The sequence below is a fragment of the Dysidea avara genome, chromosome 2 (genome assembly GCF_963678975.1).
Source record: "Dysidea avara chromosome 2, odDysAvar1.4, whole genome shotgun sequence".
NCBI classification, from domain to species: domain Eukaryota; kingdom Metazoa; phylum Porifera; class Demospongiae; order Dictyoceratida; family Dysideidae; genus Dysidea; species Dysidea avara.
This window is the reverse complement of record NC_089273.1, coordinates 33,721,602-33,865,780: the sequence shown is the minus strand read 5'-3', so window position 1 is coordinate 33,865,780 and position 144,179 is coordinate 33,721,602. Positions and strand designations below refer to the sequence as shown.

General features: G+C 38.3%; 6 protein-coding genes and 6 long non-coding RNA genes across 12 annotated transcripts; 4 read left to right on the top strand and 8 right to left on the bottom strand.

Moving 5' to 3' along the window:
• Positions 1-1,865: 1,865 nt before the first annotated feature.
• Positions 1,866-9,203, bottom strand: LOC136248032 (uncharacterized). Its single transcript, XM_066039849.1, has 7 exons — positions 9,036-9,203; positions 8,795-8,823; positions 8,393-8,583; positions 7,997-8,143; positions 5,571-6,041; positions 2,815-3,290; positions 1,866-2,102 (listed from the first exon to the last, which is right to left on the bottom strand). Exons 1-7 carry the CDS (start codon positions 9,201-9,203, stop codon positions 1,866-1,868), a joined length of 1,719 nt encoding a protein of 572 aa, XP_065895921.1.
• An 18,232-nt stretch (positions 9,204-27,435) lies between these two features.
• LOC136247127 (uncharacterized) lies at positions 27,436-28,672 on the top strand. Its single transcript, XR_010697101.1, has 3 exons — positions 27,436-27,539; positions 27,598-28,378; positions 28,439-28,672. It is a non-coding gene; the product is annotated as an uncharacterized lncRNA (long non-coding RNA).
• A 5,739-nt stretch (positions 28,673-34,411) lies between these two features.
• On the bottom strand, positions 34,412-35,767 carry LOC136247125 (uncharacterized). The gene has a single exon (XM_066038750.1). The coding sequence runs from the start codon at positions 35,717-35,719 to the stop codon at positions 34,715-34,717; it is 1,005 nt and encodes a 334-aa protein (XP_065894822.1). The 5' UTR covers positions 35,720-35,767; the 3' UTR covers positions 34,412-34,714.
• A 5,027-nt stretch (positions 35,768-40,794) lies between these two features.
• Positions 40,795-41,343, top strand: LOC136248031 (uncharacterized). Its single transcript, XM_066039848.1, has one exon. It carries the CDS (start codon positions 40,795-40,797, stop codon positions 41,341-41,343), a length of 549 nt encoding a protein of 182 aa, XP_065895920.1.
• Positions 41,344-48,511: 7,168 nt separating this feature from the next.
• On the bottom strand, positions 48,512-49,339 carry LOC136248030 (uncharacterized). The gene has a single exon (XM_066039847.1). It carries the CDS (start codon positions 49,337-49,339, stop codon positions 48,512-48,514), a length of 828 nt encoding a protein of 275 aa, XP_065895919.1.
• Positions 49,340-62,815: 13,476 nt separating this feature from the next.
• Positions 62,816-75,440, bottom strand: LOC136247124 (NACHT, LRR and PYD domains-containing protein 3-like). The gene is made up of 2 exons (XM_066038749.1): positions 75,155-75,440; positions 62,816-65,316 (listed from the first exon to the last, which is right to left on the bottom strand). The coding sequence occupies exons 1-2, from the start codon at positions 75,238-75,240 to the stop codon at positions 62,934-62,936; spliced, it is 2,469 nt and encodes an 822-aa protein (XP_065894821.1). The 5' UTR covers positions 75,241-75,440; the 3' UTR covers positions 62,816-62,933.
• Positions 75,441-95,429: 19,989 nt separating this feature from the next.
• On the top strand, positions 95,430-99,550 carry LOC136247121 (uncharacterized). The gene is made up of 3 exons (XR_010697097.1): positions 95,430-95,613; positions 97,443-97,514; positions 98,029-99,550. It is a non-coding gene; the product is annotated as an uncharacterized lncRNA (long non-coding RNA).
• Positions 98,886-99,556, bottom strand: LOC136247119 (uncharacterized). The gene is made up of 5 exons (XR_010697095.1): positions 99,458-99,556; positions 99,345-99,397; positions 99,146-99,295; positions 99,054-99,101; positions 98,886-98,999 (listed from the first exon to the last, which is right to left on the bottom strand). It is a non-coding gene; the product is annotated as an uncharacterized lncRNA (long non-coding RNA).
• Positions 99,557-99,770: 214 nt separating this feature from the next.
• On the bottom strand, positions 99,771-101,589 carry LOC136248029 (zinc finger protein 862-like). Its single transcript, XM_066039846.1, has 2 exons — positions 101,562-101,589; positions 99,771-101,508 (listed from the first exon to the last, which is right to left on the bottom strand). The coding sequence occupies exons 1-2, from the start codon at positions 101,587-101,589 to the stop codon at positions 100,109-100,111; spliced, it is 1,428 nt and encodes a 475-aa protein (XP_065895918.1). The 3' UTR covers positions 99,771-100,108.
• A 118-nt stretch (positions 101,590-101,707) lies between these two features.
• Positions 101,708-103,991, bottom strand: LOC136247122 (uncharacterized). Its single transcript, XR_010697098.1, has 2 exons — positions 102,369-103,991; positions 101,708-102,313 (listed from the first exon to the last, which is right to left on the bottom strand). It is a non-coding gene; the product is annotated as an uncharacterized lncRNA (long non-coding RNA).
• Positions 103,992-104,358: 367 nt separating this feature from the next.
• LOC136247123 (uncharacterized) lies at positions 104,359-104,934 on the bottom strand. The gene is made up of 3 exons (XR_010697099.1): positions 104,787-104,934; positions 104,517-104,733; positions 104,359-104,472 (listed from the first exon to the last, which is right to left on the bottom strand). It is a non-coding gene; the product is annotated as an uncharacterized lncRNA (long non-coding RNA).
• Positions 104,935-107,787: 2,853 nt separating this feature from the next.
• On the top strand, positions 107,788-110,391 carry LOC136247120 (uncharacterized). The gene is made up of 3 exons (XR_010697096.1): positions 107,788-108,026; positions 110,102-110,141; positions 110,199-110,391. It is a non-coding gene; the product is annotated as an uncharacterized lncRNA (long non-coding RNA).
• Positions 110,392-144,179: the final 33,788 nt, after the last annotated feature.

The window sequence follows — 144,179 nt, the reverse complement described above, 5'->3', positions numbered from 1 at the left end:
ATGAAATGAAATCTAATCCAAAACAGCCAAGCTGTAAAAAAAGTGTGTGGCCCTCAAAAAAGGCTATAGTGAAAAAAGATGTGAAATCCAAGGTGGCGGCCAAGAAATGGCTTTGATGGTAGGTTAATGGTAAAAGTTATAATAATGACAATTCAGGTGAATTTTGTGCCAAGACCAAGTGGCACAAAAATTCACCTGAATTGTCGTTATTAAAATTTTTACCATTAACCTACCATTACAGCCATTTCTTGGCCACTACCTTGGATTTCACATCTTTTTTCACCATAGCTTTTTGAGGGCCGCACACTTTTTTACAGTTTAGCTGTTTTGGATTAGATCAAGACACACGGTAGTGTGTCGTGCGGCCCAAGAATCCGGCGCGTAACACCCGTGAGTATATTGACAGGAAGGAAGAAAACGCAATTTTCGCACCTCCGTAGCTCTGTGCTTCCTTGATGAAACAAGAAGATTTTTGCTGTGGACATGCCCTCCAACTTCAGTACTCCACATTCCAAATTTGAGCGAAATCGCTTCACGCATTCCCGAGATATGCGACTTCGAAAATTTGCTGTTCTTGTAACCAGCAAATTACTGATTTGTGTTGTAATTTGATTTGTTATGTCCTGCTCTCCTGGTAGCGATTCCAGAAGAATTTTAAAATTGATGGAAACAATTTCTATTAAGCACAGGCGTGTGCAGCGCTCCCCAAGGATATCACGAACACTTAATTTTTAAAAATCCATCAATGGATGATGGAGTTATAAGCAATTTTATCCTTTAAAAATGGTAAAATTTTCTCCACTTCTTTCCATTGAAAAAGTCCCCCAAAATGGCACAATTGAATAAATCTTTATAACACAGGTTTGCAAAAATATTTTCAACTTCTGTTTCCTGATATAAATACCTTAGTAGATGGACTATAATGCAACCATCATTATAAGACCCTCTCAGTAAAGGTCACCTCTGTAGAAGGCCACTTAACAGTTGCATGAACTTAGCATATTACAAATGGCATAACAACTTGCACTTGGTCTGAATGCAAACGCTCTGCACTAGTCACCTTCACCCAAAATACATTGTGCGTGCAAAACAAGGACTTGTACTGTTCATTTATAGCTGCTTATACAGTCATTTTTACTGTTACTTTTTAGCTCCTTGATAGCTACCGAAGTGATGCACCAGACAACTTGGTTATTTATGTAGCAAATTTGCTGACTTCCTGCATACTAATAATGAAAACTACATGGACAAAAATGTTGCACTTGGTGTAACTAACATGTGCTGGGTCGTTTCTTGCAAAGACAACATTACATTGTGGTAAATATATTGAAAAACAATCTTAGAATGGGCATAAAACACCACACAAACACATTTATAGAAGGAAACTAACAGCACCATCGTGTTCCTCGTCCCCAGAAACCCTAGAAACGATCTAATTGTTTGATAAAACACTTGTACGGCAGCGAATCGATTGTACCATCTTCCCAATGGAGGATTCACGGAGAAAATTTTATGCAGAATTTACGGAATTCCGGAATCGCTACTCCTGGTAAATCCGCTGTATTGGACATCGTCTGTGGTTCGTCAAACGCTAGTTTGTGTGTTAAAGACTTGTACAATGGCTCTAGCCGCTGTGTGCTTCTCGGTTCTGTGGTGCTAACGCCTTGTGAATTCGAGCGTCGCGCTGGAAGAGGGAGTACCAAGAATTGGAAGAAATCTATTCGCTATTGTGGGATACCATTAGGAGAACTTTTGGAGTCGTATACTAGTTCGGAAGGAAGAAACTGTTTTAAGTTTGTTTCGTCACCTTTTGATTATTCAACAACCAAGACATCCGGGGATACAGATTTGTCCGCTTCATCCAATTACGCGTTGTCTGTTATACAGCCTAGTGTTGCTTTAGCTAGTCTTAGTACATCGTCTTGCTTAGTGGATACTTTGGATACTGGTAAGGTTTTGGCTCCTGTGGTTGCTTGTACTGAGTCAGCTGCTTCTGTCAGCAATGTTTCAATTAACACTTCACCAGTGCCAGTCAACAAGTCCTTAGTTAGTGCTCCACCATCTTTAGTCAGCAAATCCTCAATTGTTATTTCACCACCTAGCTACAGTCAGCAAGTCCTCAGTTAATACTTCACCATCTACAGTCAGCAAGTCCTCAGTTAGTACTTCACCATCTACCGTCAGCAAGTCCTCAGTTATTACTTCACCATCTACAGTCAGCAAGTCCTCAGTTAGTACTTCACCATCTACCGTCAGCAAGTCCTCAGTTATTACTTCACCATCTACCGTCAGCAAGTCCTCAGTTATTACTTCACCATCTACAGTCAGCAAGTCCTCAGTTAGTACTTCACCATCTATAGTCAGCAAGTCCTCAGTTAGTACTTCACCATCTACCGTCAGCAAGTCCTCAGTTATTACTTCACCATCTACAGTCAGCAAGTCCTCAGTTAGTACTTCACCATCTACCGTCAGCAAGTCCTCAGTTATTACTTCACCATCTACCGTCAGCAAGTCCTCAGTTATTACTTCACCATCTACAGTCAGCAAGTCCTCAGTTAGTACTTCACCATCTACAGTCAGCAAGTCCTCAGTTAGTACTTCACCATCTACCGTCAGCAAGTCCTCAGTTATTACTTCACCATCTACCGTCAGCAAGTCCTCAGTTAGTACTTCACCATCTACCGTCAGAAAGTCCTCAGTTAGTACTTCACCATCTACAGTCAGCAAGTCCTCAGTTAGTACTTCACCATCTACCATCAGCAAGTCCTCAGTTATTACTTCACCATCTACCGTCAGCAAGTCCTCAGTTAGTACTTCACCATCTATAGTCAGCAAGTCCTCAGTTAGTACTTCACCATCTACAGTCAGCAAGTCTTCAGTTAATACTACACCATCTACCGTCAGCAAGTCTTCAGTTAATATTTCACCATCTACAGTCAGCAAGTCCTCAGTTAGTACTTCACCATCTACCGTCAGCAAGTCTTCAGTTAATACTTCACCATCTACCGTCAGAAAGTCCTCAGTTAGTACTTCACCATCTACCGTCAGCAAGTCTTCAGTTAATACTACACCATCTACCGTCAGCAAGTCTTCAGTTAATATTTCACCATCTACAGTCAGCAAGTCCTCAGTTAGTACTTCACCATCTACCGTCAGAAAGTCCTCAGTTAGTACTTCACCATCTACCGTCAGCAAGTCTTCAGTTAATACTACACCATCTACCGTCAGCAAGTCCTCAGTTATTACTTCACCATCTACAGTCAGCAAGTCCTCAGTTAGTACTTCACCATCTACAGTCAGCAAGTCCTCAGTTAGTACTTCACCATCTACCGTCAGCAAGTCCTCAGTTATTACTTCACCATCTACAGTCAGCAAGTCCTCAGTTAGTACTTCACCATCTACAGTCAGCAAGTCCTCAGTTAGTACTTCACCATCTATCGTCAGCAAGTCCTCAGTTATTACTTCACCATCTACAGTCAGCAAGTCCTCAGTTAGTACTTCACCATCTACAGTCAGCAAGTCCTCAGTTAGTACTTCACCATCTACAGTCAGCAAGTCCTCAGTTAGTACTTCACCACCTACCGTCAGCAAGTCCTCAGTTATTACTTCACCATCTACAGTCAGCAAGTCCTCAGTTAGTACTTCACCATCTACAGTCAGCAAGTCCTCAGTTAGTACTTCACCATCTACCGTCAGCAAGTCCTCAGTTAGTACTTCACCATCTACCGTCAGCAAGTCCTCAGTTATTACTTCACCATCTACAGTCAGCAAGTCCTCAGTTAGTACTTCACCATCTACAGTCAGCAAGTCCTCAGTTATTACTTCACCATCTACAGTCAGCAAGTCCTCAGTTAGTACTTCACCATCTACAGTCAGCAAGTCCTCAGTTAGTACTTCACCATCTACCGTCAGCAAGTCCTCAGTTATTACTTCACCATCTACAGTCAGCAAGTCCTCAGTTAGTACTTCACCATCTACAGTCAGCAAGTCCTCAGTTAGTACTTCACCATCTATCGTCAGCAAGTCCTCAGTTATTACTTCACCATCTACAGTCAGCAAGTCCTCAGTTAGTACTTCACCATCTACAGTCAGCAAGTCCTCAGTTAGTACTTCACCATCTACAGTCAGCAAGTCCTCAGTTAGTACTTCACCACCTACCGTCAGCAAGTCCTCAGTTATTACTTCACCATCTACAGTCAGCAAGTCCTCAGTTAGTACTTCACCATCTACAGTCAGCAAGTCCTCAGTTAGTACTTCACCATCTACCGTCAGCAAGTCCTCAGTTAGTACTTCACCATCTACCGTCAGCAAGTCCTCAGTTATTACTTCACCATCTACAGTCAGCAAGTCCTCAGTTAGTACTTCACCATCTACAGTCAGCAAGTCCTCAGTTAGTACTTCACCATCTACCGTCAGCAAGCAGTGTTGGGCAAGTTACTTTTTAAATTATAGTTAGACGTCAAGAACCAGGGTTCTACGGGTTTTCTAAATCCCGTAGAACCCAGTGGTTCTTGACGTCTAACTTATTTAGACTACAACTCGCTATTGTACCTTGAGTTGACAGCTGCTTGTAAATGGGAAATGTATGGCTAATTACTAGAAACAAGCCCTCTACACCTCCCTGCATGGCAGGACCTCAGCGTGGCTGTTGCTACCCGTTTAAACGCCCATGCGTTGCCAATGTTACAGGCGCGTGCTATGTATCGAAGTACTGGACTCAGCGACTGGACTACAACTCATTGTTGCTGTTGTTGTGCCCCGACAGCTGCTTGTAAGCAAGTAATGTAGTGTTGATTAGTACAAACAAGCCCATTGCACCTCCCTCTAATTCAGTACGGCTGTTACTAGCCATTTAAACGCCCATGCGTTGCCAATGCTACAGGCGCGTAATTATCGTGTTTCGTATCGCCTCAGAGCGTGGTCTCTATTGGACATGGCCGTGGCTCTACGAGATTTAGAGACCACGTTTTCAGCCAATCAAATTTCAGTATCAAACTTGTTGTAGTCTAAAAGTAACTAGTTACATATTACATATTACTTGCAGCTGAACTATTTAGTTACAGTTACATATTACCCATAAAATAAAGTAACTATAATTATATTACATATTATATTACTTTGTGTCCATAGCCTTAAGCTGTCACGTGTGAAACTACCACCTTATCACGTGACACGATTGCGTTGTTGGACAATGTGCAAGTCTTGATATAAGTAAGTAGCTGGTGAATAAGCCTCACTTAGTAGGCTTCATTACTTCGTTGTGGCTAGGCGTTACTCAGTGGGTTACTAACGAGTTTAGTAACTTCGTTACTTTTAGTAATAATATTACGTAATATTAGATTCGTTACAGTAACTATATTACTTAGGTAACGCGTTACATTTGCAAGTAAAGTATCTTGAGTTATATTACCTGTTTTTATAGCGTATTTCGTTATATTACTTCGTTACCACAAAAGTAATAATATTACGTAACGCGTTACATAAGTAGCGCGTTACTCCCAACACTGTCAGCAAGTCCTCAGTTAGTACTTCACCATCTACCATCAGCAAGTCCTCAGTTATTACTTCACCATCTACCATCAGAAAGTCCTCAGTTAGTACTTCACCATCTACCGTCAGCAAGTCTTCAGTTAATACTACACCATCTACCGTCAGCAAGTCTTCAGTTAATATTTCACCATCTACAGTCAGCAAGTCCTCAGTTAGTATTTCACCATCTACCGTCAGCAAGTCTTCAGTTAATACTTCACCATCTACCGTCAGAAAGTCCTCAGTTAGTACTTCACCATCTACCGTCAGCAAGTCTTCAGTTAATACTACACCATCTACCGTCAGCAAGTCTTCAGTTAATATTTCACCATCTACAGTCAGCAAGTCCTCAGTTAGTACTTCACCATCTACCGTCAGAAAGTCCTCAGTTAGTACTTCACCATCTACCGTCAGCAAGTCTTCAGTTAATACTACACCATCTACCGTCAGCAAGTCCTCAGTTATTACTTCACCATCTACAGTCAGCAAGTCCTCAGTTAGTACTTCACCATCTACCGTCAGCAAGTCCTCAGTTATTACTTCACCATCTACAGTCAGCAAGTCCTCAGTTAGTACTTCACCATCTACAGTCAGCAAGTCCTCAGTTAGTACTTCACCATCTACCGTCAGCAAGTCCTCAGTTATTACTTCACCATCTACCGTCAGCAAGTCCTCAGTTATTACTTCACCATCTACCGTCAGCAAGTCCTCAGTTATTACTTCACCACCTACAGTCAGCAAGTCCTCAGTTAGTACTTCACCATCTACAGTCAGCAAGTCCTCAGTTAGTACTTCACCATCTACAGTCAGCAAGTCCTCAGTTAGTACTTCACCATCTACAGTCAGCAAGTCCTCAGTTATTACTTCACCATCTACCGTCAGCAAGTCCTCAGTTATTACTTCACCATCTACAGTCAGCAAGTCCTCAGTTAGTACTTCACCATCTACAGTCAGCAAGTCCTCAGTTAGTACTTCACCATCTACCGTCAGCAAGCAGTGTTGGGCAAGTTACTTTTTAAATTATAGTTAGACGTCAAGAACCAGGGTTCTACGGGTTTTCTAAATCCCGTAGAACCCAGTGGTTCTTGACGTCTAACTTATTTAGACTACAACTCGCTATTGTACCTTGAGTTGACAGCTGCTTGTAAATGGGAAATGTATGGCTAATTACTAGAAACAAGCCCTCTACACCTCCCTGCATGGCGGGACCTCAGCGTGGCTGTTGCTACCCGTTTAAACGCCCATGCGTTGCCAATGTTACAGGCGCGTGCTATGTATCGAAGTACTGGACTCAGCGACTGGACTACAACTCATTGTTGCTGTTGTTGTGCCCCGACAGCTGCTTGTAAGCAAGTAATGTAGTGTTGATTAGTACAAACAAGCCCATTGCACCTCCCTCTAATTCAGTACGGCTGTTACTAGCCATTTAAACGCCCATGCGTTGCCAATGCTACAGGCGCGTAATTATCGTGTTTCGTATCGCCTCAGAGCGTGGTCTCTATTGGACATGACCGTGGCTCTACGAGATTTAGAGACCACGTTTTCAGCCAATCAAATTTCAGTATCAAACTTGTTGTAGTCTAAAAGTAACTAGTTACATATTACATATTACTTGCAGCTGAACTATTTAGTTACAGTTACATATTACCCATAAAATAAAGTAACTATAATTATATTACATATTATATTACTTTGTGTCCATAGCCTTAAGCTGTCACGTGTGAAACTACCACCTTATCACGTGACACGATTGCGTTGTTGGACAATGTGCAAGTCTTGATATAAGTAAGTAGCTGGTGAATAAGCCTCACTTAGTAGGCTTCATTACTTCGTTGTGGCTAGGCGTTACTCAGTGGGTTACTAACGAGTTTAGTAACTTCGTTACTTTTAGTAATAATATTACGTAATATTAGATTCGTTACAGTAACTATATTACTTAGGTAACGCGTTACATTTGCAAGTAAAGTATCTTGATTATATTACCTGTTTTTATAGCGTATTTCGTTATATTACTTTGTTACCACAAAAGTAATAATATTACGTAACGCGTTACATAAGTAGCGCGTTACTCCCAACACTGTCAGCAAGTCCTCAGTTATTACTTCACCATCTACCATCAGCAAGTCCTCAGTTATTACTTCACCGTCTACCGTCAGCAAGTCCTCAGTTATTACTTCACCATCTACCATCAGCAAGTCCTCAGTTAATACTTCACTATCTACCGTCAGCAAGTCCTCAGTTATTACTTTACCATCTACCGTCAGCAAGTCCTCAGTTAATACTTCACCATCCACAGTCAGCAAGTCCTCAGTTAATACTTCACCATCTACAGTCAGCAAGTCCTCAGTTAGTACTTCACCATCTACCGTCAGCAAGTCCTCAGTTAATACTTCACCATCTACAGTCAGCAAGTCCTCAGTTAGTACTTCACCATCTACAGTCAGCAGGTCCTCAGTTAATACTTCACCATCTACAGTCAGCAAGTCCTCAGTTATTACTTCACCATCTACCGTCAGCAAGTCCTCAGTTATTACTTCACCGTCTACTGTCAGCAAGTCCTCAGTTATTACTTCACCATCTACCATCAGCAAGTCCTCAGTTAATACTTCACTATCTACCGTCAGCAAGTCCTCAGTTATTACTTTACCATCTACCGTCAGCAAGTCCTCAGTTAGTACTTCACCATCCACAGTCAGCAAGTCCTCAGTTAATACTTCACCATCTACAGTCAGCAAGTCCTCAGTTAGTACTTCACCATCTACCGTCAGCAAGTCCTCAGTTAATACTTCACCATCTACAGTCAGCAAGTCCTCAGTTAGTACTTCACCATCTACAGTCAGCAGGTCCTCAGTTAATACTTCACCATCTACAGTCAGCAAGTCCTCAGTTATTACTTCACCATCTACAGTCAGCAAGTCCTCAGTTAATACTTCACCATCTTCAGTTAGTGAGTCATCAGTTGATAATTTAGTCAGCAAATCTTCAGTTAATACTTTATCATCTCCAGTTACTACAGCTGTTGCAGCTGATGATCCAGATTTTTTGCTATCTTCCCTTGAAGCCAGCCCCAGTCACACCCCGTCACCTGATTCAGATCTAAATAACTGTCCTTTGTGTAATAAGTATTTCTCCTCCTGTTCATATCTCTGGCAGCACATTAATTCTGTTCATATTTCAAGGTTTACCTTTCCACCTGCTGACTTTATTGATTCTTGTAATCGTTTGATTTGCTCACAACCTTCCTGCAGTTGGGATTCTCACTTACGTTTTCGTAATTCTGGATGTAGGGGTCTTCTGAGTACAGGAAAACATTGTGGTGCACCACTTGTAAATGCTAATACTGTGTCAAGCATTCCCTTATCTCAGTTGTCCATCCCATGTGCCTCCACTCCCCCTGTCATTGATGAACCTTCCTCCACTTTATCTGATCCATTACAAATTGGTTTAAACTCTGTTGGATGTGTCTCTTTTCAAGGTCCTGCGGCTATGGAATCTGCGGTACTTACCTTTATGATGGACCATGTTATGGTTTGTCCTGTTAATACTATTGTCCATGTTCCTCGTAGTGTCCACCTTCTTTTAGCCAGGGTCTTAAGTGTTGAACTACGTAAAGCTTGCTCATCTGTTTGGGCTTTTGTTCGTTTGACTATGTTTGCAAAAGCTGTTCTACGCATTTCAGCTACTAATATAGTCAACGTCGTCGCTTTGTCATGTCTTCTGTTTTACTTGACCGTTTACATATTTGGAATCAGTCTGGGGGCATTCATAGCCTTTGGAATTCTTTGCTAGACGATCTCAAAGTTTCTAAGCCTCATGGAGGGGTTTCTCATGGTTTGTATTGTAAGGCTCGTGCTTTGTTTTGGGCTAGGGAGGGAAGATATAGTAATGCTCTTCAGGCCCTTTCATCTCAGGGTGTTGCTGGTCATGATGATTATTCTGCATACGAGGATTTGCTCCATCGTCACCCTTCTTCGCCATGTCCAGATGTAAGTGTGTTGCCTTCTAAACCGGTGGGGTCTATTCTATGGAACGGAACGGAACAGAATGATGGACTAAACTACGGAACGGAACGCTTTCCCAAATTGAAGCCTGCAGCTTACCATTGCTGAAACTGGCCTTACAAGTTATCAACGGACTTGTAGTTGGTGATCAAACATACCTCCAAGAAAGATATAGAGATGATTAAAGGATTGATTGTGGGTTCGTGTTAGTCGTTATTAGCACCGAATTTGTAATTGTGGTATTAGCTGTCTCAGTGACTGTTCTCCTCCTTGATATACCAAGCAGCGCTCTTTAATTCATTTATTGATGACTGAGGCGAGTTTGTTGCAGTGGCTCGGATGCCGGATTGGAAGTCAGTTAATTGTTTCTGCTGGTATTGACAAGCTATTCAGAAGGCTAAGGCTACTCCACTTGGTAATTATGTTTCTGGTCCACCGCCCGCATCCTTTTTTGGAGAATGTGAAATTTCAGAAATACATGGGTAAAATGCCCGCATGAGCTTTTAAAAAACCTAATTTTCAGAAACAAATATTGGGCTGCAACAAGTATGCTAAATCTAACTATCTAAGTGTTATAATTTGTATTTTATCAGTGAAAACCTGCAAGAAATAGGCAAAGTGCATAGTACGGATCGATATATTCTAATAGAACAGTCAGTAAATCACAAAAAATACTCTAATTGAGCAGTCACTTCATTGTTGCTGAATTCCGCCCGCCCGCACCTAAAACTAATTTTCAAAGGACCAGAAACATAATTATCAATTGGAGTGGCCTAATCAATTTCATCAGTTTCAGAGCGCAGTCACAATAAACTGGCTACATCTTCCAGAAACCAGAAAGGCACTGGTGACAGGAAAAGGTTAGTTGATCACAACTTAATTCAGTCTAACTTTAGCATAATAGCTATGTGGCTGAGTGAGTGAAGTATCACTTTCAGAGTTTCAGACCACATGTGAAGATTTATGAGATTGGATTCATCAAATTTTAGTTGCAATGGACTATAATGGTGATGTTTCTGTTTGTACTCTTTTATACACAATACAGATGACTGTGTTGCCTTACAACAAGATCTGGACTTGCTAGTCCAATGGTCTCACACTTGGATGATGTCAGTCAATCCTCAAAAATGTGAGTTTTTAAGAGTGACAAATGAGAAGTCCCATCGTACATACTTTCTACTTTGAGAACACACTAATCAAGGAAGTTTTGTCTGCTACCTATCTAGGGGTTTTGATAGCAAGCTGACTTTGAATATCATATTCAGAAGAGCAACCAAATCAACACCTTCTATATACACAGAATTTTACATCACTGCGTTCCCAAGTTGTGTAAGTGCAATTGTTACAGAAGCATGGTTAGACCTATTGTGGAATATGCATCACCTATTTGGGATCCCCACAAAAACAAAGCTGAAGCCATCCAGAAGAGACCTACCAGACTCTGTCTAAATGACTTTTTCAAGATACTCCAGTGTTCTAATATGCTGATCTACCTACACTACAACAGGGAAGAGTCAAAGCTAAACTCACAATGATGTACAAGATTATTAATGACCACATTGATATCACTAAAGATTTCTTTATCCATTGTGACCCTCGGTTAAAGGAATGGAAATTTTCAACTAATGACAAACAGAACATTGATTCATATAAATTTTTTTCTTCAGTAATTAAGCTTTGGAACCCACTCCCCCTTATGTAATTAATTCTCCCTCCTTCATTCAGTTTTGTAATAACTTAAGTACATGTGAGTTATAATCTTGTGTGACTTCTGCACAGTAAACAAATAAATCCAGTTTTACTGACGAGCTGAATTTTTCTCTAAGTAAAATGAAATCTTACTACATCTTTAATTGCAAAAATTCTGGCCTCACATACAAGTAGCTATGTACTAAATATAATTATATGTGCTATCATAAAGTATGCACTAATTACAAATACACTTGAAGTTGGTGTTTCTGACATATTATAGCTAAAACCAAGGACCTTTTAGACAGCACTGTCAAAGATTATTCATTAACTATCCAAAACCATACAGACTGTGTCATAATAATCCACTCTATCTTCTCTTGAATGGGAGTGTAACAAATCAAATATTAAATCAATTTCATCATGTTGTGTGCAACATACTGTAGCTACATAATTTTTTAATTTGTGTACATATTTTCGAGTGATTCCCAGTCCAGCTGGTCCAATGGGTTCATAAATTCATGTATTTGTCCTGCTCTGTATGCATGTTAGCTTCTTTGTACATGTGCAGAGAAATATGTGAAATGTTACACTACAGAAATCCCTGTGGTGGCTATCAACATAGTATACATACGAGTCTTGATCTGGTTGGTCTCAAGTACTGATTAAAGGCTAGCAGTTGAAAACAGAAACTTTTCAACTCACTACTGACTTTAGTCCACTGCAGTAGTTAATGGATTCAGGCATGCCACTTTATTGATGCTCACAGAATATAGCCTCCTTATGGCACACGGCCCAGTCTGTAAGTATCATTTCTCCACACACTGCATGAAATTCATTAACTTTTTGAGTTAATCCCACTGACTCTTTCTTGTCTCCTTGCTTTCTATGTAGTGTACCTCCAGTGTACAGATGCATAATTGAAACACCGGCCCATGCCCCAGAGTGTATAAGTAAGCATAAACAACTCACATACTATTAGCCTTGATGAAACAAGCAATGAATTAAATACCCTTTGTGATAAATTCATCACTGAGACAGTTAATCCCACAATAAGTACTTTGTTACTAATGACAACCAACAAGAACCCACAATCAGTCCTTTAATTGTTTCTATCTTTCTGGAGAGCATGTTTAATCACCCTCTGAAGGTCCGTCGATAACATGTAAGAGCACTTTCAGCAACGGTAAACTGCAGGCTTCCATTTGAGAAAGCGTTCGTTCCGTTCCGTAGAATAGACCCCACCTTCCAAGCCTGCATTAAAAGTTGATGACTCAATGGTTTTGTCTTGCTTACGAGCATTTCCAAAGGGCACCAGCCCTGGAGCTTCCAAACTCCGTGCTCAACATGTTGGATGTATTGCTGGCCACGCTCCAGCCTCATGATTGCTTCTTTCTCTAACCTGTCTGATGAACCATTTGCTTTCTGCAAAAGCTTTCTCCTTGGTTGTGTGGGGCTCCTTTGACTGCTTTGCTAAAGAAAGGTGGAGGGGTCCACCCAATTGCTGTGGGTGAAGTAATTAGGCACCTAGCAAGTTGATTATGCTGTCTTGTTGTTCGTCCTTCTCTCCCTGGTGTTTTATCCCCTACGGTCAAGTGGGGGTTGGAATTCCTGGGGGGTTGGAGACTGCTATCCATGTTACTCGTCATTACATTTACCAACATGCTTCTGACTCTTCCTTAGCTCTGTTAAAAATAGACATGAAGAACGCTTTCAATGAATGTAGTCGTACTGCTTTTTTCGAATGAGTTGTTGAAGATTTTCCAGAGATTTCTGCTTGGGTTAAGTGGTGCTACTCACAACCTGCTGAGCTTCGTTTTGGTTCTAGATGTATCATGGCCTCATCTGGTGTACAACAAGGTGATCCTTTGGGCCCTTTGCTTTTTTCTTTAGTTTTATTGCAGTTTATTGATTTTGTCAAGCTTCATGATTTAGTCAAATTACATCTGTGGTGTTTAGATGATGGGACATTTATTGGTTCGAAATCTTCCTTACTGAAGCTTTTAGATTCTTTCTCAACTCATGGTCCCCAATTTAGTCTTCATTTAAATCCGTCCAAGTGCGAACTATTCTGGTCTTCTGGAGACTCTTTCCCTGAATTTCCCACCAGTATCAACCGAGCTGGTGAAGGTTTGGAGCTTTTGGGATCTCCTATTTGGGGAACTGACAACTTTTTCGATCAGTTCTTGTCCTCTCGTTTAGCCAAGGTTATAGCTGCTCAAGATAGCAATGCAATTTTAGAAGACCCTCAAGTCGAGCTTCATTTACTACGCAGCTGCCTTGGAAGCTGCAAGATCATTCATCTTTTGCGCACAGTGTCATTCTGTATATTGTGCTGCTTTTTAGAACAGTTTGATTCTAATCTTAAAACTTGCTTAAGTCGCATAATACAATGTAGTCTTCCTAATGATTCTTGGTGCCAAGCCATTTTACCATTTCGCTTGGGGGGTCTGGGCTTGCGCTCATCCTTTTCTTCTGCTGCTGCGGCCTTTTTGGGTTCATGTAATAGTGTTCGTCTCTTGGCTTCTCATCTTCTATCCCAGGACTTTCATGATCTAGTGTTTCCAAATGAAGAACATGTTGTTACTACCTTTGAAAGGTTTACATCTGATATCTTTATTCCCTCTGCTACCCAGCAGGACTTACAAGCTCTGTTAGATCAAACTCAGTATGACCAACTATTTGCTTCTTCCAACATCCGAAACCGTGCTCGACTTACTGCTCTCTTTCACTCATCTGGTACTAGCAGTGGATGGCTCAAAGCTATTCCTCAAGTCTCCCTTGCTCTGGCTATTCCTGGTCCTGAGTTTGTTGTTGGTATTCGTTTATGGCTCGGAATTCCACTATTTCCACTTTCCCCATTATGTGTGTGTCTTGCTTCCATTTACCAATTTGGTGAACATCTTCTGGAACGTTCCCATGATCCTATGAGAATTCGTCATCATGATGCTCTAGTTGACATTGTTTGTCATGCTTTGTCCAAGAGTCACTCAGGAGTTTTGAAGGAACAACATGTTTCTTATGAAGATAATTCTCACCCAGATGATGTGTACCACCCTGATTTTCAGCATGGTCATCCAGCTTATTTTGATGTGTCTGTTCGTAGCACTACCTAGCCTTCTCACATTTCTTTTCCTTCTTCTTGTGCTGGGGTAGCTGCTGCAGCTGGTGAGTTAGCCAAGGACCAGAGACACCAAGATGCTGTAGAAGAGGCGGGGTGTGACTTTGTCCCACTTGTTGTAGAAACTTTTGGTGTTTGGTCACCATTTGCGCTTCAAACCCTTCGTACCATCGCTGAACGTACCACAGCCAGAAGTGGTGCATCAACCAAACAGGCTTGTAAACATTTGTTACAACAACTTTCAGTTTCTTTATGGATGAACAATGCCCGTATGATTTTACGGTACTGGGCTTTGCAGTGTGAGGACTCTGATTTTCCTTTCCCTAAACCGCTGTTGTAATTAATTGTGTTTGTAGTTTAGTTGTAGAGTAGTTTGTATTGTAGCTGTATTTTGTGGTTTTTCCCTTTATATAAAACCAGTTACTAAAAAAAAAATTGACTTAGTTTCTTCGTATTTTTTTTTCTTATTTTCGTCCTATTGTCGCACACTTACAAAAACTGCTATAAAACGCGAACGCAATATCCGATTGCCTGGAAATGTGGCACACAGAACGGGGATATAAAGGCGCATCTCTGTACCAACTTTGGCTGGAATACCATAAACAGGCAAAGAGTTATGAGCGATTATTCACGAAAAATAGCACCAATATGTTGTCACGCCTACAGGGTAAACCGCGTATGGGAAGAAGCTGAAAATCGGTGGGTGAATAGGTTAACTATTGAACCTCAAACCTTTTGTGGTTTGAAAGAAATCGAGTTAAAAACCAGGAAGATACAACGAACAAACCAACAGTGTGTAACAAATACGCAATCGAGATTAGTTAATAAAAAACGACTACTTGCCACGCTTACCAGATAAACCTGTTGGGGTAATGCTTTGAAAATCGTTGTATAGAAGGAGTAATCATCTTAGAAAGTCTCATCAATGGTGTAGAAGAATCAGACTTAAAACCACGGAGTTATAACACGAAATCCAACTTGGTGCAGCAAGTGCGAGATCGAGATACTCTAATAGAGCAGTCATCCTAATAGAGCAGTCACCCTTAAGAGAATGCAAGAGATCAGCTAGAAACAAGAAACCTGTTTAGAGATCAGCTACACACAAATCACCCTGTAGAGAGATCAGCTAGAAGAAGTTACCTTGTAGGGAGTTCATGCAACTATGGAAAGAGATAGTTTAGCTAGAAGAAATCAACTTGTAGAATTCAGCTACAAAGAAACCACCACGTAGAGAGTTCAGCTGCAAACAAATCACCTGTAGAGAGTTTAGCTACAAACAAATCTCCCTGTAGAGGGATCACCTAGAAGAAGTTTCCTTGTAGAGAGTTCAGCTTCAAACAAATCACCCTGTAGAAAGATTAGTTAGAAGAAGTCACCTTGTAGAGTTCAGTTGCAAAGAAACCACCATGTAGAGAGCTCAGCTACAAACTAGTGACCTTGTAGAGACATCAGCTAGAAGAAGTTACCTTGTAGAGAGTTCAGCTATAAAGAAACCATTCTTTTAAGAGCTCAGCTGCAAACAAATCACCTGTACAGAATTCAACTACAAACAAATCACTCTGTAGAAAGATCAGCTAGAATAAGTTAACTTGTAGAGAGTTCAGTTACAAAGAAACCACCATGCAGAGAATTCAGCTACAAACTAGTGACCCTGTAGAGACATCAGTTAGAAGAAGTAACCTTGTAGACAGTTCAGCTACAAAGAAACCATTCTGTAAAGAGCTCAGCTGCAAACAAATCACCTATACAGAATTCAGCCACAAACAAATCACCCTGTAGAGAGATCAGCTAGAAGAAGTTATCTTGTAGATAGTTCAGCTACAAACTAATCACCCTGTAGATAGATCAGCTAGAAGAAGTAGAGTTCAGTTACAAAGAAACCACCATGTAGAGAGTTCAGCTACAAACTAGTGACCTTGTAGAGACATCAGCTAGAAAAGTTACCTTGTAGAGAATTCAGCTACAAAGAAACCATTCTGTAAAGAGTTCAGCTGCAAACAAATCACCTGTGCAGAATTCAGCTACAAACATATCACCCTGTAGAGAGATCAGCTACCTTGTAGATAATTCAGCTACAAACAAATCACCCTGTAGAAAGATCAGTTAGAAGAAGTTACCTTGTAGAGAGTTCAGCTACAAAGAAATCATTCTGTAAAGAGCTCAGCTGCACCTGTACAGAATTCAGCTACAAACAAATCACCCTGTAGAGAGATCAGCTAGAAGAAGTTACCTTGTAGATAGTTCAGTTACAAACAAATCTCCCTGTAGAGAGATCAGCTAGAAGAAAGTACCTTGTAGAGAGTTCAGCTACAAAGAAACCACCATGTACAGAGTTCAGCTGCAAAGAAATCACCCTGTAGAAAATTCAGCCACAAACAAATTGCCCTGTAGAAAGATCGGTTAGAAGAAGTTACCTTGTAGATCGTTCAGCTACAAACAATTCACCCTGTAGAGAGAGCATATAGAAGAAGTCACCTTGTAGAGTGTTCAGTTACAAAGAATACAAAGAAACCACCATGGAGATTTCTGTAATCAATATATGTATTATATATAGAATTTGTACATTTACTGATAAAATATTAAAAGTACATCTACTTCATCTTTTCTTCTTCCTGTGGTAAAGAAAAAATGATAGGTTAAAAAGACCAAAGCCGGCCATAGGCCGCCTTTGGGGTATACAAATACAAAAAGAAATGATATCTAATCCAAAACAGCCAAGCTGTAAAAAAAGTGCGGCCTTCAAAAAGGCTATGGTGAAAAAAGATGTGAAATCCAAGGTGGCGGCCAAGAAATGGCTGTGATGGTAGGTTAATGGTAAAAGTTTTAATAACAACAATTCAGGTGAATTTTGGTGCCGCTTGGCCTTGGCACAAAATTCACCTGAATTGTTGTTATTATTATTATTATTATTTTTATTATTTAATTTTGCTGTGAAAACTTCACAAACAGAAGAATATACACAGGGGCGTAGGCAGGATTTCCAAAAGGGGGGTTCTGCCCTACACGTGTACACGTGTAAACATGTGTATTCTTATAAATTCATTCGCAATAGCGAGTAGAGGTACTTGAATTCCTCTGCCTGAAGACCTGTAGCTACCCATTTCAGTGGATTTGTGTAAGTTAATTCAGTTCTAGTTAACCAGTATCACGATTTAAAAAACTTAACTCTGAAAAGGGGGTTCGTCCGAACCCTTTGAACCCCCCCCTGGCTACGCCCCTGATACACAGATAATAATAAATAATGTTAGCTATTGATTGCAAAATAATAGTTACGTAGCAGAGATTTGAATATGTCAGTGTTTTCCGCTTCAAAGATGTAGCGAGGTAGTACGTTCCATTGCCTTGATGTTGATGGTATAAAGGAGTATTTGTAGGTGTCAGTGTTACAAAATGGTTCGATGAGTCTGAACATATGGCATGATCTGGTCTGTAGCCGGTACTGTGATGTCTGTAGATGAAACTCAGGTATGTATTCAGGTGGTAAATAGACATTTTGTTTAAGAATGTTGTATAGCATAGTTAAGGAGAGCTGTTCTCTTCGAGACTCTAGTGATTCCCACTTAAGTTCGTTAACCATCTGTGTTACACTAGCATGATAGGAGTATATACCTTTGACATATCGTGCAGCACGCTTCTGAACTTTTTCTAAAGCGATCTTGTCAGTTGTTAAATGAGGGTTCCAGACTGTAGTTGCATATTCAAGTTTAGGGCGTACTAGGCTAAGGTAGGCTCTCTCTCTAAGGTGAATAGATGATGTCCTCAAGTTATGCTTTAGCAGACCAAGCATCTGATTTGCTTTGGAGGTGATAGATTGGATATGTAGGTGCCACTTCAAATCACTCTGAATAATGATGCCTAAATATTTGTAATGTTCAACAGGTGAGAGGAGATGATTGTGTAGTCTGTAGGGAGTAATGATTTTATTTCTTCTAGGATGTAAAACAGTCATGGTAAAGCACTTTGATACATTTAGTCTCATCAGCCATCTCTGCTGCCATTCTTGTAACGCACATAAATCTTCTTGTAACCTCTCAGCATCTTCAGGGGTACGGATAGCCCTATATGTTATACAGTCATCAGCAAAAAGTTTAATAGAACTATGTAAAATGGATTCTGGTAGATCATTGATATAGATGGAGAAAAGAGTAGGGCCAAGGACTGTGCCTTGAGGGACACCAGACAGTACTGGGAATCTGGGAGATGAAATACCATCTAGCACAACACACTGCGTTCGATGATTCAAAAATGAGGAGATCCAATTTTTCAAATTTCCTCTAATGCCATACCAGTCTAATTTGTACAGCAGACGTTGGTGTGGTACTGTGTCGAAAGCCTTTGCAAAGTCAGTGAAGATAATATCTGTCTGTATTCCAGTATCATAGCAACAGGATAGATCATGTAATAGTGTGATAAGTAATGTTTCACAAGAACGAGAATGACGAAAGCCGTACTGATGATCACTTATGATGTTGTTGGTTTCTAAATGTTTCATGATGTTTGAGTTTACAATTTGTTCAAATAGTTTAGAGACAATGGAAGTTGGTGAAATTGGTCGATAATTGGAAGGTTGTTGTCAGTTACCCTGCTTAAAGATTGGTGTAATATTTGCAGATCGCCACTCATCAGGAATGACTCCAGAGTCTAAGGAGCACTGAAACAATGTTCTTAAGAAGGGGGATATAACACCAGCTGTTTCTTTAAGTACTCTTCCATGTATTTGATCAGGTCCACAAGCTTTATTGAGGTTGATGTTAAGCAAGAGATTGTAAACGCCTTCTACAGATGTGTTCACATCAGACATTGTTGGATGGGGGCTGGGATCCTTGTCTGGTAGTGAGGAGCTTGGTTCCTTAGTGAACACAGACTGGAACTGTTGGTTTAGTACTTTAGCCTTATCCAAACTAGTTTCATAACTAGTGCCATCGCATTTCAGCACAGGTATATTGGTATTTTCCTTCCTTAGAGCTTTGATGTAAGACCAAAACCTTTTCTGGTTTGAGTGAGGATGCCCTTCTGGAGAAATAAGGTTATTTGTATAAGACCAGTATGCAGATCTTAGTTCCTTCTGGACAAGATGTTTCAAAGATTTACATTCAGCATAGTTGGCTTCTGAAAACGAATTTTTACATAGTTTATACAGCCTATCCCGTTTTCTCATCAGTCTTTTGATGTTTTGATTCATCCATGGCAATCCCCGTCATGCTTTTGTATGTTTATGCGGGATATATTTGTCTACAACCTGGGCAATGGAGTGCTTAAATTTGACCACAACTCTTCTACATTTGTCTCTTCAAAAGGGCCAACGTGGTCGGATGTGAGAAGGGTGTAAAGTTCCTCTTTGAGTGCATTCCAGTTTGCCCTGTTGTACATGTAGATGGATGTGGGATTTGTTTGGTACTACTTTAGCATTTACTTCAAAGCAAACGATATCATGGTCACTAATTCCAGCTATGCTTTGAATGTTGAGTATGGTGGAAGGTTTATTTGAAGATACTAAATCTAGTGTGTTGAAATCGCATGTAGGAAAAGTGATCATGACAAGCTGTTGAAGTCCATGATCTTGCAGGATTTCTAATGAATATTCATGTATTTCTCTGAACGATGAGCTATGTTTTACAAGGCTTTCTGACCAGTCGATACCTGGTAGGTTGAAATCACCAGTTAATAGGATAGTGGGGTTGTTCATAGTTTCATTTAATTGGTGTAATCATAAGTCTAGTTGGGTGAGAGAGTATTCGTCATTGATATGTGGTCTATAGTATGCTGCTATGTACAATAGGGAGGCAGAATTTATTAGTTTTGCCCATATGATCTCGCAGTCCATGCTGAGAGAAGGTAGATCAACAGATGAGAGCTTATTAGAAACTGCCAGGAGCACTCCTCCATACCCATCAGGCCTGTCTTTGCGATAGATACTATAACCAAGTTCAGGTGGGATTATTTCATTATTCATGACATCTGGGGTTCACCACGTTTCTGTTCCAGCAAGAATGTCTGGTTTCTCTTATCAATCAAAGCTATCAGATCAGGTTTTTTATTCCGGATTGATTGAAAATTTATAAGTAGAATTTTTAAATGATTAGAAGTCTTATTACATGTTGCAGGTAGTCAATTAGAAGCTTGGTCAGGAAGTGGCGTTTTTGTAGCAGTTGCAGATAATCTGTATTAAAATTTTTACCATTAACCTACCATCACAGCCATTTCTTGGCCGCCACCTTGGATTTCACATCTTTTTTCACCATAGCCTTTTTGAGGGCCGCACACTTTTTTTACAGCTTGGCTGTTTTGGATTAGATCAAGACACACGGTAGTGGTCGTGCGCCTAAAAGCCGGCAGCAACACCTGTGGGGTATATTGACAGGAAGAAAGAAAAGGCAATTTTCGCACCTCCGTAGCTCTGTGCTGCCTTGATGAAACAAGACGATTTTTGCTGTGGACACTCCCTCCAACTTCAGTACTCCACATTCCAAATTTGAGCGAAATTGCTTCATACGTTCCCGAGATATGTGACTTCAAAAATTGGCTTAGTTTCTTGGGTTTTTTTTCTTATTATTTTTCTTCCTCTTTCGCACACATACAAAAACTGCTATAAAACGCGAACGCCTCATCCGATTGCCTTGAGAGTTGGCACACTGAAGGGGGGTATATAGGCGCATCTCGGTACCAACTTTAGCTGGAATACCATAAACAGGCAAAGAGTTATGAGCGATTATTCACGAAGAATAACACCAATATGTTGTCACGCCTACCGGTTAAACCGCGTATGGGAAGAAGCTGAAAATCGGTGGGTGAATAGGTTAACTATTGAACCTCAAACCTTTTGTGAAATCGAGCTAAAAAGCAGGAAGATACAACGAAAAAACCAACAGTGTGTAACTATTACGAAACCTAGATTAGCTAATAAAAAACGTAGTGGCTATTTGTCCGTTCCGGACGCCGATTTCACCAGGCTATTCGTCCGGTTCGGATCTCGTGGTCCTGTTCGTCCGGTACTATTCGTCCGACAGTGTCACCCATAACTCGAGCATCAAACACACTAGTTGTATGAAGGTAAGTTTTTGGGTGAGTTCGAGGAGAGCTAGGGTTGGCCCGGCTTTGCCGGGACGCTCGCTTCGCTCGCTCCAACCCTAGCTCGCCTCGAACTCACCCAAAAACTTACCTTCATACAGAAAGTGAAAGTCATCATTGTGCTTAACAGGCAAACGTCACGTTAGCGTTAGGGCTAGGGTCGGGTTCAGCTTTGGTTTCTTCTTCACTGGGTATTCTTCTTATATAGGTTTCTTCTTGAATGTCGTATATAAGGTAGAAACTAAGAGAAGTGGGTAGCTGGGAGCCACGTAGCACAGTGGTTACGATCCTTGCCTCACGCACTGGAGGACTCGGGTTCGATTCCAGCATCCATCTAATCATTTCAATATCAGTAACTATGTCAACTTTTGCCGCAATCCTACCAGATCCTCCACCAGTAACAAGCTTCAACACAATTTTACATCATCCAACAAACAAAGTAACTTCTACTTTAACAGATTACCAAGAACCTACAACAGTCTACCAGTACTTGACTTAAATCAACCTTTTTCCACCATTAAATCACAGTTACTCAAGATCTTTTGGCAGCATTTTACAAACAATTTTAACTCTGACAATCATCACAGTATGCACTTTGTTTGCCCTTGTAGTACCTGCTCCAAGTCTCCTCGTCCACCAAACTTCAGCAGTAATTAATTTTTTTTCTTCTCGCTCTCTCTTAAAATAAGTACTTAGCTATATAAGTAAGTTTATTATTAAATACACATGTAAGTTTTAAAATTATAGGATAGTTCAACTATATACCAAATGTTAATGTATGTAATAACCTTAGCCAGCTAACTTAATTTCATTGTAATTTTATACATTCAATTGTAAATGTAAGTTGTACGTATACTTTTTCTGGCTGTGGGCACCAGTTGCCCACAGACCATTAATGCAGGCCTTGCCTGCATTAAAAAGCAGTTAAAATAAAATAAATAAAATTCCCGGATAGGTCATAACCTGTTCTTTCGCTTGAGGACTCTTTTTTGTCTTAGTTTTTATTCATGTGAACCGAGCCGGACGAATAGCTTCGTGAAATCGGCGTCCGGAACCGGACGAATAGCCTCTACCAATAAAAAAACGACTATTTGCCACGCCTACCAGATAAACCGCTTGGGGTAATGCTTTGAAATTCGCTGTACAGATGGAGTAATCATCTTAGAAAGGCTCTGCAATGGTGTAGAAGAATCAGACTTAAAACCACGGAGTTATAACACGAACTCCAACTTGGTGTAGCAAGTGCGAGATCGAGATACTCTAATAGAACAGTCATCCTAATAGAGCATTCACCCTGAAGAGAATTCAAGAAATCAGCTAGAAACAAGTAACTTGTATAGAGATCAGCTACAAACAAATCACTCTGTAGAGAGTTCAGCTACAAACAATTCACCCTGTAGAGAGATCAGCTAGAAGAAGTTACCTTGTAGGGAGTTCAACTACAAAGAAACTATCATGTAGAGAGTTCAGCTACAAACAAATCACCCTGTAAAAAGATCAGCTATAGAAGAAATCACAGAGTTCAGCTACAAAGAAACCATCATGTACTGAGTTCAGCTACAAACAAATCGTCCTGTAGAGAGATCAGCTAGAAGAAGTTACCTTGTAGAGAGTTCAGCTACAAAGAAACCATCCTGTAGAGAGTTCAGCTGCAAACAAATCACCTGTAGAGAGTTCAGCTACAAACAAATCTCCCTGTAGAGAGATCAGCTAGAAGAATTCACCTTGTAGTGAGTTCAGTTACAAAGAAGCCACCATGTAAAGAGTTCAGCTAAAAACTAGTGACCTTTAGAGACATTAGCTGGAAGAAGTCACCTTGTAGACAGTTCAGCTACAAACAATTCACCTTGTTCAAACATCAGTTAGAAGAAGTTCTCTTGTAGAGAGATCAGTTACAAACAAATCTCCCTGTAGAGAGATCAGCTAGAAGAAGTCACCTTGTACATAGTTCAGTTACAAAGAAATCACAATGTAGAGAATACAGCTACAAACTAGTCACCCTGTAGATACATCAGCTAGAAGAAGTTACCTTGTAGAGAGTTCATCTACAAAGAAACTATTCTGTAAAGAGCTCAGCTGCAAACAAATCACCTATACAGAATTCAGCTACAAACAAATCACCCTGTAGAGAGATCAGCTAGAAGAAGTTACCTTGTAGATAGTTCAGCTACAAACAATTCACCCTGTACAGAGCTCAGTTAGAAGAGGTTTCCTTATAGGGTGTTCAGCTACAAACAAATCACCCTGTAGAGAGATCAGCTAGAAGAAGTTACCTTGTAGATCGTTCAGCTACAAACAATTCACCTTGTAGAGAGATCAGCTAGAAGAAGTTACCTTGTAGTGTTCAGTTACAAAGAAATCACCACAGAAAATTCTGTAATAAATATATGTATTACATATATAAAATGTACATTTACTGATAAAATCAGAAATATTTAAAGTATTCAACATTTGTTTCATCTTTTTCTTCTTCCTGTGGTAAAGAAAACAAGATAGGTTAAAAGAATCTCAAAGCCGGCCATAGGCCGGCTTTGGGGTATACAAATACAAAAAGAAGTGAAATCTAATCCAAAACAGCCAAGCTGTAAAAAAAGAGTGCGGCCCCCAAAAAGGCTATGGTGAAAAAGATGTGAAATCCAAGGTGGTGGCCAAGAAATGGCTGTGATGGTAGGTTAATGGTAAAAATTTTTAATAACGAAAATTCAGGTGAATTTTGTGCCAATACCAAGCGGCACCAAATTCACCTGAATTGTTGTTATTAAAATTTTTACCATTAACCTACCATCACAGCCATTTCTTGGCCACCACCTTAGATTTCACATCTTTTTTCACCATAGCCTTTTTGGGCACACTCTTTTTTTACAGCTGCGTTTTGGATTAGATATCTTTTATCATCTCAGTAATATTGTTTATATTGCAAACACACATGTACAACTAGCTGGATGTGATAATGTGAAACATATAGAAAATGATTGTGCAAAAGTGTCTATACTGTAAATGCTTTCTTGACCAGATTTTGATATCATGTCGTTTGGTTGTAGTTACTCCATGAACATGTACTTGTGCATACTTGGCCTCGCCTTTTTTACAACTGGGCTGTTATTGGCACAGGTTTATATGTACAAGCATGAGTGCTCAAATAATCGAAGATAGCATCCTAATGTGCTATTTTTAAACGACACACCTGAATACTGTTGTACGGACACCAAGAGGGATTTCAATCTATAGAACCCTAACGGGTCTGTAGAAACCTTTATAACTAAGAGAAATTGAAATGCTATGCCACACCTGATAATTATAAAGTGCTGGTGGTGCACCTTTAGAGTGCTGTAGGTACGTACACTATTACAGTGCTATAGATATGCCCCTGGTTTTGCATTAACACTGCTAATGGTGTTGTACAACACCTGATAGAGTGCTGTAAAAGCACCTTTGCAGCACTCTTAGGGAGTTATATTTAAACATTCAACTGAACATCCCTTTTTGGTGCTGCTTCACAGTGGCATATCTACACCCGGGCCTACCCGGGCCTGGCCAATTTTTTTTTTGGGCCCACTTCTGACTTCGAAAATTTTTCTCATTTGGTGAACTTACCGTTTTTGTTTGTTTTACGTAAAGTCACATTACTCAGGGGGTTGGTGAATCTCGGGGACAAAACCCTCAAATCAACCCAGCTGGGTTCCTTGGGGTTCTTCTTCTCAAGTGATGTAGCGAAGTTAAGGAGCGAATTATACAAGCAGCTAGTCTTACTCGGTGAAAATTTCCTTTGCCATCTCACAACACACGAGATGACTGAAACAGATTTGCCATGGGCTGAACTTGCTGGGAGTGGAGGAAATGCCGAAGGCTATAAGAACATGAAATAGTGAACACTGAGTATATCTATATGGTATGATAGTGTAAACTGCAATTGTTGGTTAGTTGGATTTCCTGAGACTACATGAGTAGCTATCTCATGTATCTTCATTTGAAATGTCAGTCATTCAGTGTCCAGTTCAGCCGAGGGTTCAGCTTGGTGACCCCACAAAAAGCACAGCTAAGTTTGCGTCATTTACTCAGGTGAATTGGCAGGGAAGCACTCATTTTGGTGGGCCCACTTCTGAGTTAGAAAATTTTTACATTTTGTTACTTTACCGTTTTTTGTTTGTTTTATGGAAGTCACATTGTTCAGGCATAGATTATGTATTCCCCACCTATAGCTAGGGAATATATAATCTATGGCTTGCCATTTTCTAATCCTTTTAGTGTGCACATGCAGTACTAGTTTCAGTAGTAGGTGTTCTAGAAGCAGTTCCTTGGGAGCTATAACATATACCACTATTCTATTGTAATCCAATTCTATAGTGCTACTGTGGTGAAGCTTTATGTTTACTAAAGGAGATTACGGAACCCACTATGACAATTACCGTCATGTCACTAGGCCAAGAGTTGTAAGATTACTTCAATATAGTGACCTTGTCAAGTATATAGGTCCCAAACACAACTGAAATGTACTTAATAACCTCATTTATAAGACCACCTCAATATACAGTAGTGACCGTGTCAAGTATATAGGTCCCAATTGGTGTCTAATTTGGTCTGTTGTTGGGACATGAAAACTCATGTACTGTATTAATGACCACTCCTATGATATGTTTATTGTGGCAACAGTTGGTTTGTTAGTAGTGCTATTTGGGAAGGCTATGATAAAATATTTTTTTGTGGGTGTTTTCAACTATACTATAAGCTAACAAAGCCATTGTCTAGCAAATCGTTTTGTGCAGCATATCGATACTGTTGCAACTGCTGTGACAAATCGTATGGTACAAAATAAAGGTGATATGTGGGAACCGTTACTTGTGTATTATCTTGTGAGGTCATGTGATCTTGTCACAGGTGTTGACTGTGGTACTTCATAATGAGATGAATTGTATAGCACTATCACCATGATGACAACTTCAGAGACACTGGTATGATAAGTTGTGTGATTTTTTCACACAATCAGTTGTGCCACTCCATTATTAAAATTACTGTGGACACCTCAACTAGTCCAACACGAAATGTAGCTACCCTGATTTATGTGACATGTTGCCATGGTGATAGCTGTTCAACAGCATACTACTGTATCACATTTCCGCCATCGTAACAGGCCTATCAAATAAGCATAATTGAAGCCTTACTACAGAGCCCAGTTGGAGTGGTAGCATGGACCATAAAGGTGGGTGTGGTGATGTGTTGTTACCATCTTGGTGTGTGTTGTGAGGGCCATGTACTTCTCCAGCCTCAGAATGGCTGTGTTGTCAAGGGGATAAGGGAAGCATTTATTGACTATAACAAAGTGTCCACCCACATGATCAAAGCTGCTGAGCACCAACCACATTCACACAACTATTATTGTTGCCATGGTTACAGAAAGGAGCATCATCACACAAACTACAATTGTGACCCTATTTTGGAAAACCATACATTTGGGCACATAGGCCAATTTTCTTTTTTATAGCTACAATGAAGCACTGAGTGGTTATCTACCTTGTGTGAAAATTTTGTGATGATACATTGAAGCATTCCAAAGATATGGCCAATTTACTGTTTAATACATTACAAACTAACTTTTCATTATCAGTTTATAGAACTGTATAGTGATCAGATGTGACAAATTGATGATAAATCACTTTGTTGACAAAGATCACCATTCTTACAATCTAAAATTAATGAAAAGAGATCCTTAAGAGTTTAATCTCGTGATCTTTGTGCTTTTTCTCAATTAAATCACTTGTATTATTGTCTAAAGACAAGAAAATGTTTGGTTTTGGGAATGAACAAATCACCCAATTTGTAAGTTAATTGTTGTCTCACGCATTGTGAAACTACTCCATGGTCTGATATAATTCAGTATATCTCCTAGATAAAAGAAGCTATGGGTGTGAAATTTCCCAGCAAGAAGGCTTAATAGTTGCTTTATCAGAATATGCAAAAAAATTAATTTAAAAGATCGCTGAAATTTTCAATTGAGAATTCCCACAAATTTTGCATGTGCCCAAATGTATGGTTTTCCAAAATAGGGCCACAATTGTGATGTTACCATCTTAAAGAGTTCCTACTTCATCAGTGAAGAAAACTAATGACGCCATGGCAACTGGTGGCATGTACAAGTGAGCATATGCTACAGTATGTAACCAGTAATGTCCATTTAACTGTCTGTCATCACAGGACTAATCTACTGACATTCAAGAAACACACTACACAAGTCTTAGTTATATACATATACTAGTCTATCTATGAGAACACTCACCAGATAAGATCCTCAAGTGGATAGTAAGAGTATTTGTATTAATACACCATCATAAATACCTCTATAGGCATCATTAGAAAGTACTGGTTCCAGAACAAATAGGTTGCTGTTGTGTATTTTTGCTTACTGTATTTGTAAAAAGTACATCGTCTGACTGTGGGGAATGTTCTTGTAATACAACTGTGTGGCGGTCATTTGACAATGTTCATTAAGTGTGATAACATACAACATGTATGTGGCTTTTACATATCCATATCTAGTATGACATAGCTGTAGTTGTTCTCATGACACCTATAGTTGTCACTGCTAATGTGTGCATGCCATTGCTGTAGAGCAGGATTTTACAAGGGGGGGAGGGTCCACAAAATTTAATTTCACAGATTGGCAGTTCTCCGTGCAAATTTCCCCATTCAAAATTTGCAGTTTAATCAAAGTGGCATTCCCGTTTATGTGAAGTCAACAATTGATTAAACTACCACACTGTCACTTTATAATGAATCCGAAGAACAAATTTTTAGAGAAATGGCCTATATATATACTACCATATCAGATTGGTTTGTTAATCGGCTTAATGGTGCACCCTCCTTGCAATTGCTATCTAAGCCAAAATTTTCTATTTACTAACACTTGTATCCAACAGAGAATTGAAATTCCCGGCTATGAAATTCTGTTACAGACAGGTGGATTAATGAGCTTAAGGTGACTGATATGTTTATAAGGATGATGGATAGATAGTGAACCTCTATGCATCTTGTACAGGACGGATTATTTAATCCCAATGATGACATGCACAAGTAATCCATGTGTTTGTGTTGCATGTTTTGTTATACTTACAAGGATGACATTTCTTACAATATAATATTATGTATTGTACACTGACTCAAATTTAAATATTGTGTTAAATAATGATCTGAGGTGTTTCTTGAATGTCAGTAGACTCAGTATAGGTTTGTCCTGTGATGGACGGAAAGACAGACAGTTAAATGGACATGACTGGTTACATACTTTAGCACGTGCTCACTTGTACATGCCACCGGTTGCCATGGAGTCATTAGTTTTCTTCACTGATGAAGTAGAACTCTTTAAGACGGTAACATCACAATTGTAGTTTGTGTGATGATGCTCCTTTCTGTAACCATGGCAACAATAATAGTTGTGTGAATGTGGTTGGTGCTCACCTGTCCTGCAGCAGTTTTGATCATGTGGGTGGACACTTTGTTATAGTCAATAAATGCTTCCCTTATCCCCTTGACAACACAGCCATTCTGAGGCTGGAGAAATACATGGCCCTCACAACACATACCAAGATGGTAACAACACATCACCACACCCACCTTTATGGTCCGTGCTACCACTCCAACTGGGCTCTGTAGCAAGGCTTCAATTATGCTTATTTGGTAGTCCTGTTACAATGGCGGAAATGTGATACAGTAGTATGCTGTTGTCATGCAAACCTTGTGTTGCAACATCTATCACCATGGCAACATGTCACATAAATCAGGGTTGCTACATTTCATGTTGGACTAGTTGAGGTGTCCACAGTAATGTTAACCTTGCCTAACAACGGAGTGGCACAACTGATTGTGTGAAAAAATCACACAACTTATCATACCAGTGTCTCTGAAGTTGTCATAATGGTGATAGTGCCGTACAATTCATCTCATTATGAAATACCACAGTCAACACCTGTGACAAGATCACATGACCTCACAAGATACTACACAAGTAATGGTTCCCAATATCACCTTTATTTTGTACCATGCGATTTATCACAGCAGTTGCAACAGTATCGATATGCTGCACAAAACGATTTGCTAGACAATGGCTTTGTTAGCTTATAGTATAGTTGAAAACACCCACAAAAAATTATTTTATCATAGCCTTCCTAAATAGCACTACTAACAAACCAACTGCTGCCACAATAAACATATCATAGGAGTGGTCATTAATACAGTACATGAGTTTTCATGTCCCAACAACGGACTAAGTTAGACACCAATTGGGACCTATATACTTGACACGGTCACTACTGTATATTGAGGTGGTCTTATAAATGAAGTCATGAAGTACATCTCAGTTGTGTTTGGGACCTATATACTTGACAAGGTCACTATATTGAAGTGGTCTTACAACTCTTCATGACCGTAATTGTCATAGTGGGTTCACTCATTATATTACAGCCACACAACACCCAAAATACTACAGCAGAACCCCTCTATACAAGATATGTGTGAGAATAATTGTGACTGGGTCTGCGAAAACAGGGCATGTGGGCACAAACTACACCACGTCACTCTACAGGTCATATCTCAGTGCTGGAACAGCTTATTTGTATTTAGTTAGTTGCATCATAAAGCCAATTAAATTCTTACTAGATGCTCAAAATTGCATTGCCATAGCATACTGATACAAAAAGTTACAAATGATGAAAGTTTTAAAAAGTAGGCAAAAATCATGTGCCCACATGCCCTATTTTCGCAGGCCCGGTCACAATTATATTTATAGTTTACACCAGCACAAAGGAAGAGAAGTTCCACTGTATCACACAGAAATGATAAGATCACGTACCTCTCTTTGCTGTCTAATTCAAGTCATCATCTGTTGTACCTGACTAGCTCTCTCTTCCTAAGAACCAATCAGAATAGCTCAAAGTTTAAAGACGTCAATGCTAATTAAAACTTTCTTTTGAGCTTCTTCCAGTTATTGTAGCAGATTGATCTTGTCTTCTAGTTCCTGTGATGATGTCATATAAGCTCATGCGATGTCACATGACAACAGAGTACGCACCTTCTTACCTGTGTCCCCTTGTGTGATGACCACTTTTACTGCTGTCCATTGTTAGTGCACCTCTCCCTCCTCATGTACAGTGTAGCCTTGTGGTAAACAAAGTGTGACTTGCATAACGTAACCACCCACTTAAAAAGTCCACAAATTTTGACCCAAAATCAAGGTCCGTTTGCCATACACTACACTGTAGTGAGACCAGCCAAGTTAAGTTACAATAACAGATTATATACTCACTGGCTTCTAACTTGCTACTTCTAGTTGTTCCTTCAGTGACACATTCCCCTGTACAACAACAACAACAAAGACAATTTCACACCGCTACAAGTATCAAGAAATGTTCCACCAACTAGTAACAGCTTTACTACTCTCCCCCTAATGACTATTTACACATTAGGGTTACTGGTAGCAGGATGCTCTGGGAGCAACAATGTTTTTGAGATTAGCAAGTTGTCCTGCAACATTGTAGAAAACCACTAAACACTATCTCTGTCTCACATGACTATCATCAGTCTAGCCCCACCCCCTTACACTGCAAGGTTAAGCTCGGATATTTGGTGATACCCGTTTCGTTCCTTAGCTCCTCTTTCAGCTGTGTCATCAGATGCCTGCCTTGAAGCATGTCTTTGCCAGTGTCTCCTAAGTCATCTGCTGTATACCAGTGCATCCCTATGACAATTTGAAACAATCAGCAATATTAACACTCATTGTGTCATCAAATATGCCAACCACATAACAATTATTCGAATACGTGATTAGCAGCACTACTTCTAGCATACAGTAATACAAGCATAGACATGCCCGGGGTTATGATGCATGACCAATCTCCTTTAGTAAACATAAAGCTTCACCACAGCAGCACTATAGTATTGGATTATAATAGAATGATGGTATATGTTATAGCTCCCAACGGAACTGCTTCTAGAACACCTACTACTGAAACTAGTACTGCATGTGCACGCTAAAAGGATTAGAAAAAGGCAAGCCATAGATTATTATATTCCCTAGGTGGGGAATACATAATCTATGCCTGAACAATGTGACTTCCATAAAACAAACAAAAACAGTAAATTCACAAAAATAATGTAAAAATTTTCTAACTCAAAAGTGGGCCCACAAAAATGAGTGCTTCCCTGCCAATTCACCTGAGTAAATGATGCAAACTTAGCTGTGCTATTTGTGGGTAGTCTCGCATAGCCAGGTCCTTTCCTTTCTTTTGTGTGGGGGCAGGGAAAGAAAAGGGTCTGGTGAACATAGTATAGCATCATCGTTGGCCTATCCCGAAATAGTGGGGATTCTACTGTGCAGCTTCCAGATTGTTTGTGGGTGCGAATGACGTGTTTTGCTAACCATTGCACCATTTGAATCTTGTTGCCACAGATATAAAAGCAGTAGCTATGGTAATAGAACACAAATGATGCAGATCAAGCTTTATATCTGTGGCAACAGGATGCAAATGATGCAACGGTTAACAAAACATGTCATTCGCACCCACAAACAATGCGGAAGCTGTGCAATAGAATCCCCACAATCTCGGGATAGGCCCGCCCCCACACAAAAGAAAGGGTCTGGCTACACGAGACTAACTTGTGGGGTCACCAAGCTGAGCTGAACTGGACACTGAATGACTGACATACTGGCATATCAAATGAAGATAGATACTCATGTAGTCTCAGGAAATCCAACTAACCAACAATTGCAGTTTACACTATCATACCATATAGATATACTCAATGTTCACTATTTCATGTTCTTATAGCCTTCATTTCCTCCACTCCCAGCAAGTTCAGCCCATGGCGAATCTGTTTCAGTCATCTCGTGTGTTGTGAGATGGCAAAGGAAATTTTCACCTAGTAAGACTAGCTGCCTGTATAATCATAGATATTAGAGAGAAGGGATAGGCAACCGAGCGCGCCATGTATATCTACCATTGATTGTGGTTGAAGCACTCCTCGGTATTGATTAAATCCATGCGGATAGGATGGCAGTTTGTGGTTTAGTCGTCTTACAGTTGATTTCAACCACCTTGTGGTATTGTAGTTGATGTACAAGACTTTTAATGCTTCTGGCTTCTGTTGTTTAATCGTCTTGGGTGGTTTTCATCGCCATTTACGATTTTGATCATCAATGGGTACCTCCGTTTTTTGTCTACCTGTTACGAAGAACAGAAGTCTATTTCCACTGGGGAAATAGTGCTGAAGTCTTCGCAATACTTTGAAGTTTTGCACAGTACCACTGAAAGATGTTTCTCGCATAACAGCGCTTGTGTTGAAGTTGATAAATCATGGAGTAGTATTTTAAAGAACCGAGATGAGACTGCCAAAGGGCATTAATCAAGCGGAATAATAAAATGAAGTACACCATGCAAAACTATGTTACTTTAGGGCTACTGTGGCATTGTTTGCCAGTCGAAAGTTAACTTACCATGAACACAACAGGTACACAAAAATATTGTGTCAACTGAGATTAAAATGATTGATGGCGGCAAAAACTCACAACAAGACTTACAATAAGAGTTTGCCTAGTACTTAAAGAGATTGTCATGAAATACTCCACGCCCGTAGAAAGTAGTCCAGAGCAGAAGACACTATTTTGGCCTCATGAATTCACCAACGGCGGAGTGTTTCAGGGCACGCGCTAGTTTCTAATCCGTGTACTCTAATATCTATAGTATAATTTGCTCCTTGACTTCGCTACATCACTTGAGAAGAAGAACCCCGAGGAACCCAGCTGGGTTGATTCGAGGGTTTTGTCCCCGAGATTCACCAACCCCCTGAGTAATGTGACTTTACGTAAAACAAACAAAAACGTTAAGTTCACCAAATGAGAAAAATTTTCTAAGTCAGAAGTGGGCCCCCCAAAAAAATTGGCCGGGGCCTGGGCCCTGGTTAATTTGACTTGTGCCCTGGTAAAGGCTTTTCACTATCAGTGTTGAATAACCACGAAACATTAATGATTGTAAAGAATACTTACGAAACGCTGATCCACGTCAATCAAGCTTTTCTTTCCAGAAGGGAAATGGCGATCTTGAATTGGTTTCGATTGTGGTATTTCCAATGTAAGGCACTTAATAGAAAGACGATCACGTGACTACGAACTGCAACATCGTGACAAGGACTGGGTGTTTCCTGGTGTGGTGAATAGCGTCCATTCAAGATTAAGTCAATTTCAAAATTCAGATGCAAGTTTTGAGACATACACCCCATATGGCTGTGTGATGCCTTGGTAGATGATAGCTAGCTACTGACTAGTCCAAAGGTATGAGTACTTGTTTAGTCATTGTTTTCATTTATTCTATTTGTAGGTTGACTACTTTAGTCCACAGTTGTCACGTGATCGTATAAGCGCCTGGTACTTTAAATCCAAGTCTCGAGTATTATGCATTGCTGCATTGTACGTGTGAAGAAGACGATAGTAGTCAACGTTTGTGTCTAGTGATATTAGCTATTTTTCATGCAGTTAGTGTAGGTATAGCACAATGTGATGCACAACACATTTTAGATGTTATATTGATGTCCATATGAAGATGGGCGTGTGTATGTGGCTGAGTGGCTTGCCCACCCAGTGCCCGGGTGAAGTAAGAAGTCTAGATACGCCACTGCTGTTTCAACACCCAAATTTAAACAGTGCATACAATGGCTGCAATCATTATAATTTCAGTCATAACTGCCACCTAAATCCATCTCACAATGTTAAATTTGTCAAACTTTCCTTAGGGAGAAGCCTACTTAAATCCAGTTGCTATACTACAGTATTATACTTCCAGTGTCGAACTACATATCAACAAATTTTAGTCAAAATTGCCACTAAATTCAATCTCAGAACATTAATGCTTCGCATTTCAAAGCACACTGGATTGACGTCTACCTGTATGTCCCCTTAGCAAAATCCTGGATCTGCCCCTATATCCAAAAATCACAATAAGATAGTAAATCATAAAAATGGAACACTATAAAGCAGTTAGTAATATATGTAGGCAGGTGATTTTATAACTTTTGCAAGTTTATAATTCTACCTTGTTGTATAATGATTTTACATGGTTGTACACATTTTTGTGGTACACATTTTATATGGCTATGAATTGAAATCATATCTTAACAAGCTAGGAAATTTTTGTATGTTTTTCATTACATTTGTAATCTGATAGTCTTTCCACTGAATCCTGTAACGTGTTCGAGACACTTCACTGAACATTTTGTTGCTACACTGTTCAATATAATCATCAGAACAACGTATTCCCAAAAATTCACATTAGGTGACAATAGTTTTTCTTGGATGCATCACAAGATCCTTGTTATGTATCTTAATTGTATCTAAGTTGAACATCTTGGTTGCTTCTTCTGCAGCCTGGTAGCGATGAAAGTAATCTTCAATGTCATCATCAATTTTTTTTAGATCAATTGCTACTGTTTGATTTCCCAGTTTTGTTTTTGTAGTTGCAGTATCATTGTGCCGGTTTAACTTATATAAAAGAAAAGTTGCAATATTATCAAATGGATTTCGGATTGGATGAATTACTTTAATAGGAATATTAACAGCTGCCTGTAACTTACTAAGCATAGTTTGAAATTGATCTGGATCTTTCATAAATATTCCACTTATTTTTCCTGCTTCTTTGTCACCAATCACATCAATGTAATTGCTGTATTTACCTTGATACAGTCCGTCAAAAAAGAGAGTATAATTCTTCTTGCTATCCTTATATGTTTCTTTCCTTCCTGTCGTCACAGTCATGTAGCATGATGTTTTCCAAATTTTGTTGAATATAAATGATTTGGTAGGAACCTCTGGATTCTTGAGGATGTCTTGTAAAATGTGCGACTGATAAGCTATGATCATGTGCGGATGACTATCTAGCATACTACCAATGATGCTAGATCCACTACGACCGTGTCCAACAAAAAACACAAAAGTTTTAGCGTTTTCAATGACAGACGAAGGAAGCTGCGATTTCCTATAATTACTCGTACAAGACACGGTGGTCTCACCGGTACTGTCGTTACCGCCAGGATGAAGCTGACTTGAAGCTGACTTCACAAAATAAAAAAGTGGGCTTTGTGAGCTACTGCCACTATTTGGCATCCATTTCAAATCTTTGTCTTGTTTAGGCATCTTCAGTGGTGGTGTGGCTAATCGGGTTCCATACTGCAGTTCTTCTGGATTTAGGAAATGATACCACGCTAGTAAGCTTACTGTTGCGATAAAGATCACGAATAAACCGGGAATTGATTGAGCCATTGATAAGACCTGCCTCATGACTTCACTCTTAAAATATCAGCATTATAGATTTAAAAAAATATATATAGATATTAAACACCATATTTTATGTTATATAGCTAGCTAGTTATAACTTCGCAACGAGTAGGAGTTTGTGAAATTCATATGTGAGGCTGCATGCAGCCAATGCACCGTTCAATTTGATCATCCTTCTCAGTCTCCTGCATTCTTTAGGAGTCACAACATCCGTACAGGAAAGATTCTGTGTTGCTGGAATCCTATTTATGACTTGGAATGGAATGCTACATGCGGTATTCATTCTTCGTAGAGGTTTACTAACGCTTTCGTTATGTACTGACTCCAACGGGATCACGTGATTATATTGTAACTACAAAATTACGTAACTCCGGAAACCTCACTAATGCGTACTTGTGCCACGTGAAAAATAGTCTCCTTCTTGTTTGGCGGTAATTGCAGGGACTCAGACTGGTACATGGTGATTAACGACGAAAATGATGAAGGTGAGATTTCACACACACTCACACACCGTATCAGTGCCTGAATCAAGTTACTTTAATACGTTCTTCACACCTGGAAGTCTAGCTGCCAGTTGGATACTGGAGGGTTTGCACAGAAAGCAGAACCTGTACTAGGGGCGGATCCAGAGGGGGTTCCAAGGGTTCCATGGAACCCCTCTTTTGAAAGAGCCTCTCTTACTCGAGATACTCTAATAGAGCAGTCAAATCGATATACTCTAATAGAGCAGTCACAGTAGTCTTTTGAGGAGCAGTGTAGCAAGTTATGTATCTAGATATAAATAAGGAAATGTAGTTAGTAAAGGTATCTATGGTGAGGGGCAGCTGTTGTCAGTAGGTGATGACCTTTTTTTTCTTTTTTGGTCTTCAACTTACAGCTAGGCTGAAGTTGCAATTCCAAAAATGAAACCCCCCTTTTTAATAGTCTGGATCCGCCCCTGTATACGATGTACTTACCACTAGCCCAGGGAACCTAAGATACATTAAATCTCTCCTTGAGCTCACCATTTTTCTTTTAAATTATCAACTATGTTTATGAATGTACTACTTGAATCTTGATACTTATGCACCTATCAATGTTAGGTTCTACCGCCCGTACGGGCCATGTGGGAACAAGGTGGAGATTTGACACCCTGCAAGAGCAATAACCCCACTATGGGGACTAAGTGTTTGTCTAATCCCCTACCTACCCCTATATTCCCTGAGGTATATCCCCACTCCATGATCACATTAAGGTTAAGGTTTGAAATCACATTAAGGTTTGGCTCCAGGTCAACGTCACGTGATTTATCTAAATATAGCTACACAATTTGATTGCTACAAAAAATGCTTGTGTCAAAAGCTCCACTACTGAAGGTAACTTTGTAGGTGAACCCCCATATAACCCTCTACAACCCCCTATGGATCCCGTACTGGGGGTTAGGAATATTATCATGTTGTATGTCCTTGAGACAAGTATAGTTCCACCTCAATTATTCCTTTGTTTAATTAGTTGTAATTTTTAGTGGCTATCCCATGTAATTATGGATAATTAAGTATTTCATCCGGTTATGAGCTATTTTCAAGTGAGATTAGGATCTTTTAGAACTCTTACTGTAAAGACAACCCAACCCTTAGAAACTTTGACAATAACGATTTCAATAGCCAGTTTTGTTCCGGTAGGCTGCTGTATTTTGATTAGTGCATAAACGAATGTTGATTGGTTTGAGTGCACCATTCAAAGCTTTAATTTGGTGAGCATTGTATATAGCTATAGCTACAGTTAGCTAGATATTATGCAGGTGGCATAATTTTGAGTGTATTGTACTAGCTTAATTCATTAAACAATAGCCGTTGTTGTGGCTCCCTTTGGCAAATGGAGTTTTTCACGTCGACACTATTGTGTGTCTTTTTAACAAGATATGGCAGCACACAACAAGATGTAGCTGCTGTTTATAAACCTTACAGCAGTACACAACTCACGAATGTCCTTCCTCTACAGCTTGTCCCAACTGTACTTCGTGATTATCAGTAGGTGTGGTCACTCGTGGGACATGAGCTAATTGGCTTGTCAGACACCTAATGGCTTCGCGGACAACCTCCTTCCATTACTTTCTAGTGTTTCATGTGTAACTGCCCACGGCGAAAACTGTTCATAAGGTGATGAGCAGTCAGATTCTTGTCTTCTGCTTGCTAATATAAGCAAGTTGTGCATGTGCAAAATTCTAACTTTGCTTGTCATTTGCATAATGCACCCTTTGAACTGTTGAATGAATGCAGTACGTTCGCTTATGCACTAATTTTGATTGTGACACTTTTAGCAGGATTTAAATGCTGTGTTTAAAAGAATTTAAAATTGTCACAGGTGCATCCTTGTGTTCTTCAAACCTCTACTGCACTCTATTCTGTTGACATAGCCATCAAACTGTATTTGTCCGTCCGCAGACATCTAGCTATACATATATCACTCCTCTATTGTGTCTTGAAGTGTTTGCCATTAGTACATATGTGGTTGTTTCTTCATGTAAAACTCACGAAGTATGAATTACGTACATATTTATATACTGTATTTATAATTACAAGTGTACTGATGCAAATCTGTACAGCATGTAGTAATAGTAGAGGTTATAGTAGTTGTGTGCTTGCAGTGATTGTACTGGTTGTAGTGGTTTTGTAGTAGTTACAGTGGTTGCAGTAGTTGTAGTAGTTGTAGCAGTTGTAATAGTTGTAGTGGTTGTACTGGTTGTAGTATAGCTGTAGTAGTTGCACTGGTTGTAGTGGTTACAGTGGTTGTAGAAGTTGTAGTGGTTGCAGTGGTTGTAGTGGTTGCAGTGGATGTACTGGTTGTAGTGGTTGCAGTGGTTGTACTGGTTGTAGTAGTGATAGTGTTGTAGTAGTTGTAGTGGTTGCAGTGGTTGTAATAGCTGTACTGGTTAAAGTGGCTGTAGCAGTTGCAGTGGTTGTAGTAGTTGTGGTGGTTGTAGTGGTTGTGGTATAGTTGTAGCGGTTGCAGTGGTTGTACTGGTTGTAGTAGTTGTATGCAGTGGTTGTACTGGTTGTAGTAGTTGTATGTAGTGGTTGTAGTATAGTTGTAGTGGTTGTACTGCTTGTAGTGATTATAGTAGTTGTAGTGGTTGCAGTGGTTGTAGTGGTTGTAGTAGTTGTACTGGTTGTACTGGTTTTGTAGTAGTGGTTGTAGTAGTTATAGCAGTTGTAGTAGTTGTAGTGGTTGCACTGGTTGTAGTGGTGGTTGTACTGGTTGTAGTAACTGTACTGGTTGTAGTTTTTCGACTGGTTGTAGTTTTTCGACTGGTTGTAGTATAGTTGTAGTGGTTGTACTGGTTGCAGTAGTTACAGGTGTTAATCACTGTGAAAAAAGAGGGATATAAGATAGTATTTCCAGTGGCTTATTGAATACAAAAAGCTTGGTATAACCTGTATTATACTAACAGTCTCTTGTAAGGCTTTAGTTAATGTGTTAAACATACTGAAACCATATATGTGGTGGTATAGTGTGGGTATTATATTCGATATAAACTATTTCAGGTAATGTAGTAAATAAACTGAAACCATATATGTAATAGTATAGTATGCATTATAACATGAGTATAATACAGGGTTTATATTAAGGCTTATTTGTATTCAATAAGCCACTGGAAATACCATCTTATATCCCACCTTTTTCACAGTGAATGTTGTATTGGTTACAGAGGTTGTAGAGAATGTAGCGATTGTAGTAGTCATAGAGGTTGTAGTGGCTGTTAGAGATGTGAGTCATGCTCCTTTGCTTTGTGGCGCTTATAATCTCCTGGTATAACTATGAGATGTTGAAGTGTGCATGTTATTTAAGTCCAATATGCAAATGTCTGTTCAACACTAGTAATTTTCTTTGCTTTTGTATTTCATGCCATGGCTACAATGGCACATATTCATTTATTAAAAATGTGTAATTAGAAAATACGGCACAGAGGGCATGGGCATTAAATCGCGTAATTACTGTTTTGTTGTCAAGGTGTAGTTGACAGTGTTTTCGTGTAGTTAGTAGTGCTTTGCTTGTACTGGACAGCAGTTTTGAACAAGGTTGTAATCAGAACACCAGCTGACTAATTTGTTGGCAAGTGGCATAGCGACTAATTTGTTGGCAAGTCACTTGTGTAGTGGCTCACACTGAACATATTAACTGGCGTAGCTATTGTGTAGCAAGACATAGTACTCTTGTGAAGATATAGTTTATACTACTGCTCCTGGGTACCTATAGTGAATTATGGTTAATTCCTGTGCTGTTCCTGAGTGTAGCAACAGGTCAACCCGTGAAACCAACGTCAGCTATTTTGGTTTACCACTGCACAACAAAAAACTGCTGAAAGTATGGGTACATAAAATAGGTAGATCTGACTTACCCATTAACACTTCCACCAGAATTTGTAGTGACCATTTTAAAAATGCAAAAAGAAGGCGTTTGCACAATAATGAATATCCAACTTTAAAGTAACCAGAATTACCAACCAGAGTCACAGTACCACCACCATGCAGACCAATTGTTCGCCACCCATTAATTACAAAAAAGAAGAATGCAGTAAAACCCAAAGAAGTTAAATATAATGACATTGGAGTGAACACTGATCTAACATGCCAAGACCTTCAAACACTAGAGGAAACCTTATCAGAAGCAAACAGAAAACTACAAGAATCAGAGTAAGCTTGCCAAACATTACACAAAAACATTTTTTTTGGCTGGAGAATATTCAGGATGATAACAGTAAAGTTAATTTCTACATTGGATTTTCGTCATTACACATGTTTATGGTTTGTTTTAATTTCTTGGGTCCATGTGTTAACAAACTGAACTACTGGGGTAGCACATCTACTGAGAATTATAAGAAGACAAATAAAGGAAGACCACAAGCACTTTCACCACTTAATAAATTTTTTCTTGTGTTAGTACGTGTAAAATTGGGTCTATTTGAACAAAACTTAGCAAATCGGTTTGGTATATCACAGCCTACTGTTTCCAGAATCTTCAACACCTGGATTAATTTTCTATTTTTTCAGTTTAAAAACATTCCACTCTGTCCTCCAAAAGAGCTTGTGTCACTTAATATGCCTAAATCCTTTAAAGAGAAATATCCCTGCACAAGAATTATTGTGGATGCCACAGAAATCTTTGTTGAACAACCTGCAATCACAGAACTACAACAACTGACATATTCCAAGTATAAAAGCCATAATACCTACAAGGGTTTGATAGGAATATCACCATCTGGAGTAGTGACATTTGTGTCAGATTTTTATCCTGGAAGTATCTCAGACAAGGAACTCACCAGAAAGTCTGGTTTGTTGCAACTGTTGGAAAGTAATGATAGTGTTATGGCTGATAGGGGCTTTGATATTGCAGAAGATTTGGCTTTAATAGAGGTCAAATTAAACATTCCTCACTTTATGAAAGGAAAGGAGCAGCTAAGTAATTCCGAGCTGGTTGAGACTAGGCGAATTGCTTCATTGCGCATTCATGTGGAACGAGCCATGGAACAATTAAAAAATTTTCGCATATTTGATAGGGCTCTTCCAGTATCTTTTATAGACACAGCAAATCAAGTGTTTTTTGTTTGTGCAGTACTCACCAACTTTAATCCACCACTGTGTAAGTAATAAATGTATATATCAAACAAAAATTATACATAATAACATACAGTGGTAAGTAGCTATCCACTACAGGTGGTATCCACCATTACACATACATACAGTTGGTCTTCGATTGTCTAAACTCTCAAATATGCGTAGTATGAATGACTGTTCTATTAGAGTATTTTGACAACTATTGTATGTTCTATTAAAGTAGAGTTCTGTGCGTGAATGAATACAATTCCCCAATCCACTTATTTGTGATTGAATAATGGATGTCCCACTGTGTATACCCAAATAAATCACTCTAACTCTATTGCAGTGCATACATACAGGGTGAACATTATATAACATAGTTTGGCTTGTATTTAGGGCATACAATTTCTGGTAGTAAATAATTGTCAAAGAATGACTCAAGTTCTGAAACGCTGTCACATTTCCATGCTGGATCTGGTAGAATTCACTCTATTGACATTCCTTTGGTGGTATACACACAAAAGTCACACCATTTGTATAGATCTTACCCAACATACAACTGTAGTTGAACTTGATGATAGTAGGCATGGTTTTTCTTTAAGGTAACTGCAGAATTTTTAGTTTCACAATAGAAGTTGATATCTTGGCAAGCCTCTAATGGTGTAACATCCCACTTGGAGAATGGGCATTTTATTTCTAAAATTCCTTCTGCTTCACTACACAGCCTGTCAACCACACGACCATCAGGTGATGCCCCAAGCCAACCATATCTTGGATGGATAATAAAGCCACACTTTTTAACAGTCACTTGATTTTTGGATGCAATGTACTTTTGTATAGCAATGGACTCATGATGCTGTCCCCAAAGCATTGGTGCAGGCAAGGGATCTAATGGTTTGGGGTAGAGACAATATGTAATCAGTGCAACTGTTTTTTCTTCTGAATCAGGATTCTTCCACATTTAGAGCCTGTTATCCAGTTGTAGCGTAAGCAGTGCCATTCTGGTTGCACAGATTGACTCCTTGTTTCCATTTCTACCATTTGTCTTTCATGAGGAGTAACTCTTAGGTTAAGCTTAACAAGAAGGCATTGTAGGGTCATTTCATCACTTTGAACTACAGGCAATTCATCATCTTCAAAAGTAGAACTCTCTTCAATGGATGGTAATAGTGCCCAGTTTGTTTCATGTTCACTTTGAGGTGGTAACGAATATGTGTGGTCATGCTTAATTTTCTTTTCAGGTGGAAGAAGGATGTCTAGGAAAGCGCTTGGTTCACCAAATGACAGCAAACCACATCTAAACTCTTCAAGAGCTTTGCTGTCCATTGTGCGGTACTCTACTGGTCGAGGATCAAATACACTCCTGGATTTTTTATTACAATTTTCCTTCATCAGCTTGCACTTTCTTAATGAAAGACCTGAAACCGGTATGATATCCAACTTCTTTTCTTGTGGTATACTTCAGCACTGAAGCTGGTCTGTACAGGTTAAGAAACCAGGGATCTTACCAAATCTACTAAACTCTTCTAGAGCATAACACAGAGCACCAATATGTTTACAGCTAGCATGTGGTCCTTTACCAGCAGGACATCCACACTCAGCACCTACTATAGCAAGTATATCAGGGTCTAAATGCAAGAACAGCTTGTACATCTTGTCCTTTTTCATCTCTGGCATGCACTTGGTATGTCAGTTCAAAAAACCGTTAGCCTGAGATATCATGATATCTTGGATGTGCCCACACCTAAACAGACGCATAGCAGAATTATTCAATGCTTTCACATCATTGGCTGGTTCACCATCTGCAAGAGTTCTCTCCACGAAATAACTGATCATTTGTGCATTGATGAACACAAAAACATCTTCTGGCTGTCTTCCTGAATAAATATCTTTAAGCCTCTTCCAGCTATCTTCTGGAATCAGTCATGAAAAACTAACAGTAGCACCTTGACAACTTTCAGGGTTCACAACATCCTTATCCCACCCATTTCTGATGTAAACTGTTACCCTGTGATTTGTGACACAGTGTGTTAGCTATATACCAAGTAGTTTTCATCTAACCTAGCAATAAGATCAGGTTTTTTTCCCTTAAGAGAGGCTTGCCAGCATTGTAACCAGCACTTGAGTTGTGGAATGGTTAAAGTGGATGGGTCTCTTCCACACAAACTAGCACCAGGCACATCTTTTTCATTGACCCATGGTAACAAGTTGTTTGATAGTAATTCTTCAGCATCACTTGTCATCCAATAACACTGCTATTTCTAAACAACTTATGACCAGCTAGTACACAAACCTTAAAACTAAATTCCTGTATTGTTACACAATATGTTCAGTGAATTATAAAACCTCTAACATGCAAACAAGCTTTACCACAGCGTGAGCCGCTGGTTGGTTAAGCTAAGCGTGAGCTCTACTTGCCAAATTAGTCAGCTGGTGTTCTAATTACAACCTTGTTCAAAACTGTTGTCCAGTACAAGCAAAGCACTACTAACTACACAAAAACACTGTCAACTACACCTTGACAACAAAACACTAATTACGCGATGCCCTCTGTGCCGCATTTTCTAATTACGCATTTTTAATAAATGAATATGTGCCATACCATGTCATGGCTACAATACCATGTCATGGCTACAATACCATGGAATCTTTCCATTTCACTTCATGTTTTAACCATAATCCTTAAATTTCACACCACATTCCTCCACCCAGTATATGCGAGGCACTTAGTATTATTCATTTGTATAAATGAAGTGCAGCAAGTCCGTTTCTACTTTATAACACAATTACAGAGAATGGAGCCATTGGCAACAATACTAGCTGCCTGAAAAAGGTATTTAAAGAAAAAGAGTAATCCATTGTTATGGTGATGATGATGTAATTCTTGATTGTGACCCTATGACATATTTTTGTTACCATCATATGCAATAAACTGGTGCAGAATTCAAGTCTGGTTTGACTTTTTTTGATACAAACAATTCTTTGAAAGTTATGGATGAAAGTTCATATAGGGGGCTTATTAAGGCTTCCTTCACTAGACCATCTTACTGTATTTCACCCTTTCTATGTATGTATGATAACTCTTCATCACTGTCACTCTCCGAAGTACTCGTCAATGCCATCTCAAGGATTCTGAGTTGCTCATCTCTCTGTTCTGCTTACGCTATATCATTCCTTCTATATGCACTCCAAGGGAGTAAGGCAGGGAGTTCAGATGAATCCCCTTTTCAATGCTAGAAAATTAAATATCTCATCGTACCAAACTTTGAGCCTCACACATTGGCGGACCTGTACTGAAATTATAGTACTAGTGGCAATACCTTCTTTTCATGCAGGTTGTTTGTACCAAGGACCCATGCATGCAAGTACCAATCACCCCTGGACTGTTTTCTGCTACCAGTGGTGATTCTTCACCTGACCTACAGGGGGGCCAAGTAGGGAACAAAATGACTATTGTTGTATGGCTGTAATATAAAGTAGAATTTCAAATGGGTCTGGTGGTGCACTCCCAAGAAACTGCAGTATTTTTGCAATTTGAAGGCTTGCCTAAAATTAAATTTATACCCTCCTCAGAATTGCCTATGTCTGGTACCCTGGCTTGGTCAGTGGTAAACTGTAAATGGACATTGCTCAGCCTGTCATAGGACACTTCAACATTCATGGTGGTGATTCTCCTTTCATTCTTACCTGGCTGCTGGCTTCTGCTACCATAGATATAATTATGCCCCTAAGAAATGACTTGATTATGTGGCAAATAATACAGCAGTTTGGCCCTTTCATGGTTTCCTTGGTCAGGTACAAATAAACAGACATAGCTCAGGTTACTGTATACTCTATTTTACCTCTGAATCCAATTCTGGAAGCATAGAATGTTACTTTCAAAAACCACACATTGTTCAACATACACTATGTTGGACATCATTACTATTGGCATAGTAATACATCCTGGCTGTGTTTCCATATAATTATTTTTTAGGCAAATAATTTTTTGAATTACAAAACAAATGAAATACAAAATACAAATGCGAAACAAGCATTATAGCAATTATTGTTTAAAAGCTGCAAATTTGGTGTAGACCTGGATATAAGATCAATCAGTGATGATCCCAGCAAATAATCAAAACTGCCTTTTGAGGACCTAGATCTAGGGACCCGCTGATTATGCTCATTATTTTACCTATTATGCTATGCTGCACTGCTCAAAATTTTGCCTATTATGCTTAAATTAATGCTCAATATTTACCCATTATGCTCAAATTATGCTCGTTATTTATACCTCAGTTCCCATGTTTTCTAGTAAATTTGCATTTTTGGGGAAAACAGTAAGTTTCTAAAGCACAAACTCTAAATCCTTGATTGTCAAAATGTATGCCACAGAAAAGATTGATATACTCTAATAGAACAGTCAGCTGTCTGATTTCTCTGACTGTTCTATTAGAGTATATCGATCTTTTTCTGTGATATGTATTTTGATAAGCAAGAAATTATGGTAATGTACAAGTGTTCTGCCTATTATGCTAGCATTATGCTCAATGCTTTCAGGTACCTATTATGCTCATTATTATGCCAGCATAATCGGCGGGTCCCTACCTAGATCCCCTCCAACATAACTTAGGAGTGAGAAAGACAAGCAGCAGTGTACCCATTCCATTACAGCTGCATAATTCATGTCCAGCTTATCAAATAGCAGGGAGGCAAATTAATTTAAGCTTTTTATGATAGGCCATGGCATAAGTGGTATGATTACTTGGAGCGTATGAACTTTTACATCAACAAGTACACAGAAAAATTTTCAACTACAGTAGGGACCATAGTACATCAATAAAAAGTACTGAAACAAGTTGGAGTTGTGCACGATATTAAATCACAGTAAAACATTTAAGAAGTGTTATATCCCTACTGTGATCAAGATACCATAATGGAAATGCACAGTAGGGATATAACATTTCTTATTATTTTTACTGTGATTTAACATTGTGCACTACTCCATCTTGTGAATCAGTACTTTTTATCGATGTGCTATGGTCCCTACTCTGAAAATTCCAAGTTTTTGTGTATTTTTTTGTTAGCTTTTTTGTAAATAATTATTATGACTGGTAAACCCACGCATACCACATCTAAAATGACACTGCGTGTCCCAGCTACAGTGTATCTATTATCGTCTGAAAAGTGAAGTATCCATTACAATTCGTTGTCTGTTATGTTCAACCTGTTGCACAACAGTAAGGACCAAGAACTGTTCAAAAGCACCTCTGCAATGAAAATAAGCAGTACAAAAAATACGGACAATTTCTGGGAAGCCATCAAGTGCTACCGCCATATCAACACTTTTCGTTATCAGCAAAGATGAATGGGACACAAAGCAGGACACTATGTACTACGGTATCCCAAAAGACACCACTCAGGCTAAAACGATGTCGAACAGTGAAAAAATCAAGCCCATAGTCTTAGCCAGTATTGAATTAAACTTGTCTAAAAGGCATCAGTCAGTTACCCAGTCAGTAGAAATTTTTTTTACAAATTCTGTAGCAATTGGTTGAAAGCATTTTGGGTTGATCTGAAAGCTTGTTAGGATTTAGTTTTACCTAAGCAATACTGCCTCATGAGCCATCATCCTGAAAACTTGAGGCTGGTTTTTTGGTGATGTTATTTCATGGGCCATGCCTACTCCTTTGTGGTCCCTACTATACAGTACTATCATACTGTATGATGTAGGTTTTCCTCCCCAAGAACCGTTTACTGAAATGACAAGACAAGCTCTATCTTTAGTGTTTAAGTTGAACTGCTCACCTGTGACTGGTTGTAAATGGGGTCCAATTTCAACCTCATGATATACCTCCGTAGCTGTCAAATCACACATCCCATTGTGATGAATTGGTGGAAAGCCACCCTTGGGACATGTCAAACATTCAGAAATAAAATAAAAGAATGTTCAACAGAGAACATTGTTCCACAGCAGGGCCGGTGTAAGCACTACGGCCACTACAGCCACTGCCGTAGCAGATTTTCACAGCCCAAGCCAGTCATGTGAGCGCATGCCTAGCTAAGCTAATATAGCTACACACTAATAAGGTAGCTCCGTACAGTAGTTACGTATAGTAGTTACGTCGTGCATATTCATGCATCTAATGATTGAAGCACGTGATGACCAGTGCGGTGTACGTTCTTCCAGCTCAACTGAAAGGTAGGTTATTATTATTATTGGGGGACAGGTAAGAAGGCAAAACATTTAAAAACCTGATCAATTGTATAAACGAAATTATACTTTACAACATACAGAAAGGTAGTGTGACAGCTAGGGAAGTCACAAGTCAGTGTATGTATGAAGCAATATCTTAAAATCAACTCTTGTAAAGGTGCTAAAATTGCTTCAGAATGTTGTTTACAAATACTAAAAATTCAAAATTTTCTGGGGGGGGGGGGGGGGGGCATGCCCCCAGACCCCCCTAGAGGGTTCGCAGCACAGTCACTCATCATACTTCACACACTCATCACAATCCCTGAATCAAAACCTGGCTTGTTGCCTAACCAGCCACTAACAGCTTCCACCAGCCCTGCACAGGCACGATGTCGAGGGTTCCTGGCTGGATTCCATTCATACCTAAGAGCATGCAACTACATCATGGAAAGCAGTTTTGTGTAGGGTGAAATTGTGTTCTTGCAATGGCAGAATAGTTCGCCTATTTTAGCTTCATTTTCAAAAGCTGGCTAACTCAATAGATTTCTTCAAACTAAAGCTGACTCCTTCTAATAAGTTGGCTTTGTGGGAAAAAGTTTGCAAATTGCAAGGCAAGATTCTTAGCTATAGATATGAAATACACCATAATATTATATAGATACAGTATATTATGGAAATTGATAATGGTAGTTTTGGAATCTGTAGAGTGAACAGGACATGCTAGAAATGTCTGGAAATAACTTGAAAGTGCAGCAAATTTGAGGTCAATCAGTGCCATGGTTCAGGAGTTATTAATAACTTTACCATGGATAAACAGACAGCTTTTCAGTAATTATAGCTACGTATATACAGTGTACGTTTGTTTTCTGTGGTTACAACAGCATAACAAATCTGTAACGATATTAAACTTGACTAAAATGCTAACATTATGCAGAATATAGTGACTTTAAACATATCTACAGTCTTTTCTGTCTCCTAGGTTGAGGTAAACCCCATACATCATATAGGGAATAGCACTTTAATTTTTTTTCTGTTGGCAATTTATATAGCACTAGTACTGATCACTGGCATTGGAGTGGCACTAGTGTTGGTTGCTGGCATTGTAGGTGTACTAATATTGATCCCTGCAGTAGAACTAGCATTGGTTCCTTTCATTGTAGTAGTACTTGTCTTGGTCACTGGTATTGTAGTAGTACTAATGTTGGTCACTGGCGTTGTAGTAGCACTAGTGCTGGTCACTGTCATTACAGTAACACTAGTGCTGGTTATTGTAGTAACACTAGTGTTGGTCACTGGCATTGTAGTAGCACTAGTGTTGGTCACTGGCATTGTAGTAGCACTAGTGCTGGTCACTGGCATTACAGTAATACTAGTGCTGGTCATTGTAGTAGCAGTAGTGTTGGTCCCTGACATTACAGTAATACTAGTGCTGGTCATTGTAGTAGCACTAGTGTTGGTCACTGGCATTGTAGTAGCACTAGTGTTGGTCACTGGCATTGTAGTAGCACTAGTGCTGGTCACTGGCATTACAGTAATACTAGTGCTGGTCATTATAGTAGCACTAGTGTTGGTCACTGGCATTGTAGTAGCACTAGTGTTGGTCACTGGCATTGTAGTAGCACTAGTGTTGGTCACTGGCATTACAGTAACACTAGTGCTGGTCATTGTAGTAGCAGTAGTGTTGGTCACTGGCATTGTAGTAGCACTAGTGTTGGTCACTGGCATTGTAGTAGCACTAGTGATGGTCACTGGCATTACAGTAATACTAGTGCTGGTCATTGTAGTAGCAGTAGTGTTGGTCACTGGCATTGTAGTAGCACTAGTGTTGGTCACTGGCATTGTAGTCACGCTAGTGTTAGTCACTGACATTATAGTAATACTAGTGCTGGCTGGGCATTGTAGTAGCAGTAGTGTTGGTCACATGCATTGTAGTAGCACTAGTGTTGATCACTGGCATTGTAGTAGCACTAGTGTTGATCACTGGCGTTTTAGTAGCACTAGTGTTGGTCACTGGCGTTGTAGTAGCACTAGTGTTGGTCACTGGCATTGTGATAGTACTAGAGTTGGTCACTGGCATTGTGATAGTACTAGTGTTTGTCATTGGCAATCCAGGTTCATATTCTGGATTCACACTTATGCAATGTAATATAGAATGTACTATAAGTATACATAAAATCAAGAGTTCATAATTATCATGGACTCTAATTATTTGTGCGCATGTATATTCTAAACTGAACCACACAAACACTGTATACATTAGTGCTGAAACGAATAGCAATTTTTAGTATTCGAATAGTTGTGAACAAAACGACCGAATATTCGATTATTTTTTAAGCTTATACTTCTATTGAATAAGTACTGTAATCTTTCGTTAGGGAGTAAGGTAAAGCCTAAGAGCTATTTCTATCTTTTCTAAAATAGAATTTTTACAGCATAAAAACATCACTTCATTCACAATCTTAAGTATCAAGGCTGGCTTTCCCATCTGAATATAGTGTACAAAGTGCTAACGATTATTTGAATAGTGTGCTAACGAATCGAATAGTGTCTTGCAGACCGAATAGTCAAATAACTGAATAATCATTTCAACACTAGTATACATACAGTCTTAAGCTTGCTGTCTTTACTCTGAATTAAAGTTTATGTATTTTGTACAGTGAAACCTTGCCACCTCTTTAATGTGACCACTTCTATCTCAAACATGGCTAAAGTAAATTTGATAATTAAATCATTGAGGCCAACACTTCATTTATCTTCCATTACGGTAATGTCTTCTTTATACACGGAAACCATACTGAGGCATGGATTTTCCGTATTTGACACTTTCCTTACAGAAGCATAGTTAGATATCACCAAACTATTTGAAGTGCTTAGCTATCAGTGTTGGGCAAGTTACTTGTTAAAAGTAACTAGTTACATATTACATATTACTTGCCACTGAACTATTTAGTTACAGCTATATATTACCCATAAAATAAAGTAACTATGATAATATTACATATTATATTACTTTGTGTCCACAGCCTTAAGCTGTCACGTGTGAAACTACCACCTTATCACGTGACATGATTGCGTTGTTGGACAATGTGCAAATCTTGGCTATAAGTAAGAAACGGGTGAAAAAGCTTCATTCAGTAGGCTTCATTACTTCATTGTGGCTAGGAATTATTCAGTGGATTAGTAATGAGATTAGTAACTTCGTTACTTGTAGCAATAATATTACATAATATTAGATTCATTACAGTAACTATCTTACTTAGGTATCGCATTACATTTGTAAGTAAAGTAACTTGAGTAATTTTACCTGTTTTTATAGCATATTTCGTTATAATTATTACTTAGTTACCACAAAAGTAATAATATTACATAACGCGTTACATAAGCAACGTGTTACTCCCAACACTGTTAGCTATGCTACTACGATTGTGAGACGGAGTAGATATACTGTACCCATAGCTGCACTTACTTGTGCATTAAAATAAATCGCTGGGGCCAAGTCCTTCAACAATCAAAATGTTCTGCCAGCTCTTACTTATCAGAGTACATGTGGTGACCATATATATAATCACTTAATGATCTAGGCATCTAGCTCAACCCAGCTACAGTTTAGCTGTACAAACCAAAACATTGAACCACCCCTATAATTTATTGTGCAGCTCACTCGAGGTAATCAGCATGATTAAGATACTCTAATAAAGTAGTTGCAGGAATATTGCTATAACAAAATGCAGTGGGTATTAGCTTTATAGTGGCTGGGGGTTAGTATGATTAATATCAAGATTAGAATAAATAATCTTGCTAGAACATTTGCAATTGTCGGGTCATGATGTGGTTTTGGATGGGTTGTTAATTAACACTGATGTAGGTGCATATACAGTATGCTTAAACAGGAAAACTTACATTTGATCAAAGCCATCTACATATCAGAAGAAAACACATTGAGATAATTGTACTATAGGGAGTTTTAGACTTTTTGTCTTCTTCTTCTTCCACTTCAGGTGTTTATCTAAACTATTGAATTTGCAGCTTTGACCCTTGCATCCACACTGATATTTTGAGATGTTATCTCTTAATTCTTCTACAGTGAATTTAACAATGACTCCTGTTTTGACCATTAAATTCGTTGCCACATCAACAGCCACACTTATACTATCCTCCCTTGCATGTGTCCCTATTTGCAAAAATGCTCAAACCTGTGTATGTACATGAAAAATGAGATACAGCAAAGACAGGCTAAACTTTTCTGACAGTGTACCTGATGGTGGTTCTCCAAGCAATCAGCTAATTCAATCAAATTGTTGCCAAATTTTGTCCAGAATTTGTCACAAACCACGTCTAGATCAGGCATTTCATCCAGCAAAATTGTTTCATTTTTATGCTGAAGCTGATCCAATTGTGGAGCTAGCTTCTTGAAAGCAGTCCAAATAAACTCCTGGCTAACGTCAATAAGAGAAGCAACCTACATAGTAAGCCACTAATGTTTGACCACCATAGGTTCGGACGTGGTTTTTCTTTAAACCTGCAAAGAAAATTTCTGCTCTTGCTATGCCTTTGGAGAGGTCTAGGCCATAAACTCTTACATGCAAAATTTCAGACCTGCAGCTTTCTTAGTCTGGCTGCAGGAGCTGCAAAAGTGACCTGCCCGAATGTTCTCAATTCTCGGACAAAAATATGTATTATCGATCAAGTGACATTGCTCGTAATGCTTGAAGCTGATCAAGTATTTCTGTGCTTGATATGAAAGAGCAACTCTTATACTCTCCAAATATATGCAGATGTATGTGTCGCTTCTTTGCAAAAACTTCACATATTTGAATTGAATATTCTTGATAAAGTAGCTGAAGAAATTGAGTCTATCCTTAAGAAAAGTAACAAAAGCTGCTATAGTTTTGTTTTGTCTACAAATTCTAAAATAAAGACCTATCAAGCGAAATGTACTAAGATAGATGATGCACTCAAGTGCAGCACAACAATTAATGCTATAGAGTTGATTAACTCCGAACTTGATGTATCCTGTCTCAGTATATTTCTCTTAAGGTTACAGAATAGTTTAAAACGTGTGGGCGGAACAAATTACAAAACCTGCTTTAAACCAAGCAGGGATAAATAATTTCAACAACTGTGTTGTGTTAGCAATACAACTAATTGTGCTTGTTTGTTTTTACTACAGAACAATGACTGTTCTTGGGTGTGTGGTCTACAATAGAGCGATGTTTTATAAAAACGCGCTGCCAAAAACCAGACTAACAGACTACTGAATCCTTACTATTTCAACACAAGTGACCAAACAACTAAAATATCTAGGTCCTGTGGAAGCAATTTTTTAAGTTACTGGTTGTATAGACGTTTTATTGAACTTTTAGTAGTTTTTTCGAGTGAAACAAGCTCTTTGAAGGCTTGTATCTGAGTCACTGGGAAGAAACACGCCATAAACGCTTCCACAGGACCTAACAAATTTAATATACAGTATCACTATTCCCCAGAAAAACCAATAGAGCCTACAGCTTTTGCTGTATTTGGCAGCGGAAAAACATGGTAGTGACAGCTGGAGCTGAGCGATGTACGGGCTGGCTTACTTGTGCTACTACAACAAATTGTAGTGTTCCACCCTGCCTCAAACTACACTGTAGCTACATAAAAACATTAAATATGAAGGGCTTCACCTTCATTTAAAACTTTTCACACTGCTAGACTGGTTTTATGGGCTTCTCAAAATGTATCGATAGGCATTCAAAATTTTGAATGATTGCCCGTGACTATACCATAACCTTAAACAACTCAAAGTGGGATATTGTTGATATACCGTATCAGGGTGCAATATAGGAGATGAAGAATTTCAAATTGTTTGTCAATCTGTTTCTTACAGGAGTGGGGAGCTGAAAGGGATATACTTCAAGGTTAAATCTATCTAAAAATGGGTTAGCGTCTTCTTCCACCACTACATTGTGCAAGTTATTGCAATTTTCCATTGTAGAGAATATGATTATTTCAAGTAATATGATTACAATAGAGCAATTTAAATTACAGCTCCACCATTATTTTATTAATGGCAAAAATATAACTAATTTTGTGAAAGGAATTCCATTAACCCTTACTGGAGTTACCTTATTATGTCAATGCCATAACAGTCAAACCTTCAAGTTAAAAAGGCATATTATGAATTTTCCTAACAACAGGTATGCTGTAAGCACTTGCAACCTTTACGTAACCTGTGATCTACTGGACAATACTGTTATACTTCAGCATATGATAGCTCTGAATGCCAGTGTGTGCAACATATACATTGTGGACAATGCAAAAAGACAGATCCATAAAATGGTAAAATTGTTATACACAACAAATCTGGTTGCAATTGAAGATTGTGTCATAGATGAAACTACAGTCAAATTGATAACAATATTGAATAAGCAAAGAATAGAAAGGAAAATTCACTATATAGAACTTATTTGCATTTCATCTTGTAAAGGTGAATTGGCGAACTTTAATCAGCTATGCCAATCATTTTTTCAATGGTGCCACTTTGTTAAAACACATCAATACATTGTATATTTCACTTGTAAAAACTGTAACATCTTTATTCTTTAAAGAAATTATTGCTTCGTTCCAATACTGTATTGTTGAAACTTTTATATTTTACTCTAACAATGTTCAGAGTAACACTACTAATGTGTTGTTAGCTCATTTCTTTACTGATAAACAAATAATGAACTTCAAGTGTGGAATTCCTTTAAAAATAATCAAAAATGGAAGAAGTAGCAGAGATAGGGCAACCATTTATTTAGCAAATTACAAAACTTCTAATTTGAATGGATTAAATGAATTGTATAGAACATTATCGTCAACAAGCCACTGTAAATTAGATGTCAACATCTGCATCTTGGACTGCTTCAGAAATAATGAAATTCAATTACTTTTGGACAAATGTAACTTCAAGCAAATCACTGTCTTTGAAAATAATGTTTTAAATCAAAAAGTGTGGAATGCAATAAAAACACTAACTCTTGTTCACCAAAATGTCCATTTTGTTGCAAGCACTGCAACCCAATTTGTGGCTTACAATGCTAAGTCGTCACATATTTTGCTTGCATTAACAAACAAATGTTTACTAGCTTCATTTTGGTTACTTAAGTGTGATCTATCTGAATCTAACTATGAAGATCTTACTGCAGTGTTATCTACAAAATATAAACATTTAAAGGATATCTGCATATCATATTGTACCATGAGAGATAATTGCTGTAAAGCATTATTAAACTCATTGTTTTGCAATAACAGTTTGTTAACCTACATAAAGAAACTAGACATTTCCTTTAATCAACTAACAATGTCTATTTTTGATGCGATTTTTGATTCATTGCAGTACTGTGTTGTAGAGCATCTTATTATTCTCAACAACAACATTCAAAACAGAATGCTCAGTGATACTTTAATTGTGCAACATTACTGTGGGAAAAGATTATTAAATTTTTCATTGGGTATTCCTTTAAAAATCATCAATTGCTTAAATGTGCCAAAATCAGAAATTACAATGGTGATATTTTTAAGAGGTATCGAAGTTGAAAAATGCATTCTTGATGTTTGCAATGACTTTGTAGAATGTAAAATTGATTCATGCATCTATTTTCTGATTCAAAGCAATGTCATGGTAAATGATCTTCATATAGCATTGTCTTCAATTTATTCATCGCCGCCAAATAATGTACAATTTTGTGCATTTGAAGCAGAATTGCTGGACGATGTGGCAATGAAAACAGCTATGTACTTGAATGAAAAGCCTGAAATAAACACATATATTTTGATGTCAAAATCTAAACTTCTTATTACAGAACCACACAATCAACTAATTTCTAAAATGCTGACATCTAATCACTCTTTACGTTCTGTGCAAGCAAATATTCATCACTTATCACAATTTCAACTTAGCATCACCATTTCTCCCCATGATTGGAAATTAATAGATTTTTCTAAATGTCACATAGAAGATAAAGAATTTGAACACTTGTGGAAGTGTTTCTCGCACAAAGAAAATGGGATATTCATAGAAGAATTAAATTTATCAGACAACTGCTTAACTTCAACATCTATACTTACTTTAGTAAAACTTCTACAATTTTGCATTATTAAAAGAGTAATAATTGCAAACAATAACATTCCATACATGAAAATCAAAGATGCTATATTCAAACAGCATTGCAAAGATAAAATATTTAATTTTCTTTTAGGAGTACCATTAATTACCATTACAAATGTCACAATGCAAGCAGAAAACATTGCAATGGTTTTTTAAGGAATTGCAAAATTGATAATGTTAACCCTTTCATTTTATCAGAGTACAGGATTTCTCAATACATGATGTTTTTTTTCGACAGTGATGTGATGGTTAGTGACATTTCCAATACACAAAATTTGCTCCAGAATTTTATTAATTATAATGTAGCTATTTTTGTTTATGAACTCAACTTACTGGATGCTGTTGTGCTGCAGATTGCTACATATTTAAACAAAATGAAAAGTATTTTGGCTGAATACATATTGGTCTCACAAACAGAACTGCTAGTTTACAAATCACATTATCAGCTAATAAATGAGGTTGTCTTAAATAACAACTCGTTGCAAGCTTTGCAGCTACATAACTGTAACGTTGACTTCTCAACAGTTATTGAAACTGGTGTAATGTCTTCTGTACTGCACAAGATTTGGAATACACTTGACTTAACTGGTTGCAATATTGGCGACCATGGTTGCTTGAAGTTATTAAGCTGTCTCTCTAAAGTCAGTGTTAATGTGTTAAACCTTTCACAAAATGAACTTTCGTCAGCTTCAGCTACAACACTAGCAAAGTTGTTAACAAATTGCAGTGTACAAAACCTAATAATTTGCTTTAATTGTTTAAGAATACATCAAATTTGTGATTCTCTTACTGACTTATTCTATATTTCATCCATCAAAGAATATCATGTAAATGTCATCCAACACAATTCTACTGCTTGCATCATGTGTAACATGGATGGTGTTAAACTCGTGAGTAGAGAAATGACTTTTAATTTTGAGGCAACACATTACTGGTTCATAAGTTGTCTACTACATGAGAATCTAAATTGCAAAGGTTGTGGTAGCATATTGTGCTTGCTAAACAAGATACCACAACTTTCTTCTTTGCATCTCCATAACAATTGCTTAAAACTTCATGAAATGAAGCAAATCATTACAGAATTACCAAAGACTGATTTGTTTTTTGAGGAACGAGATTTGATCGAATTTGATGCAGATACTGCAATCAGTTTATTGCTCTCTATTTTGATCAATGAAAGTTTACCACCAAAGCCTTGTAACTTTTTTAAAGATCTGGAATCAATTTACAATCTATGTTTTGCTTTTAACAGGAATAATAGACGGTGGTTGCTTTCTTTTAAAGCCGCAGTGTTTCACAAGGCAATTCTAGATATAATTTGTGATTTTCAGGAAGACACAGCGCTCCAGAAGTTTGTCATTACAAATTGTTTTGTGCCACAGGATTTGTCCAAGCAGATGTCTGACAAGCTAAACTTTACAGAATGTTCACTATTCAGTAGCTCTGATTCATTGCATGGCAGTACAATGATAACCTTAGTTGAGTCACTAAACTGTACAGGGACACTAGATTCTTTGAATTTGAATTGTGTTTGCTTTACAAGTAAAGAAGTGATGGATGGTATTACAAATAAAATCAAATCAATTATCAATTTAAATCCATCTTTAGCACAAATAAGTTTTTCCAAATTTAAACTACCAGTGTGTGGCATAACAAATATTATTAATCCTCTAGGTTTGACATCCAAGTTGCGACACATTAACCTTAGCCACAATTCATTTAATCTTGAAGCTGTAATAAAACTGTCATCTGTAATCGCTACAAATCCATTGCTTGAACATTTTGACTTGTGTCATTGTCAAATACCTGAAGAAGGTTTAACACTGATTATGAGAGCACTCAAAAATTCTTTCCGATTGATCTATATTGACATTAGTCATAGCAACATAGCTGAAGAATCTGCAGCTGAAGTAGCATCTGTTATCACTAACAACAAGTCCTTGAAGTATTTTAATGGCAGTGATTGCAACATACAAGAAGATGGTATTAAACAAATTGCTGCTGCACTAGCAAGCATTACTACATTAATATTTTTTGACATTAGTAAAAACTACATCTCAGAACAAGCAGCACAATTTATTGCTGCCACAATACAAAGCAATACTTCGTTGCAACATATAAACTTTTCCAGCGGAAATAAGACATCTGCAATTTTGAATCAAATTAGCACAATGAAAACACTACAATATTTAATCTTGGAATCAGTAGCTTCCATGAGCAACACAGATTTGTTCACAGTAGTGTCCATCATCAACAACAGTAATTACATTAAACATTTAAATCTATCAAATAACAATCTAAATGAATACAGATTTCTCAAAATAATGTGGGCTTTAAAAGAAAAACATTATTTACAATATCTCAATTTGGCATCAACCAAACTAACTGAAAGTGTGGGAGAAGCTTTAGTATCAGTTATCTGCAATAATGTTGGTCTCAAACATTTAAATTTATCAATGTGTAAACTTCCTTCACACAATGTTGTAAATGTTCTTTCTAGATTAAGTTTGATCAAGCATCTTGATTTAAGTAGTAACATCATTAATGACCAAGTTTCTCACAACCTGACTGATGTATTGAAAAGCAATAATAATTTATGTCACCTAAATTTTGCTAACTGCAAGATTTCTAGCAATGGATGCACATTCTTATCTTCCTTAACTAAAATCACATCTTTACAACATCTAAATTTGCAGTCTTATTGTATGAATGAAGAAGCTTCCCAATTCGTTTCATGTGTCATTGACAACTGTTTAATAACACATTTAAATTTATCTGACTGCAATTTATCAGAATGAGGAATTGTGCTGATTGCTGAAGCAATTATAGAAAGACAATCAGTGAGATATTTATCTCTAAGCTTTAATAACATTTCAGTTACAGCAGCACAGAAGATAGCAATGTGCACAAGAAGCAATCCATCCTTTACACATTTGTTAATGTCTCATTGTAGTATCAAGAGTTCATAATATATATAAGGAATATATTATGAACTCTTGGTAGTATGAATGCATCGGCAGTACTTAAAATTGCTGAAGGATTGTGCCATGTCTCATCATTGGAGCATCTTGATTTGAGCTACAATACTATTATATCTAGTGAAGCAGCTTTACTTATATCACAACCAATTTTGAATAATCCACTATTAGTCCATTTGGATCTTAAACGTTGTGGTTTAGACAAAAGTGATGCTGAAGTTATCACCAAAGTTTTGAAAGGAATGACTGGTATTGAGATGGTAGACTTAGGATTGCCTGCCAAAAAGCCAATATTACCTTACCACGATTATGAAATGATATTACCTTACCACGATTATGAAATGATATTACCTTACCACGATTATGAAATGATATTACCTTACCATGATTATGATGAAATAATATCACCTTTCCCTCCTTATGCTGAAATATTTGAGTTTTAATGGACACAAACTACAAATAAGTACAAGTTGCTGTACTACATAACCATATTCATTTAAAACACTTTTAAACCACCCTTTGTAGCTTGCTGTGTACACTGTGATTATTATTACAGCTATATTATTTTAAGTGTGTATAATATGCAAATCAGTCATCACATTTCGATTGTCCATTATGAACTATACCTTTACTTATTTACAATTTATTAATATGTAATAGTTGTAACATGGGCATTGAATACCCACGCTAGATCATATTATGTCATATCCCCAAATATGTTTCTGCACTAGTTTCATCTTTCTTGCTCTGATCTGGTTAAGTGAATGGCAGTCATCATGAGTCATGTATGTACTCTTGAATGACTTTATATTGTTAGGTATAATAATCTGATTCCCTCTGTAAGAACTTCCTCCTTTCTCCTAAGTACCTTTAAATTGTCAGAAAATAGTTTCAACAGTGTAGCAATATTGAGAGAACTACAGCTACCTTAGCTAATGCATGGACACTATTCAGCTTCGTCATAAAAGACTGAGATAAAGTATTCTGTTCATATTTCTGTGAAAAATAATCCTTTACACCAACTTTGGTCTGAGCTTCATTAAATCCTAGTAATTTGAGATTATGCAAAAACTTGTAACTCTGGCTGTGGCGGATGGTGTCATTGACACTACAATCATAGCATGAGGAAAGTAATTCAGTTGACACTGAATGTTTTTTAAACTTATTATGTACCTCATCCCAACCTTTCAACCAGAATAAGACCTTGCTGCTCCGAATAGTTGCTAATTCAGCTTGTGTGCTAGCTCCTACACTGCTAACCCCATCAGAAGTAGGCTTGCAGGATTATTGCAAATCACTTCTACCCAAATAATATTTGTCATATAGAAATCCCTCCTAATAATGCTATACCTTACTTGTTACTGGTAGCCTCACTTCATGTTTCATTCTGGTAAGAATTGGTCATTTCATTGTAATGCTACCAAGCCTACCATTACAGCTGGTGTTGAACTGCTGCATAAATATTGCAAGGTAACTCCATCTGTATCAGACCATGACATCACTAGATTCACTACCAACCTATGAGTTTCATGATTAACAAGAAATTATGTCACAGCTCATGTCACCCACACAGTGAATACAAGAATAATTAGTTTAAGAATAAACATGCATTGTACTCTATACATATCGAAAGATGATATCAGAACCATTATTGCCTCAACACTGAATTAACACAGTAATAATTATTGGTTGTGACAAACAAAAAATGTGCAATAAGAAGTTCATTCTTCTCATTGTTGCAAAGCTTTTTGATGCAGTTAACAAAAACACTTGATGTTGTATCTGCATGTTAGCTCCATTGTTTTACAAACTGTTGAGGTATATAAAATTTTACAAAAGTTACATAAAGAGGTTAGGAAAAGTGAAGATACTATATACACAATGACCCAGCATCACAATTTCTGAGTCACAAAATTTTGAAAATGTAAGCAAACTTTGTGTGCTTGTTTCTGGCAGATCCCAGAATGCTGTAGCATGTGCATGCTTTAAAGAGAGAACTGATACTCCAGCTGGACTTAGCACCCCACTGTCAACTGTATCAAGAAATTACACAATTTCCATCACCCACACAGTGTATATGTTCCTACACAGTGTAGCTATATATTGACAAGAATGTCATATTTCAATATTATACACATCACAGCCATTGTATACATCAACTAAATGATTCCACAGCTGAGTGGCAGCTGCCACTACAACACAAGAATTTCTTTGGATGGAATCTAATCAATGTTGCATGTCATACTGCTGGTCTTCGGTATTATACTTATGTTTTTTTAAATTTTAATTACATTGAAGCAGTCAGGTCTGAGGGTTATGGTGTGTCCAGGGTAAAAGATATACAATGCATGGTTAACTACAATAAATTTTTATATACAATACAAATTCATGACAAAAAAAAGAATAAAAACATGATTGTACTGAAACATTTAAGCAGCATGTGTGCACAAACTACATTCCATATACATAATTGTGACCGGATTTGCGAATAGGTACCTTTTCCACACATTTTACATACCAGCAAACAAGATGTCATAACAGTTGACTCCTTATACTGATTAAGTTGCTCTTTGCAACAAAATGTAGCCGGGTACTGTAGCTATACTCGTGGAAAATGTCACATAATTATATGCAATGATTAAGAAGTTATGAAGTTGTAAACGGTGAAAAATGGGTCAAAATTTGTGTGTGAAAAAGTACCTTTTTGCAAATCCGGTCACAATTTATATTACATACCAAATTTGCAAGAACAGTTATGTAACCTGTACATGAGTTGAAAGTCAGATGGTCATTGAATAATGGCATAGAATGATATTATCATAAGCACCCATGGCCATGGCCATGATCATGAAAATGTATGCAAAATTTATGTTCCCATGCATACATGGTTAGTAGCTTTGTTTCTTGTAGATCTCATCACATAAATATTGAATGATATCAGCTTGTTGTTGCACTATGCAGGGAGAGTTGATACTGAAACTGGACTTTACACCTTGATGTCAACAGTACCAAGAAATTATGTCACAATTGTTAGACCACACAGTGTACACAAGAATAATAAATTTAATAGTAAACATAACATTACACATTACAGCCATTATACACATGAATTGAATGATACCACATCTGTTACTGAGAATTTCTTGGAAATCTAGTAAATATATACTATACAGCCATGAGTGCTGGTCTTCTATTTTACATGTTATTTTATTTATTGAACAATTAGTTCTAATTGTCACAGTGTGTTCAAGAGAAATGTTGTACACAGCTTAACACAGTAATAATATATATGACTGTATTGATGATGTAAAACTAATGCAGAAATGATGTGAAATTTATAGTCAATATTACAGGTTGTGTTATGCACATCTCAACATTATGTATGTTCTATAAACTCTCTTACTATGACATTCATAGTGAACTCAATTGTGACCCAGTCTGACAAAATAGGGCTTATAGCCTGTCAAATTTTGATCTTAGTTCCAAAGTTTGAAATTTTATAACTTTTCTCTGTGGATATGATATATAACAATTTAAATTTTTCATTACAACGGAGATAAATATTATTGAGCAAACATATGTATTTCCAGCTATAAGCCCCATTTTGTCAGACTCGGTCACAACTGTGATGTCACATTTGCTACGTATAAGCTATAATAGCTACATGCTACGTAATACAACTTCATTAGAATATACAAAAAGTGCCTTATAATGGTCAACATCAGGCCTACGAACACAGTATACAGCACACATGAAAACATACCACACAAGAAATCTCACAGATGTGGCTCATTATTATAATTATGTTAATGAATGTATTCTTAAACATCGTACAGTAGATGAATTGTATGCATGAGTAGTTAGTGATAATCATAATACATTGTCTGTTCCCCTAAATACATAGTTATACCTGCTTCTCTCAAACTTACAACTGAGCTCCCCTTCATAACCTTATTTTTATAGATCTAGAGTTGGGTTTAGAGCGCACATTTTATGCTTGTCAAACAGAGTGCATTTATAGTTATATTAGTGCTATCTATGTTGTCAATTGTCACAATTGGAATCATAAAAAATAAACAAAACTATAATCAGTTTTACAGGGGATAAATCATCCATAAGTGTAACAAATAGTAAAATCTCAATACAAGTATTTTGCTACCTAATTATACCAAACTCCTGTTAAATAGCTAAGTATAATAATCTGGTTCCATAAACAACACCATTACAAACCCATCCTTCTACAATAAAATATTATCTTAATAACAAAAGTTTTGAATGCTACAAACAGCGATGTTATGCATTATGTAACATAATATATAATGTAGTTTTGTATACATTGCTTAAAATAACTTTTCTACTCATTGAGGAAGTCTTGTATTAATGACAATGTATTTGCCTTTTTCTCTGTTCTAATGGTGTTGATGGCTTGCAGAATGTAAATGATTTCAGGATCTCTGCAAAAGAATTCATCTATAATTAGATATTCCAAGGATGTATTTTGTTCAATGTTGTGTAAAAGTGTTTTAATACCTTCAGATGAAAATGAATTTTTCCTCAAATTAATGTAAAGAAGTTTGCTATTATTGTTCAACAAATTGGTAACTGATTTCAATCCAAAATTTTTTATGCCACAGTGCTCCAATTCTATTTTAGCAATGTTACAGTCATCATATGCTAAGAAATTACAAAGCTTTTGTATCCCATCATCACCTAGATAACTTCCAGTTAGTAGACGTACCCATTGCAAAGAAGGTTGCAATTTAATAAGCTCAATGAACCACTCTACTTCTGATAATGTCACTACAAAGCACAGCACCCATAGACCACCAGTATTTTCAGTTTGGAATGCAGATGGCATCTCTTTTCTATACTTTAACAGAAATTCAACACCTGATGGAATGACATTATCACAGCGAAGTGACCATTTCTTACCAGAATGTGTTATGAAGTATGAGATTGCAAGTAAGAAGTATGGAATGGCATGATTAGGTTGTATTTCAATGTGACAAATATCATTAGAGTAATAATAGTTAGCAACATGTTTACAAGCCTCTGGATTTTCTGCTTCGTAACAGCAAAGGATAAGTGTAAACAAAAACTGCATGTGATTTTCTTCATGTTCCTTCATGGACTGGAAGTGAGTATAGCATTGCTGCCAGTTTTCTACTAGCTCCTCGTGTGTATTCACTGGACCTATCAATAGAGTGGGCTGTAGTGGTCTGTTTAAATCTGGGAGTAGATGTTGCATTTTCACTCGCTTTAGCTTAGTAATGCCAGCATAAAATATCCAAACCATTTCATAATCCATGTCTCCAAATATTTTCCTAAGCTCTTCTGTCTCCACAGATTTTTGAAACCTAGTTAGATAAATAGCTGCCAAGAATTCTTGAAACACTCTGTACCGATACAGGTAGCATTTGAAGTCCCCTGTATGATAACTCTGTTTCTTCACATCAAGCAATCCCATACCATTAAAGTTTTTCAAATGTCTACCTTGTAAATTGATATACTGCAATATTTCCTCCTCTGGAGTGAGTGAATCTGGTAAAAAGCGATCAAAGGCATGTTTCTCTAAACCATGTAATATATCAAGCATTTTTGGTGGCAGATCATCTAGATCTATAATAGGTTTTGTATAGTCATCAAAGCTATCTACTTTTTCTTTGTGATATTGCAAAACAACCAATATAATAATGTTATAAATTTCAGTTAAAGTGTTTGGAAATTTGAACCGCATATCAAGAAAAACCTTTGTGAGAATGGAAAGATTGAGAGGGACTTCAGCCAGCTGTGCCAGACCACGAATACTTTTCAGCTTTTGCATAAATTCTGGCCTCTCTTTATTGCGCTGTAGTCTAGAAAAATAGTCATCAACAAATGCTTTAATTTGGGGTTCACTAAATCCTTTCAGTTTGTATTTATGAGTAAAAGTGCAGTAATTTTTAAGACTTATGGTTGCAGAAGGCCTGGATGCTACCACAACTGTGGCACAAGGAAATGCAATACCAGCTAGCAATCGTGTGAACAGAGAGTTCTTCTTGTAACTATTATGCAATTCACCCCAGCCATCAAGCCAAAATAGCACTGTGTCTTTTTTTGCCAATTCTTTGCATATCAAGAATTTATCAATCCCTGTTCCTGCAAATAAATCCTCTACTGAATGGAGATGATTTGGCTCTTGGTCACGCAAATGAATTAGAACTACATGAGTGAATTTTCTTAGAATATTATTTGAAGCCCATTCCTTACAGACTTTGTGAGATAATGTTGTTTTACCAGTTCCTGCATTTCCTTCTATTAGTATCAACTGTCTTTTACTACTGTCATCAAATTGGAACATTTCTGCAATAGAACTACATGTTTGAGCACTGTATTGTCGTCTGTAATTTATCCCTGGTTTTGAACTTGTCCTCAAAGAGCGATCTAGCTCATCTTCTTGTACATACCCTATTTTTTCTATCGTAATGTCAATGAATTTGTTGTTTTGCTCATCATGCCAACCTTCAATAGAAGTATCAGACAGTGCCTTACTGTATCTGTTTTTAAGATACTCTTGGTAATCGTGGGCACAGGATATTTCTGACAATGATTCTAACCGATGGTACTGAAAATGTATTGAAGCATAAGGATCCAAAGAAATATTTTGTGATGAACAATAATGCAATGAATATCTCTGTGAAGGTTTTGGTGAAGAACTGGACCAATCATTTGGCCTAGGTATGCTACCAGCAGGTGATCTGCAACAATTGCATATAATATAACCAGTCACATTGTACTGTACATAAACAACTTAACATCTATAATACAGACTGCATTGATTGTTAAATTACATGGTGATTTCAAACTGACCACAATGTGACATCATCATAGTCAAAAAGCAACATCGGAATTGTAGGTATTACATCACAACCCAATAGATGTGAGATATTTAACCCATATACATATTTTATTTATTAAGGTTTAAATGAGTATGCATTATGTAGCAAAATGAACAGTGTTTTTTTTAAATAATTTTATTAGGTAACATGCTAGGTTCAATGCACCCGAATACACTTTTGTGTTAATGACATCACTAGGAACTTTGCCATGTTAAATTTTGACACTATATTATGGCTACAGCTACACGTATGTATTTGCATTGTAAAGCAAAGGAAAGGAAAAGGTTGATGCCCGTATGGACTTTGCACCTGGACATCAAACAGAGCAACTGATTACATCACATTAACATTTTTATGTAACTGTTGAGATGTCAGCAACAGTTTTTCAGTGTATAAAATCAGGGGCGGATCTAGGGGGTGGGCGTTTGGGGCTGAAGCCCCCCCCCTTCACTTTTAGGCTTTACATGATCAATATGTTGAGGATTATAATGAAATTTTGTCTTAGCATAATTGTATGACCACTAATAATACAAATACTCATAACCCACCTTATAAACATCTTTCCAAGGCACTATTAGTGGATTTATGCTAAAGTTTATGCAACAAGGACCCGGATCAGCATTGGAGGTGTACAAGATCGAGATACTCTAATAGAACAGTCACCTAACTACACTCTAATTGTACATTCAGTGTAAGCATAAAATTTGGTTCTGTTATGGAATTTTTCCAAATCTGCCTGGGCCTATAGTGCATTGGTCTGTTTAAAAGGCTTGTTCATCTACTTGTGTAGTTATTACTGGTACTGGTATATTTAATTCAGGTACACAATTTCCATTGAAAATGCTCTCAGATTCAACCTCGTATCATTCAAATTTCAAATTTTTCCAGTTTCAACATTAGTAATCTATCATTCATGCAATTGTGAGAGGGTGCATCATGTGCTTGGTTGTCTGAACCTACCCAAACCTTTCCATTAGCAAATGCTGCAGAGAGCCATACATATCTAAAGGCAATATATAAAATATCTACAGGCAGAACTATGCATTTTATGTGGAAATGTCTCCAAATTGCAGTATTTTAGCATCTATTTTTCAAAAATTTGCTGGGGGGGCATGCCCCCCAGACCCTGTTAGATAATTTTGTGAGTTAATTATTTGTAGGAACTTTTAATGTTGTCTCGCTCACGTGAGATAATAAGTCAGTGATTGATCATACACGTGTAAGAAAGTTGTTAAATTCTAGAAACGAAAACGAACATCTGGCGCCCAACGTGGGGCTCGAAGGCACGAATCGAAGACAACTACCTTGATATTAGTCCGGAGACGACGACATACCGAACTGGCACACCGTCCGACGAAGCAGAAGATTGAAACAACGAGGAGAAAAACTGAGAGAAAAACAACAAACCCACTTTCATTCACTGAACAGCCTTCACAGCCGATTCTGATCTCAATTCTAACCGCAAACAAAAACGTCTGGTACCGTGGCAACATTCTTAACGGTACCCGTGAAGAATTCGAAGAAGACTCGAGAATTGTGTGACATGTCAGAGGACGAAGCATCTGCACGTGCGCTCGAGAGAACACGTGCTATTAGAGGTGGTCATCGCGGCGTCGTAACGAAACTTATCCGTGAAGCAGAAGAGATAATAACAGCCGCAACAGGGCCTTTAGACGCTCCAGGAAGAAACAGAGTTAATGCTATCAAGCAACAGTTGGAAGGAAAGCTCAAAACTTTAGAAGAATTGAACAAGGAAATTTTAGCTAGCTGTGATCCTATAGTCATTGTTACTGAGATTGAGGAATCAGATGCCATTGTAACCAAGGTGATTAGTTGTAAGCTTAAAATAGATGAACTCATAGCCGTAACTAGTAGTGCAAGTTTCACTTCATCTGAGACAACTGTTGCTTCACCCGTTAACCCATTGACCCATTCAAAACCTCGATTGCCGAAGCTCACTTTGCCCAAGTTCAATGGAGATGTTACTAAATGGACTACCTTTTGGGACTCCTTTAAGTCAGCCATTGATGAAAACCCTCAACTTGCTCCTATTGACAAGTTTAATTATTTGAATAGTCTTTTAGAAGGTAACGCATTACGATGTGTAAAGTGCTTGCAATTGAGTGAAGATAATTATAACACGGCCTTAGACTTGCTTAAACAGAGATTTGGGAAGAAGCAACAAATCATTTGTGCCCACATGGAAGAACTTGTCAAATTGTCTGACTGTAATAATGATCGACCACATAGCTTGCGTTCATTGTATGACCATATAACAGTACACATCAGAGGTCTTGAGGCACTTGAAGTCAATTCTGATCAATATGGCAGTTTGTTGATCCCAATCATTATGTCTAAGCTACCAAGTGAAGTTAGGCTTAAGGTAGCTCGGGAAAACCAAGAAAATGTATGGCAAATCAAGGACTTGATGAAGGTTTTACAAACGGAGGTAGATGCCAGAGAGGCTAGCGAGACCACTAAGCTCAAGTCAGCATCACAGACTGCTGCCAAAAATCATTCACAAAACAGACACAATCACACTGCAGGTGCCTTTATGTCTCAAAATCGTCCAATCAAATGTGTGTACTGTAATGCACTACATTACTCAGCTTCCTGTGATAAAGTCCGTGATGTGAAGGAGCGTAAGGACCATCTTATCAAGACAGGACGTTGCTTTAACTGTCTCAAGGCAAATCACAAGACTAGGGAATGTTTGAGTACCAAGACATGTAGGCTGTGTCATCAAAAACACCATCAGTCGATTTGTAACTCTTTGTCACAACAAGTAGAGCCCTTTGTCCCTTCTTCCTTACCACCTGTCTCCTTACCAACCGATGGTAGTGTTGCAACCTCTAATAATACCAGTAGCAATAAGAACGCTAAAACTGTTTTGCTACAGACCGCCAGAGCTGTTGCTTACAATCATGACACTGGATCTTCTTCCAGAGTTCGAATTCTTTTTGATAGTGGGAGCCAGCGGTCTTATGTTACAGAACAACTCTGTTCCAGGCTGAAATTGAGGCCAGTTAGTACTGAAAGACTACAAGTTAATACATTCGGTGGTGAACACTTTAAGGCTAAAAGTTGCAAGCTGTACAGAATTGATTTGTCTAAACCTGGAGTTCATGAATGCCACTCGATAACTGCCATAGGTTATCCTACCATTTGTTCCACCTTGCCTTCAGTAACAGCTGTGGGAGAGTATACACACTTATCAGATTTGGAGCTAGCAGATTTCTCTGGAGGACCAAATACCGCAGCAATAGATTTGTTGATTGGCTCCGATTTCTACTGGAAGTTTGTAACTGGAGAGGTACGTCGTGGAAGTGCTGGTCCCGTGGCCATACATAGCACACTTGGATGGCTTTTGTCTGGCTCGATCAACCCCACTCAAGTATCCGGTGATACCTGTACACATTTGATCTTGGCTACATCCAACGTAACTAGTATTCCTGAAGTTCAGGATCCAGTCCAAGACATGCTACGAAAGTTTTGGGACACTGAGTCAATCGGAATAGTGGACACAGAGCAAGAAATGACAAATGAATTTTCGAATCACATACAGTTTCATGAGAATTACTATGAAGTTTCGCTACCATGGAAGGAAGGACATTGTGACCTCCCTAATCATTTTTCCTTGAGCCTTAATCGATTAAGACACCTTCAACACAAGCTACTAAGAAATCCGGACCTTCTCACAGAGTATAATCGTATCATAGAAGAACAACTCCAGAAGGGCATAATTGAGCAAGTCAATGCACCAATTCCAGGTCAGTTTGAGAAGTACACACTTAACAAGAGAGGTGAGTTGGTACATTACTTACCTCATCATGCTGTTATCCGCCGGAAGAGAGCCACTACTAAAATTCGAATTGTTTATGACGGTTCAGCCAAACTCAACGAGTCTGAGCCTTCTCTTAACGAGTGTCTTCAAACTGGTCCCAACTTAATTCCAAAATTATTTGATGTTCTTCTTCGATTTAGAGCCCATCCTATAGCCATTACTGCTGACATTGAGAAGGCCTTCCTTATGATAGGCGTAGCACCTAAGGATCGTGATGTACTTAGATTTCTGTGGTTTCAGGATCCCTATAAGCTGGATAGTCCCATACGTCAATTTCATTTCACTCGAGTAGTGTTTGGCTTAAGGCCATCCCCTGCATTGTTAGGTGCAGTTATTCTTCATCACCTCGACAAGTACAGTAGCATAGAACCTCAGTTAATTGAAGGGATAAAGAAAGGGCTATATGTGGATGATCTTATTACTGGTTCTGATAGTGTGGCTTCGGCCTTTCAGATCTATACCAGAGCTAAACAAATTATGAGTGAAGGTAGACTTAACTTACGAAAATGGACAACAAATTCACCAGACCTTCTAAAACGAATAAGAAAAGCTGAAGAGGCCCATGCTGGTAACCATGGTAGTACCCTGACATCAGTATCTGAAGAAGAGCAAACTTATGCTCAGTCCCACACAGGGTTAATGAACCCCACTGAATCTCAGCCACACAACAAGCTCTTGGGTGTCTTGTGGGATAGTAAATCAGATGAGCTTCTAGTCGACCTGTCAGAGTTGGTACGCTATGCCCATAGTCTTCCAATGACCAAACGATCAGTTCTTAGGGTGAGTGCCAAGATATTTGACCCTTTAGGGTTACTCAGTCCATTTGTTGTTAAGCTGAAACTGTTGTTTAGAAATTTGTGTTCTGAGAATGTCAATTGGGATGATCCAGTAGAAGGGGAGATTCTTAATAAGTGGAAGTCATTGATTCAGGAGTTCGAGTCTCTTGGTCAGATAAGAGTGCCAAGGTGTTATTTTGACAGTTCCCGTGTACCAATCTTGTTTGAATTGCATGGTTTTAGTGACGCGTCGTCTCAAGCATATGGTGCTGTAGTTTATTTCAGAACAGTTTATGATGATGGGAGCGTATCATCAACTTCGGTCTCTTCTAAGACACGTGTCGCTCCAGTGAAGCACCAAACAATCCCCCGACTAGAATTGCTTGGAGCACTAATGCTTACTAAATTGGTCTTGACTGTGAAGAAGTCACTTGATTCCTTGCTTAGTTTAAACTGTTACTATTGGACCGACTCCACAGTGGTGCTATTTTGGATCAGAAACCACAAACCTTGGAAGCAATATGTCAGTCACCGGGTGAATGAGATTAGACGTCATTCACTTTCAGAAGAATGGAATCATTGCCCTGGGTCTGTCAATCCGGCAGATATGCCATCACGAGGATTAAAAGGTTCTGAACTTTGTGATAGCCAGCATTGGTGGATTGGGCCTGAATTTTTGTGTAAGCCACAGTCCGAGTGGCCAAATACCACAAGTCTTAGCAGTGTTGAAGAAGCTAACCTGGAATTAATCAAGGAGGTGCCTGTCATTTCACATTCCTTGGTCGTTTTGAGTACACAGTTTAGGCTACATGATGAGATTGACTGTGAAAGATTTAGTAGTCTGCTTAAGTTGCTAAACACTACTGCTTATGTATTTCAGTTTACAAGACTGTTACGTAATCAAATCCGCAGCAATGCTTCTTCAAGAGTTAGTGGTTGTTTGAGTCCTACTGCTGAGGAGATAACAGAGTCAGAATCTTATTGGATAAAATCTATACAAGGAGACTCTTTTTCAGCAGAAATCAAGCATCTTGCTACTGACCGCCCAAGTGAATGTGTTCCTCTTGTTAAACAATTTGCACTCTTTCTCGATGGTGGAATATTGAGGTGTAGAGGAAGATTGAATAATTCAACATTGCCTTTAAATGCCAAGAATCCAATTCTACTGCCCCACAATCATCCATTTGTTACCTTGTTGATTCAGCAATACCATGAGAGGTCAAGGCACAGTGGGGTGAATGATACCTTGACACTGCTGAGGGAGAACTATTGGATTCTGAAGGGTAAGCGAATTGTGAAACAAGTTATTAGCAGATGTGTAACATGCTTAAAATGCGAAGGACTACCTTATCGTGTCACTACAACTCCTGACTTACCAGCAGAGAGGGTGTCTGACGACCCTCCTTTTACCCACATTGGTATTGACTTTGCGGGTCCGCTCTACATCAAAGATAAGTCCTCCAAACAAACCAAGGTGTATGTATGTTTATTCACTTGTTGCTCAACGAGAGCGGTCCACCTTGAACTTACAGAGCTACTTTCGGCTGAATCGTTTTTATTAGCTTTCAGATGCTTCGTTGGAAGAAGGGGATTACTATCAACCATATGGTCTGATAATGCCAAAACTTTCAAGACTGCTGCTAAGGAGATTCAGAAGTTGATTCGCTCCCCTGAAGTGATAAAGCACCTTGCATCCAGCCGTATAACCTGGAAATTTATAGTTGAAAGAGCACCGTGGTGGGGAGGTTTTTGGGAACGGATGGTCCGTTCAGTCAAACGTAGTTTGAAGAAGTGTATTGGTCGAGCCTCCCTCACCCATGACGAACTAAGTACTCTCTTGGTTGAAGTTGAATCAGTTGTCAACTCAAGACCCCTCACATATGTCTTTGATGATTCAGAGGGCATCAACTACTCACTGTCACCATCTCATTTGATATATGGGAGGAAGGTTGCCAACATTCCAAATATTGGTCGCTTTGAGATTGTCAGTACTTCGGAAAGCTTGTCAAGACGTGCTAAACGCCATCAAACACTTCTTAGACACTTCACCAATCAATGGAGACGCCAATACTTGTTAAGTTTGCGAGAAGCTCATTCAACTGCTTCAAGATCATCAGCAGTGAAGTCAGTGGAAGTTGGTGATGTAGTCATACTACGTGATGAATTAACTAAGCGGGCGTTTTGGAGATTAGGCATTGTGACTGAACTTTTAACAGGAGTAGATGACACAACCAGGGCAGCAATTGTCAAGACAGTCAATTCTGACAGGACTCAATTTCTTCGTCGCAGTATCAAACATCTCATTCCAGTTGAGCTGAATACTAATCTTGATGCAGTCAATGATAGTTCGGTATCAACTACTGATGAGGAGCAACACGGTTCTACATCCAGTTCTACACAATCTCGAAGACGAGCAGCTGCTATCAGGGGAGAGAAACAAAGAAGACTTAACACTAGCAATTAGTTACCTTGTACACCTGTTATCATGTAGAGTTTTTTTTATTGTAATTTTGAGTTGGCTCACTTCCGTGCACCAACCGCCGGGAGTGTTAGATAATTTTGTGAGTTATTTATTCATAGGAACTTTTAATGTTGTCTCGCTCACGTGAGATAATAAGTCAGTGATTGATCATATACGTGTAAGAAAGTTGTTAAATTCTAGAAACGAAAACGAACAGACCCCTCTAGTTCCAGCATGCTTTGCATGCTGGGTTCACACGCCTCCACCCAAGAGATTAGTACCTTGAGTTAGCCCCCCCCCCCCTTTATAAATCCTAGATCCACCCCTGAAAATTGTGTGGGTATAATAAGAATAATTGTGACTGAATTTGACAAAACAAGGCTTCGACGCACAAAGCTTTGTTAGGAGATATGGCGATTTTAAGGAATCATTGTGTAATAACTTCCCAGTGCGTACAGCTGTGCAAACAAAATTTGCACCAATTGTTCATCTGTTCACTAGCTATCACTGAGTGGGTGTATACATTTCTGATACCCAAAATTCGCCTTGTTTTGAGAAGCTTTTTTCGAGCGGGTAATAATATCACAGGCGGTAGTAATAGGGTGGGAGGGTGGGGGTGGATGGTGGTCTTAATATAGGGGTATAAAATGAAGTAAGAAGACGATTGGAATCCAGAGGCCAAGTTTGGGCTCTCCATGGCCCTCCATGCCCATGGCCCTCAAATTACTCCGAATTGAATGAGAACACTATTGGCGAGCTCTCTGTGAAGTCCCAGCTCACTACACACCATTATCACAAAGCCATGGCCATTTAATGGTGCCAATCTCACACTCGTGGCTTTGACAGGGTCGGAAGAAAGCTGCTACAGAAACCAGACTTGCCAGTGCTGAAGGAAGTACAGTGTGAAATATGATAGTGTATTAGACCAGCAATCCATTTCTGGTAAAATCGTAAGTTTGATTTTGTGTGTGTGGAAGCCTTGTTATATGAAATCCGGTCACAATTGCTGTTTAAATGTTATGTAGGTGTGTCTCTTAACGTTTGTTAACCACACACAAATTTCACACTCATACTATCACAGAGTACACAATTACATAACTTTGTTGCAGTAAGTTTGAATCACACCACTAGAGTCACTCCAATAATTTTGTCATAATAATCTTGGTGTGATGCAAACAAAATACTGGAGCATTCAATACTGATTATGAAATGACTATGTGGATGACACTACTGTTTGATGGTTGCCATGCTGAGTTTATTGGACTATATAGCTAGACATCTTCATGTAAACAAATCAGTACAGTAGTGCAGTTGGTATCTGGACATTTGGACTTTGCACCTTGTATCAACAATAGTGAGAAATGACATCACGGTCTTTGTCACCCACACAGTGTTTATAAGAATATTAATTTTATTGTAATGGTAAACATACATGTATGCCATTATATTATCATACACAATACTACCATTATGCATACCATGTTAAGATGATGTTAAAAGTATCAGGTATAACAAACAAACAAAACACATTATGTTACTGCTTTTATGCGTTAATATATATTTAATTTGAACAGTATTACCTGCCTGAGTAGTCACTCATATAGGAGGCCACCTCACTATATTATTGGCCAACTATGCCTCAAAAGCAACATTTAGATATCAATCCACCTGCCTAAACAGCCACGTACATAATAAGGCTAAGAAAGTTTGGCCTGAAAGTAAGCAGATTAGACAGGTTCCACTGTTACAGTATTATAACAGTGTGGTGCTACATAAATGAAAGCTATACAGGTAGTAAGCGAATACTTTAGTGCTTCAATTTGATGATGAATAATAATTGTGATATATGTAGTAAGTTTCTCAATGCAATAACTAATTGCATGGCTATGTTTAATATCCACTTGTGTTTAGCTAGCTATAATAACAGTGCTCCTACTACCTCATAGACAAGTACAAGATGTACTTATTATGCTTGTGTGTGTTGTAGTATATGGTTAGTGTAAGTATAAGCTTTGTTCAATTGTTTTGGCAATATTCTTGGCTCCATTCAATAATCTTAGCTCTGTATTTGGTTATAAGTAGTTAATAGCTACAGAATAACCAGCCGATTAGGTCCTTATTTTAGTATTAGTATTTGTGTTATAGGTGAAGGAGGCTCTAGGAGCCTGTAAAGCCTGACATTCACAAAAATGAGTTAACAGATTTGCAATTACAAAAACTTCTAAGTATATATACAACAAAATAATTAATTAATTAATAAAGTTGACCATGTATTACATTTTGTTGATTTCAAAATCAGTGCTCGATTCCTACCCATATTGCCATGTCTTAATTATTGTAGCCTGCATGGTGATGTTGTGCAATCTTGCAAGCTCTCATAATTGAATCTATATCTCGATGCTTTAAAGTATGTATAGGAATAACTAAACTTAATACTTGAGAAAGGAAGCTATAGAAGTGAATGCAATAAAATAATTTGTAGGGAGGTCTTACTCAAGAGTAAGATACTCTAATAGAACAATCAAGATCGAAATGCTGCCAGCCCTATTGATTTATATAGGTATCCATTAATTTTACTAATATGCATGGTTTTACCTATCTAGCTATTTAGCTGACCTGTTTCCGGTGCATTTTCCAGGCACTTCGTTATGGTATTCCAACTCTGTTCTCTGCAAACTCCCAGTACTATTCGGATATTCCATTGAGGTACGTTCGCAGTCTTGCTATTCCACGCCAAGTGTTTTTTGAATGCTCCTAATCTTGCTTCCTATTCGGTCCGATAGCAGCTAGGTTACTGGCTATGAAGGCAACAGCTCAGTATAGGCACTGGTCAGGAGTAGCTATACTCCCTGATGAACACCATATACGACCGTGTACTGCACCACTGCAAGAGTATAGCGTATAGCTAAATTTTATATGCGTGCTCTACTGTGCAATGCAACCAACCACAGCTATTCGGGTGCGGATTCGGTCGTGTTGTTGACATCCTATGACGTATACAGTATATCTTGGTGCGCGCATGCCATAGTGAACTGTGACTTCCGCGGGCCAAATTCAAAGGCGAGGCCCATTTTGGGGCCTATTCCTTGGCTTCTTACGATTTATTTTGCATGAATAGCTAAATAGAACAGAAAGTGGGAAAGACGATGACAATCGATAATAATGATTAGCGATTGGCTAGTCGCTACGCTATTGGCCATCAGGTTCAATCCAAGTTAGACCGCTATGGTGGTAACTAACTAAGGGACACCTCATTTGGCCTTGAAGAGTCTTCAGAGTTGGAAACGGAGATAGCAGTAGCTAGATGGAATAGCCACAGATGTAGTAAGATCCACAGTACTCATGCACTTATCAGAATCAGCACTGACGATCATACGATATATTACAATTATTATGTCCACTAAGTAATAGTTAGACTTCAGACCACAGGGGTCTAAGTAATTTAGTAACCGATGGCCCTGTGTCGTGGCGCCTGAGCGAAGCGAAGGCGCTACTACAGGGCCTGAGGGTTACTAAATTACTTAGACCCCTGTGGTCTGAAGTCTAAGTTATTTAGACCCTGTATGTAGTTGTTGTACCTTAACATTGTTGACAGCTGCTTGTGACAGAGAAATGTAGCGTTCATTAGTAGAAACAAGCCATTACTCCACCGTTACGGGTTTAAAATTAATTTTCAGGTGGCGATGCGTTGCCAACGCTACCAGTCCGGGTGCGCGTAATAAACATGAAAAGGGTCTAAGTAAACATGAAAGGGTCTAAGTAAACATGAAAGGGTCTAAGTAAACATGAAAAGGGTCTAAGTAACTTAGACACCTCCAAAATTCACCACAAAAAGGGTCTAAGTAATAGTTAGACTTCAGACCACAGGGGTCTAAGTAATTTAGTAACCCGATGGCCCTGTGTCGTGGCGCCTGAGCGAAGCGAAGGCGCTACTACAGGGCCTGAGGGTTACTAAATTACTTGGACCCCTGTGGTCTGAAGTCTAAGTTATTTAGACCCTTTATGTAGTTGTTGTACCTTAACATTGTTGACAGCTGCTTGTGACAGAGAAATGTAGCGTTCATAAGTAGAAACAAGCCATTACTCCACCCGTAACAACAGTTACGGGTTTAAAATTAATTTTCAGGTGGCGATGCGTTGCCAACGCTACCAGTCCGGGTGCGCGTAATAAACATGAAAAGGGTCTAAGTAAACATGAAAGGGTCTAAGTAAACATGAAAAGGGTCTAAGTAACTTAGACACCTCCAAAATCCACCAAATTCACCACAAAAAGGGTCTAAATAAAAATAATAAAAATAATAGCAATAACATTAGCTAACACTTCAGCTATCTGGTTTAGACTAAATCTCTATTGTTGTATGTATTAGCTAGATAATAGTAAAGGTAGATTCAGTACAAACTGGGCAATAATACCTCGCTCATTGCTGCATTGCTATATCCATTGCTTTAGGAACTGCTGAGATGAATGAAAGTTACCCGGGTTGGGAATAGTCAAAGGTACTATACAGTAGTTATATACGATGAACCAGCATCACAGCTTTAATTTGACTAGCAAACTTCATGTGCCTGTTTCTGGCAGATCCTATCACATTTAGAATGCTGTTGCATGTGCTGTGAAGAGAGCTGATACTACAACTGGACTTTGCACCCTACTGTCACAGTACCAAGATATTATATCACAATATAATTTTATGTGACCCTATTTTGGAAAACCATACATCTGGGCACATTGAACAATTTTGTTTTTTATAGCTACAATGAAGCACTGAGTGGTTATCTACCTTGTGTAAAAATTTTGTGACGATACGATGAAGCATTCCAAAGATATGGCAAATTTACTGTCTAATACATTACAAACTAACTTTTCATTATCAGTTTATAGAACTGAATAGTGATCAGATGTGACAAATTGATGACAACTAAAATCACTTTGTTGACAAAGATCACCATTCTTATAATCTAAAATTAATGAAAAGAGATTCTTGAGAGTTTAATCATGTGTTCTTTGTGCTTTTTCTCAATTAAATCACTTGTACTATTGTGTAAAGACAGGAAATATTTGGTTTTGGGAATGAACAAATCACCCAATTTGTAAGTTAATTGTTGTCCCACGCATTGTGAAACTACTACATGGTCTGATATAATTCAGTATATCTCCTAGATAAAAGAAGCTATGGGTATGAAATTTCACAGCAAGAAGGCTTAATAGTTGCTTTATCAGAATATGTAAAAAAATTAATTTTTAAAAAATCACTGAAATTTTCAATTGAGAATTCCCAAAAATTTTGCATGTACTTAGATGTATGGTTTTCAAAAATAGGGTCACATATTGCCATCACCCACGCACCAACACAAGATTGTAATTTAATGGTAAATATACAGTACACATCAACAGAATGATACCACAGCTCATTGACAGCTGCCACTGCAACATATTACAATATATTTCTTTGTAATCTAGTTAATGTTAAGTTATTTTACAGCCATGTGCTGGTCTTATTATATATTTTTCATTAAATGAGCAGTTAGCTCTGCTGGTCATTGTGTGTCCAGTGGCCAAGATGCTCAATTATTATTATTATTATTATTGTTTACTGTGCAAAACACTGCTTGAAGGTTCTTAGTTTACTAATTTGTTAAGATGCCTTACTGTAGTTATACTGATAGTAAAGTGTCAGTAAACTTAAGTATATGGAACATAATTATTTTACTAAGTTTTAAACTCTCAGTAAGACATCAGTGAATGCGGGTTTACTGAAAAACTACTAAAATAACAAACAATTAACTGTTCCATATACTGGGGATATACCACTCTAGTAAACTAAGATACTTCAAGCAGTGAAACCTCTTACAAAGAGTATAATACAAGCACAGATAATGAATCAACAAAATTAATTATGTGATTAATTGATGTCCAGCTAGCCTTATTTTAAATTGGTCTAAACTTGAACAGGTGATGAGGTCGTTGGGTAAATTATTCCAGATCTTTATACTTAAATTGAAGGGAAGAATGAGTTAAGGTATGAGTTTACTCTTGTGTTTGGCTGTAACAGCCTCAACGAATGGCCTCGTAGAGAGTAGTTAGACATAGCTGGTATGAGTATGGTATCAGTCGGTATATCTATTAATTGATGCATTATATTAAACATTGTGATCGCTTTCAACTGGTTTCTGCAGTGAGCCAGAGGTGGCTAATTCAAATTTTGCAACATATTTGTGACACTTGCATATGAAGAATAATTATTGTACACAAACCTAGCACACCGTCTTTGAACTGATTCAATTGCTAAGATGTCCTTTTGTGTATAAGGGTCCCAGACCACACAGGCGTACTCTAGGATTGGTTTAATAAGTGACTTGTAACAACTCACTTTGACCAAGATTGGGCAGCTATGAAGGTTATGTTGCAAATATCCTTTGATACTGTTAGCTTTGTTAGTTATTTGTCTAATGTCAGGATAGCTTGAGTCAATAGTAAGACCTAGGTACTTGGTGTGCATCACCTCCTGCACAACAGTGTCATACAAAGTGTAATGGTAAAATATAGGCTTTTTCTTGTGTGTTATTCTGATGAATTCACATTTCTGAACATTAAATGTCATTTTCCATTTATTTTCCCATCTTTCCAAAATAGTTAGATCTTTTTGAAGTTGGTAACAGTCTTCTTTTGAGTTAATAGGCCAGGGGTGTACAGAATGACGTCATCTGCATAATCTTACTGTCGATAGCATGTATTTTGATAAATCATTTATGCAAAATGTGCGAATATATTATATGTTGTAAAATCATGGAGCATATGCATGTTAATGATACGGGTCTATAGTTGCTGCAATGCATGGCTAACTATAATACAACAATATGAACACATGACAAAAAGGAATAAAACATGATTGTACCGAATACATACATATAACCAACATCATGTGGGCACAAGCTACAACCCATCAATACATATAATTATCTGTCAAAAATAATGTTACTATATTCGCATACAAGAACATAGTATATGTATCATGTAACCTGTACATGTGTTAAAAGTCACATGAGTCATAACACTGATAGCATAACACTGATGAGCCATGACAGTTTGAAAGTGCATGCAACATTCATGTTCCCATGGCCAGTGGGTTTGTTTCTTGTAGATCTTGTCGCATAATGTATAATTAATAGAATGACTTCAGGTTGCTGCTTGCACTATAATATGCAGAGAGAGTTGATATGGCAACTGGACTTTACACCTCAATGTCAACAGTAGAGTCTACCAAGAAATTATATCACAATTGTTATTACCCACACAGTGTACACAAGAATAATAAATTTAATAGTAAACATTACATTTCACATTACAGCCATTATACGCATGAATTGAATGATACCACATCTGTTAGTGAGAACTTTCTTGAAATCCAATAATTAGATTATTATTATTATTATTATTGTGATTTTGCTGCTGAAAGACATGGATACAAACTGGGGGGTTGGTATAAAACTAAACTAGACTATAAAATACAGCAGCTGGTGTGCTGATAAGAGCTATCAGCACCCAATTATAAGTTAAGATTACAAGGGAGCAACTAAAAATTACAAGTAAACTAATTAATTAACAAAGGGGTAATTGGGGTGGAACTACACCTATGACAAGGACATACAACATGAGATACAGCCATGAGTGCTTGTTTTCTGTTGTACACACCTATAAGTACTAGATAAAGCACTGCCGCGAGTGCTATACGGGAAATATAGCATGAAAAGAGTGGGCGAGAGACAAATATAGCACGAGGCGAAGCCGAGTGCTATATTTCGTCTCGAGACCACTCTTTGAGTGCTATATTTCACGTATAGCACGAGCGAAAGGCAGTGCTTTATCTGGTATAGAGAACTGTCAACTTGAGGTACACACAAGACACACGAAACAATTATAAACTCACGGAGGGGTATTATCATAGGAGAATAAGCATTGCGCCTGTGTTTCCTTCATTAGTCGTTTTGTGAGTCTAGTCCGTCTTCTCAATACGTAAAGTTTTGATTGTGGTATATTAATAAGCATATTTCCGTGATATTCCTAGGACTCGTCCGTTTATGTGAGCAAAACGTACTAAGAACGTTCACTGCTGCTGACCACAAGAAACCATCATCGAAATCTTCAAGTGTGTCTATAAATACAATCCAGTGATTTTCATCTTACTGGTTGGGTTGACTGGTCAGCCATCACAGTCAGGCTATCACCCTACACTGGCTTGGTTGATTAGTTGTACTGACCAAAATGAGTGATTACTCACTCAAAGTAGGCTATCAGCCTACAAAATAGACCTAGCAGTTCTATAACTACCTGATAAAGAACTGTGGACTACTAAAGTGTTCTATAACTGCCCAATATAGAACACTTGTGCCTTTATGGCGAATATAGAACACTTTTTTGCTTTGAACCTCCCACGTAAAGTTCTTTATATATATTTATTGAGCAATCAATTGTGATTGTCACAGTGTGCTCAAGGGAAAATATGTACGCAGGTTTAAGACGTAAAAGGTAACGGTCCAGTATGCTGATATTTGGTAAATTATATAGTCTCCATTTAATAAAATATATAGATGTTATTGAAGTGAGTGATATAATATCAATGGTTCAAAAGAGAAACTTGTTCATTGGAACAAAGCAGTGAAGAAAGAGTAGTATCACTATGTGTACTTTGAACCTTGACCCAATGACATCAACCAATTCCTTGTGTGCTTGAACAGGTAGAGTTATCATGTTCTGTGTGAGTTTATCTACTATTGCAGGATGTCTACAATACAAATTAACTCTTTTAAATTTCATTATTCCTGCATTGAATACAGGGCGGATCCAGGAGCTAGCAAGGGAAGGGGCACAAATAGGCTAAGTTATAGGTGGTTGGGGAGAGCTAGACTGGTTCTCTTGTTAGTTGCTGCATTTTTTGAAGCAGCAAATAATCACCTCTTAGTAGTGTCTCACTGTTGATTTTTGACATTTTGGCCTGTGCAGATGGATGTGAAGCCTTAAAAACTGTTTTAAAGGTTCTGAATGTCTTAAACAACAGCAATACGATGATTATTTTAGAGGTGCTTAATACACATGAAGATGCTGTGTGACTTTCACTGTAACAGCTAGCTTGTAGCTTGACTTTAAAAAATGTGCATATTTTCCTAAGTGATCTTGGCCTTATAATCAGAAGTATGGCTCCTCCACAAGGTGGGGGGGGGGGGGGGGGGGGGCATTTGTCCCAAATGCCCCATCCTAGATCCTCCATTGGAATACCCACAATAGATCATATGTGACCGAATTTGACAAAACAAGGCTTCCACACACATACAATTTTCTGACTTTCACCAGCTGTAACTTGACTACTCAGCAAGCTATTGGCCTAACATTTTCACACAGTCCTTCCATAGCATTGTACAATAACAGGTCAAAATTTGAAACTAATGACATACTCCTACATTGAGTTATGGAACTTCAAAGTCATAAAGTGTGTGGAAGCCTTGTTTTGTCAAATTTGGTCACATATATCATATCCCAAATATTATGTTTCTGCACTAATTGAGAGAACTACAGCTAACTTAGCTAATGCATGGACACTATTCAGCTTCGTCATAAAAGACTGAGATAAAGTATTCTACTCATATTTCTGTGAAAAGTAAATTATAAATCCTTTACACAAAATTAATTTTGGTCTGAGTTTCATTAAAGCCTAGTAGTTTGAGATTATGCAAAAAAACTTGTATCCCTTTAAACTAGCTGTGGCGGATGGTGTCATTGATGTTGCAATCATAGCATGAGGAATGGCTTCACCAGTAAGTAATTCAGTTAACAGTGAATGCTTTTTGAACGTATTATGTAGCTCATCCCAACCTTCCAACCAGAATAAGATCTTGTTGCTCCGAATAGTTGCTAATTCAGCTTGTGTGCTAGTTCCCACACTGCTAACCCCATCAGAAGTAGGCTTGCAAGATTATTGCAAATCACTTCTACCCAAATAATATTTTGTCGTCTAGAAATCCCTCCTAACAGTGCTATACCTTACTTGTTACTGGTAGTCTCACTTCATGGTTCACTTTGGTAAGAATTGGTCATTTCATTGTAATGCTACCAAGCCTACCATTACAGCTGGTGTTGAACTGCTGCATAAACATTGCAAGGTAACTCCATCTGTATCAGACCATGACATCACTACCAGCCTATGAATTTCATGATTAACAAGAAATTATGTCACAGCTCATGTCACCCACACAGTGGATACAAGAACATTAAGTTTAAGAATAAACATGCATTGTACTCTATACATATCGAAAGATGATATCAGAACCATTATCGAATGTACACTGAATTAACAATTATTGGTTGTGACAAACAAAATTTGTGCAATAAGAAGTTCATTCTTCTCATTGTTGCAAAGTTTTTTGATGCAATTATCAAAACCACTTGATGTTGTATCTGCATGTTAGCTCCATTGTTTTACAAACTGTTGAGGTATATAAAGTTTTATAAAAGTTACCTAAAGAGGTTGGGAAAGTGAAGATACTATAAATAATGAGCCAGCATCACAATTTCTTAGTCACAAAAATTTGAAGATATAGGAAAACTTTGTGTGCTTGTTTCTAGCAGATTTCAGTTTCAGTGAGTAGCATTTGTTTAATTTTTAGGTTATGCGTCTTAATGAGTTTTAGTATCGTACATTTCTTCAAATAGCATTTTATAAACTGCTGTACCTTTGCTTTTATGACTTTGCGAGTGAATGGCGTCTCAAAGCCATGACTCTTGTTCTATATCTCATAATTGTCTTAGAAAGCAAAGATTTTAATACCACATAGATCTGATTTTAAATTGCATCACACATTTTTAGTGCTGATATCTACTTCCTGTGGGCTGTAGACGTGCAAAATAAGAAGAAGATGGAGAATTGGTGCAATTTGGAAATTTTGAAAACTCCCAAAACCAGTTCCCTTATGTTTTGTACTTCCAGATCAGTCTTTACAACACCAGAGGAAGGTCTGGAAGGTTTTTGAAACACATCCAAAGCCTGGAAGGCTGCTTTTGGCATGCTTTCGATTAGAGAGTTTTGAAAATTTTTGCCCTGATCTTCATTATGAACCACTATCGTGGTTCATGATATATTAGTTCATTAACTGATAAAATCTGAATTAGTTAAAGTATTTAAAATATTCTTCTCTTTTTCTTCTTCCTGTGGTAGAGAAAAAAAGGTAGGTTAAAAAAGTCCCAAAGTTGGCCTATGGTTGAGGTATACAAACGCAAAAAGAAGTGAAATCTAATCCAAAACAGCAAAGCTGTAAAAAAGAGTGCGGCTCTCAAAAAGGTTATAGTGAAAAGAGATGTGAAAACAAAGGTGGCACCCAAGAAATGGCTGTGATGGCAAGTTGATGGTAAAATAGGTGAATTAAGTGCCAAGACTAAGCGGCACCAAATTCACCTAAATTGTTGTTATTAAAATTTTTAACATTAACCTACCATCGCAGCCATTTCTTGGGCGCCACTTTAGATTTCACATCTTTTTTCACTGCAGCATTTTTGAGGGCCGCACACTTTTTTTACAGCTTGGCTGTTTTGGATTAGATTTTACTTCTTTTTGTGTTTGTATACCCCAAAGCCGGCCGAATGCTGTAGCATGTGCATGCTTTAAAGAGAGAGTTGATACTCCAGCTGGACTTAGCACCCCACTGTCAACAGTACCAAGAAATTACACAATTGCCATCACCCACACAGTGTATATATTCCTACACAGTGTAGCTATATATTGACAAGAATGTCATATTTCATTATTGTACACATTGATGCCATTGTACACATCAACTAATGATACCACAGCAGAGTGGCAGCTGCCACTGCAACACAAGAGTTTCTTTGGATGGAATCTAATCAATGTTGTCATACTACTGGTCTTCAGTATTATACTTATGTTTTTAAATTAAAATTGCATCAGGTCTGAGGGTTATGGCATGTCCAGGGTAAAAGATATACAATGCATGGTTAACTACAATAAATTTTTATATACAATACAAATTCATGACAAAAAAAAAGGAACAAAAACATGATTGTACTGAAATATTTAAGTAGCATGCGTGCACAAACTACATTCCATTACATAATTATTTACATCCCAAATTTGCAAGAACAGAGTATCTGCATTATGTAACCTGTACATGAGTTGAAAGTCAGATGGTCATTAAATGATGGCATAGAATTATATTATCATAAACACCCATGGCCATGAGTCATGAAAATGTATGCAAAGTTCATGCTCCCATGCATAGTTAGTAACTTTATTTCTTGTAGATCTCATCACATAAATATTGAATGGTATCAGCTTGTTGTTGCACTATGCAGGGAGAGTTGATGTACAGCTACTGTATAAGTCATTAAGTCTAAGTCATTAAGTCTAAGTCCTTGAAACTAGCTATAGGTTAGGTAATCCTAAGGCTGCAGCACATGTTGTTGTAGACCTTCAGTGCTGGTCACTGTAAAGTGTTAATAATAATAATAAAATAATAAAATGTCGAAACAGGACTTTACACCTTGATGTCAACAGTACCAAGAAATTAAATCACAATTGTTATTGCCCACACAGTGTACACAAGAATAATAAATTTAATGGTAAACATAACATTACACATTACAGCCATTATACATATGAATTGAATGATACCACATCTGTTACTGAGAATTTCTTTGAAATCTAGTAAATATCAAGACACACGGTAGTGTGTCGTGCGGCCCAAGAAGCCGACGCGCCACACCCGTGAGTATATAGACAGGAAGAACAAAAACGCCATTTTCACACCTTTGTATCTCAATGATCACTTATCCGAGTGGAACCAAATTAGCGACAAAGTTGTCAGCCAGCCAGGGGAGTCTACATTCCAAATTTGAAGGAAATCGCTCCAGCCATTTCCGAGATACGAGCTGCCAAAGTTTCGTTTTTTTTTCTTCTTCGTCTTTTCGCACACTTGTAAAAATTGCTATAACAAGCAAACGCGTACTCCGATCACCATGAAATTTGTCACACAGACAGGGAGTCCAACGGCGAATCCTAGCATCAACTTTGGTGCAAATCCGATGAATGATTCAGGAGTTATGACCGATTATTCGCGTAAAACAAGATCGATTTGTTGTCACGCCTACAGGGTAAACCGCTTCATGGAATGAGTTGAAAATTGCTATGTAGATGGAGTAACCATCGTAGGAGTGCCTTTTGGTGGTTTGAAAGGAAGCGAGATAAAGACCATGGAGATATGACACAAAACCCAACCTGTGTCACAATTACGCGATCGATTTTTATGAATGAAAAAGTATTAGTTTTCACGCCTACTAGGCAAACCGCTTAGAGCAATGAGCTGAAAATCGGTGTATAGCTGGAATAATCTTCATAGAAAGTCCTTGCAGTAGTACAGAAGAATCGGATTACAAACCACTGAACTCCGTGTAGCAAATGCGAGATCGAGATACTCTAATAGAACAGTCACCCTAATAGAGCATTCGGCTATAATTTATTTACTCCATTATAGAATTTTATTACATCACAAGTTATTCTGTAGGGAGTTCAAACAGTTAATCTTATAGACAGTTCAGCAAGAAGCAAGTCACCATGTGGAGAGTTAAGCAAATATATCACTATAGAGATTCAGAACATTACAAATCACACTGAAGAAAGTTCAGCTATAAACAAGTAATGCACCCTGTAGAGAATTCAGCTACAATTAAGTCACTCTCTAGAGAATTCAGCTACACAGAATTCAGCTACACACAAGTCACTGTGGAGAGAGTTCAGCTACAAACAAATTACCCTGTAGAGAGATCAGCTACAAATAAAACACTTTGAAGAGTGTTCAGCTACAACAAATCAACCTTTAGAGCGATCAGCAATGAAAAAATCAACACAAATCTACCTGTAGAGAGATAAACTAGAAACAAATCACCCTGTAGAGAGTTCAGCTACAAAAAATCACCCTGTAGAGACATCAACTAGAAACTAGATACAATGTAAGGAGTTCAGCTACAAGCAATCACCCTGTAGAGAGTTCAGCTAAAACAAATCAACTTGCAGAGAGATCAGCTACAACAAATCACCTTATAGAGAGTTCAGCTACAAACAAATTACCCTTTAGAGAGATCAGCTACACACAAATCAACTTGTAGAGAGATCAGCTATAAAAAATCACCCTGTAGAGACATCAGCTAGAAACTAGACACAATGTAAGGAGTTCAGCTACAAGCAATCACCCTGTAGAGAGTTCAGCTAAAACAAATCAACTTGCAGAGAGATCAGCTACAACAAATCACCTTATAGAGAGTTCAGCTACAAACAAATTACCCTGTAGAGAGATCAGCTAGAAACTAGACACAATGTAAGGAGTTCAGCTACAAGCAAATCACCCTGTAGAGAGTTCAGCTAAAACAAATCAACCTGCAGAGAGATCAGCTACACACAAATCAACTTGTAGAGAGATCAGCTACAAACAAATCAACCTGTAGAGAGATCAGCTAGAAACTAGACACAATGTAAGGGGTTCAGCTACAAGCAATCACCCTGTAGAGAGTTCAGCTACAAACAAGCCAACCTGTAGAGCGATCAGCTAGAAACAAATCACCCTGAAGAGAGGTCAGCTACAAAAAATCATCTTGTAGAGAGATCAACTACAAACAAAACACTTTGCAGAGAGTTCAGCTACAAACAAATCAACCTTTAGAGCGATCGGCAACAAACAAATCTACCTGTAGAGAGATCAGATCATCTAGAAACAAATCAACCTGCGGAGAGATCAGCTACAAACAAACCAGCTTGTAGAGAGATCAGTTACACACAAATCAACCTGTAGAGACATAAGCTAGAAACAAATCACCCTGTAGAGAGTTCAGCTAAAACAAATCAACCTGCAGAGAGATCAGCTACAAACAAATCACCTTAAAGATAGTTCAGTTGCAAACAAATTACCTTGTAGAGAGATCGGCTACAAACAAATCACCCTGCAGAGAGATCAGCTACACACAAATCAACTTGTATAGAGATCAGCTACAAACAAATCACCCTGTAGAGAGATCAGCTACAAACTAGACACAATGTAAGGAGTTCAGCTACAAGCAAATTACCCTGTAGAGAGTTCATCTACAAACAAATCAACCTGTAGAGCAATCAGCTAGAAACAAATCACCCTGAAGAGAGGTCAGCTACAAACAAAACACTTTGCAGAGAGTTCAGCTACAAACAAATCAACTTTTAGCGTGATCAGCAACAAACAAATCAACTTGTAGAGAGATCAGCCAGCTACAAACAAATCACCCTGCAGAGAGTTCAGTTACATGCAAAACACCCTGTAGAGAGTTCAGCAACAAAGAAACCACCATGTAGAGAGTTCAGCTGCAAACAAATCACCTTATAGAGAGTTCAGCTACAAACAAATTACCCTGTAGAGAGATCGGCTACAAACAAATCAACCTGTAGAGAGATCAGCTAAAAACTAGACACAGTGTAAGGAGTTCAGCTACAAACAAATTACCCTGTAGAGAGATCGGCTACAAATTAATCAACCTGCAGAGAGATCAGCTACATTCAAATCAACTTGTAGAGAGATTAGCTACAAACAAATCACCCTGTAGAGACATCAGCTAGAAACTAGACACAATGTAAACAGTTCAGCTACAAGCAAATCACCCTTTAGTGAGTTCAGCTACAAACAAATCAACCTGCAGTGAGATCACCTACAAAAAAGCACCTTGTACAGAGTTCAGCTACAAACAAATTACCCTGTAGAGAGATCGGCTACAAACAAATCAACCTGTAGAAAGATCAGCTACACACAAATCAACTTGTAGAGAGATCAGCTACAAACAAATCACCATGTAGAGAGATCAGCTAGAAACTAGACACAATGTAAGGAGTTCAGCTACAAGTAAATCACCCTATAGAGAGTTCAGCTAAAACAAATCAACCTGCAGAGAGATGATCAGCTACAAACAAATCACCTTATAGACAGTTCAGCTACAAACAAATTACACTGTAGAGAGATCGGCTGCAAATTAATCAACCTGCAGAGAGATCAGCTATATACACACAAATCAACTTGTAGAGAGATCAGCTACAAACAAATCACCCTGTAGAGAGATCAACTAGAAGAAGTTACCTTGTAGAGTGTTCAGTTACAAAGAAATCATCATGGACAGTTCTGTAATAAATATCCCATCCAAAAACAGCTTATAGCTGTAAAAAAAGTGCGCGTCCAAGTAAAGCAGAGTTAACTACGACAAAAAGTAATGATATCATAATGCAGCCATGTGCGAGGTGTGCAAGTTGTAAAATTAATATTAGCTAATCAGATAATACGATGTTATTGTCAAAGTGTTAATGAGAACTATGTGATGCTGCTAGTTTTTAAGTGTGTGCGCATCTTCATAAAATCACATAAGTTTAATTCTCAATAAAGCAATGTGTATAGATTCTCTGATAGTAATAAATAGTTTGAGTTTGGCCACCTTTCCTTTACACGTAGCATTGCTGTATACAGGAAAGGCGGCCAAACTCAAACTATTTATTACTATCAGAGAATCTATACACATTGCTTTATTGAGAATTAAACTTATGTGGCATTTATGAAGATGCTCACACACTTAAAAACTAGCAGCATCGCATAGTTCTCATTAACACTTTAACAATAACATCAAGACACACGGTAGTGTGTCGTGCGGCCCAAGAAGCCGGCGCGCCACACCGTGATCAAGACAAAGTTTCGTTGTTTTTTCTTCTTCTACGTCTTTTCGCACACTTGCAAAAATTGCTATAACAAGCAAACGCGTACTCCGATCGCATTGAAATTTGGCACACAGAAAGGGAGTCCAAAGGCGAATCCTAGCATCAACTTTGGTACAAATCCGATGAATGGTTCAGGAGTTATGACCGATTATTCGCGTAAAACAAGATCGATTTGTTGTCACGCCTACAGGGTAAACCGCTTCATGGAATGAGTTGAAAATTGCTATGTAGATGCAGTAACCATCGTAGGAGTGCCTTTTGGTGGTTTGAAAGGAATCGAGATAAAGACCACGGAGATATGACACAAAACCCAACCTGTGTCACAATTACGCGATCGATTTTTATGAATAAAAAAGTATTAGTTTTCACGCCTACTAGGCAAACCGCTTAGAGCAATGAGCTGAAAATCGGTGTATAGCTGGAATAATCTTCATAGAAAGTCCTTGCAGTAGTACAGAAGAATCGGATTACAAACCACTGAGTTATGATTCGAAAGCCAACTCCATGTAGCAAATGCAAGATCGATATACTCTAATAGAACAGTCACCCTAATAGAGCATTCGGCGAATTTATTTACTCCATTATAGAATTTTATTACATCACAAGTTATTCTGTAGGGAGTTCAGCTGCAAACAGTTAATCTTATAGACAGTTCAGCAAGAAGACAGTCACCATGTGGAGAGTTAAGCAAATATACCACTATAGAGATTCAGAACATTACAAGTCACACTGAAGAAAGTTCAGCTATAAACAAGTCATGCACTGTGTAGAGAATTCAGCTACAATTAAGTCACTCTCTAGAGAATTCAGTTACACAGAATTCTGCTACACACAAGTCACTGTGGAGAGAGTTCAGCTACAAACAAATTACCCTTTAGAGTGATCAGCTACAAACAAATCACTTTGCAGGGTGTTCAACTGCAACAAATCAATTACCTTTAGAGCGATCAGCAATGAACAAATCAACACAAATCTACCTGTAGAGAGATCAGCTAGAAACGAATCACCCTGAAGAGAGTTCAGCTACAAAAATCACCCTGTAGAGACATCAGCTAGAAACTAGACACAATGTAAGGAGTTCAGCTACAAGCAATCACCCTGTAGAGAGTTCAGCTAAAACAAATCAACCTGCAGAGAGATCATCTATATACACACAAATCAACTTGTAGACAGATCAGCTACAAACAAATCACCCTGTAGAGAGATCAGCTAGAAACTACACACAATGTAAGGAGTTCAGCTACAAACAAATCACCCTGTAGAGAGATCAGCTACAAACTAGACACAAAGTAAGGAGTTCAGCTACAAGCAAATTACCTTGTAGAGAGTTCATCTACAAGCAAATCAACCTGTAGAGCAATCAGCTAGAAACAAATCACCCTGAAGAGAGGTCAGCTACAAAAAATCACCCTGTAGAGAGATCAGCTAGAAACAAATCACCCTGAAGAGAGGTCAGCTACAAAAAATCACCCTGTAGAGAGATCAGCTACAAACAAATTGCCCTGTAGAGAGATCGGCTACAAACAAATCAGCCTGTAGAGAGTTCAGCTAAAACAAATCAACCTGCAGAGAGATCAACTACAAACAAATCACCTTATAGAGAGTTCAGCTACAAACAAATCTCCCTGTAGAGAGATCAGCTAGAAGAAGTTACCTTGTAGAGAGTTCAGCTTCAAAAAAATCACCCTGTAGAAAGATCAGCTAGAAGAGGTCACCTTGTAGAGAGTTCAGTTACAAAATAACCACCATGTAGAGAGCTCAGCTACAAACTAGTGACCTTGTCGAGACATCAGCTAGAAGAAGTTACCTTGTAGAGAGTTCAGCTACAAAGAAACCATTCTTTAAAGAGCTTAGCTGCAAACAAACCACCTGTACAGAATTCAGCTACAAATAAATCACCCTGTAGAAAGATGAGCTAGAAAAAGTTACCTTGTAGAGAGTTCAGTTACAAAGAAACCACCATGTAGAGAATTCAGCTACAAACTAGTGACCCTGTAAAGACATCAGCTAGAAGAAGTTACCTTGAGAGAGTTCAACTACAAAGAAACCATCATGTAGAGAGTTCAGCTACAAACAAATCTACCTGTAGAGAGATCAGCTAGAAGAAGTTACCTTGTAGAGAGTTCAGCTTCAAACAAATCACCCTGTAGAAAGATCAGCTAGAAGAGGTCACCTTGTAGAGAGTTCAGTTACAAAAGAACCACCATGTAGAGAGCTCAACTACAAACTAGTGACATTGTAGAGACATCAGCTAGAAGAAGTTACCTTGTAGAGAGTTCAGCTACAATGAAACCATTCTTTAAAGAGCTCAGTTGCAAACAAACCACCTGTACAGAATTCAGCTACAAATAAATCACCCTGTAGAAAGATGAGCTAAAAAAAGTTACCTTGTAGAGAGTTCAGTTACAAAGAAACCACCATGTAGAGAATTCAGCTACAAACTAGTGACCCTGTAAAGACATCAGCTAGAAGAAGTTACCCTGAGAGAGTTCAGCTACAAAGAAACTATTATTTAAAGAGCTCAGCTGCAACAAATCACCTATACAGAATTCAGCTACAAACAAATCACCATGTAGAGAGATCAGCTAGAAGAAGTTAACTTGTAGAGAGTTCAGCTACAAAGAAACCATCATTTAGAGAGTTCAGCTTCAAACAAATCACCTATAGAGAGTTCAGCTACAAAAAAATCTCCCTGTAGAGAGATCAGCTAGAAGAAGTTACCTTGTAGATCGTTCAGCTACAAACAAATCACCCTGTAGAGAGATCAGCTAGAAGAAGTTACCTTGTAGAGAGTTCAGCAACAAAGAAACCACCATGTAGAGAGTTCAGCTGCAAAGAAATCACCCTGTATAAAATTCTGCCACGAACAAATTGCCCTGTAGAAAGATCAGTTAGAAGAAGTTACCTTGTAGATAGTTCAGCTACAAACAAATCACCATGTAGAGAGATCAGCTAGAAGAAGTTAACTTGTAGAGAGTTCAGCTACAAAGAAACCATCATTTTAGAGAGTTCAGCTTCAAACAAATCACCTGTAGAGAGTTCAGCTACAAAAAAATCTCCCTGTAGAGAGATCAGCTAGAAGAAGTTACCTTGTAGATCGTTCAGCTACAAACAAATCACCCTGTAGAGAGATCAGCTAGAAGAAGTTACCTTGTAGAGAGTTCAGCAACAAAGAAACCACCATGTAGAGAGTTCAGCTGCAAAGAAATCACCCTGTATAAAATTCTGCCACGAACAAATTGCCCTGTAGAAAGATCAGTTAGAAGAAGTTACCTTGTAGATAGTTCAGCTACAAACAAATCACCATGTAGAGAGATCAGCTAGAAGAAGTTAACTTGTAGAGAGTTCAGCTACAAAGAAACCATCATTTAGAGAGTTCAGCTTCAAACAAATCACCTGTAGAGAGTTCAGCTACAAACAAATCTCCCTGTAGAGAGATCAGCTAGAAGAAGTTACCTTGTAGAGAGTTCAGCTACAAAGAAAACACCATGTAGAGAGTTCAGCTGCAAAGAAATCACCCTGTAGAAAATTCTGCCAGAAACAAATTGCCCCGTAGAAAGATCAGTTAGAAGAAGTTACCTTGTAGAGAGTTCAGCTACAAAGAAACCATTCTGTAAAGAGCTCAGCTGCAAACAAATCACCTGTACAGAATTCAGCTACAAACAAATCACCCTGCAGAGAGATCAGCTAGAAGAAGTTAACTTGTAGAGAGTTCAGCTACAAAGAAACCATCATTTAGAAAGTTCAGTTACAAACAAATCTCCCTCTAGAGAGATCAGCTAGAAGAAGTTACCTTGTAGAGAGTGAAGCTACAAACAAATCACCCTATTGAAAGATCAGCTAGAAGAAGTCACCTTGTAGAAAGTTCTGTTACAAAGAAACCACCATGTAGAGAGTTCAGCTACAAACTAGCTACCTTGTAGAAACATCAGCTAGAAAAGTTACCTTGTAGAGAGTTCAGCTACAAAGAAACCATTCTGTAAAGAGCTCAGCTGCAAACAGATCACCTGTACAGAATTCAGCTACGAACAAATCATCCTGTAGAGAGATCAGCTAGAAGAAGTTACCTTGTAGATAGTTCAGCTACAAACAAATCACCCTGTAGAGAGATCAGTTAGAAGAAATTTTACCTTGTAGAGTGTTCAGCTACAAAGAAACCATCATGTAGAGAGTTCAGCTGCAAAGAAATCACCCTGTAGAAAATTCTGCCAGAAACAAATTGCCCTGTAGAAAGATCAGTTAGAAGAAGTTACCTTTTAGAGAGTTCAGCTACAAAGAAACCACTTGTACAGAATTCAGCTACAAACAAATCACCTGTACAGAATTCAGCTACATACAAATCACCTGTAGAGAGTTCAGCTACAAACAAATCTTCCTGTAGAGAGATCAGCTAGAAGAAGTTACTTTGTAGATAGTTCAGCTACAAACAAATCACCCTGTAGAAAGATCAGTTAGAAGAAGTTACTTTGTAGAGAGTTCAGCTACAAAGAAACCATTCTGTAAAGAGCTCAGCTGCAAACAAATCACCTGTAAAGAATTCAGCTACAAACAAATCACCCTGTAGAGAGATCAGCTAGAAGAAGTTACCTTGTAGATAGTTCAGCTACAAAAAATCTCCCTGTAGAGAGATCAGCTAGAAGAAATTACCTTGTAGAGAGTTCAGCTACAAAGAAACTATCATGTAGAGAGTTCAGCTGCAAAGAAATCACCACTGTCCAAATTTCAAGGCAATAGCTCTTTCCAATCTGAAGTTATCAATTGTCAAAGTTGGTAAATTGGATGTGTGTGGAAGACCCCTTTTCGCAAATCCGATCACATATGTATTATATATATAATTTGTACATTTACTGATAAAATATTTAAAGTACATCTACTTCATCTTTTCGTCTTCCTGTAGTAAAGAAAAAAAAACATAGGTTAAATAATTCCCAAAGCTGGCCATAGGCCGGCTTTGGGGTATACAAATACAAAAAGAAATGAAATCTAATCCAAAACAGCCAAGCTGTAAAAAAAGTGTGCGGCCCTCAGAAAGGCTATGGTGAAAAAAGATGTGAAATCCAAGGTGGCGGCCAAGAAATGGCTGTGATGGTAGGTTAATGGTAAAAATTTTAATAACGACAATTCAGGTGAATTTTGTGCCGCTTCACAAAATTTGCCTGAATTGTCATTATTAAAATTTTTACCATTAACCTACCATCACAGCCATTTCTTGGCCGCCACCTTGGATTTCACATCTTTTTTCACCATAGCCTTTCTGAGGGCCGCACACTCTTTTTACAGCTTGGCTGTTTTGGATTAGATTGTATTATCTGATTAGCTAATGTTAATTTTACAACTTGCACACCTCGCACATGGCCGCATTATGATATCATTATTTTTTGTCGCAGTTAACTCTGCTTTACTTGGACGCGCACTTTTTTTACAGCTATAAGCTGTTTTTGGATGGGATTTCAATACTTTTTTTGTTAGAATAAGCAATGCACTGTTGATAACAGTAGGTGAGTTTCCATGGTTTTGACAGAAACCCCAGATTACAGTGACAGAATATTAAAATATAACTGTAATTTTAGTGGCCAGGGCCGCCCACATTGGGGTAATTGGGGTATTTTGCCCCCTACCACAGCCCGAAAGGGGCCACTTGAATACCTGTATAAAGAAAGATCGATATACTCTAATAGAGCAGTCAGGATCTAGACCCTTCCTTGCCCCTGGGCCCCTCTTTAACTCTTTTCCCTGGGCCCTCTAATTTCTCTGGACGGCCCTGTTAGTGGCATGCAACTGCAGTCAACTAACACCCATTTTAACTAGTAAACCCTTAACAATACTTTGCCTTTCATCTTGTACTGCATTGAAACGATCAAGATACTCTATTAGAGCAGTCACAAAACAGCTGTAACACAGCAATCAATATTTAGCATAGTTACAACTTCTGCTTAGCATCGGATTGTATAGTTTAAATTACTAGCTACTTACAGACTTTACAAAATAAAAATATGGTACTTGTAGAAATGTGACTGTTCTATTAGAGTATCTCAATCTACTTCAAGCATTGACTAATTCAAGTGAAGAAGCTACGCCCCTCGCTACGCCCCTGCCAAGAGATCTTGTGAGAATAGTAAAGATAAGGCAAGTATGTACAGAGACAATAGAGGGGCGCGTAATTATGTCCTGTTGTAAATAAACGCCTTTAAAATTTATATTACTACTAAATAAACGCACCAGAATAGGCTTGTGTGGTTGTTGTCTCCAAGGTTGTCTCATTACTTGTCTTTTCGTGTTGAAGGGATTTAGTCGCAATTGGTGAGTTTAACTATACATGTTGTAAAACTTAATTGTAAAAAGGCGATTAGCACATATCATGATAAACATGTATTTGTCACAGTAGAGTCTCTCACGAAGTCACGATTATTACGAGACATTGGACCAGGGTAAAAAATTTACTGCTATATTTAGAGGTTGTAGCGTTTGTATATCTTAGTATCTTAATAAATAATCCCCCATGATCACTAATCACTAATAGTACAGTGAAAACTGGTCATTATTCAGGCCGTAGGGACAAAATTTTCTAACCTTGCCTTTTAAAGGGGTGGCTGCATTATTCGGCCTTAAAAAAAGGTAAGAAGCATGCTGATCTAACTGGCTATAGAGATGGATTTAGTGTATGACAACCAGTGTTGGGCAAGTTACTTTTTAAAAGTAACTAGTTACATATTACATATTACTTGCAGCTGAACTATTTAGTTACAGTTACATATTACCCATAAAATAAAGTAACTGTAATAATATTACATATTATATTACTTTGTGTCCATAGCCTTAAGCTGTCACGTGTGAAACTACCACCTTATCACGTGACACAATTGCGTTGTTGGACAATGTGCAAGTCTTGATATAAGTAAGTAGCTGGTGAATAAGCCTCACTTAGTAGGCTTCATTACTTCGTTGTGGCTAGGCGTTACTCAGTGGGTTACTAACGAGATTAGTAACTTCGTTACTTTTAGTAATAATATTATGTAATATTAGATTCGTTACAGTAACTATATTACTTAGGTAACACGTTACATTTGCAAGTAAAGTAACTTGAGTTATATTACCTGTTTTTATAGCGTATTTCGTTATATTACTTTGTTACCACAAAAGTAATAATATTACGTAACGCGTTACATAAGTAGCGCGTTACTCCCAACACTGATGACAACGTATGAGACAGTGAGTGCTGTTAGCAAGGGGGCAGCCAATCTGTTAAGCACCAAAAGCACTAGCTGCTTCAGACATAGGCAGTTGACTGTCAGCCCCAAGTGTAAAAAGTTTCACTATTGGTCCTTATAAGCTCCTGATGAAGAAAGTGATGAAGTCAATATCCATAGGATATATTTTTCAGAGTATCCATTTCAGTTCCACAATATAGTAGCCAAGCATAAGATGAACATAACACAGCATTCCAGTAGTTTAGTGGTGACCACAACACTGCCTGAGTTAAACTGTGGTGAGATTTGAGACTACCAGAAGCCCTGGAATGTCTTCAACACATGAAATACCAAATATCTAATGCCTGGCTTTCATCCACAGTGGACCTGTCTTGGTGGCCATTTGTACAGAAGGGAAACGGCTGCCACACAGTCTTGCGAGCGAAACAGCTAGTTGCCACACCCCTTAATTATCAATTTGTAAAATCTTTAGCAAAATTGTGTGTGCGAGCAAGTGCGATGTGGCAGTGCCGTGTATATGGTTGCTGCCTAGCAGTGACACATCATGAGTATTGAAGTCACAATGCGTTACTGTATCATCCATCTAAATACAATCTCTGAATGTGTCATTTTGTGTAGAGAGCAATCTTCCACAAGAAGTGACCTGCAGGTTTCAGTGTATATTGTTAACCATTAATATTGTTCACAATATTGTGAACTGTATGTACAGTGAAACCTCACTTAGTGGCCACCTCTTTAATAAAACCACCTCATTATATTGGCCACCTCTAGTAGGTCCCAAATATAGCTAAGCATTACTTATGACCTCATTAATAAGGCCACCTTGTTATTCAGGCCAAATTTTTTGGTCCCACAGCCTGCCATATTAATGAGGTTTCATTGTACTTATGTGAATTTTTATTTTTCGTAACTTTTCTTCAGGTTTACTGATGGGCACTATGAAGCATTGTTGACTGGCACGTGTATAATGTGGTGACTTGAAATGCTAAAACAGTACGTAGCATGTCTTGTATGTACATGTAATGTGTTGTAATGTGTCCACACATCCACACATCTTAGAAATAAATATAATTGTATTCTCTATAAATAGTCAGTTCCATTGTGCCACTGGGTCATAAGTTGGTTGAGTATGGATCATCCAGGGTACTTGAGTCACATTTTGTCCTGGCCAAGTGGATCTCATCCACTGACAGAATATACAGGATCAGATCACGTGTATAAATTACGGTGGAACTTGTTTATTGCCACCTTCACTCATTCAGCAGGTAACAGTGTATAAATTTTCAATTGGAATTGGCTTTTCAAGAGTGGTTGTCTTTCTATACTAGTGGCCATTAAGATAGGTTGTACTGATAGAGTGTACATACTAGAGATGCAACAATATCCTCCACATAGTGTCATTTGATAGTGATGCAATGGAGACTATGTATTATTGCATTTAAATACTATACTATTATATTGCAACTCTAGCACGTATTTATAACAGGAATGTTTGTTAACTGTTTAGACATACTGGAGCCACACCCACTCATCTGGATTCTACAAATGGAGTCATACCAACTTGTTGTCATCATACTTACTCGTTACTCCCATTGTGTTTGGATGAATATACATGCCGTCATGTGAGACTTGCTACCATGGCGGGCCACTGGAAAACATTTGCATAGCAGTTATATTACAGTCATTATTGTACAATTCTTACATTATTGTTGTGAAAAGTGTTTGGTATTCATGTGTCTCCTCTGTATGTTGTAATTACATGTGTAATTTTGTGTGGGGGTGCTATAAAATGCAATAATGCATGGTGACAATTGTATTAGGCGATTTTGCACACTTCCTTTTAAGCTAGCTACATGTGCTAATTACTCACAACTTGTGTCAACAACTGGTAACCGCAGTTGTACTCTTGTGTCATTCTTTAAGCCGCGCCCTTAGAGGACAAATTATGTGGGGGCGACTAATTTCAAAACGAAGGATGGTATGCAGCACCATAGATTATATCTATCGGGCATAGCCAGGATTTTTGAAGGGGGGTTCCAGCACCAGCATTGAGTTGCCAGAAGCTGGGGGTGCAGCCCCCAGCCGCTGAGAGACTTTCAATATTTTAATGAATCAAAACTCAGCAAATTGCTATATTTTATGCAAAAAGTACATTAATTATGATCCATATAAGTGCCCCGCGATGAAGGTACCCTGTTAAAACAGTTGGTTGGAAGGTTATCCCATAACAGGGATAAAGTGGCTGACACATATAGCATACCAAATCCAGGGATAACGGTTATCCCAACTTTCAATAGTATGACCTTTATCCCATATGGGTAGGATGAAGGTTATCCCTATGCTAGTATAAAGGTTATCCCCAATTGTTATTTAGTATTTAAATAATTATTAATGTATTTCAATTACAGAAAATAAATGCTGTTCAAGTAGTCAACTCCAACTTCTGAAGTGCTCGTGAGATGTTAGGACCAGCATGATCTGCAGCATTGACAAGCAATATAGTTACAGTTCTTATTCAAGCATACACCATACCTTAATATTGTAAACAGCTAACAACACTTCATATACAGTCCACAGAACCTGCCAAAACGTTATACATTGTTTCTGGTACACTCTATGCTTACAATTTGTCATCGATCTGCATTGCAGCAGGGAATTCCATCTGACAGTAGGGGCGCTAACAGCAAGACAGATGCTACTATAATTTTCAAGTAACAGGAATAGCTGTCGGGCAATCAATATCCATCACAGTGTGTTATCAAAAGGCAACACCACTAGAATGTCAAGTCGTATTATTAGTATCACAATTGCTGTAATACTTACATTTTGTATACAACATGATGAAGATGGAATATCAGGAGCATACACACTACAACCTGTAATAATAACATGTGAGATGACAGCAATTCTTATTCAACTATTTACCATGTCCATACCTTGGCTAATTGTCAAGACTCAGTGCAGAAAGCATGTTGGTGTTGCAATAAGCCAGTCATTAATCAATTACCAGACACAATACCTGCATGGTGTACCTGCATGTACAGTGCTCAAAATAACATAAAATTTCTGCACTGCAGTAACTGCAGACCAAAACAAATTTTGCTCTGCAGTGAATGATTTTTGGTCTACAGTGCTACAATTAACAGTATGTCAATGCAAGTGTGTGTGTTCATGCATGCGGTATAACATACATTGGTGTGCGAAGCCCACTAAGCTAGGGGGATCTGGGGGCTGCCTCCTCCCTTAGGAAATCTTTGAAAATAAAACCCTCTGAAATTGAATCTGAGAGCAATTTCAACAAAAAAATGCTTGACTTTATCTCAATCTTGATTTCAAATATTGTTTATAGCTAGTATCGTATGCTGTAGTACTATGTAGGTAGTACAATATTTTTAATTCAGAAACCACTCAGGAACTGTATGTAATATTAAATATCTACTACTTAGTCTTAGGAATCATTCAAAACCAGAAGGACATCAGCAAAACAGTTACATTTTGGATAATTTTTTTTTAATTTTGAAACAATGTTTTGTCATTGTAGATGTTAATAAAAATGTGTATATCATTGTTGTACTGGTCAGTGTGTTCTATGATTCAGATTCTATCAGATTATCCCACTCCTCAAGCCAGTCAGTATCATCGTCATCATCGTCTGATTCGCTCTGACTCTCGGTCTCATTAGCCCCGGTATCATGCCTTCTGTATTTTTTGCGTGGTTTCTGGTTTGGGCGTCTCACTTTATCATCCCACCAAAGCTGGATTGCTTTGTCAGGGATGTAGTCTGCCACACTGACAGCATCACAATTTATTTCCAATAAATCATCCAGTGAACTGTTAGCAAGCACAGTGGGTTTTTCCGTTTTGATAATATTTGCTGCACTAAAGACACGCTCTACTTTAGCATTAGAAGCAGGAAGTGAAAAAAGTAACTCCACCAGAAGAAGGGCACTTACCCAATCTTTCTTCTGAGGACTATTGAATAGTCTCCACCACACACTTTGATAGTGCAATGTGTGAATTGCTATATACTCACAGGCAAACTCAATCATGGCAGCAAATTCTTGGAGAATGTCATCAACATTAGCCCCAGCTCCCTTGAGAGGAATCTCAAATTTTTGGATGATGATGTTAATTTCATCCAAGGAATCATCATCATTCATCAGCTTTTCCCAACCTTGTGGGTTCAGTACAGCAATCATGGACCTCATCATGTCTACGTCTGACCACTTTAGTCGTGATTTGACACAGTCAGAAACATTCCTGCAATAAGTAGCTCCATTATTCTCAAAGTATTGTGTTGCTGATGTAAAGCCTTTCAGTTGTTGTAGCTGGTAAACTTCATCTTCACACCTTAAAATTGAAATAGGCATCAGTAAATCCACAAAAAAAGCACACCCCAAAAGACACTTTGCCTTTGTCCACTGCTGCAAATAGCCCTTTAATTTTGCTCGGTCAACCACTTTCACAGATGTATCTTCTGACAGCGTAGCAAGGTGATTTGTATATGCTCCATAATTAGACAGGATCCTCTTCATTGCATTTAACTTATGAGAAACCCAACGTGTGCCTGTTGCTCGAATCGGTCTAACACCTTTGGCTTTATGGAGGTCATCAAATTGCAAAAACTCCTTCAAATCTGCCACCAATTCGCTTAGCTCTCTGCACTTCTTCGGGGATCTTTCATACACGTAATACAGCTTGATTAGCATGTCATCAACAAAATCAAAGCACGTTCCTTTTAAGGCATCTTTTGTACTCAATTCCAAACGGTGAGCCACACACCACATCCAGTATATCCAGTCCAACTTCTCTTCAACAAGACCTTTCAACCCTCGAGCAGCAATGTTATTGGATGCCCCATCTGTGCCAATTCCAACCAGTTTTTTGCAGTGTTCTTCGGTCAATTCCTGTATCCCTATTCTCCTCAAACTTGTCTCCAATACATCAAACAGGCCAATTCCAGTTGCATTCTTGGGTCTTTCAACACCTAAGTAAGCAATTCTTGTGTGGAGTCTTTCATCACTTGCAGATATCTCACACCATACAACCAGAGCCACTTCATTATCATTATTCCCTAGGTCAGTAGCACCATCTAGCAACACAGAGAAAATGTAGAACCCCAGTAGTACCTCCTACTCGAAGCCCAGGTGGCCGCAGCCGAGCCTCCGGTTGACACACAAAGTATATTATTTAATATTAGCAATCTTAATAAAATAATATAACTGAGTTCATTATCTATGATCCTAAGAAAAAGCAAACTGTCACTGAATAGAGTCGAGCTACAACTCCTGTTGGCCCTCTGCTCGACTGACTCTTCCAAACACCTCACGTGAGCCTATCGACTGTCCATCACGTGACCTCTTACAACTTCCCCCTCCTTTAAAAGATTGCCCATCATGGCGATCTTCTATCAGTCTTGCTGGTCTTCTAACTGTCCGTCCTGATCTTGTTCTATAATCAATAGCACTGTCCTGCACCTGCAATTTCAGCAGACGATTTGCCCTTTCCCCGAAATGACACCATTTGTTTAGTGAGGACCTGTATCTCGCCTTCCAGACTTGTCTGTCTGGTAATGAGATCTTTCTTCTCATCACGTAGCTCCATAACTAGAGCATTATGTATGTCAGACCTCACTTGGAGTATTGCATCCAGGTCTGGAGCCCTTACTTGGAAGGTCCTTCAAACTTTTTTCTGTTGACTTGTTGACTTTTTTGTACAAAATGTATGTCAGACCTCACTTGGAGTATTGCATCCAGGTCTGGAGCCCTTACTTGGCGAAAGATATTGATCTCCTAGAGAAAGTACAGAGACGTGCCACCAAGTTATTACCTAGTTTATTTGATTTACCATACGAAACTCGTCTAGAGAGACTTGGTTTATATTCACTGTATTGTAGACGTCAAAGGGGAGATCTAATTGAGACCTACAAGATATTGAATGATTACTATGACATCAACCCTACCTCATTTTTCACTTTGAGTAATACGGATACCACCAGAGGTCACCACCGTAAACTCTTTAAATTTCGATCTCGGCTGCTAGTGAGGCATAATTTTTTCACCAACAGAGTAGTTAATTTGTGGAATTCTCTTCCAGCAGATGTTATTTCTGCACCAACCGTGGCATTGTTTAAGAAGAATCTTGATGATTTATGGAGAACAACAAGATATGGGCACTCTCAAAGGCCTGCGGCCTAGCTTGACAGTCTTGTACTGCCAAGCAATTTTTGTCCATTAATAATAATAATAATAATAATTAAGTTCGTCGACACGTTGCGCGCTGGCCAGCCGCTCTTCGTGTCTAGCATCTTGCGTACGTGCAAGCTCAAACTCTGACATATGCAAACGATTTGTAATCGTGCCCTTTGCTCGACAAGGGGTGCAAACATACAACACTGATTTAGACCGACACCCAACCAATGCATCATACAATTCATCGGTCAGCTTATCACTACGTTTTAAACAACCTACATGTTCCCACTTGTCGCAAAGGTCACACGCCATGGCCTTCTCTTCCTCCGTAACCTCTCTCTTACAGGATACGCAGGCGTCCATAGCTCCTTCACGTTCCTGTCTGCTTCTTCAGGATCTCGGTAGGACCTCCAAAGTTGTAGAACCCCAGTAGTACCTCCTACTCGAAGCCCAGGTGGCCGCAGCCGAGCCTCCGGTTGACACACAAAGTATATTATTTAATATTAGCAATCTTAATAAAATAATATAACTGAGTTCATTATCTATGATCCTAAGAAAAAGCAAACTGTCACTGAATAGAGTCGAGCTACAACTCCTGTTGGCCCTCTGCTCGACTGACTCTTCCAAACATCTCACGTGAGCCTATCGACTGTCCATCACGTGACCTCTTACAACTAGTTAGCTGAGTTCACTTCCTCTACTAATTTCATCCGTTTAGCCTCAGCAATGTAGTGAATAAATTCCCTGCATGATCTTTCATTGAGGTAAGATTGTCCAATATCCACCCCATGCTTCTTTTCCAGTTGACAGAATACTGGATACTTCAGAAAGGCAAGATTTTCTGTGGCAATTACATAAGCTACTTCAAATTTTCGTCTCAAGCGTTGCATCTCTCCATCTGATAGCTTTTCTATTGCTTGTGCAATGGGCGCGTAGCTGGAGGGGCCACTGCCACTCGAAGCTGCAAGTTCACGTGTCCGGATCGCCATTGCGGTGCTGTGCTGCTTACTTTTAGCATGGTCCACAATGTTACTGGTACGGAAAGCGTTAGCACCAACTATCCATTTATCGCTATAATTCCTGAGAGAATCGATGCGCTCAGAGTACTCAGTACAAATGGTGCACTTTAGCGATGTGGCATACTTTCGGCCACTCACTACAGCCGTGGTGCAGTCTAGCCATGTAGCAGTGCTGTACTGGGCATCAAAATTTAACTTCCACTTCTCAAAAGTCTCAAGAAACACACCTAGTTTCTTCGAAGGTGTATCTAATTCGTGCCACGTGCGCTTCATCACTCACTCGACTCATAGTAAGCACTAATTAGATAAATGCTTAAGCGCGCATATAATTTTTTAGTGCTAATTTATACTGTGCCATGCATGAAGGAAGCTAATCGCTCGGCTAATCGTTCATACAGGTAAGGTACTACAATAAATAGTATCGTGTTAATATAATGTATAACAAGAGTTATAACACTAAATGCACTTGATGAAGCTTTTCTATTAATTTTATACACGCTCGGCAGCTACTGCCGGGCATGGCAAGTATTGGTCGGCTGTAGGATGATTTTGGCCGGAAAACTGCCGAATGCCGACTGTTATTTTGAGCTCTGCATGTATGTAACTGATAATAGGAATGTGTAACTAACCTGCCGTGCTGTCTCCTATGTTACTTGGCTGCCACTGTGCACATAGCAGAACATAACCATATCAGCATGCACACTACACTCAGTGGGTAGGATTGGCATGATGTCAGCTGTTCTGTAAAGGGTACATAATGGCAGCTATCTACTGTAAACACTCACACTTTGCTGTAACAGCTGGCAAACTGAGGTTAGATACGTAGCTTCGTCACCTGGCTGAGTTATGCATTACAGAGATCCAACTGTCTGAAATTTCACTATTCGATGTACCAGTCATTTTGAAGCAGCCATGAGACTGCAACTTTAGCACCGTCTTGCCAGTCCGTCAACCAGTGGTTCCACAGCACTGTAGATAAACTGTTTGCTGCACTTTCCATATCTAAATTACAAAGTACTGTACACCAAGCTGAATATTACTAGTAGAAACGTCACCTTCGTATTCTTCAGTAGGTCAGATGTTTCAGTCAGTTGCGAACGGCCTTCCTGTTTAACGTATTGCAAAACCAACCCGCTTAGTCAAGCTGCCTGTTCTTGTAGACACAATAACTCACAAATTTTCAAGTATCTTCTTTGCCAAAACCAGTTTATTTTATGACAGTATTTGATGATTTAGTGCAAAATTTTAGTGAAATCAAGGAGAAACATCCTCACACCAAGATTATTATTGGAGGTGATTTCAATTGTCCTGAAATAGACTGGGAACATGGTTTCTTATCAGCAGAGTCATACACATCTAGATTACTCCGAGAAAAACTTCTAACATTTTTACAAGACTTTCATCTCAACCAGATTGTCAACTTTCCAACCCGTGGCATAAACATCCTAGACCTGTGTTTTACATCTCACCCTAATATCATCTCCACTTGTAACTCCATACCTGGCTTTAGTGACCACGATGCCATATTGGTCAGTCTATCTGTCTCATTTTATCAACAAAAGCAAGAGCCACACAGAGTACCTCTTTACAAAAAAGCAAACTGGGACATAATACGAAGTAGACTATCTGATCTGTCACTTGAATATTTTAATTTAAACAGCACCTCAGTCAGAACTGTTGATGAAAACTGGTCCTTTTTTCAAGAAAACTTCCAAAGCATTATAGATGATCATGTCCCTTTCAAAACACTACGTAAAAATACTCGTCTGCCCTGGATGACAGCCGAACTCACACGCCTAATAAGAAAAAAGAAACGAGTATATAAGAGGGCTAAACGTCACAAGCGAGACTCAGATTGGTCAGAATACAAAGATTTACAACGTAAAGTACGTCAAATGTTAAGACATAAGCACAGGGCTTATATTACTAACATTATTTCATCCTCAAACGATAACAAATTGTTCTGGAGATATATTAAAGCTAAACAACAAGATATTACAGGAATTACTACCTTAAAAGGTCCTGATGGTGAAGCTATAACAGAGTCAATAGATAAAGCAAATATCTTAAATGAACATTTTAAATCTACATTTACCACAGAACAATTTGATAACTTTCCTTCTAAGTCCAATTCTCCGTATCCATCTATGCCACATTTTGAGATTACCACACAAGGAGTTTACAATATACTAAATGAAGGTAATTCAAACAAATCTCCAGGTCCTGACAAGTTACACCCTTATGCCCTAAGAGCCACAGCAGCAGAGATATCACCTATGCTTACCCACATCTTCCAACAGTCTCTCAGCTACAGTAGATTACCAACTCAATGGAAGCATGCATATGTCACACCAGTTTATAAAAAAGGAGACAAATCAGATCCCAAAAACTACCGTCCAATATCACTAACTTCAGTAATCTGCAAAACCATGGAGCACATCATTGTCAGCCAATTAATGAAACATCTAGAGTCAACCAACATCTTAACAGAAAATCAATTCGGCTTCAGAGAACATCACTCCTGTGAATCACAACTGCTTGTGACTGTCAATGATATAGCCAAAGCAATAAACAATAAACTACAGGTAGATTTGGCAGTACTAGACTTCTCCAAGGCCTTTGACAAGGTTGCACATGCTCGACTTCTAAACAAACTGGAGTATTATGGAGTGAGAGGAAGTTTGCTGGAATGGTTTGAATCATTTCTACACAACAGAACACAGCAAGTAGTAATAGAAGGCCGTTATTCCATATCTTGTGACATAACATCTGGTGTCCCCCAAGGCTCAGTTCTTGGACCTGCCCTTTTCCTAATATATATCAACGACATAACTACAAACATACATAGTGAGTTGCGACTGTTTGCAGATGACATTTTAATTTATAGGCCTATACACTCACCAAGTGATCAGAAGATTCTGCAGGATGACTTAACTACTCTTATAAAATGGGCAAATGAATGGCAGATGGACTTTAATGTATCTAAATGCAACATCTTACAAGTTACCACACACCATACCACCAAAACATTTACATATCAAATGAATGGAGTGCCCTTGAAATCAGTAGAAAAGATTAAATATCTTGGAGTTTACTTGAACAATAAACTTTCATGGCACGATCACATTGACTACATATGCAACAAAGCAAATCGATTACTTGGTTTCCTAAAGCGAAATTTACATTCCTGTCATAAACACTTCAAAGAATATGCCTACAAACAATTTCTGCTACCATCTATCGAATATTGTTGTGCCATCTGGGACCCACACCACCAAAATGACATTTCTAAACTTGAAATGATTCAACATCGAGCTGCTCGTTTCGTCTTAAATAAGCCTTGGAACAGACACCACCGTGACAGTATCACAGACATGTTAAATGAACTAAATTGGCCATCTTTACAAGAACGCAGAAAGCAAGCACGCCTCATCCTATTGTACAAGATAGTTAATCATTTATTATTGGTCCCAAATCGCTGTCTGCCATCATTAAATCAAACTGCTACCAGAGCCCATCATGATCAGAAATTTAATCATATACAGTCTTCAGTAAACACGTATCTCTATTCATTCCTACCCAGAACTATTCCCCATTGGAACGATCTATGTATCCCTAATCTATCTACCATTGATCTTGAAACATTTAAACAATCAACTACTCCTACTTTGTAACTGTAACTTAGCACTTATTGTATTTATTGTAATTAGCCCTCACTGTAATTTAGTATTCATTGTAATTCTAGCACTTATTGTAACTTACCACTTACTGTAATTTAAAGCACTAGTTGTAACCTAGCACCTATTGTAACTTAGCACTTATTGTAACTTAGTACTAATCATTATTGTAACCTAAATTATAGGCACTTATGTTATTGTAACTTAAACTAGGCACTTATGTGTACGTACCTTGTACATTAGCGTAAAAACCCTGTTGGGTGTTTGCTAATCAATAAATAAATAAAAAAATAAAATATGAACAAACTTTCAGAGGAATTTTCAGTAATACTCGTTACCACGGTAACTTTCGTCGTTAAGTAACGTACGTAAGCGCTACGTCACGGGGAGTGAGTATTAAATGGAAAAATGAGATTATCTCGTTGCATCAGTGGTTGCATGCTGCCAGCGGGAGACTCTAAGGTTATAAATACTATAGAGCATTATCTCATCCTGTACTTTTGTAGATCAGAATCATCGAAAATGTTCAGTTGAGTATACGGGTAGTCAAGCTACCATTCCTCAACTTCTTTTCCTACTCCATTAGTAATCTACTGTGACTAATGCAGTAAAACTAAAGTGAGACATAAATACTATATTAGTGTTTTGTGATCATGTACAGTCGATTTCGGATTACTTTCTGCATGCAATTGAACAATTTACAATGTGATTGTTCAAACATATGAACTAATTGTTTGCAACCTAGCTCCTTTACTTGTATAACTAAATACTAGTACTATAGTATGTTCACGTTGAGCTGAATCCTCAAAAACATTTAATAACTCATGGATGCAATTACACACGATCTTGAAATTTGGCTCATTTGTAGTACTGCTTGACCCGCTAAAAACATTTCAAAATCTTGTTGTTCGAATGTTTGATATAATATTTACAAATTTTCACAATAAATTTCCTATGGGGAAGCCATATAAGTACAGGATCCATTACAACCCTTTCCCGAACTTGTAATGGAGGCAAACTGTACGTGTCTGTTGTTGACACCTTTGCTGTTAATTACCAATAATCATCTGGTTGGCTGAAATGTTAACTCTGTTGAGAAAAAATCCACTTTTAATTTTTAGCTGTTTTTCAGGATTCAGCTCAGCATGAACATACTATAGCACAATAGATACTCACCCCTTTACTGTCAAACAATGCCAGGAGTGTACATGTAAATACGGCAAGTAGACATTCACATTATCACGTTTGTAAGTCGCGTGTGAATTGTTCAAAAGCAATCTGAAATCAACTGTGCTAGTACTACCTGAGTGTGTACTGGAGTCTGTTCTGACAGTGTTGTCACAGTGTTGCTGCAATTTGTAACCACAAACAAAGTAATTAAAATAGTTGCTTATTTTAAGTTCATCAATTCCAGAGGCGTATCCAGGATATTTCCAAAGTGGCTTCCAGATTTAGCAGTGAGGTACAGAGGTCTGGGGCTGTGCTCCCAGCCACTGACAGATTTAGAAAGTGCTTCAAATTTACTAGATTTTTGATTTCATGAATAGTAACTATTTCAATTTGTACTTGGTTCCTCATGATTTGTGGCTGGTCAGGTATATATTGTAGTGACCAAATACATTTCCAATTAAAATGATTTAGGTACTTTAAATTTCAACGTTTTTAACACCCTTAAACTGTGTGTGTGCGTGTGTGGCTCACTACTGATAGGCTGGAGTGCTGCACCAGCATAATGCTAGCATATTAGGTGGATGTTATGAACACTACTTATACTCTCTAATAGAGCAGTCAGTGGAAACTGCAATTGAGCACTCCAATGCATTGTCCAAAGCTCCTTAAATTGATACTCTCTAATAGAACAGTCACTTTGTAGTCAATTACTCTAATTGAGCATTCACTGATTAAAACTTTCAAAGATAATTGTAAGAAATGTTTTTGAGCACATTGAGAACACTGAAGAGCATAACAGGTAAAAATTTCATGAAATTTTACCCAGCCTTCAATCCAGGTCAGTCCATAAAACGGGTCAGATCTGGATTACCTGCCCAGGTGACCCACTGAGCCAAGACAAAATGTGACGTAGATGACCTTGTTTCAACCATGTGTGTATGTGCTATGCACGCGTGTGTGCATGTGTGTAGTATGTAGTACTGAGCCAATAATTTCCAAAACATTTGTTGATTATGTGTCATACACTGTTCCTAATCAGGGACGAAACTAGCACTTTAGTGATGCTAGTATACCCAAAGTGTCCTAATTTTAGAGGTCTAAACAACTACAAATGAAACCATTAATGGTGTCAAGGTACATTTCCTGATTTCAAGTACTGTATCATCAATTATGGCCCGGACACTTATTATGTTCAGGCAAGTGTTTACCCTAGCCACAAGACTGGTGACTATAATTTACAAGACCAAAAATCATATTCCTTGGAATCAACTTGAGGTTTTCTCTTCTTGATATATTCCACATAGATTTCAAGTTTAAAGGAATGCTGTAAAATGCTTTTGCTTCACTGTTTTGTACTAGGAGTTCCTGTGAAACCAGGCATTTATTTCTGTTGTACGACTCTATACCGTATCTAGCAACTACTGTGCGTATGATATAATTATATGGGACTGGCCGTAGTGCACCATTAGGAAAAATATGAGTATTATTTATCATTAAATTTCATGATTTATTTGTTTGTTTAGCGTCAAATTATGTTCAGCCAATGTAATAGCACTGAGAAAGGTATGTGGACTATTTTGTATATTTCTTGAATTAAAATGTATATTTTCTTATTCACAGGCATTCTGAGAAACTGAAATCAAGATATTGGGCCAGGGGCTGAGGGGTGCATAAGAACTGTGAAGGAAGAGAACATTTAAGTAATATCTAACTGTCACTAGTAGTAATATCTAACTGTCACTAGATGATAATAATACTCCATAATGTGTCCGTGGTTGGACAAAAGTTGTGATAATGTGTGTGCTTACTTGCAGATGGATGTGTAGATTATAACTGACCGAACATGCATGTTGTATTACAGTACATTGTCAAGCAGCATCATGATGAATTATTTACATACACAAAGTGTGGAACTCTCAAGTTGTTCGTATATTGATCACCACTAGTTCCCTTTAAGAATTGTATTACGAAAGGTATTGCTAGTATACCAAATAGCCCTTGGTCGTTGAAATACAAACTCATCAAGTACAAGTAACACAAACACTAGTTATACTATAACATTGTGATCACAAGTAATGTTGTTCATTGAATTATGCAATAATATTTCAGTTGAGTTCCTTGCTTGTGAATAGTTTTCACAACTGCTTGACACGTAGCTGATGAGTTACAAACTTTGATCAGACTCTAGAGTCAGGTATGTTCAATCCAGTTGGTAGTAACAAGCTGCTCATTGGGATTCATACCTCATTTACCCTGCAACAATTATAAACAGTTCACCCTGCAAACTACTAATAAGTACAAGTACACAAAAATTGGCTTTTGCAGATAGTGAGGAAGATAATATAACATGATATGCCTTTAGTAATGTTTGACATTGTTTGTATTTTGTACAAGCAATGCTTCCTTTTTTATCATGTCACCTTGCAGGACGTACACAGTAATTTTGAAAAGAGTTTTCTCTACAGCTAAGTGACTATTATATTAGAGTATTATAATTACCTGACTGCTTTATTAGAGTATCTCACCAAATAATATCCTTCAGAACAAGCATTGCTATTACATGACAAACACTATTTACAAGGCGAAGGCTCCTGTTTCATGAAAGATCCCATGATTTCTGTATATCTGCAGTTTGAATTTATGTAAAGGGGTTTCCTGAAACTTGCCCCTGCCTTGGAAGTACAAAACTCATGTAACCTAGTAGATATTTTCTGTTGCATACAAGATTGTGTGTAAGAAATTAAAAGTATGCACTAGTCACTCTGAACTGCTTAGCTATATTTCACTTTAAACCGGCGATCATACATGTATATGCAAGGGAGTATTATGCTGGTCTGTGTTGCTCACTACATTTGAACCCTTCATATGCCTTGAGATTTTGACTCATTGTTACTAGTAGCAATATTGTGTAGTCTCAAGTCTCGTCTTGATTGTATATTGACTTTGGTAGACCGTGCAGCAAGTTAGTCTTGTGCCATCCACCCCTTCACAAAAGTAAGGGTCTGCAGCTGGTGAAATACAGATACTAAATAATCTCAAAAGGAATTCAATTAGACAGTGTATGTAATTGCTAGTTATGTCAGATGATTACCCTTCAAAAGCATTGCGTTGCCAAGGTGATTTGTGTGTGAACGTGATTGGCACACACTACCAAATCTGAGTGGTAGAATCATTTAGTATCTGTATTTCACTTTTTGCAAAGGAGCATGCGGTGCCAGACTAGTCCCTGTGGCACCTCCTTATGCAATGTGTATATGTACATGCATGCAAAGTTTTAATAATTGTCCCACTCACTTTACATTATTAATCTAAATATTACTCCATTTTATAGCTGCCACAAAATTTCACAGATGCATATCGCCAGGAGTAATATAATGTACAATTGTAAAGGACCGGTTGTATCATATTTCTACCGCTCTTAATCCTCTTACATCTGTGCCCAGTGATCCGAGGCGATCCAAGGGCAGCTGGGTACCCGAGCAACTGACAAACCACTTAGGTGTCCCGTATTTGCTGGTGTTCCACCTTATCTCTCTGTACTTGAATCCATTCCAGATCATTAAGTAGATAAATCGTGACACTGCATGCACTGGTCCGCCAAAGCACCCATCCGGCAGCATAGTAACGAATCATATAATAAGCGCCGCATAAAGATTACGCGCTGCGCTTTAAATTGAAATACGTAGTAAATGCACGGAAGAAAACGGAATAAGGACATCACGAAGGTATAAACGTTATACCTGTGACGTTTTATACCAACTTGTAGGGATAACCTTCATCCCATATAGTATAACCTTCATACCAAGTCTTTTTTATACCAACAAGGTAGGGATAACCGTCATACTCCTTGGTATAACCTTCAAACTTCATTTTTAACATATATATATATATAGTACTAGATAAAGCCACCTAGTGGAAACAGACAGCATAACACATAGAGACACATAGTAATCTGTAAGTGATATAGTTATCTCACTGTGGTATAAGAGCCATGAATCCACTGATACAAATGTACAATCAAAGCAATATAACTATACAAATATGCATATAGCATGAATTCATTTTGCATAACACAAGTGATAAATTACTGGAGCTCTATATCTTTAAACACTGCACACCAAAGCTATAGCAGCATAAGGTCATGCTAAGTTTTGCATTTAATGTTAGAATGTCTGAAAAACTTCATATGGACATGGATATATTTACATGCATGTTCTATTATACCTGACTGCTCTATTAGAGTATAAACCTGACTGCTCTATTAGAGTATATACCTGACTGCTTTATCGATCTTTTTAACAAGTTTTGAAGAGGCCTAAGGCTCATGTTACCTCTATAAATCCTTCCTTGAGAGATGAATGCAAGCTTTATCAATTGCCATTACACTATATTACTCACTCATTTTGTCCTGCCACACTAAATGGTGTGTTAGGATCCTGCTTGCAGAAGTCAAAATTTTACAGGGGGGTTCCTGAACCCCCCGGAACCCCCCCTCCCTACGCCCCTGTCTATGGACTATAATCTATGGCAGCCACACTTCTTGGTGGCTATATGTACTGATTAACTACATAGAGCGCCAGTTCATCAATACCCATGCAGTGACCGCAGTTGTGCTCTGCGTCATTCTTTAAATTCCGAGTAAAATTCTTAGAGAGCAAATGACGTGGGGGCGACTAAATTCAAATTTCAAACTAGCCATTCTCGAAAACAAATGTTTCAATCTGAACGAAACTTTCAGAACAGTTTAAAGACACATTGCCCTACATGCCAAGCGAGTATTGCGGAAAACAACAATCTGGGATTTGTATTTGACCTCTAGGTCGACTGAGGACGACTGAAACTTCGTTTGGTGCTGAAATCACGACTGTAGGGTAATCATGTATGGTGAAATCGATGATGTGAATCTTGAGGTGATTGAGTGAATACTGAAGCGATAACAGGGCGATCAATGTTCGGAATGCACAAAGGAACGCAAGGCATACACCTGCGGTTGCGTCTAACCGCATGCGATAAAAAAAAATGAAACTTCCCCTTTGATGTCGGCAACCTCGATCACGAAACAATCGGCATGGATTTGCTTCACTGCTTGTTTGGTAGTTACTAGTGACACGATGAGTTCAACTCCAGAGTTTCAGAGGGATAGCATAAGTGACGGGTGGATTACAGGAAGGCCGAATTTGACAACGTTCGTTCTTGTAAAATCCTCACGTAGTGGTCGCGTCATGTATTGTCTGCGGCGCGCGTTTCTGCTTTACTGGCCGTGCGACTCACTACCGTGAGTCTTGATATGTATTACATGTACATTTACTGATAAAATCAGAAATATTTAAGGGTGCTAGCGCCTTTTGAAGCCACACAAATGATGCTGTTTTTACCTTTGATACAGGCAAAAAGGAAGCTACAGGAATCTAAACTACTGCTTCGAAGATTGACCTAACTTTCTACTATACAGAGACCAAAGTATAAGATTGTACCTTGTTTCATTCACGCGCTATAGTCCCTCAAAGTTAACCCATACATTTTTCTTATTCCGAGATACTGGCTGCTTGCACAGGCATCAAATTCGCTGTGAAGATTCTTCAACAAACTTGTGGAAACTTAGCGCAGGGATTTGTCTTTGCACTTCTTCTTTCTTGAGTTATAAAACAGAGAGTGAGTGCCCGCAAGCGAACTTCAACTTCCGGGCCTTGTAACTTCATGCTGGATCACAACAATTATAATTCCATGCGCTAAAAGTTTGCAAATTTATCACTGATGGTCCACCAAAAGTTTGGTAGAGATCCGACTATCGTGTATTCCAGAATATCGCCTTTTACAATGCAGTGTAGAACATGCGCACGCCGACCAGTTATTACAACAAATTCCACAAAACCACAAATGCCAACTTATCAAATAACAAGTTATAAATGAAGTTCTGAAGAAAAGAAAAGCTCTTGTTCCTTTTCTTTACACACTGGGACACCTTCCTGTTGCTTGTGGAGTCGTCAAGTCTGCTCTTCGATAGGTAACGCCTCGTAACGCACAGCCAGTGTCTTGTTATGTGTGATAAATCCAGCTGGAACATCGTCACTACCTAAGAACAGGTGTACAATACAAATATAACTTACCAGCGTACACTATCACTCGAGAAAACTCAGGAAGAACGTGTGTTGGCTACAAATCAGCTTGTATCTCGGCTTGTTCGCACGTATCTTCAACACTAGCACTAACTTTCAGGCTAATTCACTCTACTGTCACTGTTGGACACCCAAACGATCATTTTCTTGATGGTTTTCAAACGAAACAGGCTGTTTCTTGGCCAATTCCTTTGGCGCAAAACAAGGCCGTCTACCACGGATACTTTGGGTATGCGTAATATTGCCAATTATGATGTAATAGCCGCATGTGGTTATGTGGGTTGTCCCTTGAATGGCTTCAAAAACCCGCTAGCACCCTTAAAGTAATCAACATTTGTTTCATCTTTTTCTTCTTCCTGTGGTAAAGAAAAAAAGATAGGTTTAAAAACCTCAAAGCCGGCCTATGGTATACAAATACAAAAAGAAGTGAAATCTAATCCAAAACAGCCAAGCTGTAAAAAAAAGTGCCACCCTGAGAAAAGCTATTGTGAAAAAAGATGTGAAATCCAAGGTAGCGGCCAAGAAATGGCTGTGATGGTAGGTTAATGGTAAAAATTTTAATAATGACAATTCAGGTGAATTTTGTACCAAGACCATTAACCTTAACCTACCATCACAGCCATTAACATTAACCTACCATCACAGCCATTAACATTAACCTTAACCTACCATCACAGCCATTAACATTAACCTTAACCTACCATCACAGCCATTAACCGACCAATAACTAAATGCATGATGCGTCAGCAGCACAATCAATATCTATCTAATATTTCAAACCCTGAATCTGGTAATAACAAAATGAAACGTTTTTGGCATTATATTAAAAGTAAACGTCAAGACAATATCGAAATTGGCGCCTTAAAGGACCAAGCAGAGAATATAATTACTGACCCACTAGAGAAAGCAGAGATCCTAAACAACCAGTTTAAATCTGTATTTACCTCCGAGGACACTAGTTGTATTCCAGATAGGGGTAATTCTCCCTATCCACCCATCCCAGACATTCACATTACACTAAATGGTGTGAGAAACCTTCTTGCTGAGTGCGATACAACTAAATCCCCGGGTCCTGACAACATACATGCTGCATTTTTGAAACAAGTTGCTTCTGAAATAGCTCCTCTACTGACACATCTCTTCAATCAATCATTAAGAATTGGCACTGTGCCTGACTCCTGGAAACAAGCTAATGTAACCCCAATATATAAGAAGGGTGATAAGACTGATCCCAGAAACTATCGCCCAGTGTCTCTTACATCTTTGGTCTGTAAAACATTAGAACACATTTTAGTTAGTCAAATAATGAAACACCTCGAGTCAAACAACATATTAACTGATGTACAATATGGATTTAGATCAAAGCGATCATGTGAAGCCCAGCTATTTCTTGCAGTTGATGATTTTGCCAGAGCAGTTGATAACAAAGTTCAGGTTAATGTGGCTATCTTAGATTTTGCAAAAGCTTTTGATAAAGTTGCCCATGCTAGGCTAGCTCACAAGCTGAATTTCTATGGTATAAGAGGTGAATTGTTACAGTGGCTACAATCGTTTCTTACAAATCGTACACAAAGAGTAATCATTGATGGTAGGCAGTCTTCGCCTTGCAGTGTAACATCAGGTGTACCACAAGGATCAGTGCTCGGTCCAGTGTTGTTTCTGATATATATAAATGATATTGTAACTAACATCCACAGTCAGTTGAGACTTTTTGCAGATGATTGTTTAGTTTATCGTCCTATCTACTCACCCGAAGATCATAAGATACTCCAAAGTGATCTTGACACATTATCAACATGGGCTGATATTTGGCAAATGGAATTTAATGTTTCAAAATGTTGCATCATGCAGATATTTACACTACATTCTGCTAGTGAGTTCTCCTATACAATGTACAAAATCCCCTTAGAAGTTGTTGAGAGACATCACTATTTGGGAGTACTTTTAGATAACAAGTTGTCATGGACCCCTCACATAAATTCAGTGTGCAATAAAGCTAATCGTCTACTGGGATTTTTGCGAAGAACTCTCCACCATTGTCCACCTCACTTAAAAGAACATGCATATAAACAGATCGTCTTGCCATCTATTCAATACTGCTCTTCTATCTGGGATCCACATCAACAATCACTCATTCACAAGTTAGAGATGATACAACATCGTGCTGCACGTTTCGTGTTAAATAGACCTTGGAGAAGGAATCATAGGGACAGTATAACTGAAATGTTAGTGGAATTAAAATGGCCAACACTGGAAGATCGTAGGAAACAGGCACGTCTGATGCTGTTGTTTAAGTTTGTAAACAAATTAATTTATGTTCCAAATCAGTATCTGCCAGTGTTATCTCCTGCAACAAGTACCAGGGCAAACCATCCCTTGAAGCTATTACAGTTGTATGCCAGAACAAATCGATATAGTAACTCTTTCTTACCAAGATCAATACCAGACTGGAACAATTTAGATATGGAAGATCTTGACAATATAGACTTACTTACTTTCAAAAACCGTTTGCAAAATGCATAGACACTAAAATTTTGTTTTTGTACATTAGCGAATTACCCAATGGGTTTTGCTAATCAATAATAATAAATAAATAATAAAACATTAACCTACCATCACAGCCATTTCTTGGCCGTCACCTTAGATTTCACATCTTTTTTCACCATAGCCTTTCTCAGGGCCGCACTCTTTTTTACAGCTTGGTTGTTTTGGATTAGATTATATAATAGCAGAGGGAAAACTTTTGCAGTTAACAATCATAAAATTAATTAATTCATGATCGCTATAATTATTATTGTTATTGCTATCATGAAATTAATTATTATTATTATTATTGCTATTCTTAGAAAACTGCTGCATGATTACTATAATTATTATTATTGCTACTGCTCTGAAAATATAAAAATTGATTAAGCAATGAAATTTGTGTAAAGGTAGTAGAATTTGGGTTCTTGCCCAAACATATCACCCAAAAACCTACCTCACCTTTTCTTCATGATAGCTTGGCACTGCAGGGATGAAAGTAAAGTGAAAGTGGTAAGGCTCAGTCCTAATATAATGCAATTATTCTAGGAGTGTCTAAGAAAATGCTTCCCTATATAGGAAAATTTTGAGAATTCCATATTTGAGATACTTTTTGGAGGCAATTTTCAAGATATTAATTACCTACTGTATCTGACAAGTTTCCATGTTATGAATAAAACATGACACTGAACAAAAAGTACCTATAAAATACAGTTTAACTGTAAAACTGGATTGTCTCCAAAGTAGTTACAAAGAGAAATCAAGCCAAAACCAGGGCCATACCAAATTAAATAATTATATGTTTCATGGACCATTTGCTCTCTAGCAGTGACCCAGCAGGTTGAAAAATAAAAATAAATATTGTTTCAGAGTTGCAGAGTATTTATCATAGTATCTTGATCTTGACAGGTGCAGGGGCTAAAGTCAGATCATTGTGCTACATTAAATAGCATTAGAAACAAAATGAATTTCCCTCCCTGAAGCTACTGCACCTTTACTGCTTATGCAATATTTTAAGGGTCACAGTATAATTAGTAATCTCTTTGAGAGATCGTGTGATTTATATTGTTTGCCAAACACTAATCCGCCTCAACTGTGAAACATAAGATTAATTTGTCAGATTAAATTTTCATAATCTAAAATACAACAGTAATTGTTTTAGAGGCACTTAATATGTAGGGAGTGGAAATGAATTGGTTATGAGTGAAAGATAGGTTAGATACTATTAATGTTGTATCAACTGTAGTCATTGAACAAAATTAATGCTAATAACTGCAAGTTCACTTAGAAGAGATTACTGTAGAATGCTCACCTATACATTACATGTCTCCCTGTAGAGAGTTCAGCTACAGTACATTGCATGTCACCCAGTAGAAAGTTCAGCTACATTACAAGTCACCCAATAGAGTCTGAGAGTTTATGATCAGCTACATCTCAGTGGCGGATCTAGATGGGTTTCTGGGGTTTCGATAGAAACCCCCTTTAAAATTTAGCTCAGTGGTAGTCTAAATTAGGGTCCGCAACGTGAAATTTCGACCTCCGAAAATCAACTAACAGACCACCCACAAATGCTAGGCTGGGTACCATTTAGAAAATGCCAGATTGGCATTATTTTTCATTAACATCTTGTCATGCAAATCGGCAAATATGCTTACAAATTACGAGATTTTTTGCTATATCTTCAAGGAAATGTCTTTTAAAGCTACAATACGCACTCTCAACCTTTCTTAGTAACTGTACTCTAAACCAAAACCATCAGTGGGTGTATTGTCTGGAGCAATTTCCAGCCGCAGCATCGCGAAAATGAAATTTCGGACTTGAAAAGTTTCGATGCCACTGGAGTACACAGTAGCGATGCCAAAGTAACCCTCCCAGGTCAAACTGGTCTGGCATGGGTCCAACTACTACCACACCAAATATCATCGAATTCCAAAATTGTTTGCCATCTGGCTGAGCTCGACGGCTATCAAAAATTCGTCAAAAATGCCGATTTTGTTCACTGACGGGAACTTTTACTAGCCAGATGTGCTAGTTTGCTTATCAAAAGTTTGCTAGACCCATAGCCAGTAGCTTTCATTCATAGGGTTGGTCTAGTAGCTCTTCTAGCGACCTCAAATTCCGCCAAATGCCAATATCCACGAATTTTTCTGATATCCACAAATTTTGTCGATATCGACCAATTTACAACCCATTAAAGAAATCTTGCACAGCAAACGTGATGTTTTACCTCTCTAAAGTCCTGCTACATCCTTGTTTAGTTATACTAGTCCATAGGGTGGCACTGGCGGCTCTCTTATCGAGGACAAAATGCATCAAAATGCCCATCTCACCATTTGCCATCAGTTTTCGGAAGTTTTATATGTCAAACATGCTGGTTTACCTCTCTACATCCTTGCTGGACCATTCAATCACCTTCGTCTGTGTAGGCAGCTTTCTTCAGTCTCTTGAAAACGTCAGAGCACGCTAATATGGCGCAACCATCAGTACCAGTTAATGCTTATTTTGTTTCATTGGTTCCACGCAAGAATGACAGGATAACCAGTAGAAGTACAATAGAGCGAAAATAAAGTTAGTCTAGCTCTAAATATTGTACTCTACATGTTTATACAAATGATTACCGAAATGCAAATGCCGATTATCAAAAACCACAAATGAAATTTTCATTAGTGTAGAGTTCTGAATGTGGATATTTAGAACTAGACTTGGGCTATGCAATATTTCTGCTGGATTTTCGTGGAATCAATGAAACAAAATAAGCAGTAAGTGGTGTTAATGGTTGCGCCCAATTGGCGTGCTCTGACATTTTCAGGATACTAAAGAAAGGTGCCTACACATACGAAGGTAATTGAAACGTCCAGTAAAGATGTATAGAGAGGCTAACCAGCATATTTGACTTGTAAAACTTCCTAAAACTGATGACAAATGGTGCGATGGGAATTTCGATGGATTTTAGCCTGGAAAACAGAGCCGCCATTGCCACTCTATGGACGAATATAACTAAACAAGGATGCAGCAGGACTTTAGAGAGGCAAATCATCACGTTTGCTATGCAAGATTTCTTTAACGGGTTGTAAGTTGGTCGATATCGGAAAAATTCGTGGATATCGGAATTTGGCAGAATTTGAGGTCGCTAGAAGAGCTGCCATACCAACCCTATAAATGAAAGCTACTGGCTATGGGTCTAGCAAGCTTTTTAGAAGTAAACTAGTACATCTGGCTAGTAAAAATTCTCGTCAGTGAATAAAATCGGTATTTTTGACGAATTTTCAACAGCCGTCGAGCTCAGCCAGATGGCAAACAATTTTGGAATTCGATGATATTTGGTGTGGTAGTACACTGTTAAAAATAAAGAATAACCACCACTCTGAAGAGTTCCCAGTGTAGGGAGGATTTAACACCCCATGGAGAGTAACCAACACTCTGAAGAGAATAACCATTACTCTGAAGAGTAAGTGACACCACCTTCAGAGCATGTGCTACTCCCCAGTTACAGTAACCATTAGGGAAAGCACATTAGCATACCGTAAATTATCCCGTAATCTATATCACGTGATTAGTCTGGTCTTCCTGGCCACGAGGTAATGATGAAATGCCTCGCGGAATACAGTACTGATGTTCATACGACTGGTTAGTCTTTTATTTAGTCTATAGATTAGAATGGTAATGAAGGAACACTTTCCTGAACCTGTTTCGTCTCGAGGTTAGAGAACTGACTAGCTTTAATGTCACATCGGGTAGTAAAAGTTAGGTTAGGGTTAGGGTAAGAGTTAGGTAATCTTTATAATCTGTTAGGTTAGGGTTAGGGTAAGAGTTAGGCAATCATTTATAATCTGCTAGGTTAGGGTTAGGGTAAGGGTTAGGCAATCATTTATAATCTGCTAGGTTAGGGTTAGGGTAAGAGTTAGGCAATCATTTATAATCTGCTAGGTAGGGTTAGGGTAAGAGTGTTAGACTTTTATAGCTAGAATTAGTAAATATTATACAAGTAGTCACAGTAGCGAAGCGGTAGTGCATGAGGCTTGAAATCAAGTGGTCGAAGGTTCGATTCCCGCTGTAGTTCACTTTTTTTCGCTCGAGACTTTTCAGTTTTTTTCTAAGTTCAGTACAGTCTAAAAACGTTTTCAAAACGTTGTTTATAGATACCCACCATCGATTTCAGCTAGGAGGGGTATAAAAATGATGCACTGAAATTCACACTTGATGTAGCCTTGGAGCTGCAAGTCCGGAGTGAATGCACCCGGACGATGACGTATCACACAACGTGGGCTTGTGTGACGTCATCACGTCACGTGAGATCACGTGAACTTTAATTTCACGGAGTGCTAATGTGCTCTCCCTAACGCCTAGTCCAGTTACTACTTTAGAGTAATGGTTACTCTCCAGAGGTGTTAAATCTTCCCTACACTGGGAACTCCTTGAGAGTTGTGGTTACTCTTCATTTTAACAGTGTAGTTGGACCCATGCCAGACCAGTTTGACCTGGGAGGGTTACTTTGGCATCGCTACTGTGTGCTCCAGTGGCATCAAAACTTTTTTCGAGTCCGAAATTTCATTTTCGCGATGCTGCGGATGGAAATTGCTCCAGACAATGCAGCCACTGATGGTTTTAGTTTAGAGTACAGTTAATAAGAAAGGTTGAGAGTGCGTATTGTAGCTTGAAAATACATTTTCTTAAAGATATAGCAAAAAATCTCGTAATTTGTAAGCATATTCACCGATTTGCACGACAAGACGTTAATGAAAAGTAACGCCAATCTGGCATTTTCTAAGTGTTACCTAGCCTAGCATTTGTGGGTGGTTTGGTAGTTAATTTTCGGAGGTCGAAATTTCACGTTGCGGACCCTATCTAAATGCATAAACATTGTTGTACTGACAATTTGTCATAGCAAACAACTATATTGTATTCAGTAGCATGCATGCAGTTACACTTAACTAACACTTTTTATAGCTATTAAACCCCCAGCAACACTTCACTTTTCATCTCCCACTACATTAAAAACGATCGAGATACTCTAATAGAGCAATCATGTAACTACTATAGAGCAATAAAAGCTACAGCTTGTAGTCACCATATTAGCCCTATAGTTAACAATAGTATTTACAGTTTAAAGCATTGGATTCATTGTAATTAATTGGTGACTAAAAATAGCCTAAAATCCGATCTCAGAGCTTCTAAAATCTCAAAAATTTCCGTCACCAGATGCTTATACCAACTTTCAGAAACCCCTTTCAAAAATGCTAGATCCGCCACTGCATCTGTAGAGATTTTAGCTGCATTGAAGTGGCTACACTATAAGTCGCTCACTCAGTAGAGAGCCCAGCTACATCACAAGTCATCATGTAGAGAGTTCAGCTACTTACAAGTCACCCAGTAGCGATCATGAGTTCAGCTGCTTTACAAGTCATCTAGTTAGTAAGAGTTCAGCTATATTACACTTTTCAGGCTTACTATCAATTTCTAGCAAATTCTTTTTTCTTCACCTATTTTCCCAAAATTATTCCCTGATATTTCCTTGGGTGATTCCTGAAATACAGCCAATTACTTCTGTTTTCCCCTGCAACTGTAGATGGAACTGCTAACAAGCATCACTTGTAGCTTAAAATATTGGGATACTCTAATAGAACATTCATTATTAGGGTGGCTGAATACTCCATAAGAATATATGATTCATTATTTCTGAAAATCATTCTATTATTCTGGAATTATTTTACCACTTTTGATTTCCAAAATATTATTCTGACCCTAGTTACAAGTCACCTAGAGACATGCAAGTGTATAACAAGATTGTTTGTTGGTCTATATTGTGAGCAAGTAAGCACAAAACATCGAAACATGAGTTGGTTGATAATGATAATGATGTTTTAAGTGCATCTTAACAATCATGTATCAATTATATAGTCTTGAATAAGTTGTAGTCTCACATAAATACACTTGAACCATTAATTGATCAATCTAATTACAGCACAGTTTCATAACATCGTGCCAAGTGTCTAGTATTTATCAACCAATAGCACAGAACTAGCTTAATAACTTTCTCTATTAGCTTAACAAAAGCTCCGATTCAGTGAAAGGGCTTTCTCTGACCACTTTTAAAATAGCTACTATGCAAAAAAACTTATTACTGCAATCAGTCTCAAGAAGTGTATAGCAGAATAAAGAAAACTGATGATTTCTTGGAATGATTGAGCTATCATGATATATTCACACTAACTTACAACTGTGCAATTAAGGCAGTGCATGTATATACCTTGTTAATATTCCTGATCTGGTGCAATATGTGGCTCTCTCAACAAAGCCCATCTAGTTCTCACAAGCATAATAAATTTTGAGAAAAACAAAATGGTGAAATTATGCATGCTACACAGATAAAAATGTTCAAGTTTTAATCAAGCCATTACTTAGAAACAAGTCTCAAATCCATTAAACCCATTCACCATCTTATTTGCCTATCATGGATAATCTAAATATCTTTGTTCCATCTCTGTAGCCTGAACAGTATACATGTCATGTGCATTTGTTTACGATGCAATTGACATAATTAAAATTACCATCATTTCTTCATATAAAATGCCTTCATACTTGCATATGCAAGTATTGTACTGCTCTATGCCATGACTGATTTGCCAATTCATGGGGAGCATTGTAAGCCAAATAATCCCAGACCAATGCAAAATGTAAATAGAAGTTATGGCTGAAAATTTAAGCGTCTTTATTTGCAGTCTACTGTAGTTGGCAGGGGCACTTTAGATAACGCTGAGAAATAAAAGAATGCCCTGATCGAAGGACGATATCATGATATTGCCCTGTGCAATGATATAGCCCTGTGGTTAGGGTATCCCTGACCACAAATGCTTTTGATGCTGAGGCAGTTTTCTTTGACTATACTTAAAGTTTGGTTTGAGTAATAGACTGGTTTAGTGTCGTCTCATTGAAGAAAAGCATTTGTAACTCATTCATAAGAAAAGCATTTATATAGTTATAGGCAACCAAATATCACTAATCATTATCATGATGACGGTATTGTTTTTATACATGGGACATTACAGCCACTTGACAAGATGGTTCAAAAGGTCAGTAACTTATATTCTGAAGTTATTCTTCTTTAAAATAATTAACTTTGTTTGGGGTCCTTATGGGGCTAGATTGCTAGAAATTGTACCACTAAACCTGAGTCAAATATACTCTAAATTTCACCCAAAATGCTTTCAGGGATTCCGAACATTTCACCTATTATGTTCTTCAGTATTGCCATTATGCTTGCATTGTTTTCCTAGGTTAACAACATTTCACTTGGAACATTTTAATCAGTGAATGCTCTATTACAGTATTGCATTACATAGTGACTCTTCTGTTAGAGAGTATTGATTAAGGAGCTATGTACAATGCATATGAGTGCTCTAATGCAATTGCAGTTTCCACTGACTGCTCTATAAGGGAGTATCAATCTACTGTATTTTCATGGAGTTAAGTTTCATAGTTTCAAATATCCACCTAATATGCTAGGATTATGTTGGCATAGCACTCCAGCTTATTATGCTTTTATTATGCTGGCATATTTGACATAGGCCTATGTACAACTAAAACCAGCATAACCCACAATCACTTGTTTCAAAAAGCACTGTGTACAGGTTGGATAGCTGTGAATAATATTTCGTGAGTGCCATAGCCAATGCGCAAGGGGGGTATAAAGGGGGGTATAAAGGCGCATCTCTGTACCACCTTTGGCTGGAATACGATAAACAGGAAAAGAGTTATGATCGATTATTCACGAAAAATAACACCAATATGTTGTCACGCCTACAGGGTAAACCACGTATGGGAAGAAGCTGAAAATCGGTGGATGAATAGGTTAACTATTGAACCTCAAACCTTTTGTAGTTTGAAAGAAATCGAGCTAAAAACCAGGAAGATACAACGAAAAAACCAACAGTGTGTAACAATTATGCAATCGAGATTAGCTAATAAAAAAACGACTACTTGGCACGCCTACCAGATAAACCGCTAGGGGAAATGCTTATAAATCGCTGTATAGAAGGAGTAATCATCTTAGAAAGGCTCTTCAATGGTGTAGAAGAATCAGACTTAAAGCCACGGAGTTATAACACGAAATCCAACATGGAGCAGCAAGTGCGAGATCGAGATACTCTAATAGAGCAGTCACCCTGAAGAGAATTCAAGAGATCAGCTAGAAACAAGTAACCTGTATAGAGATAAGCTAGAAACAATTCACCCTGTAGAAAGATCAGCTAGAAGAAATTACCTTGTAGAGAGTTCAGCTACAAAGAAACCATCATGTAGAGAGTTCAGCTGCAAACAAAGCACCTGTAGAGAGTTCAGCTACAAACAAATCTCCCTGTAGAGAGATCAGCTAGAAGAAATTTCCTTGTAGAGAGTTCTGCTACAAACAAATCACCCTGTAGAAGATCAGCTAGAAGGAGTCACCTTGTAGAGAGTTCAGTTACAAAGAAACCATCATGTAGAGAACTCAGCTACAAACTAGTGACCTTGTAGAGACATCAGCTAAAAGAAATTACCTTGTAGAGAGTTCAGCTACAAAGAAACCACCATGTAGAGAGTTCAGCTGCAAACAAATCACCTGTAGAGAGTTCAGCTACAAACAAATCTCCCTGTAGAGAGATCAGCTATAAGAAGTTTCCTTGTAGAGAGTTCAGCTACAAACAAATCACCCTGTAGAAAGATCAGCTAGATGAAGTTACCTTGTGGAGAGTTCAGTTGAAAAGAAACCATCATGTAGAGAGTTCAGCTGCAAACAAATCACCTGTAGAGAGTTCAGCTACAAACTAATCTCCCTGTAGAGAGATCAGCTAGAAGAAGTTTCCTTGTAGATGGTTCAGCTACAAACAAATCTCCCTGTAAAGAGATCAGCTATAAGAAGTTTCCTTGTATAGAGTTCAGCTACAAACAAATCACCCTGTAGAAAGATCAGCTAGAAGAAGTTACCTTGTGGAGAGTCCAGCTACAAAGAAACCATATTGTAGAGAGTTCAGCTGCAAACAAATCACCTTTAGAGAGTTCCGCTACAAACAAATCTCCCTGTAGAGAGATCAGCTAGAAGAAGTTTCCTTGTAGAGAGTTCAGCTACAAATAAACCATCATGTGGAGAGTTTAGCTGTAAACAAATCACCTGTAGAGAGTTCAGCTACAAACAAATTTCCCTGTAGAGAGATCAGTTTGAAGAAGTTTCCTTGTAGAGAGTTCAGCTACAAACAAATCACCCTGTAGAAAGATCAGCTTGAAGGAGTCACTTTGTAGAGAGTTCAGTTACAAAGAAATCATCATGTAGAGAGTTCAGCTACAAACTAGTGACCTTGTAGAGACATCAGCTAAAAGAAATTACCTTGTAGAGAGTTCAGCTACAAAGAAACCATCACGTAGAGAGTTCAGCTGCAAACAAATCACCTGTAGAGAGTTCAGCTACAAACAAATCTCCCTGTAGAGAGATCAACTAGAAGAAGTTACCTTGTAGAGAGTTCAGCTACAAAGAAACCATCACGTAGAGAGTTCAGCTGCAAACAAATCACCTGTAGAGAGTTCAGTTACAAACAAATCTCCCTGTAGAGAAATCCACTAGAAGAAGTTTCCTTGTAGAGAGTTCAGCTACAAACAAATCACCCTCTAGAAAGATCAGCTAGAAGGAGTCACCTTGTAGAGAGTTCAGTTACAAAGAAACCACCATATAGAGAGTTCAGCTACAAACTAGTGACCTTGTAGAGACATCAGTTACCTTGTAGAGAGTTCAGCTGCAAACAAATCACCTGTAGAGAGTTCAGCTACAAACGAATCTCCCTGTAGAAAGATCAGCTAGAAGAAGTCACCTTGTAGAAAGTTCAGTTACAAAGAAACCATCATGTAGAGAGTTCAGCTTCAAACAAATCACCTGTAGAGAGTTCAACTACAAACAAATCTCCCTGTAGAAAGATCAGTTAGAAGAAGTTTCCTTGTAGAGAGTTCAGTTACAAAGAAATCATCATGTAGAGAGATCAGCTACAAACTAGTGACCTTGTAGAGACATCAGCTAAAAGAAATTACCTTGTAGAGAGTTCAGCTACAAAGAAACCATTATGTAGAGAGTTCAGCTGCAAAAAAAATCACCTGTAGAGAGTTCAGCTACAAACAAATCTCCCTGTAGAGAGATTAGCTAGAAGAAGTTTCCTTGTAGAGAATTCAGCTACAAACAAATCACCCTCTAGAAAGATCAGCTAGAAGAAGTCACTTTGTAGAGAGTTTAGTTACAAAGAAACCATCATTTAGAGAGTTCAGCTACAAACAAATCTCCCTGTAGAAAGATCAGCTAGAAGAAGTCACCTTGTAGAGAATTCAGCTACAAAGAACCATCATGTAGAGAATTCAACTGCAAACAAATCTCCCTGTAGAAAGATCAGCTAGAAGAAGTCACCTTGTAGAGAGTTCAGCTACAATTAACCATCACGTAGAGAGTTCAATTGCAAACAAATCACCTGTAGAGAGTTCAGCTACAAACAAATCTCCCTGTAGAAAGATCAGCTAGAAGAAGTTACCTTGTAGAGAGTTCGGCTACAAAGAACCACCATGTAGAGAGTTCAGCTGCAAAAAAATCACCTGTAGAGAGTTAAGCTACAAACAAATCTCCCTGTAGAGAGATGAGATAGAAGAAGTTAACTTGTGGAGAGTTCAGCTACAAAGAAACCATCATGTAGAGAGTTCAGCTGCAACGAAATCACCTGTAGAGAGTTCAGCTACAAACAAATCACCCTGCAGAGAGATCAGCCAGAAGAAATTACCTTGTAGAGAGTTCAGTTACAAAGAAACCACCATGTAGAGAGTTCAGCTTCAAAGAAATCACCCTGTAGAAAATTCAGCCACAAAAAAATTTCCCTGTAGAAAGATAAGTTAGAAGAAGTTACCTTGTAGAGAGTTCAGCTACAAAGAAACCATTCTGTAAAGAGCTCAACTGCAAACAAATCACCTGCACAGAATTCAGCTACAAACAAATCACCCTGTAGAGAGATCAGCTAGAAGAAATTACCTTGTAGATAGTTCAGCTACAAACAAATCACCCATGTAGAGAGATCAGCTAGAAGAAGTTACCTTGTAGATTGTTCAGCTACTAACAATTCACCCTGTAGAGAGGGTAGCAAGAAGAAGTCACCTTGTAGAGTGATCAGTTACAAAGAAACCACCATGGAGAGTTCTGTAATAAATATATGTATTATATATATAATTTGTACATTTACTGATAAAATCAGAAATATTTAAAGTACATCTGCTTCATCTTTTCGTCTTCCTGTGGTAGAGAAAAAAAAGACAGGTTAAAAAAGTCCCAAAGCCGGTCTATTTGTGGTATACATATACAAAAAGAAATGAAATCTAATCCAAAACAGCCAAGCTGTAAAAAAACAGTGCGGCCCTCAAAAAGGCTATGATGAAAAAAGATGTGAAATCCAAGGTGGAAGCCAAGAAATGGCTGTGATGGTAGGTTAATGGTAAAAATTTTAATAACGGCAATTTAGGTGAATTTTTTTCCAAGACCAAGCGGCACAAAAATTCACCTGAATTGTCGTTATTAAAATTTTTACCATTAACCTACCATCACAGCCATTTCTTGGCCGCCACCTTGGATTTCACATCTTTTTTCATCATAGCCTTTTTGAGGGCCGCACTGTTTTTTTACAGCTTGGATTAGATAATAATATACTCTCAGATATCTCTGTGCATACATGCATAAGAAGTATGCATGTTAGCCTTAGTTACAGACAGTTCTGAGATTCATAGTAGTATACTGCCCAGATAAGAGAGGTTCCACTATACTATTATATATCTAATCAAAAACAGACAAGCTGTAAAAAAGGTGCGGCCCCCAAAAAAGGCCATGGTAAAAAAGATGTGAAATCCAAGGTGGCGGCCACGAAATGGCTGTGATGGTAGGTTAATGGTAAAATTTTAATAACAACAATTCAGGTGAATTTTGTGCCACTTGGTCTTGGCACCAAATTCACCTGAATTGTCATTATTAAAATTTTTACCATTAACCTACCATCACAGCCATTTCGTGGCCACCACCTTGGATTTCACATCTTTTTTACCATGGCCTTTTAGGGGGCCGCACCTTTTTTACAGCTTGGCTGTTTTTGATTAGATATCACTTCTTTTTGTATTTGTATACTGCAAAGCCGGCCTATGGCTGGCTTTGGGGCTTTTTGAACCCATGTGTTTTTTTTATTTACCACAAGAAGAAGAAAAGAACTTGTAGAAGATTTTTAATACTTCAATTATTTTTGATTTTATTAGTAATTATACAAATTATATACATATATTTATTACATGCCCATTATTCCCCACAGGATATTTTTTAGCAGCTGATCTCTCTACTGGGTGACTTAAAATATAACTGAACTATATACAGGATGGTTTCTTTGTAGCTGAACTCTCTACAAGTTAAATTCTTCTAGCTGATTTCTCTACAGGGTGATTTGTTTCTAGCTGAACTCTCTACAGGTTATTTGTTTGCAGCTAAACTCTCTACATCCATGGTGGTTTCTTTGTAGCTGAACTTTCTACATGATGGTTTCTTTGTAGCTGAACTCTCTATAAGGTGACTTCTTCTAGCTGAACTCTCTACAGGGTGATTTCTTTGTAGCTGAACTCTCTACAAGGTGACTTCTTTTAGCTGATCCCTCTACAGGGTGAATTGTTTGCAGCTGAACTCTTTATGTGGTTATTTCTTTGTAGCTGAACTCTCTCCAAGGTGACCTCTTCTAGCTGATCTCTCTACAGGGTGATTTGTTTCTAGCTGAACTCTCTACAGGTCATTTGTTTGCAGCTAAACTCTCTACATGGTGCTTTCTTTGTAGCTGAACTCTCTACATGATGGTTTCTTTGTAGCTGAATTCTCTACAAAGTAACTTCTTCTAGCTGATCCCTCTACAGGGCAATTTGTTTGTTGTTGAATTCTCTACATGGTAATTTGTTTGAGGCTGAACTCTCTACATGGCAGTTTCTTTGTAGCTGAACTCTCTACAAGGTGACTTTTTCTAGCTGAACTCTATACAGAGTGATTTGTTTGCAGCTGAACTTTCTACGTGATGGTTTCTTTGTAGCTGAACTCTCTATAAGGTGACCTCTTCTACCTAAACTCTTTACATTGTGTCTAGTTTCTAGCTGATCTCTCTACAGGGTGATTTGTTTGCAGCTGAAATCTCTACATGGTGATTTGTGTGTAGCTGATCTCTCTGCAGGTTGATTTGTTTGTAAATGATCTCTCCACAGGGCAATTTGTTTGTAGCTGAACTCTCTATAAGGTGATTTGCTTGTAGCTGAACTCCTTACATTGTGTCTAGTTTCTAGCTGATCTCTCTACAGGGTGATTTTTTGTAGCTGATCTCTCTGCAGGTTGATTTGTTTGTAGCTGAAGTTTCTACAGGGTGATTTATTTCTAGCTGATCTCTCTACAGGGTGATTTTTTGTAGCTGATCTCTCTGCAAGTTGATTTGTTTGTAGTTGATCTCTCTACAGGGTAATCTGTTTGTAGCTGAACTCTCTATAAGGTGATTTGTTTGTAGCTGATCTCTCTGCAGGTTGGTTTGTTTTAGCTGAAATCTCTACAGGGTGATTTGTTTGTAGCTGATCTCTCTGCAGGTTGATTTGTTTGTAGCTGAAGTCTCTACAGGGTGATTTGTTTCTAGCTGATCTCTCTACGGGGTGATTTTTTGCAGTTGACCTCTCTTCAGTGTGATTTGTTTCTAGCTGATCGCTCTACAGGTTGATTTGTTTGTACGTATAGCTGAAATCTCAACAGGGTGTATTGCTTGTAGCTGAACTCCTTACATTGTGTCTAATTTCTAGATGATCTCTCTACAGGGTGATTTGTTTGTAGTTGATCTCTCTGCACATTGATTTGTTTGTAGCTGAAGTCTCTACAGGGTGATTTGTTTCTAGCTGATCTCTCTACAAGTTGATTTGTGTGTAGCTGATCTCTCTGCAAGTTGATTTGTTTGTAGTCGATCTCTCTACAGGGTAATTTGTTTGTAGCTGAACTGTCTATAAGGTGGTTTGTTTGTAGCTGATCTCTCTGCAGGTTAGCTGAACTCTCTACAGGGTGATTTGTTTCTAGCTTATCTCTCTACAGGTTGATTTGTGTGTAACTTATCTCTCTACAAGCTGATTTGTTTCTAGCTGATCTCTCTGCAGGTTGATTTGTTTCTAGCTGATCTCTCTGCAGGTTGATTTGTTTCTAGCTGATCTCTCTACAAGTTGATTTGTTTGTTGCTGATCACTCTAAAGATTGATTTGTTTGTAGCTGAACTCTCTGCAAAGTGTTTTGTTTGTAGCTGATCTCTCTACAGGATAATTTGTTTGTAGCTGAACTCTCTGCACAGTGACTTGTGTGTAGCTGAATTCTCTAGAGAGTGATTTAATTGTAGGTGAACTTTCTACAGGGTGCATGACTTGTTTATAGCTGAACTTTCTTCAGTGTGACTTGTAATGTTCTGAATCTCTACAGTGATATAATTGTAGCTTAACTCTCCACAGGGTGACTTGCTTCTTGCTGAACTGTCTATAAGATTAACTGTTTGCAGCTGAAGTCCCTACAGAATAACTTGTAATGTAATAGAATTCTATAATAGAGTAAATAAATTAGCTGAATGCTCTATTAGGGTGACTGTTCTATTAGAGTATCTCGACCTCGCATTTACTACACGGAGTTCCTTTCGAATCGTAAGAATAAGAAAGGCTGGGCCTCAGACTGTACATTCTAAAGTCAAGTAAGTAAAAATAACTCACACACTAGTAAAAACAAGTCATGCATTAAGTTCCCTACTTGGTATATCCGAAGATGAACACACTGAGTCAGCTATTCCCACAATTAGTACTTCGTTACTAATGACAACCAACAAGAACCCACAATCGATCCTTAAATTCGTTTTATCTTTCTTGGGGTACGTTTGATCATAGTTTCTATGATCAAACGTACCCCAAGAACAGACTCTGCCTTCTGTGTACACCCTCCAGTGCCTAACTGGTAAAGTAGATAATAACAATAACATAACAAGAAAGATAAAACGAATTTAAGGATCGATTGTGGGTTCTTGTTGGTTGTCATTAGTAACGAAGTACTAATTGTGGGAATAGCTGACTCAGTGTGTTCATCTTTGGATATACCAAGTAGGGAACTTAATGCATGACTTGTTTTTACTAGTATGTGAGTTATGTTTACTTACTTGACTTTAGAATGTACAGTCTGAGGCCCAGCCTTTCTAATCGGCATAAATCAGTATGTGTATAGCTACACTACAAAGGAAACAAGTATGGTGACAAGCTGAATCAACTCAGTCTAAGCAGAATCTAAAGGAATTTTGTGCAGTGTGTGAGGAGCAAACATTCAGATACCTCAAGGAGGCTGTATTGTGTGAACATCAATGATTCATTAACAGAGTAGTGGACTATTGTCAGATATCTCAGCCTGAGTACTGAGTTGAATTCTGGATGGGGTCTATTTTACAGAATGGAATGCTTTCTGAATCAACTTGTAGCTTGGCTAGCTGCTATCATTGCTGAAATTGCATTTTATCAGTGGAACCTCCAGGAAAATGGAATAGGATAATTATAAAACTTTAATTAAGTGATTGTTTAGGTAATCATGACTTTATTCAGTCTAATAAACAGAATAATATATGGTTGATTGAGTGAGGTATCACTTTCAGAATGTTCAGACGACCAGTGATGAGATGCATGGATTAATCTAATTTTTGTTGTGGTTGGAGACATTAAATATCCAAAAGCAAACTGACTGTATAATATTAATTCACTTTCTTTATATTTTCTCAATTTTGAGCCTGTATACAAATAATTGAATTTTCCTTGTCAATAGAAATCCTAGAATAAGATGGGAGAGAAACTTATCTTTGTTTTATACCTCTACTGTACAACCAACAGTTCGTAATACTGATTTGTATGGGGGAGAGTGTCTAACTCTCAGTATGGCCTGTACAAACACCCTGCGTAAAGTTCACCTTTCATCAAATCAACACCTTTACTGGGGGGTAGAAAACTGTTGGTAAAGCCTTTGTTCTGAAATAAGGCCGAGGTGTTACTTTAAGCAGGGTGTTTGGTGAATGCATTCAAGTTAGACACTCTCCACCTTATTATGAACTCTTGGTACAACTTCAAAGAAAAATGAAAACATACAGATGAATCAATAAAATCACTACAGTAAGGTGAATTACAGACTAGTGAGATCTTGGTTAATTAATGACAGTGGTTGGAGATTAAGTGTGGTAGCTTCTTGTTCTTGAATATGTTGCAAAGTGGAAGTACAAATCAAAATGGGATATCAATTTCATTATGAAAAATTTGTATACATAAATAATCTAGCATTACTATTTCATTTGTCCTCCACTTATACATGCTACAACAGTACTAGTGTCAGTACATTGGCAGTGAGTCTACCTTGAAGTTTCAACTCTAGAGTAGATCCAACACAGGACAGCCCGCACTGTAACAAATACATGTGATCCCATTGTAATTTCATGGACCAGCTGGACTGGGAATCACTTGAAAATAGATAAACTAATTTAACCTGTTTTGTTTGAAGTGAAGCATGTGAAATGTTACACTTAAGAAATCCTAGGATTCTTAGGTGGTATGTAATTAATGTGTGTTCCATTTCAGGTCTGACTAGATACATTGAAATTACACACACATCCTGGTCCAAATCCCGTTTGCCTGGTGGCTACGGGCATGGTTTCACATGTGGCTTATAATAGAGATTTGGCTGATCTTGGAGTTTTGGCATTTAGCCTGATTCAAGGCTAGCAGTCAGACACATCCTTGAATTGTGCAACAGATAAAATCAGCTCACTATTGAATACGGCATTAGTCCACTGCACCAGCTGTTAATATATAAATAACTCCATGCATACACTTCAGTGATGTTTGTAGAATATACCCTCCTTGCAGTCTGCCAAAAGATTTGCTCCTCACACACTGCACAAAATTCTTTAAGTTTTAATTCAGCTGGCTCTTTCCTGTTACCAGTATCTTCCTGCTTGCTTTATTTATACACTGACTTATGACTTGAAAGACCGGCCCAGACTGTTTTATAAAGTCTAAATAAGAAAAACAGCTCACATAAAGTTCCCTTCCGTATGGATGAACATCACTGATACAGCTCATCCCACAATAATACTTCGTTACTAATGACAACCAACAAAAACCCACAATCGATCCGTTAATTCTTTTTGTCTTATGTTTAATCACCCACTGGAGATTCCGCTGCTAACTTATAAGGGAAAGTTTCAGCAATGGTAAGTTTCAAGCTTCAATTTGAGAAAGCGTTCCGTTCCGTTCCGTGGTTTAGTCCATCATTCCGTTCCGTTCCGTTCCGTAGAATAGTCCCCACCTAATTGTGACACAGGTTGGGTTTTGTGTCATATCTCCGTGGTCTTAATCTGGATTCCTTTCAAACCACCAAAAGGCACTCCTACGATGGTTACTCCATCTACATAGCAATTTCAATTCATACCATGAAGCGGTTTACCCTGTAGGCGTGACAACAATCAATCTTGTTTTATGCGAATAATCGGTCATAACTCCTGAACCTTTCATCGGATTTGCACCACATTTGATGCTAGGATTCGCCTTTGGACTCCCTTTCTGTGTGCCAACTTTCAAGGCGATCTTAGCACGCGTTTTATAGCAATTTTTGCAAGTGTGGGAAAAGACGAAGAAGAAGAAAAAAAAACGAAACTTTGGCCGCTCATATCTCGGAAATGGCTTTAGTGATTTCCTTCAAATTTGGAATGTAGACTTCCCCCTAGCTGGCGGGAAACTCTGCAGCAAATAAGCTATCACCGAGATACAAAAGTGTGAAAATAACGTTTTCTTTCTTCCTGTAAATATACTCACGGTGTGGCGCGCTGGCTTCTTGGGCCGCACGACACACTACCGTGTGTCTTGATCTAATCCAAAACAGCCAAGCTGTAAAAAAAAAGTGCGGCCCTCAAAATGGCTATGGTGAAAAAAGATGTGAAATCCAAGGTGGCGGCCAAGAAATGGCTATGATGGTAGGTTATTGTTAAAAATTTTAATAACGACAATTCAGGTGAATTTTTGTGCCAAGACCGGGGCCGCACTCTTTTTTTACAGCTTGGCTGTTTTGGATTAGATTTCACTTCTTTTTGTATTTGTATACCCCAAAGCCGGCCTATGGCCGGCTTTGAGGTTTTTTAACCTATCTTTTTTTCTTTACCAAAGGAAGAAGCAAAGATGAAACAGATGTTGAATACTTTAAATATTTCTGATTTCATCAGTAAATGCACATTACTTTTATATAATTATGTAATACATATATTTATTACAGAACTCTCCATGGTGGTTTCTTTGTAACTGAACTCTCTACAAGGTAACTTCCTCCAGCTGATGTCTCTACAAGGTCACTAGTTTGTAGCTGAACTCTCTACATGGTGGTTTCTTTGTAACTGAACTCCCTACAAGGTGACTTCTTCTAGCTGATCTCTCTACAGGGAGATTTGTTTGTAGCTGAACTCTCTACAGGTGAGTTGTTTGCAGCTGAACTCTCTACATGATGGTTTCTTTGCAGCTGAACTCTCTACAAGGTAACTTCTTCTAGCTGATCTCTCTACAGGGTGATTTGTTTGTAGCTGAACTCTCTACATGATGGTTTCTTTGTAGCTGAACTCTCTACAAGGTAATTTATTCTACACTGTTAAAATTCAGGTGGTCGTAGCACACTTAACCAGCAGCACACCCTTGGGGTGCAGTCACACTTTAAGGATATGGTGTGTAAAGCACATAAGTCAAGCAGTGTGACTGTACATTGGTGTGTATGTCACTAATATTTATGCATGAAAAGCTATTCTCTGCCATTATAGAAAACTCTAGTATTTAAAAGAGGTATTTTGTGGCATCCTTTATCATTGAGGGGTTGTAAGAAGGATCGCAAAGTATCAATTTCATTGAATTTATATGTGTTATTAAAATATAACTATGACAATAAATTCATTTTCTGCTAAGCCATTACACATAGAAAGTTTGGTTCAATGCACAAAGCTGGTATATATGTTTGTATCAACAAAATTAATTTCCATTAGCTCATAGCTAAATAAAATACACTCAATTTTGTCATCAGACATCAGAATGTAAACAACAGAAAGGGGATAACAATACTGTGCACTAATGATCAGTGGGGCCAGTACATATCGTACTGTAGAACATGAAAGCCTTGGTTGAGTGAAATTAAAACCCACAGTCAAATGCTATGATTGGTGATATAGGTTTTAAATACATTTTTAAAACAATCTTAAAGTAGAGATGTTAAAGTAGGTAAGTTGCTGACTGATGCATAGTGTTATGTACTGTTTGTAGATTGCTAACATTCCAGGATTGTAAGACCAATTGCAAAACTGTAGATGATGCAGTATTCACAAATAATACTGAGATTAGTGGTTGACTTTGATAATAGCATGTCATCACTTGCCTCCCACTCCTAAATGCATTAAGTACTCCTAAATGCATTAAGTGCTTTTTATCAGTTGTAACTTTATGGTCACAGTGTGATTGGTGTGGTGTGCATACTACCCTTGTAAAGATGTGCCAGTTTGGACAGCAATATCACACCTGTGCTGGTGTGTTATGACCACTTCTGTATTAACAGTGTATAGCTGATCTTTCTACAGGGTGATTTCTTTGTAGCTGAATTCTGTATAGGTGATTTGTTTGCAGCTGAGCTCTTTACAGAATGGTTTCTTTGTAGCTGAATTGTCTACAAGGTAACTTCTTCTAGCTGATGTATCTACAGTGTCAGCAGTTTGTAGCTGAATTCTCTACATGATGGTTTCTTTGTAACTGAACTCTCTACAAGGTGGCTTCTTCTAGCTGATATTTCTACATGGTGGTTTCTTTGTAACTGAACTTTCTACAAGGTGACTTCTTCTAGCTGATCTCTCTACAGGGAAATTTGTTTGTAGCTGAACTCTCTACAGGTGACTTGTTTGCAGCTGAATTCTCTACATGATGGTTTCTTTGTAGCTGAACTCTCTACAAGGTAACTTCTTCTAGCTAATCTCTCTACAGGGCGATTTGTTAGTAGCTGAACTCTCACATGATGGTTTCTTTGTAGCTGAACTCTCTACAAAGTGAGTTCTTCTAGCTGATCTCTCTACAGGGCGATTTGTTTGTAGCTGAACTCTCTACGTGGTGGTTTCTTCTAGCTGATATTTTTTCTACATGGTGGTTTCTTTGTAACTGAACTCTCTACAAGGTGGCTTCTTCTAGCTGATATTTCTACATGGTGGTTTCTTTGTAACTGAACTTTCTACAAGGTGACTTCTTCTAGCTGATCTCTCTACAGGGAGATTTGTTTGTAGCTGAACTCTCTACAGGTGACTTGTTTACAGCTGAATTCTCTACATGATGGTTTCTTTGTAGCTGAACTCTCTACAAGGTAACTTCTTCTAGCTAATGTCTCTACAGGGCGATTTATTTGTAGCTGAACTCTCACATGATGGTTTCTTTGTAGCTGAACTCTCTACAAAGTGAGTTCTTCTAGCTGATCTCTCTACAGGGCGATTTGTTTGTAGCTGAACTCTCTACGTGGTGGTTTCTTTGTAGCTGAACTCTACAAGGTAACTTCTTCTAGCTGATCTCTCTACAGGCTGATTTATTTGTAGCTGATCTCTATACAAGTTACTTGTTTCTAACTAATCTCTTGAATTCTCTTCTGGATGATTGCTCTATTAGGATGACTGCTCTATTAGGATGACTGCTCTATTAGAGTATCTCGATCTCGCAAGTTGGATTTTGTGTTATAACTCCGTGGCTTTAAGTCTGATTCTTCTACACCATTGAAGAGCATTTCTAAGATGATTACTCCATCTGTACAGCGATTTTCAAAGCATTACCCCAAGCGGTTTATCTGGTAGGCGTGGCAAGTAGTCGTTTTTTTATTAGCTACCCTCGATTGCGTAATTGCTACACACTGTTGGTTTTTTCGTTGTATCTTCCTGGTTTTTAGCTCGATTAATTTCAAACCACAAAAGGTTTAAGGTTCAATAGTTAACCTATTCACCCACCGATTTTCAGCTTCTTCCCATACCCTGTTTACCCTGTAGGCGTGACAACATATTGGTGTTATTTTTCGTGAATAATCGCTCATACCTCTTTGCGTGTTTATCGTATTCCAGCCTCAGTTGGTACCGAGATGCGCCTTTATAGCCCCCTTCTGTGTGCCAAATGTCAAGGCAATCGGATAAAGCGTTCGCGTTTTATAGCAGTTTTTGTAAGTGAAGAAAAAAAAAACCAAGAAACTAAGACAATTTTTGAAGTCGCATATCTCGGGAACATTTGAAGCGATTTCGCTCAAATTTGGAATGTGGAGTACTGCAGTTGGAGGGAGTGTCCACAGACAAAAATAGTCTTGTTTCATCAAGGTAGCACAGAGCTACGGCGGTGCGAAAATTGCGTTTTCTTTCTTCCTGTAAATATACTCAAGGGTGTTGCGCACCGGCTTCTTGGGCCGCACGACACACTACCGTGTGTCTTGATATCTAATCAAAAACAGCCAAACTGTAAAAAACGGTGTGGCTCCCAAAAATGCCATGGTGAAAAAAGATGTGAAATCCAAGGTGGCGGCCAAGAAATGGCTGTGACGGTAGGTTAATGGTAAAAATTTTAATAACGACAATTCAGGTGAATTTGGTACCGCTTGGTCTTGGCGCAGAATTCACCTGAATTGTCATTATTGAAATTTTTACCATTAACCTACCATCACAGCCATTTCTTGGCCGCCACCTTGGATTTTACATCTTTTTTCACCATGGCCTTTTGGGGGCCACATCTTTTTTTACAGCTTGGCTGTTTTTGATTAGATATCACTTGTTTTTGTCTTTGTATATTGCAAAACCGGCCTATGGCTGGCTTTGGGGCTTTTTTAACCCATGTGTTTTTTTTCTTTAGCACAGGAAGAAGAAAACTACTTAAAGAAGATTTTTAATACTTCAATTATTTTTGATTTTATTAGTAATTATACAAATTATATACATATATATATTTATTACATGCCCATTATTCCCCACAGGATATTATTTTGCAGCTGATCTCTCTATTGGGTGACTTGAAATGTAGCTGAACTATCTACAAGGTGACCTCTTCTATCTGATCTCTCTACAGGGTGATTTGTTTCTAGCTGAACTCTCTACAGGTGATTTGTTTGCAGCTAAACTCTCTATACATGGTAGTTTCTTTGTGGCTGAACTCTCTACACGATGGTTTCTTTGTAGCTGAACTCTCTACAAGATGATTTCTTCTAGCTGAACTCTCTACAGAGTGATTTGTTTGCAGCTTATACTCTCAGAGTCTGCATGATGGTTTCTTTGTATCTGAACTCTCTACAAAGTGACTTCGTCTAGCTGAACTCTCTACAGGGTGATCTTTTTGTAGCTGAACTCTCTACATGGTGATTTGTTTGCAGCTGATCTCTCTACAGGGTTATTTGTTTCTAGCTGAACTCTCTACAGGTTATTTGTTTGCAGCTAAACTCTCTATATGATGGTTTCTTTGTAGCTTAACTCTCTACAAGGTAACTTATAGCTGAACTCTCTACAGGGTGATTTCTTTATAGCTGAACTCTCTACATGATGGTTTCTTTGTAGCTGAACTCTTTACATGATGGTTTCTTTGTAGCTGAACTCTCTACAAGGTAACTTCTTCTAGCTGATCTTTCTACAGGGTGAATTGTTTGTAGCTGAACTATCTACAAGGTAACTTCTTCTAGCTGATCTCTCTACAGGGTGATCTGTTTGCAGCCGAACTCTCTACATGATGGTTTCTTTGTAGCTGAACTCTCTACAAGGTGACTTCTTCTAGCTGATCCCTCTACAGGAGAATTTGTTTGTAACTGAACTCTCAACAAGTGATTTATTTTCAGCTGAACTCTTTATGTGGTGGTTTCTTTGTAGTTGAACTCTCTACAAGGTGACCTCTTCTAGCTGATCTCTCTACAGGGTGATTTGTTTCTAGCTGAACTCTCTACTGGTGATTTGTTGCAGTTAAACACTCTACATGGTGGTTTCTTTATAGCTGAACTCTCTACATGATGGTTTCTTTGTATCTGAACTCTTTACAAGGTGACTTCTTCTAGCTGAACTCTCTACGGAGTAATTTCTTTGTAGCTGAACTCTCTACATGATGGTTTCTTTGTAGCTGAACTCTCTACAAGGTGACTTCTTCTAGCTGATCCGTCTACAGGGTGATTTGTTTGCAGCTGAACTCTTTATGTGATGGTTTCTTTGTAACTGAACTTTCTACAAGGTGACCTCTTCTAGCTGATCTCTCTACAGGGTGATTTGTTTCTAGCTAAACTCTCTACAGGTGACTTGTTTGCAGCTAAACTCTCTACATGGTGGTTTCTTTGTAGATGAATTCTCTACATGATGGTTTCTTTGTAGCTGAACTTTCTACAAGGTAACTTCTTCTAGCTGATCTCTCTACAGGGCGATTTGTTTGTATAGGTGAATTCTCTACACGGTGATTTGGTTGAGGCTGAACTCTCTACATGGCGGTTTCTTTGTAGCTAAACTCTCTACAAAGGTGACTTTTTTTAGCTGAACTCTCTACAGAGTGATTTTTTGCAGCTGAACTCTATACATTATGGTTTCTTTGTAGCTGAACTCTCTACAAGGTGACCTCTTCTAGCTGATCTCTCTACAGGATGATTTGTTTCTAGCTGAACTCTCTACAGGTGATTTGTTTGCAGCTAAACTCTCTACATGGTAGTTTCTTTGTAGTTGAACTCTCTACAAGGTGACTTCTTCTAGCTGAACTCTCTACAGAGTGATCTTTTTGTAGCTGAACTCTCTACAGGGTGATTTGTTTGCAGCTGAACTCTCTACATGATGATTTCTTTGTAGCTGAACTCTCTACAAGGTGACCTCTTCTAGCTGATCTCTCTACAGGGCGATTTGTTTGTATAGGTGAATTCTCTACACGGTGATTTGGTTGAGGCTGAACTCTCTACATGGCGGTTTCTTTGTAGCTAAACTCTCTACAAAGGTGACTTTTTTTAGCTGAACTCTCTACAGAGTGATTTTTTGCAGCTGAACTCTATACATGATGGTTTCTTTGTAGCTGAACTCTCTACAAGGTGACCTCTTCTAGCTGATCTCTCTACAGGATGATTTGTTTCTAGCTGAACTCTCTACAGGTGATTTGTTTGCAGCTAAACTCTCTACATGGTAGTTTCTTTGTAGTTGAACTCTCTACAAGGTGACTTCTTCTAGCTGAACTCTCTACAGAGTGATCTTTTTGTAGCTGAACTCTCTACAGGGTGATTTGTTTGCAGCTGAACTCTCTACATGATGATTTCTTTGTAGCTGAACTCTCTACAAGGTAACTTCTTATGGCTGATCCATCTACAGGGCTATTTGTTTGTAGCTGAATTCTCTACATGGTGATTCGATTGCAGCTGAACTCTCTACAAGGTAACTTCTTATGGCTGATCCATCTACAGGGCTATTTGTTTGTAGCTGAATTCTCTACATGGTGATTCGATTGCAGCTGAACTCTCTACAAGGTAACTTCTTATGGCTGATCCATCTACAGGGCTATTTGTTTGTAGCTGAATTCTCTACATGGTGATTCGATTGCAGCTGAACTCTCTACAAGGTAACTTCTTATGGCTGATCCATCTACAGGGCTATTTGTTTGTAGCTGAATTCTCTACATGGTGATTCGATTGCAGCTGAACTCTCTACAAGGTGATCTCTTCGTAGCTGAACTCTCTACAGGGTGATTTGTTTGTAGCTGAACTCTCCACAGGATGGCTTCTTTGTAGCTGAACTCTCTGCAAGGTGACTTGATTGTAGCTGGACTGTTTAAATTTTAACTGGTTGCTGCTGAACTCCCTACAGCATAACTTGCAATGTAATAGAAATCCATAATGGAGTAAGTCATGAACTAGGTGAATGCTCTATTAGGGTGACTGTTCTATTAGAGTATCTCGATCTCGCATTTGCTACGTGGAGTTGGCTTTGGAATCATAAGTCAGTGGTTTGTAAACCGATTGTTCTGTACTACTGCAAGGACTTTCTACGATGACTATTCCAGCTACATACCAATTTTTAGCTCACTGCTCTAAGCGGTTTGCCTGGTAGGCGTGAAAATTATTGGTATTTTTATTCACGAATTTCGATCGCGCAATTGTTACACACCTTCGGTTTCATGTCATATCTCCATGATCTTAATTTCGATTGTTTCGAACCACCAAAAGTCACTCCTACAATGCTTAATCTATCCACAAACCGATTTTCAACTAATGGAAAATCGCCATGGAGACCTTACCTTTATTCGTCATAATGAACTTCGTGACTTGACAGCTGGATGGTTACAAGAGGTCTGTTATAATGTTGCAGTGGAACCACCTTTGTTACCTCTTAATGGAGAGACCATTACCCCTGTTTCTGCCATTCGTAATGATGAAGCCCGTGCAGATGTTCGTGCGACTGGATTTTGGGGTAGACGCCAGGGTGCATTTTTTTATATAAGGGTTTTTCACCCCAACGCACCAAGCTACCCAGCTTAAGACTCAGCCCGCATCACTTTTTCGAAGGCACGAGTTAGAGAAGAAGCGGGAATATGGTGATAGGGTTCGCAGTGTGGAGTGTGGTTCATTTACCCCTCTTGTTTTTTCTACATTTGGTGGACTTGGTAGGGAGGCAACTATATTCTATAGCCGGTTAGCTGATTTACTCTCTAAGAAACATGGCACACCCTATATCAAGACACTTTCACTAATGCGATGTTCCATCTCTTTTTCTTTACTCCGTTATGCCATCTTGGCTATCCGGGGCAGTAGAACCATGAGACATGTACATGTGGAGCTCTGCTGAACTGCGCCTGGTAGAGGTTCAGCTTGACTCATCTGTTTAATGTGTTTATTTTATTTTTTTATTTTATTTTGTATCTGTTTAATGTGTTCGTGTACGATTTAAAAAAAATTTTTTTCAACTAATTCCATGAAGCGGTTTACCTTGTAGGCGTAACAACAAATCGATCTTGTTTTACGTGAATAATCGATCGTAACTTCTGAACCATTCACCAAATGTGCACCAAATGTGATACTAGGATTCGTCGTTGGACTCCCTTTATGTGTGCCAAATTTCAAGGCGATCGGAATACGCGTTTGTGTTTTATAGTAGTTTTTCAAAGTGTACGAAAAGACGAAGAATAAGAAGGAAAAACAACCAAGAAATAAATACGGACTTTTGGGCACTCATATCTAGGAAATGGCTAAGGCGATTTTCTTAAATTTTGGTATGTGGGGTGGCCTACCTGGCGGACACCTCTGCATCAAAACTGGTTCCAATCGGATGAAGGATCACGGAGCTACAAAGGTGTGAAGATCGGGTTTTCTTCCTTCCTGTCAATATACTCACGGTGTGGCGCGCCGGATACTTGTGCCGCACGACACACTATCGTGTGTCTTGATAGTATAGATATAGGCTGGGCAGTGGCGGATCTAGGATTTTTAAAAGGAGGTTTCTGAAAGTTGGTATAGCTGAATAATGCATCTGATGACATTTCTCAAGAAAATTTTAAGACTTTAGAAGTTCTGAGGTCGAATCTTAGGCTATTTTTAGTTACTAATTTCAATAAATCCAATGCTTTAAACAAACACTATTGCTAACTATAGGGAGAAGATGGTGACTGCAATCTGTAGCTTTGATTGCTCTATTAGACTGGTTACATGACTGCTCTATTAGAGTATCTCGATCGTTTTTAATGCAGTGAGAGATGAAAAGTGAAGGGTTTAATACCTATAAATGGTGTCAGTTAAGTGCAACTGCATGCATGCTACTGAAATACAGTGGTATATAGTTGTTTGCTATGACAAATTGTCAGTGCAACAATGTTTATGTGCCACTGAGCTAAATTTAAAAGGGGGTTTCTG

Excerpts from the sequence above, each read along its gene's own strand:
- LOC136248032 (XM_066039849.1), bottom strand. The coding sequence starts at position 9,203 with ATGCGTAGAACAGCTTTTGCAAACATAGTCAAACGAACAAAAGCCCAA. Across the intron at positions 8,824-9,035 it reads TAACATGGTCCATCATAAAG|AAGACCCCTACATCCAGAAT; the intron begins GTAAGTACCGCA and ends TCCTGTACTCAG. Across the intron at positions 8,584-8,794 it reads ACATCCAGAATTACGAAAAC|GGAAGATAGCAAAAAATCTG; the intron begins GTAAGTGAGAAT and ends GCTGGCTTCAAG.
- LOC136247125 (XM_066038750.1), bottom strand. The coding sequence starts at position 35,719 with ATGAGGCAGGTCTTATCAATGGCTCAATCAATTCCCGGTTTATTCGTG.
- LOC136248031 (XM_066039848.1), top strand. The coding sequence starts at position 40,795 with ATGCCTAAATCCTTTAAAGAGAAATATCCCTGCACAAGAATTATTGTG.
- LOC136248030 (XM_066039847.1), bottom strand. The coding sequence starts at position 49,339 with ATGTCAGTGACTAACACTAGCGTGACTACAATGCCAGTGACCAACACT.
- LOC136247124 (XM_066038749.1), bottom strand. The coding sequence starts at position 75,240 with ATGGAATATCCGAATAGTACTGGGAGTTTGCAGAGAACAGAGTTGGAA. Across the intron at positions 65,317-75,154 it reads GGAAAATGCACCGGAAACAG|ATCACCTGCTGGTAGCATAC; the intron begins GTCAGCTAAATA and ends CAATTGTTGCAG.
- LOC136248029 (XM_066039846.1), bottom strand. The coding sequence starts at position 101,589 with ATGATAATGAAGTGGCTCTGGTTGTATG. Across the intron at positions 101,509-101,561 it reads GAAGTGGCTCTGGTTGTATG|GTGTTGAAAGACCCAAGAAT; the intron begins GTGTGAGATATC and ends TTGCTTACTTAG.